Raw genomic sequence first — 144179 nt, 5'->3', positions numbered from 1 at the left:
TGACCCACAAGCTTGCCTACAGGCCAGTCTTGTAGAAGTAATTCCTCAGCTATTGTTCTGAATTCCTAGATATTTCTAGGTTTGTGTCAAGTGGGGAAAAAACTAGCCATAATAACATGTAGCATATCTCAGGCTGCGTCCCCAGCATAGAACACAAAGGAATAGAAAGATGACTTCTGCTCTCTCTCACTGATGTTTTACGGTTTTATGTATTTCTGATGGCTTGAGATATGGGACTTTACTCAGCACTGGGGCTGCTCTTCACCAGAAACAGGAAAGGTATGTTACCTTCAAGAGACCTTCTATCCAGAACAAACAGAAATCCTTATCTCTGAACACATAGAGAACAATCTGAATCAATGGGCCTTGCTGGTCCCCAGCTGATTAGCTGATTACACACACACACACACACATACACACACACACACACACACACACACACACACACACACAATGAGAGGTGGGTGGGGGGAGAGAGAGAGGGAGAGGGGGAGAGACAGACAGAGAGAGAGAGAGAGAGAGAGAGAGAGAGAGAGAGAGAGAGAGAGAGATTTTCACAAAATTGGGCCCATCAACACTCTCTTAAGGTTCCTGATCTGTAAAATGAGTCTGGAGGAATTGGTGATTAAAGCTCATTCTTTGATAGTTCCTGATCCCTTTACTTCAAAAGTACAAAAATGTGTGTGGTATATGCATCAAAATATGTTCCTTATCCCCAAAGTCATCTATTGAGAACCCAGTCCCCAATATCTGGGAATGGAAGAGCGCCTTTAAAGAGGTCACTAGGGGTAAATGATATCCTATGGATAGGCTCTTGTCCAATCTAACCTACAGCCTTTTAAGGAACGGACTGAGGGCCAGTAGCACACAACTTCAATCACACCACTCTCGGAAGTAGAGAGAGATGGATCTCTATGTGTTTGAGGCCAACCTAGTCTGTATAATAAGCTTTAGGAAAAGCCAAAGCTATATAGTTAAGAGTATCTCAAAAAAAAAAAAAGACAACATGGAAGGAAGGAAGGGAGGGAGGGAGGGAGGGAGGGAGGGAGGGAGAGAGAGAGAGAGAGAGAGAGAGAGAGAGAGAGAGAAAGAGGGAGGAAGGAAAGATAGAAAGACAAGAAAAGATTAAAGGCCATTTGAATAAAAAGAGAAATTTATGTGAGGAGGCCACACTCAAGGGAAGGGCACGTGAGGACAAGGAGACGTGCCATCTGCCAGCCAAGGTCAGGCCTGGGAGAAGGCAGTCCTGCCCACTCACTGATCTGGGCCTTCACCCTCCAGAGCTGAGACAGTAAGTCCTTGTTGTTGAGGCCATAGTCCGTGATACTTTCACCACAAATGCAGACGGTATCAGACCAACTGTTAAAACGTATGTTGTCCAGGAAGACTTCCTCAACAGGAAGATACCCCGTGATGTTTCTGAGGCTCAGCCAGTCTACCTGGGCTCTGTGCCATGATTAATCAGAAATAATTCTGTACAACAAACACTGACTGCATGCCAGTTACAGTGAGAGGCGTTGGCAAAACACTTCTAATCTCCAAGGTCAGAGGCACTGGAGGGTGTGCTCAAAGGACAGTCAATTAGAAGTCCAACTTGAGCCAAAATCCAAGATTTCCTTTATCACACATGTCGGTATCTCAAACAACTAGGAGTGTTGCCTTGACTAGGCTTGCTCCTGTCCAGGTGAGGGGCTAATAAGCCACCACTGGACATGAGAAGGAAGAAAGGTAAAAGGTAACCCCCAGAAATCCACATACTTGGATTAGCACCCTATGAAAGCTAAGGCTGCTCCCTGTGAAGAATCCCTAGCTTAAAGATAATGAAGGAAAGAGAAAATCAGTTCCAAGTCTGTCCCTTGAAGCAGCTTCCCTTATCGAGACCTTAATTAGCATTATGGGGAAAAGAACAACAACAAAACAAACAAAAAAACAAAAAAAACAAAAAACAAACAAACAAACAAACAAAAAAAAACCAAGCAGGTTTGGAAGCATTTCAATAATATTCTCAGGATGCCCCGAGAAATGTGGAGATGGGATAATTCACACATGTAAGTTCTGACTGCACATAAAAATACGCTAATGCAGGAGAGAAAGAAGACGGGAAGGTGGCAATAAGAAAAATCCAGGCTGCTGGACTTTTGTGGTTGAAAGCCCAGGCAAAGGCGGGAAGCTTGGGAAACTTGGGAGCCATTCATCATCACAAATCCTCACACCCACCGACCTCCAAGCCAAAAGGAAAAAAAAAAAAACATATTGCAGAATCTATACAGCACCCTTAAAATCAAAGACACACACACACACACACACACACACACACACACACACCCTTGGAAATCCAGCACTGCCAGGCAGTCCAGGGACAGAGCCCTTCCCTCAGAAGAGCTGAGCACTTAGTTCTCCAAGCCACAAAGCTCTAAGCTCAGTGCTGGCTGCCTGGCACCAGACGGAGAGCAGAGAAGAACAGTTCTCCCACTAATGTCCCTTTTGAAACACTCGCTTTGTCTGTGTCCTGCTCCTGCAGAGAAAGCCAGTGGTTTATCCTTCCAGAGTCCTTTATCCGGAAGAACTGCCAGTTGCTTCCAGGAGCTGAATCTGCAAGTCTGCAATTCACCTTTGCCCCATAACCACAGCCAGAACTACGTGTCAAGTCCTAAGAGCCACCTCAGGTTAAACACCCGCCTGCCAGTCACCAGCTGGCTGATGTCCATGGGGACAGCAAACAGTATTAGGTCCTCTAAGGACAATCCCCGTGGAGACTTAGAAACTAAACGTGAGATTTAAATAAAGGTGAGGCTGAAAGAAACAAGTTGTTAAAGGAATACGCAGCATAGCAGGTGCCCAGGTCCTGAGCAAGACTGAAGTGTGTGGTCCTATTCTATCTTTGCCATTGGCCTTAGATAATTACGTAGTATCTCTGGACCACTGTGTGTCTCCTGTAAGGAAGCAAATCTCTGTCACCCACTTCTGTTCCACCCATTGGTTCTTGTTAGTATTCTTTGGAAACAATCACAGTACAGGCAAGACTAAGACTTCTATCAATAATGAGCCATTACGGTACAACGTATTGGAAATGCTGTTTTTCAATGTATCGTGGCTATTTCTCACTATCTTCCAAGCATTTTGAGGAGTGTGACACCTTTGAGGTGTTGTTAGTTTGTTTCCACCTAAAGAATACAATTAAATTCTGATACCTCAGAACAATGGAAATACAGTCTTTACAGATACAATAGTTAATTCTGATCCCTAGTGCTGCTGAGAAGGCCTGGGTACAATGTGGCAGCACCCTCAACAAAGGAGAAGCGTGGGAACTGGCACCCACACACAAGGAGGCTAGCTTGACGTGCCTCGGGTCCAAAAACCTGTAGGAAAGTCCTCACTGCATCTCAAAGGGAGCAAGAGTGCCAACACCTTGATCTCAGACTTCACTCCAGAACTTCACGGAATTTAGTTTTGATGAAGTCACTGATTGTTGACACCCTGCTAGCTGTAGCAACTGAATGGTGTAGGTGATGCCCATTGTAAAGTCGCTGCCGGGTCAGGGGACTGGGCTCTGCCAATCAGGCACACCTGCCATAGTTCACAGCAGTAATGACTGGAGGCAGAAGCAGCCAGTAGAAGTCAGCATCTGCAGTGCCCACAGCAGGACCTGTGCTGGCAGCAAGGACAGCAAGCTACCCATGCATCTGGGTTCTGGGGTTCACTAGGGGCCCCCCAAGTTGCCCAGTAATACTTCATCTATTTCCTTCTTCCTTCAACGGAGGAAGCCTTTGCTTACTCTAGGTCTGGTGCACAGTAGGTCCTTGGCGTTCATCAGTGTTGACTAAACCTGAATTAAAGTTGAGGTGGGAAGCTGGCTCTGTATATAGAGAGCAAGCAAGAGCTGGAGTCCCAGAGCTGAGTATAGCAACTTGCACCTGTAACCTATAGCACTGAAAAGCAGACACAGGTAGACTCCAGCGGCCTGCTGGACAGCCAGGCTATCCGAAACAGCAAGCTTAAGGTTTTGTTTCAAAAAGGAAGGAAGAGAGCAGGAGAAGGAGCTATCTAAAATATACCTCTGACTCCATACCTGGACACACAAGCAAGAACATCCACACACACACACATACACACACACACACACACAACACACACCACATGCACACACCATACACACACATCACACTACACACACACACACATATAACATACACCACATACACACATCATACACGCACATCACACTACACACACACACACACACGCCACATCCCTCACACAGAAACATACCACTTTCACACATACACACATTTACACACACAAACCCCCTTACACATATTCAAAATAAACTGACAGATTTCTAAACTAATTTATACTTCATCCCACTGAATATCAAAATAACAATTAATCCCACTTAATAAGAAAGCATCGCCTGTTGTGGTGTGAGCCAGTAGGATATGCTAAGAGGTGGAAATAGGAGGATCTCGAGCTTGAAGTCACTTGGGTAACACACTTTGGTCAGGTGTGGCATCACACTCCATTAATCCCAGCACTTGGGAGGCAGAGGCAGGCAGATCTCTGTGAGTTCTAGACCAGCCTGGGCTACACAATAAGTTCCAGGACACCTGAGGTTATGTAGAAAGATTCTGTCTCAATAAAATGAGAAAGTCGGGGGGGGGGGACTTTTGTTGGGCTCATTTTCTCAACATGTGGCCCCAGGATAGGACTTTCTAGGACATGGACTGAAATTCACAGACGAGGAATCCATGTTTGAGATCAGGAACCAGCAGGAGTTGAATGCACAATTTAAACCCAGGTGTGCTGTCTACAACAGTGAATAGAGACCCTTGGAACCCAGGTGTACTGTCTACAACAGGGAATAGAGACCCTGGGAACCCAGGTGTGCTATCTACAACAGGGAATAGAGACCCTTGGAACCCAGGTGTGCTGTCTACAACAGTGAATAGAGACCCTTGGAACCCAGGTGTATGTCTACAACAGTGAATAGAGACCCTTGGAACCCAGGTGTATGTCTACAACAGGGAATAGAGACCCTTGGAACCCAGGTGTGCTGTCTACAACACTAAATAGAGACCCTTGGGACCCAGGTGTATGTCTACAACAGGGAATAGAGACCCTTGGGATCCAGGTGTGCTGTCTACAACAGGGAATAGAGACCCTTGAGACCCAGGTGTGCTGTCTACAACAGTGAATAGAGACCCTTGGAACCCAGGTGTATGTCTACAACAGTGAATAGAGACCCTTGGAACCCAGGTGTGCTGTCTACAACAGGGAATAGAGACCCTTGGAACCCAGGTGTGCTGTCTACAACAGGGAATAGAGACCCTTGGAACCCAGGTGTGCTGTCTACAACAGTGAATAGAGACCCTTGGAACCCAGGTGTATGTCTACAACAGTGAATAGAGACCTTTGGGACCCAGGTGTGCTGTCTACAACACTAAATAGAGACCCTTGGAACCCAGGTGTGCTGTCTACAACAGGGAATAGAGACCCTTGGAACCCAGGTGTGCTGTCTACAACAGGGAATAGAGACCCTTGGAACCCAGGTGTGCTGTCTACAACAGTGAATAGAGACCCTTGGAACCCAGGTGTGCTGTCTACAACAGTGAATAGAGACCCTTGGAACCCAGGTGTGCTGTCTACAACAGGGAATAGAGACCCTTGGAACCCAGGTGTGCTGTCTACAACAGGGAATAGAGACCCTTGGAACCCAGGTGTATGTCTACAACAGTGAATAGAGACCCTTGGGACCCAGGTGTGCTGTCTACAACAGGGAATAGAGACCCTTGGAACCCAGGTGTATGTCTACAACAGTGAATAGAGACCCTTGGAATGGTGTGGAAACAAATTTATTTACGATGACAAGTGGGGAAAAAATCCCAAAAACATAAAAGCCGCTGACGTTTTGGGGACCAGTCATAGACAAGCCTTTACATTCACTTTGATGGCCACTTTCATATGTTCTCCTCTGGAAGAAAAAAAAAAAGGCCAGAATCCTTTTTTTTCTGGCAACAGCCCGCAAGGAGGCTGATTGATGGGAGTAGCTAAATAATATAGGGTACAAATTACTCAGGCAACAGCAAAGCTGGTGACATAATTTATCCGAGAAATTGTGTTGTGTCAGCTTGTCTTATAAGACCACATTCATTTTTTTAAGCGTTAGCCATTACAATTCTGAGGCTCTTTGTAAAGCTTGTTTGGCAAATGAGAACATAATATATGCAATGGAAAGAACTGAAATATCCTTCTCAACTGAGATTATGGTTAACAATAAAATTTAGGTATTAAGAGCACATGTCCATCACTCAAGGTCAGTGACCTTCAGAATCAAAACATCATTTTTGGAAGTGTCGGAGTTAGCCCATGAGGTCCGGTAGCCAGTCCTCTGCTGGAGCCTCTGAAGTGAGGATGAACTGGGTCAATTGTAGCATGCCTCTCATTCTTAAGTGGAAATCCTCGCTTGTAGGGTTTACAGATGAGGCCAGGTACTGCCTTGAAGGCCTGTCTATTGGTTCGTCACTGCTCGAGTTTTCTTGGTCCACTGGATAAGACGCTTCACTCTCTGAGTCATGACTTACTTACAAAGTTCAAAGGCCACCTGGTGTGAGCACAGGCTTTACTCTTTACTGTTTGAAGTCCTGAATCTCAGTACCGTGGCTACTCCTGAAATCCCTGGAAATGCCCACTGACTTTCCAGCTGTCCCTTGGTTCTCAGTTTTCCCCTTTCCTCTCCCCATACCCTTCGGTCAGAATTATGAGAAAGCTGAGAGACCCAAGGCTAGCTGAAGCAAAGGGTTAGGATTCAAAATTGAAATGATAAACAAATGTCAGATAAATGTATCAACTCAGCTTAACGTACGTCTGTTCCATGACCCAGCAATTCACAATGTGACCACGAATATGAAAATCTCCTTCAAACGGTGAGTGTTCACTACACACCAAATCCCACAACTGGAATGTACATAAGCAATCCAAAAGTGATTCAGATTCATACATCAGAACACACACACACACACACACACACACACACACACACACACACACACAAAGAGTTCACGATTCCAATAAGCTCAAGAACAGGAAATACAGATCTGTGGGGAAAGGGATCAGAACAAGGCTTACCCATGGAAGAAAGGATAGATATTCACTGGAAGAAGACAGTAAAGGACCTACTAAGATGCTGGAAATGCCCCGGATATTTGACCTAATAAGAGCAATTACGTAAGTTTACACTCACATCACACAAGTCAAAAGATGCTTATTTTTTTGTATCTTGTTTTTGAGGTGTTTTTAAAGGTAGTAGATTTTGAGGCTCAGGACTTCAAACAGTAAAGATTATTCTGTTCAACAAGTTTAGGCCAAAACTACCAGGTCTCAGTCTTGTGTTCAGATTAGTAGAGAACACTAGGACATAAATAAAAATGCACTCAAGAGAACAGCAGCTATCACAACCATCCATTCAGTATTTTTAAGGGTCTTGTACTACCAAGCGTGTCCAATCTTTGGGCACTGTAACCTGACATTATCAACTACAGGGTTCATACTTGAGAACCAAACAGTCGAGTTCCCACAAGAAGAACAACAACCCAACCGTGTTTTAAATTAGTGTATAATTTTGAGTTGGGCCATATTCATAGCTACTCCCTTTAGCCACTATTCAAAGCCTATATGCAAAGACTATAGCCTATAGAGGTGTCACACATCTCTAAGGGTTTTGTAAGTTTGATCTCATTGAATATGGAAAATGTATTATAAACAAAATAACACTCATTCACCATCTTTAAAACAATGACAGGCCCTGCTCAAGAAAGCCTAGCTGTCAGAGAGAGGCAGTGTCGAATACAGAAGTCTATGTGACCAGAATGGCCAAGAGGGATGAGCTTCCCAGACACTTTCACTCTGGGTTTTCATCTCTTGGCAATCCATGAATCAAATTTTCAGATATGGGATTAAAGAGATAGCTCAGTCAGTAATGTGCTTGCAACACAAGCATGAGGACCTGAGCTCGGATCCCCAGCACATACATAAAGGCTGCCTGCAGTTGTGCCACTGCAGCTCTAACACTGGTGGTACAAAGATGGGCAGCCCTCTGAAGCCCACTGACCAGTCAGTAGAGCCAGTCATCAACTTCATTCAGTAAGAGACTCTCACGGGGGGACGGGGTGGAGGAGGGACAAGAGTGATTCAGAAGACACTCAACATCAATCTTTGGCCTCCAAACACACAAATAGTCACATATGCACATGCACACCTGCATGTGCACACAATTCACATATACACACATCATGCACATGCAATCACACTGACACATGCACAAACACTGACACAAAGAATTTCAAATATATACATGCCTTTCCTTCCTTAAACATGCAAGCAACTAATACAGTAAAACTGGGAATATTTTTATTTTAGGTAATGATTTTATTTATTTTTTTGAGAACTTCGTACAATATATTCAGATTGGATCCATACCTCCCAGCCCTTCTCAGATTCTCCCCACCTCCATGCCTCCCAAACTTCCTCTTCCAACCTCAAAAGAAAATCAATAGTAGTAATAATAATGAAACAAACCCATAGGTATGGAGCCTGTCCCGCAGTGTGGTCGATGCATCACCTAAAGTAAGAAGTATTTTTTTTAAACAGGAATTACATCTGGCCACACAGTGGCTTCTGCCTTAATCAGCAAATACCCTTTCTCCTTGTCTTCTGGAAAATATTCCACACAGTCCCAGCCAACAACTGAGATGGACAGTGGCCCAGTAGAATCTCATCCTAGAGGCCATGAAGGTCCAGTACTAAAGCGATGGAGGTCAGGAACAAGCCACTCTGAGGGCCAGGGCACCTGCTCCCACCTACCCCATGCTTACATCGCTTTTGCTTGCCTTTTGCGAATTTTTGCAATAGAGCCTGTGTTCATGACAAGGCTCTTGAAAAGAGTAGAAGACACTCAGTTTGAATCAGCTGAAGGGCAAAGAGAAATCCAGTCATGAGATACGCCACATCAAGGCTGGAGAGGTGGCTCAGCAGTGAAGAGCACTTGGCTGCTCTTCCAGAAGTCCCAGTATCCACAAAGCAGTTCACAACCATCTGTAGGCAGGTCCCAGAGGATCCAATGCCCTTTTCTGGCCTCCCTGAACACCAGGCATACGTATGTCACATAGGCATGCATGTAGGTAAAATATCCATACTCAAAAAATTAAACAAGAGGCGGAGACAGTGGAAGGCAGGGGGATCTGCTCATCCACAACTTCCTGTGAGATAGGAACTCAGCAGCCTTGGGAAAAACATTATGGCAGGAGGGAGTCCCACAAGAAACCTGGAGGCCAATCTGTACCACCCTGTTTCTCCCTAGACACCTGTTCTACTCTTCTCCTTTACTGCAAAGCAGCCTCCTTCAGAGAGACATGGCTACTGCTCTAAGCCAATGTTCCCACAAGAAACCTATCTCTGGTTCTTTTCCTCAAACCACAAACTGGGCTGTGGGGCGAGGGCAGTAGATTCCTTGAGTTCCAATCAAATGCTCTTGACTAAATAAATGCTGCAGAGGGGGCTCCTGGATAGAATTGTATAGAGAGATGATGACTCTGACCACAATTCTGTGGATGAACAGAGGAAGAAGCAGCCATTCACTGAAACAATGCATTTGACAAAAAGAACAAGTTTATTCAACAGTGAGGCCATGGAAGGCCCAGCCTTCAAATCTGCCTCCTTGAGAGCAGGGCTTGGGGACCTTTGGGGAAGGTGAGGTGGATATTGTGTCTATAGAGAACTTAGGGTGGAAGTGGGTTGAATCTATAGTGTCTATTTACATTTTCCTCCCGACATTGTTTTTATTAATCCCTCCTCCTTGAAACATTGGAGGTATATGATGGTTTGTACATGCTTGGCCCAGGGAGTGGCACTACTTAGAGGTGTGTCCTTGTTGGAGTAGGTGTGTCACTGTGAGATGGGTTTTGGTACCCTAGTCATAGATGCCTGGAAGTCAGTCTTCGACTAGCAGCCTTCAGATGAAGATGTAGAACTCTCAGCTCCTCCTGTACCATGCCTGCCTGGATGCTGCCACGCTCCTGCCTTGATGATAATGGACTGAACCTCTGAACCTGTTAACCAACCCATATTAAAAATTGTCCGTATAATGTTGCCTCGGTCATGGTGTCTGTTTACAGCAGTAATACCCTAAGATAAGCCATCTATCTGGCCTGCTGAAGCAGAGCACATATTGAGTTAGATTAAGAAAATGGTTTAGAGCTCACTAAGGAATATGTGCAGGTTTTCTGACCAGATGGTGAGAATGATCCTTGCTAAGCAAGTAATTCATTAAAATGGGGAAAATCAGGTCTTAAAGATTATGAGTATCACGTGTAATAAGGAGCCAGGTACCTACTATACCTTAGTATAAATTTAAGATAGTATGCAAAAGGAAACCTCTCCATGATTAATACATGGAATGTCTCATGGGCCTGCTTATGTACTGGGTGCTTGGTCCCCAGCCCCAAGCTGGGGAAGCATTACAGAGTGAAAGTGGGTCAGTCAGGAGAATTCGGACCCATCGGGCCCCTTCAAAGAGGTGTGGTCTTGTTGGAGGAAGTGTCACTGTGGTGGAGGGCTTCGAGGTCTCCTATGCTCAAGCCAGACCACACAGTGGTGTGTCTAGAGTAGCACACAGTCTCCTTCTGCTGCCTGATGATCAAGATATAGAATTTTCAGCTCCTTGCCTAGCACCACGTCTGCCTGCATGCAGCCATGCTTCCTGCTATGATAGTAATGGACTGAACCTCTGAACTGTAAGCCAGCCCCATTTAACTGTTGCCCTTTACTTTATAAGGGTTGCCATGGTTGTGGTTGCCCTTTACTTTATAAGGGTTGCCTTGGTCGTGGTTGCCCTTTACTTTATAAGGGTTGCCTTGGTCGTGGTTGCCCTTTACTTTATAAGGGTTGCCTTGGTCGTGGTTGCCCTTTACTTTATAAGGGTTGCCTTGGTCGTGGTTGCCCTTTACTTTATAAGGGTTGCCTTGGTCGTGGTTGCCCTTTACTTTATAAGGGTTGCCTTGGTCGTGGTTGCCCTTTACTTTATAAGGGTTGCCTTGGTCGTGGTTGCCCTTTACTTTATAAGGGTTGCCTTGGTCGTGGTTGCCCTTTACTTTATAAGGGTTGCCTTGGTCGTGGTTGCCCTTTACTTTATAAGGGTGGCCATGGTCGTGGTTGCCCTTTACTTTATAAGGGTGGCCTTGGTCGTGGTTGCCCTTTACTTTATAAGGGTGGCCATGGTCGTGGTTGCCCTTTACTTTATAAGGGTGGCCATGGTCGTGGTTGCCCTTTACTTTATAAGGGTGGCCATGGTCGTGGTTGCCCTTTACTTTATAAGGGTGGCCATGGTCGTGGTTGCCCTTTACTTTATAAGGGTGGCCATGGTCGTGGTTGCCCTTTACTTTATAAGGGTGGCCATGGTCGTGGTTGCCCTTTACTTTATAAGGGTGGCCATGGTCGTGGTTGCCCTTTACTTTATAAGGGTGGCCATGGTCGTGGTTGCCCTTTACTTTATAAGGGTGGCCATGGTCGTGGTTGCCCTTTACTTTATAAGGGTGGCCATGGTCGTGGTTGCCCTTTACTTTATAAGGGTGGCCATGGTCGTGGTTGCCCTTTACTTTATAAGGGTGGCCATGGTCGTGGTTGCCCTTTACTTTATAAGGGTGGCCATGGTCGTGGTTGCCCTTTACTTTATAAGGGTGGCCATGGTCGTGGTTGCCCTTTACTTTATAAGGGTGGCCATGGTCGTGGTTGCCCTTTACTTTATAAGGGTGGCCATGGTCGTGGTTGCCCTTTACTTTATAAGGGTGGCCATGGTCGTGGTTGCCCTTTACTTTATAAGGGTGGCCATGGTCGTGGTTGCCCTTTACTTTATAAGGGTGGCCATGGTCGTGGTTGCCCTTTACTTTATAAGGGTGGCCATGGTCGTGGTTGCCCTTTACTTTATAAGGGTGGCCATGGTCGTGGTTGCCCTTTACTTTATAAGGGTGGCCATGGTCGTGGTTGCCCTTTACTTTATAAGGGTGGCCATGGTCGTGGTTGCCCTTTACTTTATAAGGGTGGCCATGGTCGTGGTTGCCCTTTACTTTATAAGGGTGGCCATGGTCGTGGTTGCCCTTTACTTTATAAGGGTGGCCATGGTCGTGGTTGCCCTTTACTTTATAAGGGTGGCCATGGTCGTGGTTGCCCTTTACTTTATAAGGGTGGCCATGGTCGTGGTTGCCCTTTACTTTATAAGGGTGGCCATGGTCGTGGTTGCCCTTTACTTTATAAGGGTGGCCATGGTCGTGGTTGCCCTTTACTTTATAAGGGTGGCCATGGTCGTGGTTGCCCTTTACTTTATAAGGGTGGCCATGGTCGTGGTTGCCCTTTACTTTATAAGGGTGGCCATGGTCGTGGTTGCCCTTTACTTTATAAGGGTGGCCATGGTCGTGGTTGCCCTTTACTTTATAAGGGTGGCCATGGTCGTGGTTGCCCTTTACTTTATAAGGGTGGCCATGGTCGTGGTTGCCCTTTACTTTATAAGGGTGGCCATGGTCGTGGTTGCCCTTTACTTTATAAGGGTGGCCATGGTCGTGGTTGCCCTTTACTTTATAAGGGTGGCCATGGTCGTGGTTGCCCTTTACTTTATAAGGGTGGCCATGGTCGTGGTTGCCCTTTACTTTATAAGGGTGGCCATGGTCGTGGTTGCCCTTTACTTTATAAGGGTGGCCATGGTCGTGGTTGCCCTTTACTTTATAAGGGTGGCCATGGTCGTGGTTGCCCTTTACTTTATAAGGGTGGCCATGGTCGTGGTTGCCCTTTACTTTATAAGGGTGGCCATGGTCGTGGTTGCCCTTTACTTTATAAGGGTGGCCATGGTCGTGGTTGCCCTTTACTTTATAAGGGTGGCCATGGTCGTGGTTGCCCTTTACTTTATAAGGGTGGCCATGGTCGTGGTTGCCCTTTACTTTATAAGGGTGGCCATGGTCGTGGTTGCCCTTTACTTTATAAGGGTGGCCATGGTCGTGGTTGCCCTTTACTTTATAAGGGTGGCCATGGTCGTGGTTGCCCTTTACTTTATAAGGGTGGCCATGGTCGTGGTTGCCCTTTACTTTATAAGGGTGGCCATGGTCGTGGTTGCCCTTTACTTTATAAGGGTGGCCATGGTCGTGGTTGCCCTTTACTTTATAAGGGTGGCCATGGTCGTGGTTGCCCTTTACTTTATAAGGGTGGCCATGGTCGTGGTTGCCCTTTACTTTATAAGGGTGGCCATGGTCGTGGTTGCCCTTTACTTTATAAGGGTGGCCATGGTCGTGGTTGCCCTTTACTTTATAAGGGTGGCCATGGTCGTGGTTGCCCTTTACTTTATAAGGGTGGCCATGGTCGTGGTTGCCCTTTACTTTATAAGGGTGGCCATGGTCGTGGTTGCCCTTTACTTTATAAGGGTGGCCATGGTCGTGGTTGCCCTTTACTTTATAAGGGTGGCCATGGTCGTGGTTGCCCTTTACTTTATAAGGGTGGCCATGGTCGTGGTTGCCCTTTACTTTATAAGGGTGGCCATGGTCGTGGTTGCCCTTTACTTTATAAGGGTGGCCATGGTCGTGGTTGCCCTTTACTTTATAAGGGTGGCCATGGTCGTGGTTGCCCTTTACTTTATAAGGGTGGCCATGGTCGTGGTTGCCCTTTACTTTATAAGGGTGGCCATGGTCGTGGTTGCCCTTTACTTTATAAGGGTGGCCATGGTCGTGGTTGCCCTTTACTTTATAAGGGTGGCCATGGTCGTGGTTGCCCTTTACTTTATAAGGGTCGCCATGGTCGTGGTTGCCCTTTACTTTATAAGGGTCGCCTTGGTCGTGGTTGCCCTTTACTTTATAAGGGTCGCCATGGTCGTGGTTGCCCTTTACTTTATAAGGGTCGCCATGGTCGTGGTTGCCCTTTACTTTATAAGGGTCGCCATGGTCGTGGTTGCCCTTTACTTTATAAGGGTCGCCATGGTCGTGGTTGCCCTTTACTTTATAAGGGTCGCCATGGTCGTGGTTGCCCTTTACTTTATAAGGGTCGCCATGGTCGTGGTTGCCCTTTACTTTATAAGGGTCGCCATGGTCGTGGTTGCCCTTTACTTTATAAGGGTCGCCATGGTCGTGGTTGCCCTTTACTTTATAAGGGTCGCCATGGTCGTGGTTGCCCTTTACTTTATAAGGGTCGCCATGGTCGTGGTTGCCCTTTACTTTATAAGGGTCGCCTTGGTCGTGGTTGCCCTTTACTTTATAAGGGTGGCCATGGTCGTGGTTGCCCTTTACTTTATAAGGGTCGCCATGGTCGTGGTTGCCCTTTACTTTATAAGGGTCGCCATGGTCGTGGTTGCCCTTTACTTTATAAGGGTGGCCATGGTCGTGGTTGCCCTTTACTTTATAAGGGTGGCCATGGTCGTGGTTGCCCTTTACTTTATAAGGGTGGCCATGGTCGTGGTTGCCCTTTACTTTATAAGGGTTGCCATGGTCGTGGTTTCTCTTCAGACATTAAACCCTAAGACACAGGTACTTCCCTCAGGTGGAGCAAATGTGATTGAGAAAACACCAAACCAACCAACCAAATGGATCCTGTAGGGCTCCTCTCTCCAGTAGCCACACAGCTTTGGGGGAAATCTTGTCTGAGTTTCTACTTCTCCCGAAGTGCTCATTTGGTCAAGAGCAGCCTGATAGACAGGAACTTCACATGCAAAGGAAATGTTTTAAAGTCTATCGGACATAAGGACTTTCCCTCCACAGTCCTTTTGATTTGTTTACTCCTTTGCTTCTGATGTCACAAGCAACCTCATTTTGATTACATTTCTTTTCTAGTCGCTGCTTCTGATTCCCACTGATAGTCATTTTGTATGTCCCAAATGACCAGTATGGACCTGTGCCAGTTGTTGATCTGATCTGGTCCCAAGGTGACAGAAGATGGTTGATCATGGTTAGGCTGTGTCAGCCTCTTTTGGCTAATGTGTGGCTAACAGTAGAATGACAAAGAGGTCAGAAGAAATAGTCCTGGATAGCTGACGTGGAGTAATGCTACATGCAAACTTCTGTGCAGTGGGTGGGCCAGCATTAGACAATGCTCACAAAGAAAGTACTAAACAAACATAAATAAAACATACAAATTGTTGGGGGGCAATAGTAGTAGTAGTAGTAGTAGTAGTAGTAGTAGTAGTAGTAGTAGTAGTAGTAGTAGAAGTAGCTGCTGTTGTTGTATTTGTAGTTTGTTCTTTTAATATTTTTTTTTAGTTTGTTCTTTTAAGAAAGGTAAGTTAACACATATCTTTTGGACTTCAAAGCACTATCTGAAAACTCAAAGCTATTTCTAGATCAAATAAGCCAAAGTGACAAAGCAAAGCAAAACAGCATGATGAGGTGGTGCATGACATTGATCCCAGCACTTGGGAGGCAGAAGCAGGTAGATCTTTGAGTTCAAAGCCGGCCTGGTCTACAGAGTGAATTCCAGTACAGCCAGGGCTACACAGAGAAACAATGGCTCAAAAAGCACATATACTAAAATGGCTCAAAAAGATAGATCGATGATAGATAGATAGATAGATAGATAGATAGATAGATAGATAGATAGATAGATACATACATACATACATACATACATACATACATACATACATACATACATACATACATAGAGATAGGCAGGAAACAGGCAGGCAGATTTCCAAGTGTGGCTTAAACACAAGGATCAGCTCCAGTCTTGCACTCCTCTACCTTTGTTGTCAATGCTCAATGTTCAGCCTCTGGAAAAAAACCTATGAATCATTTTGTTCATTCATTCATGTTTCAAATCTTTCCCAAGACCTGAGCCTTTCCAATGCCTTTTCATAGCTTTCTCAAATTTGCTATGCTTATCCCAACACTTAGTTTTAGTTATCTTGCCCCCCAACCCTCCCTAGCACACCCTCACATTTCTCTTAACTTTCTCTTCAAAATATATTCCATTTTCCTCACAACAGAGGGAACTTTCCTACACTGAATAAAGCCAACTGATAATCACTCCCTTGTGCTGTTGGGCAGTCTTTACAATGAGCATTTTGTTGACCAGAAAGCACAGCTCTGTTGATCAAACTGACAGTATTAAGACAAGTCTTACTTAAAAGCATTTACAACTTCATTTATGAGTCTTCATTTATTTCTAAGTCAATTTGGTACCACAAAGATATAAAGCAATATTGACAGACAGACAAGCATATGTAAAAAATAGGCAAAACAGAAGTTACAGGGTTTTTAGATTCATTTACTGTGTTCCAGATAAGCTTTCTCTTCTATTCTGTCAATATTCCAATTACTTCCTCTATCACTCTAAGCAATCTTTAAACCATGTCCTACTTAGATCACATACTTAAGTCTAGCCTTCTTAGTTTGGGTCTTACTGCTGTGAAGAGACACCATGACCAAGGCAACTCATATAAAGGGCAGCATTTAACTGGGGCTAGCTTGCAGTTTCAGAGGTTCAGTTCATTATCATCATGGCAGGAAGCATGGCAGCATCCAAGCAGACAGGATGCTGGAGAAGGAGCTGAGACTTCTGCCTCTTGATCTGAAGGCAACCAGAAGGAAACTGGCTCTTCTGCAGGTCACCAAAAGGAGGGCCTCTTCCAAACTAGGCAGAACTTCAAAGCTCATCCCCACAGTGATGCACTTTCTCCAACAACGCTTCACATCCTAATAGTGCCACTTCCCATGGGACAAGCATATTCAAACCACCATACCTTCTAAAGGCATTCTCTACACTCACTTAACTGAAGCAGGAGTATGTGGGGAAAGTTCTGTCAGTTCCCCCAAACCTGTCTTAATATAGCACAGTCTTCAGTAATTTTAACGAGGAGGTCTGGTTGGAAAGGAAGTCTAGGGTCTATAGATCATATCTAACTCTGGTGTTTTGGTCTTAGATGCTGAGTACTCTGGATTTCAATACATCCCCCCTCAATTTCTAAGCAAGCTCTTCTCAGAAGATGAGATGGTATAGATGAAAGGTCAGAAAGGGATAAAGGTCCAGAAATCACCCTTGGAATGTTATGGGCTGGTGGAAGGGTGGTAAGAGAGCATCACTATGTAAAAGAGTTTGAAGAGTTTCAGACCTCCAAGGATAAGCTAATGTGGTAGCATTGAGAATGGAAAGGGTGGCTGTCCACCACATTCATTGCATTTCAGATCTTTCCACTAGTTAATGAAGAGGCAATGAAAGGCCTGTGTTTGCTCAAAGCACTCCATGGAGGCTTTGGAGGTTCTGATGAGGATACGGAGATTATGGGAGCACAGGGAGACAGCCATAACTCTCCATCTGGGTCACAAAATGTATCATTTCCTGACTGGCCATTGAAGCCAGGCCACAGCAGAGACACAGAAAGCCCTAAGCATTAGACCAGCTGGGGTTTGAGCTGTGCTAGCTGCCAAGGAAATGGGGGTGGATGCTGATGATTTTGAACAAGTCCTTATGTCTACTGACAGTTTTATAAGAACTAGTCATTTATAACACTGTGAAGACAGCAGACCATTGTTCCCAAGTCAAACAGGTCTCATGAATAACTTTTTTAAAATAAAAAACATCTTTTCTACATTTTTCTTTTCTTGGTTTTAAATGGATTTCAGAGTTAACAACTAGATGATTACATTTTAGATATGAATTGCTTACTTTAGCAATTTTTACTTTTTACTTTAAAAGTCTTCAAGTAAAAATCAACAGATTCTGTATGGGTGGAAAGCTAAAAGGTCTCCTCCTGCTAATCCTGTAGCTGCAGTTTAACAGTTTTCTGTACATGCTCACAAGAAACTTCTAAATCAAATATGTAAAGCAGCAATTTACATACTTAACCAACCAAAAGGAAATCTTGGAAAAAAAGAAATCCCTGACCACAAAGGCAGAGCAAATTGTGTAACACTCCCTAGGACTTCCAGGGTCAGTTACCTTGATCGGTTTGGATCAAATCCTATCCAATGCTATCTCCCGAATCCATTTCAGGATATTTCTTTCCTGATTCCCAAGAACAATGGGGCTAGGAAATAGCTGGAAGTCTGTTGGTATTTGACTCACCTTAACACGTGCTTCAGAAGGTAGACATTTTTGCCCAGAAGAATGCACGTTTGATACCTAGGCTACAGCTAAAACCAAATCTATATATCTCGGGCACTGAACAAACCAAGAGAACTGTGAGCTGAGACTCCTGGGTCCTGGGTTCAGCATGGCCCCAGAAGAGATGGTATGATATGGTTCCCATCCCTTGAGCAGAATCAGCAGGATGTGGGTCTCCTTGAATGCTGATGGGTATTGTAGATGTAAAGCTTATTTGCATAATAATGTACATATATTACTCATGTTCCTCCTTCCTGGAAATGTTCTCCCTGCCAAGGTCAACAACTCCATCATAATCAGAAACAGCACGATTCTAGGAAGCAATAATGTGTCTGGTGATCTACAGCAAAATGGTGATGCTATGACCTTCAGGGCAGCCCTTAAGGCTGTAGGAAAGAACTCCGAAAACATGAGTCCAACATAAGTTCAAGAATACATAAATCAGTTTAAGAACAGTTCTTTACAGGATTTCTCAACTATGCAAAATATAAGGATGCAATATGAATTGTATGAGGGACTTCATAGGCCTGAACAAACAGAGAGTTGCACTAATGAGTCAGCTTAGTCAGAAAGATATTAAGGAAGGAGACGAGATTTGATCAATAGAGAAGAAAACCTGGATCACAAAAGAGAAAGCAATTGTAAAAATCAAGGATCAGATAGATGGTTATATAACGTTAGTGGTAAAATCATAGTCTCTTTCATGGAAGCCATCACAACTAAATTTGATCCAGATATTCACTCGCTAAAGAAGAAAGTTACATATGCCATCCAAATATAGGTTGGGGATGGACAGTAAGTCTGGTATTTAAAAAAAGGGTTAATCATATTCCTACTTCCTGGAATTGCTTAATATTTTCCAATAATAAGCCTTAGAGTTGCTGAGATAAAAAAGAAAAATATCCAAAGATTAAAATATATTGGGATAGCTAAGAATGACAAAAATGAGCTTCAATGCTGCTTGTATCTGAAAAAACAAGAGCTCACTAAATTGCAAAAAATTATTAAAAGTATAACTAACTTTTTCCACATAAGTCTATGTGATGACTAGGCAACCACTAGCTTAAGACTTGCTAAGTTACAAAAAAATGTTGTCTGGTTCATTTGCCTTGAATGTGCTGTGTATTTCAGTTCCTATCTAAGAGTCAAGGGGCTAAAGTCAGAAGATGCTGATTTGTGGATGATCAACATGGAACCCTGACATAAATGATTAAATTGATGCACAATCTCTAGGGAAGTAGCTTATGTAAATAAAAAACTGGGCTTTGGTCTGCAAGGGAGAGCTATGAGCAGATTCCAGAGCTGTCAACTTGCATCTAACACTGACTCCAAGCCATTCTTCTACCTCTCCTGTTCACCCCTCCCTTGGGACCCTCTCTCAAGCTGAGGCTGGAAATCAGCACCCTAGACTTTCCTAATTTTGAGCATACCCAAATGAGAGGAGAGCCCTCAAAACAAAAGCCAAGCCAAGCTCTCCTCTACAAAGCCAAGTGCCAGTTGTTCCCAAACAAGACCCTCAGAATAAACCAGGGGGAGGAAAAGACTGCAAAGCAGTCACTTCTGCCCAGGACTCTACAAACAGGATGCCTTCCAGATGCAGAAACCAGTTCCCCACTCAAAAGTCAGCAGCATCTAGAGGTTCAAAGTCCTGGGGAAGGTCCCTTGGAGAGATGCTCAAGGCAGCTGCTTAACTTACCCACAGGTAAACTCTTTGTCTGGATTTGCCTATAACAGTGGTTCTCAACCTTCCCACTGTTTCCACCCTTTAATACAGTTCTTTCCCCTGTAGTGAGCCCCCAGTCATAAAATTGTTTTTGTTGCTACTTTATAACTGTAGTTTTGCTACTATTATGAATTGTCATGTAAGTATCTGACATGCAGGGTGGTCTTAGGCAACCTCTGTGACAGGGTTTATATACCACCAAAGGGGTCATGACCCACAGGTTGAGACTGGCTGGCCAGGTTGCTAGGTCAGCAAATCATCACTGAACCAAGACTGTTTTGTCCACTCTGCAGTGTTCCAAATGATAAAAATGAAGTGTCTTGCAATAGAAGGCAGAAAATCCAAGTCTCAAATCCACTTCCTTGAGAAGGCTGAGGGTGGGCTGTCAGGTACAGAGAGCAGGTGAGGTTTTTAGAGGGCTCATTACCTCCATTTCCATAGTGAGTATTTTGCTCAAGGGAGTCTGTGCTACATAGACTTGTCAAAATATAGCTTTGCACTAGGACACCTTGTGCTTTCAAATATTTGTTTTCAAAATAATACCCATAAGTTGTCTCATGCTGCAGCCAGAGACAGGGTGTGGCACACATTCCACAGCCTGTGCCCTGTGACACACTTGCAGGGTGTGGGACTTGAACTGAGGGATGGTAAGTGAACACTTGTCCGTGGTCAGCTGAAATTAAGAAAGGTGTGAAGGAAGCAAAAGACTTCTCACACCACAGAGGGTCTCCTAGTTAAAGAAAAGGCGAGAAGAAGTTTCTATTTTCTTTCTTTTCACAAAAGGAAAGAGGTTTTTTAAATCATTATTTCATGAAATCCTGAACAATATCAAACACACAACTTTAAAGGAATGATGTGTCACCCTGAGTGGGCTGCTCCATGGAACCCTTATTAAGATGGTCTTTCCAAAGGACAAGATGTTCTGGTTAAGCACAGTGGGTTGTGGAGTTTTAAAAGTATCTTAAGAGAAAGGGCCTGCCCCTTGCAGTCTACCCTTTGCTGTACATCTCGGCTTAGGATCCTGAGGGCTCCTCACCTGCATGAGGATCTGCTAGAACTCCCCCTCTCTGTGACTGCATGGAAGCCACTGCAACTGCTCTACCTACCTACCGTCCCTGATGGAAGACTCCATATGTGTTAATAAGCCTCAGATCTTTTGTATCACAGACTTGGTTTCTCTTTTTCCATAGAGTCTAACAGTGTTGCAATCCTCCTGCCTGAACCTCCCAAGCTTACAGCCCCACACTGGGCCAGAGCACTCAGATTGAGAGTAGCATCTTTCTGTGTTTGAACACTTATGTGCAACAATCTATGTACAGCCAACATTTGATATGGAAAAATTGCTCTTCTGGAAATGAGACTTATCTACAATCTAAAATTATTAGCCTACATTTTCCAGTGTTTTGAAAAGACTCGGGGCTTCTTTAAATTAAACCATTTTAGTTTCCATCATGAAAAGCAGTGTGCTCATCTACGAATCATAGAAACTATCGCTAGAGGGATTGGATAGCTCAGTGATTAAAAAACACGCCTGCCTTTCCAGAGGACCTGGGTTTAAATTCCAGCACTCACATGGTGGCTCACAGCAATCTATATACTCCCAGAGAATCCAACGCTCTTTCTGCCTTCTAAGAGCACCAGGCATGCATGTAGTACACAGATAAACACAGACAAAACAGCCATACACATAACAAGAATCATAGAGATCACACACACACACACACACACACACACACACACACACACACACACACACCCACACAGCCTTTTACATCAGTCCTGTGAATGACTTTCTTCAGGTGACAAGAAACAGCCCAGTAGTTCCTGAGTTCCTGGCCAGGATTAGCCTTATTGTCTACATCTATTGGTACATATTTGCTTATGAAGTAAATGAAACAAACCTGCCTGCCTTTTTAACAAAATGGCCTTTCACACAAGACCATGGCCCTTGTGCCTGCTGTGCCTTCATTAGCACAGGGTAACTGGCTGTATACCAAGAGGTATCTTTTCTGGCCCTCACAACACCTTTGCCTCTTCCTGCCACCTACAACCATTGCTCTTGTCACACCATGTTGGGAATGACCTGAATCCTGTGCAAACAATGGAACAGCTTCATCATTTAAGACCAAACCACACAGGCTGGGAAGGGTGGCTTGCATAGGTTTGGCCCCAGTAGATTCATGTGCTTGAATGCTTTGCCATAGCAGGCGGCATTATTAGAAGGTCTGGCCTTATTGGAAGAGGTGTGTCCTTGTTAGAGGAACTGTGTCACTGTGGAGGTGGGCTTTGAGATCTCCTATGCTCAGGCTCTGCTCGGTCTGTAAGAGACCCTCCTCCTGGCTGTCTGTGGATCAAGATGTAGAACTCTTGGCTCCTCCAGCACCATGTCTGCCTGCCCGCTGCCATGCTTCCCGCCATGATGATAATGGACTGAACCTCTGAAACTCTAAGCCAGCCCCAATGAAATGTTTTCCCTTATTAGAGCTGCCTTGGTCATTGTCTCTCACAGCACTGGAAACCCTAAGACACTGGGCATGGTGACAGACTAGTCATCTTGGCAGTTTAGGTAACAGGCAAGAGGAGCCAGGCTGAGCTACAGAAGATCGTGTCAAGGAAAGGAGAGGCGGGAGAAGGGAGAGAAACATATCTTTGGTTATTGCTTCAAAAACATCAGAAAATGGCTTTCTGTAACATAATATCTCACTCATGATAACACAATATTTCCATTTTTTTTCTTTAAAGTTAGATGCCTTTATGTTTTGGCCAACACCAACCTCAGAGGGAAGTGATTATAAAGAGTTGATTGCTTCTGGTGGTCAGGAAATGGTTTTTTTGTTGGCAACAGAGAGGTCACAAGAGAGCTTTTATGGGAGTAAACTAAAGAAAATGACTTTTAAATTGGACATTTTCTTTGAGAAAGAGAGAGACTAAGAAATGTCATTGTGGGTGGCAGCTTCCTACAGTGGAGGGAAAATAATTAGACAAGAAGGGGTAACATTACATAAAGTCACATTTGTGTTAATTAGCGACAGCGAGCAGAAGACCAAACAAGAAAAAATGGTGTTTTTCTTTTCTCTTTTAACTGACACACAATAATCCTACAAGCTTGTGGGGTATGGTGTGAGAATTTGGTACATATCTGGGGCCTATAATGATCAGAGAAACTAGTATTTCCACCTCCATCAACTAAAATAAATAAATCACGCCTGCTCTCATCTCCTGACTTAAGGGCCAGAGGAAACCAATGGAATCCTAGCCAGAGAATTGCTTCAAAGAAAGAGGCGACATGGATGGATGGTTCTCGGTTATCCTACACTTGAGTATATCGGGGGATGTGTGTGCACACTTGTATGCACATCTGTGTGCACGCTGATAGAGGTCTGAGATCAAGGTGAGCAGTGCTCTTCTGTTGCTCTCCAGCTTGTCTTTTGAGACAGGATGTCTTTCCTGACCCTGGGGCTCACCACTTAGGTAAGAGCTACTCAGAAAGCTCCTGCCTCTGCCTCTCAATGTCACAGACATGCACTGCCAGGCCCAGCTTTTTGTGGGTGCTGGGGATCCAAACTCAGGTCCTTGTGTTTGTATGGCAAGTGCTTTAACCACTGAGGTGTCTCCCAAGCCCAACTTGGAGTATCCTAACTGTACAAAATGAGGATTTTCTTTCCAACATTTTTATTCACTTATATAATATACTTCAATCATATCACACATACACTGCAAAAAATATTGACCGAAATGGTGAGAACATCTCTTCAATTTAAAAATAAGAACAGAAGTTTTCAAAGTATTTTCATTCCTTTCCTTCTCTTTCCCTTTAACTACCTCTCAGTTATAACTAAGGAAATTGTAGATAAAAGGATATGAACTACTACTCATCAAACAAGAACACAAAATGGCTCACATTCATTGGTCAGGCATGTGATGTTAGCCTACAGTGCTACAGAAAGTTTCAGAAGTGAACCCAGAGGCGTGAATTCTTACCACACTAACATTCCTCAGAATTCTTGTATCACGAAAGTAACTCATGGCTAGATTGTTATAATGCATAGTGAATCCTGTTCTCATTCGGAAAATAACTTGCTCTCTCCTAACACCCAAGCAAAAGCACATTAGCACAACGAATATTTGAAGTTCAAGAAAGTCCTGTGTGTGCTGACTGATTTCAAGAAGTGGAATGGAGCAAACATTAGTGTGAAGATGACGCCCTACATCCCTGCTGGGAATTCTTGGGCTACTTTGGAAGCCAGCAACACCTTGTGATAGAACAGACAGAGAAAACATGGGGCACAGGAAAGGGCAGCGAGCCCCACCTTGGCTGGCAAAGCACTGAGAGGAACTTACCAACAGATCCTGAACCATGTTAGAGTCAGAGCGCACACCTTCATTACCCCTTGGACCTGTGCCAAGGATGCCTTTCATTTTTTAATTTGTGTTTGAAATCTTATCAGCCTGTTCCTCTGCATGGTTCAGCCACACCATCTTACTTACATTTAAGAAGTTCCTTAAAACACAAAAACATTTTACTCTGAACAGTGTAACTTCCTAAGCCACCAAAATACTGTAAATATAGCTATTCTTAAGACCCGTAAATGTGACCCTCTTCCTGGTTTACCTGTGCCAACTCAAGGGCATATACTACACCCCTTTTTACCCTCTCTCCTCCCCTATTTTTTGGACTTTTTATTATTTGTTTTTAAGTTATTCACTTTACATTCTGCCCATGGCCCCCTTCCCCAGCACCACCTCTAACAATCACCCCCCAATCCCCTTCTCCTCTGAAGGGGTATCCCCTCACCCTGGTACATCAAGTCTCAGTGAGGCCAGACAAGGCAGCCCAGCTAGAAGATCATATCCCATGTACCAGCAAGAGCTTTTGGGATAGTTCACTAGCCTCCCTCTAGTTGTTCAAGACTCACGTGAAGACCGTAGATCTGCTACGTATGTGTGACCTCCTCCCGTCTTAATGCCTGTGATTCAATCTATACTAGACCTTTGCCTTAATGAGCTCCAACCTTGCTTCATACTGACTCATCCAGAATTTCTTCCCTAGGGCCCACGTCAAGAATCCACCGGAACTCAGCGCCTGAGTAGAGGTGGAAAAGGATTCCTTAGGCTTCTACAGGCAATGGCGTTCCGCGCTCACCCTCTCCTGCTGTGGCTGGCAGTTTCACTATCATGACTGCCCTCCCAGTCATCATCTCAGCACTTCTGATGGCCATGCATGCCACCTCCACTCTCCACAGCCGCCATGTGAAGTTCCTAGGACCTTTGCAGCTTTGTAAAGTGAAACAAAGATATTCCTGGTGGCAGATCTGGCACTAGGACTTCTCGGCTCCATGGTATAATCGCTCAGAGAGCCACTGGAAATGCAAATGCCTGGGGCCCATGAGCATCAAGAAAGAGTCGGTGGGAAGACTGTAGGAGCCAGAGTTGGGGCGGGGGTCCCTACCAGCAGAGAAAGGAACTGTGAAAAGCAAGTGAAACTCAGTCCACGTGACTTAGCCAGGCTGGTTCAAACTTCTGGAGTATGACACCTGCCAGTTTATTTTAGACATATTTAAGTACAGTACCATTTTAGAAAAAAAAAGTCTCCTAACAATTATCTCCATTTCATGTGCACAATAAAATGACTACATCAAAAATCTTTTGCAAGGCTCATGTGATCTCTACAGGAAGATGGGTTCTATGGCTTAAGGGCCTAGGGTCTGTGGGGTCTCTGACCAAGACAGCATAGGGGTAACAAGACTATAAAGTTCATGTGACATCTCCCCTAAGAATAGGTTCTATTGACTGAGAAACTAAGCTAAAGCTAAAACCTAGGGAGGGAGAAACAGTCGAGGATAAACATTCTGGGGATTTGGGTTTGGTCAGGCCCTACAGAAAGCAAGGGTCACCAGGTTAGTAACTGCACCCGGTCCCAGCCTTTTGAGTGGAAGACAGATAGACCAACCAGCAGAGGAGATGGCTTGGAGGGTAAGAGGATTTACTGCTCTTCCAAAGGACCTGTGTTTGATTACCAGCAACCACATGGTGGCTCACAAACATTGGTAACTCCAGTTCCAGGGCATCCAGCAACCTCTTGGGGCCTCTACAAGCATTGGGCATACACTAGGTATGCAGACATACATGCAGTTAAAATAATTGTAAAAAATAAAGTTTTTAAATAAGTGAAAAATACACAAAAAAAAGAAAACATCAAAAGAGAGCTCTGAGGAAAACCAGTCCAACCAAAGCACACTACAGAGTTGCTATAACACCTAGTAGACAACCAGATCACTACAGAAAAGGTAAAGTCCTAAAACAGAGCAATAGACACAGGGAGATGGAAATCCACGATGTCAACCCAATGAGGCAAAGCTAGCACTTGGAATAAACGGTGCTGGGACAGCTTGAAAGGGGAGGAGGGAAAATGAAATCCATTCTTCATATAATGAGGCTCCTTTGAGCCTTGAGCCTTCCTGGCTGCCAAGGAGCTTAGGAAAGGATGAAGGACCACAGTCCCTCCCCTTTCCCCACCCAAGCCCCTAGTTCAAGCCTCCTTCCTTCATTACTATGCCCTACTGGCTAACATCTCCTGCACTTGGTATCTACCCACATGCATCCAGGCCACTCCTGGCCAGGGACACCTTCTGGCTTAGCTACCCCTACATGCTCATCCTTCTCCTCTTTCCAGAGGAGGCTTTGAAAGCCTTCCCTTCATCTGGTATGGTACTCCACCCCTTGGTGCTTTTGTGGCTGTGAAAAGTATATTAAACGCAGATGACTTCCCTCCTGCTTTTGGTTCTAAGCCCTTAAAGGGCAGAACTGTTGTCTCTGCCATCCTTCTCTTCCCAGTGCCTTCTGGTATCGAAGTGCTTTGTTCAGCTAAAGTGATCAGCAAGTGTTTTCTTGCAGGCCATGAAAGGTCCTACTGTCAAAAGAAAAGCCTTGAAAAAAAACCCTGAAACATGCATTACAGTGGGTGGGAGGCAGTGGCTCTGTTCCTCAGAAAGGAAGACTCCTGCAAACACCCTCTCACAAGACCATAGTGGGTCACAGCAGAAAACCAGAAAGGGACCTTTCACTGATAATGAATACCACAGACTGATGTGAAGAAAATAAACCTCTGGTGCTGTCTTACAGGAGGCTGAGATTTTATGTGAAAAAGCAGCTAATTATTAGATGCTTAATTAGAACACTGTCTTGTCTAGAAGTGGGGAAATCGTATTGAGCATTGCTGACCCAATGCTCTAGCTCATAGTAGCTGTCACATTCTGAAAGAGATTCACTCCCCAGGCACATGCTCTTTACAGATAACAGTGGGGTGGATGGAGGTGAACTACTTGTCATCAGAGACAGGTTTATCTGATTTTGTCGCCTCAAGGAAGTTGGTCACATTCATTCCTCTCCCTGAAGTCTATGCCTATTCCTGTGCTGCCCCAACAGCCTTTCTGGAATGTAATTTCATTCATTCATTCATATATACATACATACATACATACATACATACATACATACACACACACACACACATACATTTTATTTTATTTTAAATTGTTGTCTGTGTCCTTAATGAAATCTCTCGCTTTGCTGCAATTTGCAAGGTGGTATATTTCTAGTGTGGGCTTCTGCATTGCCTCCCAACCTAGGATATCCAATCTCTGACTGGAGCAATCCATTTGGATGCTTACCAATCAGCATTTTTCTCCAAACTCTAACCATGCGGACTTTGAGGCACTTAAGAGTCTAGCCTCTACCCCTGACAAGGACAGATCGTGTGTCAGCACTGAGGTCACAGCATCATCTCATCCCTAATACTAAAGCCAGTGAACTAGAAGGAAAAAGACAAAACTTGAAAACAGGGAGGGAAGGCGGGTAAACAGAGGCGACAGGGGGAAGGACATAAAAGAATGAACCAGGGTATCATGGATGCTGCCTGGAGTAGCTCACTGCTCTCCTAACACTGGGGGAAAGAACCTTCTGGACTGAGTTCAGGATTCTTTCAGCAATGACTATAAACGATAGAAAAATTTTATAGCCTAACACCACTTCTCCATTAAAGCCAGCAAAGTGATGGAAGAGGTGTGTAATACTACAGTGAAGGCAGCCGGGCGGGCTCAGGTCACAGCACTGAAGCCTTGAGTGAGTCACTTAACCTTCCATGTCTCAGGGTCATCTGTCAAATCCTGCCCCAGAGAGCTGGCTGGTGTGACTGTGCACATGAAACTGTAGATTCATATTTCAACCGTGGGTCAAAGAGCACTTTGTTTCCATGTGGGTAGAGTATCCCATGCCTATATGAAAAGACATCCTGAGAAGTAACACTTGAACACACCCAACCAAAGCCAAGAGCCACTTCTTTACAAACACGCCTGTTCACATGTATTTCTACACGCAAAATGGTCAGGGTGGGGGGGATGGAAAAGAACAAAAAAAGTTTTTCTACTATATGAGACAATTCCCTATCTCCAGAGTGAACTGAAGACAGCAGGAGCCTCAGTCAGCCTTTTGGATTAACACTACAGCAGAGGTTTGGAAGCATCTAACAGGACTCTAGTTTCCGTCTCTAACACTCAGCACGACAGATGGTAGAAGCCAATACTCAGAATGATGTGCTGCCCCCAACGGTCATGGCCACTGCTCTCACACTGGCCACTCCTGCCCCTCAGCTCCCAAAAGATGAAAGGTGCAGTAGTGAACCCTGAGCAGATGGAGGAGGATGGCTGCCAGCTCAGTGCAACTGTAGAATGACTGGATCTGACTGGTGTTGCCACCAGAGTCGCTTTAGAGCTCTTCCTTTGTGGTTCACAAAAGGCAGATTTTTTTTCACCTCAGCATTGTGAACTGGGGCCACTTCATCTACAATCCTGGTTCTTCTTGTCTTTAGGACTAAAAGGTTGCAACAGAAGCAGTAACAGCAGCAGCAGATCGTCCGGAGCCTGACTCAGGATGGTTCAGGAAAGCCAGGCTCTGCCTTCTCTTCCGGCAAAGATCTGGATCGCTACTGTTAGCGCTGAGCTATCTCAGTAGAGCTTAGAAATTCAGGTGACGTTTGAGTGGCTGATTATCTGTATTTTTCCTCACTTTTAAAAATAATTGGTTCATTGGATCTTTAAACCGTTGGGGAGACCTCATCCCTCCTCTCAGACTCCCAGCTGGCAACTCTGCCAGCTACACCGTCCCCAATTCTCTGAGTGCATTCGAACCATGATCCCAGCTCTGCCTGTTTGAGTAAGTTGGTCCAAACTGGAAGTTCTCCTCTTCTCGCTGTGGGTAGAAATACTACCGCCAGTGGGAGGAAGCAAGTACAAATAACTATTAACCACTTTTTTTTTTTTAAAGAGAACATAAATGTCTGGAGGACGGACACGCCCAGCATATAAAACCGATGCAGTCCTAGAGCTGCAATGTAAAGACCAGGAGCTCTGGCTGTGCTTTAGATGAGGGAGCAGCTGAAGCCTCTGCTGTTAGACGGGAGCAAAGGGAAGCCATGCCTTTCTACTTTCGCCTACTGTGAGGGACAAAAGGTCAGTACTCATTGCGTCTAAAAACAAGCATTTTCTGGATTAGATTAGACAGAAATTCAGACCTCATGGTTATCAAAGCACTTGCCTTTCATGAGGGGTTCACAGCTCATGGTTATGCATTTGGCAAATGCCTTTCTGGATTTAGCTACTTAAATGACGGATCACGTGTCACTGATCTGGCGCTGTGTGGTGCTCGGATCCTCAATGTGCTGAATGAGTTGAATGAATACTGGGAGTTGGTTCTTGAAATAACTATATTCAAGAATCACTGGAATAACTGAATTCTAGAGTCACAGACTTTCATTAGAAGAGACCTCTGTAGTCCTCTTGCTATTATGATTGTCAAGTGTGAGCACTGGGGTGAACAGTTTAAGAACTGAGCATCTAATCTTGTGGGTAGGTGCACTAACAAGGATAGGATAGTTCTGAACTGCTGTCAAATGTGCAGGCCATTACCATGACCTACCACCCTTCCCTTAATCCAGAGGCCTCACATTGACAAGTTTAGCCTCTTCCTGAATACTCTAACTGCATTTTCTTTCCCTGGCATTTCTATAGTTGGACAGGCTAGATTAAAAATAAAGAAACCAAGTCAAGCTGTATGAATTCTAGTCGGTTATTATTAAGTTGAACCTGATAAACAGATCTGGTATGTGGTGCCTAGTGGTATCTCTTTTTTCTTTTCCTACTCAGGGTCATAGGGAAAGTTGCTCTCCACCCAAAACCGCTGTTTGCACCTCTATGGCTCAAATGTTAGTCAACTTGGTACCTGAATCTACTTGATGCCATTATGGGAATCTAGGAGATGGGGACTGGAGGAAGTAGGACAATGGCAAGGTACCTCTCATCCCAGCCTCTTCCTCTCTTCCCTTTCCAGCAAAGAGAACCGTCAGGTAAGCCACTTTCCTTCACAGTGGCCCATCCACCATGCTACATAGCCTCTCCATGCCAGGATCAAGATCCAGGAGCAAGAGGACAAAGTGACCATGAACTGAACCCCTGAAACTGAAACGGAACTTTCCTACTTTACTTCAGGTATTGATTCAAAGCTACAGAAGCGTGGCTGATACACTCCTAACATAATAGACAAGTGGATTATTATCTCAAATATACAAAAAATATAAAGTCACATACACAAACCAAAGCACACACCCAACTTCTATACATTCTCAGTAAACAGATGAAAGCCTTAAGGACGTGTGTGTGTGTGTGTGTGTGTGTGTGTGTGTGTGTGTGTGTGTGTGTTTTGTAGGTAGACACAGCACCACTCACAAAGACCATGGCTCTAAGGCCCCAAGGATAGTCCTGTTTAGCCCTGTGCTTCCACAAAAGACCAGGAAAGTGCTTGCTGTCAGCACCAGTCATTTTAATTTGTCTTTGTGCTTTTTTTTATAGCTTTCTAGTTTTGTTGTTGATCTTTGTTTTGCAGTGTTACTTTTACCAGAACAGCAATTTTTCTAAGATGATGCTTGCTTCATCCAGCACTATATAAAACCAATAAAAAGATGCTTGTCTGCTTTGGAAACTAATCACAAAAAGTCATGCTTGGCCTTTGGTCTCCTTTTCATATGCCCGTCCTGACACCCTGGAATCATCACCCTCAATTATCTGACTCAACTACTAGGTAATCAGTTCCTATCAGGTATTTGTGACTGACACCCCAGGAATGGGGGTAAAGCCATACTTGCACTAAAGATTCTAAAAGGTTGACTGACTGATAGAACCTCATGATTGGGGAGCTGAATGTTGCCAGATCCATAGTCAGATTGTCTTTATTTTAAACCCCTTAATAGGCTTTCACTGCTCACCTCTAAGTCTGACATAACATTCTTGGGACTAGCAGGTAAATTCTCTTTGGAAAGTGTATTAACACCTCCCCCTTCCACCAACTCAAAAGCTACAAATACCATCAGATAGTAACTAACATAGCAAGATTTCCTTATTTGCTGTAATCTGACCACTCCCACCAATGCATCTGAGAAGTGCCTCATGACTTTATCCTGTAACTATGATGAAATTGCATCTGCACTGGAACATGGAACAACGTCCATTTCTGGGCTATGGTTACTCATACTGGCTCAAAATTAAATCATCTCATTCCTGGCTGAGGCAATGAACACATGAATGTGTTCACTGACAACCGGAGCCACAAACACATCATCCATTTAAGCTTCCTGGCCTGTGCTACTGTACTGGGGTGACTAGACTCTATAGGGCTCAGAGACTGACAGCCCCACGTGTGCCGAGGTTGAGGCACGCGGCTCCCTGAGTGTTTACTTACAGCTGACTTGCACTTCCAGTGCTGACATGCTCACCACCTGTGATGGAGCTATTCTCGGCTCTGCTGAAAGCGTGATCAGTGGACTGATGATAGTCTGCGAATAGCTAAGCATTTGGAAACCTTTTTAACAATTTTATAAAACATTTTTATGGTGTTAGATCAAAATTAAGTTGGGACTGATTATGTCTAAAATTTTATTTTCTGGTAATGACTTTTATTACAGTCTATCAAAGAATCAGGTCAAGACAGATTAAAATTTTAAGTTCTAAAGTTTTTGAAAAGCTATCAAACTGGTTTACAAAATGTACACAGAGCACCACTGTGAATGATAGTATAATGTTTCATATAAAAATGCAAGAATGCTTTTCAGCTTGAAACAACATTAAAGTCTTCATGGATGTTGTGTGACACAAAATCTACTTAGTCACAAACTGCTGACCTACTAAAGTGAGGGTAACACCCAGATTCAACTTCATGAACCAATGGCTTTACTGTGGTCACTTACAGGAGCAGAACTGACACAAAAGCAGTTGCATCGCCTAAAGCCCACCGCAGCAGAGGTGGGCAGCAGAGGTGACGGCTTGCACCACGTGGAAACCGGGAGCACACACACACCCAAGGCAGCTCACAGCTGGGGTGCCCTGGCCAACAGCTCTGCTGCTCCGAGCCTCTTCTAGGCAACTAGGCTGATGGTCTGAGTCTGTCAACAGTCCTCACAGCTTACACAGGCTTGGGGAGGAGAGAGGCGCCCAGAGAATCTAGTCAGTCTCAGGAACTCCTGAAGCCCCTGAGTTCTTTACTTCCTGAGCTTAAGGAGCATCCATGAAAGATGGGCTGTTTGTCCTCACCTCAGAACACTGGTTCTCAACCTACCCAATGCTACGACCCTTTAATACAATTCTTCATACGTTACGGTGACCCCCAACTTTTGTTGCTTTCTAGACCTATGATTTTGCTACTGTAAATATCTGATATACAGGATATCCGATAAGCAATCCCTGGGAAAAGGTCATTCAGCCTCCAAGGGGGTTGCGACCCACAGGTTGAGAATCCCTGCTTAGCACACCCTGTGTCTTTGAAAGGTTTTTACCTCATAAGAAAACTGCTACACAAACTGGATAGGTTTAGCTTGCTTCTCTTCTTGTAGTCTCATCCACTAGCTACGCTTTCATCAGGACACTGACAATCCCAACAAAGAATAGAAATACTAAAACATAAGGAGAAATGCTGGGGGGGGGGGGGGATAATGTAAAAAAAGAAAAGAAAAGAAAAGGAAAGAAAAAACCCTAGGCAAAGTCTCAGCAATAGAATGAACCAAGAGAAACAGGTTACTTGAAGACAATGGAGAGGAATTGGTCTCACAAGGGCAGACAGTAATAAGGCACCAGTGGAAATTTCAAGATACAAGTGACTTTCTAAAAAGACTTAATTTATGGTTGGGGACAGAAAAGAACCATCCCAAATGCTACAGTCATTTTCAAAAGAATTCTAACCCAACATTTCCCAGTTAGGGAGGAGGTGGCAGTCCATGTCTAGGAGCCATTAGGACACCCATCAGACCAGGCCAGAGTGGAGCCTCCCTTTATCATATTATAGTCAAAACACATAACGCAGAGCAATGGAAGTATGCTGAGATCTGCAAGAGAGACCAAATCACAGATAAAGGCAGAGTCATCACAGAAACAGCACATTTCTTAACAGAAACTTTAAAAGCCAAAGGGCTTATGATGATGTATTTTACACTCTGAGGGTTGCTAACCCAGACTACTATACCCTGCAAAACCATCTGTCATAACTGAGGGAAAAATAAAAATTTTCATGATAAAAACAGACTAAACGAATTGTGACCACTAAGCCAGCTCTACAGAGGTGGTTGACAGAATGCTTGAGACAGGGATAATCCACTAGGCCACAAGAAATAATAAAGTACGCTAAAAGAATAGTTAAGGGAGAGGACATAAATAACTACAACATCGACAAATGATAGGAATCAAATGTACTTTTTAATAACAACTGAGTATTAATGATCTCAATCCCCCAATCGAAGGCATGAGTAGTATGTCACCTTGATGGTCAACTTGACTATGAAATAATCACAAGAGAACGTTACAGACCATCAGCACATTGAGCCAATTTGGAGTCTAAGAGTTCTTTGGTTTGGGGTGTGAACAAGTGCAAGACAGTGCCTGAACAACTCTCAGTGCCAAGGTCAAAGAGGCAGCATTTCTAAAGTCAAGACCAGTTTTGCGCAGTGGCAGTATCGTAGCCAATGAGGTTTATCCGAGGCGCGATTATTGCTAATCTAAAGTCAAGACCACACGGACCACGCAACACGAGCAGTGGATGAGGGGCAAAGGGTCTTTGCTATATTATTTTCAACAGAACACAGCAGTTACTCACACACGTGACAATTTTGATTTATATCTTTATCAGTCACTTCAGTTTATGATTAGTTTATACAATTATTATATTGGTCAATAGTTCAGGGCCTTGGTCAGGGTCATGGAAATCCTAAATATGTTGCCTCGGCTTTGGGTGAGAAATGGAATAAAAACCTTACTGACCATAGTCCCTTCAACTACACCTAGAATCAACTAAAACACAAGTAACTAGGAGTATCTGTTGAGCATTTTCTTGACTTGAGAAAACCCACCCTAAATTTTGGCCACACCTTCTATAAAAGGATATTTAAAAAGAAAAGATTTTGTGTTTTGCTTTCTGTCTGCTTGCCTTCATTCTTGCTGGCAAATTCGTCTATCCTGCTGCTGGACTTACTTTCACTGGTATGTAGAACCTAATTCTTCAGGACTCCAACACAGGCCAAAGATCAGCTGAGATATCCAGCCTCATGGACTAAACAGCTACCAGATTCTTGACATTTTTTGTTAGGATACAGCCATTGCTAGACTTGGTGAAACACAGCTCGTAAGCCACTCTAACAAATCCCATATATATTCATTCTATTAGTTCTGTTTCAATCTTCCTGATGCTATGACCCTTTAATACAGTTCATCATATTATAGTGACCTCAGCCATAAAATTATTTTCATTGCTACTTCATAACTGTAACTTTGCTACTGTTATGAATCATAAAATAAATATCTGTGTTTTTTCAAGGTCTTAGGCATCCCTGTGAAAGGGTCTTTCAATATCCATAGGGGTCACAAATCATAGGTTGAGAACCTCTGGAATAGAGGAAAACTCACGGCATTTTTACTAAAGTCAGGAACAAGACAAAGTGCCCTCTCTCTCCACTCTTAATTCAATACAGTACCGGGGTCCCAACTAGAGCAAAGGGAAAAACTTAAAATGAATACAACAAATAGAAAAGAAGAAACCAAAGTGTCCCTATTTATATACATGACTCTATATAACACTATAGAGTCTACCAGAAAACTGTTAGAGCTAATAAACATTTCCAGCAAGTCAGCAGGATACAAAAATCAACAGCCATCCTATACACCAAGGGCAAGCATACTGAGAAAAAAAATTAGGGAAACAATTTTATTCAAAATTACCCAAACAAAAACCAGTAAGCTTGGGAGGAAGATCTCTACAATGAACACTTTTAAACAGTGAAGAAACTGAGGAAGACATTAGAAGACGGAAAGACCTCTTATGCTCATGAGCTGATAGGATTAATAATGTGATAATGGTCATTCTACAAAACTTATCTACAGAGTCAATGCAACCCTAATAAAAATTCTAGAGACACTCTCTACAATCTTATAATTCATGTGGAAGCATAGAAGTCAAACAGCCATAAAATAATGCTAGATTACCTGATTTAAGATCTACTACAGAGCCATAGAAAACAAACAATCCTATTTTAAGGAGTTGGGGACACAGACCTGAACAGTCTCAGAAGTACAAACGGCTAATAGACTTTTAAAAGAATGTTCAGAAAGAATTTAAATATTCAGCCATCAGGGAAATGCCAATTAAAACTCACTTGAGACTCTAGCTCACTCCATTCAGAATGGCAATCATCAAGATAGCAAATGACAACAAAGACATGGAGAAAGAGGACACTTACTCTATGTCGATGTGAGTGTAAATTGGTACAGCCACGATGCAATCAGGGTGGAGTTCTTCAAAAAGGTAAAATACCAACTACCATGTGATCAAACCACACTATCCTTGAGCAGATACCCAAAGGACTGCATATCCTGTACATAGATACTTGCCAACGGTGTTCATTAATGTTGTGCTGACAAGCTAAGAAACAAAAGTGAATTGCCCAGATATTCATCAACTGAGGAGTAATGAAAGTGCGGTACATGTGCAGAGTAGAATTTTAATCAGCTGCAAGAAAAATGAAATTAGGAAATTTTCAGAAAAATGCAATGAACTAAAAATTATACTAAATGAGAGATAATCAAGTCCAGAATGACAAAGACTAAGTTCTCTCTTAGGACTTAGCTGAATTCTAGCTGTGAAGTTTTAGGCCTGTACATTTAACCTGGAGTCTTGTGGAAAGTCAGAAAAGCAGGTGAGGGGGAACCACCGTACTGGAGGAAACAGCCGAGCACAGGTTAGGAGACAGTCAGGGATTGGGCGGGTTCGGGGAAGGGCGTGGAGGGTATTTAACCAAGACTAAGGAGGTATTACAAACCTTTACAGAAACCCACTACTTTGTAAACTAATTTAAAAATTTTTTTCAAATGAAAAAGGATTTTTTTCCTTCAAATAGGGTCTCTCTATACAGTTCTGGTATTTACTAAGTAGACTAGGCTGGCTGCAACCGACAGAGATCCTCCTGTATGAGAATAAATGTTAGACCGTGAAACCATTACCTCGGCTCTTCTATGTCCCCGTGGACACTCGGAGTGGATCCAATCCTAGGACTCAGACACATGGCTTCGTTAGCCCAGCTCTCCAATGTTACTTCCCCTCCACAGGCTGTCACTTAGGCACCAACTTCTAAATCAAACACTACTGTCTTATTCTCTCAACTCTTTACAAGCAAAACTTAAATTTGGTATCACAAACTTATAAATCCTATTTTTTTAAAGACTACATACACATTACAGTTACCTGACAATTGATTACCACACACTTCTCTAACTCCTGTCCCCACAGGAAAGGGCACGGTTCTCACTGTAGTCCTTTACACTTGGCCCCCACTGTTGAACACTTATACTCTGTATCTAAATTTCTTTTAAATACAATTCTTTACCAGTTAAAAACGTCTCACCAAAAGAGGCATCAACAGCTTCAGGGTGGTGCTTAAGTGCTGCTTTTGTTTTGTTCTTCCTTCCCAACCACATGCGTCTGCTAAAAGTAATATAACCGGGAGATTTAGCATCTACCAAGGAGTAGTCAAGTGCTTGCCGGACACAGGAGGCCATAAATCCTATCTTCAAACACCCATGCAAACACACTTAAAATGTGTTCAATTCTCCATGGGAACTATGGTACTGTACAAGACTCTACCTTGACGATAATTTAGAGATTTCAGGTGTTAAAGGCGGCTGTTAGGTAACCAGTCCACAGAGCATCCCCACCACATACCCCCAAATACAAAGGTACAAATGTGCATGTGAAAGAAACAACAGTACGCGGCAGAGTAGCTCTGTGAAGAGCAGCCGTCTGAAGCTTTAGAATATGTGCTGCCATGTCTGTTGTATGATCTATAAATTGGCCCTTAGACCGACTGATAAAATGAATACCTCCAACTGTTACTTCAAAAAAAAAACATTACTCCAAATTACATTGGGAAACTTTTATTAACTTAAACTGGCATTCTTAATTTTGCCCAAGTTCTTAATAAGTGTCTTTTTTTAAATCAATCTGCAGGTGTTTTTACCACCACAGAATCATGACGACTTGCAGTTATCATTGTCCTGTAATGATTAAAACAATGGTCAAATAATCAGCAAGGTACTTCTCTAAAATACTTAAAAGATATTCTGAGGAGTGCTTCCAAGTTCTAAGAATAATGATTGATACATTTAAGAGCCATTTGATGCTGAAGATAAATATTTCTTATATAAAACATTGCTATAACACGCCATTATCCTAATGAGGCTGTTATTAGATATATTTTCATACTAAAGAATAAAGCTTTCTCTTTGTAGTAATTTTATTTATAGGACTCTTATCAATGAAGAACTTCGTATCCAACACCAGAAAACAGGCATACTCCAAGTGACATTCTGCAGAGGAAGCAAGAAAGATGGCTGCAAGAAACGAGACCACTGTAAGTTTACATCAGACATTCTTTATATAAACAGTCCAGTCTGAGCAGCAGAATCAAATGCAGAGCGAATGCTTTCAAAGGTATGTGTGCCTATGTGGTGATTACATTCTCCACACATTTAAAAGAAAGGGACACTAGGAGAGACCACAGTATAATAAAGAATTACAGCACATTAATACCCGAAGCCATTCACCAAGGTTTTGCTCATATTGGCAACTGAAACTTCACATCCACGTGGGCTTCTTTGGCTAAGGTCACGATTTCAGAGAGCTTTACAACCTGAAAGAGAAAGCAGGGCATATTCGTATGTCCATTAAAAGGTGAACCATTATAAACCAAGGCAAAAGAAGCAGAATCCTTTCCATTTAAAACACTGGGGCTATTCTGATTGCCACAAGTCACACTACAGTCTAGTAAGAACTGACACTTGCAAGACTGTAAAGTTTGACACTCTTCATAACCTATAGCTCAACTAAATATGTTCTGATAAAGATAAAGAACTAGGTATGTCTTACCTAAATTTTACCTTGAAGACACAATGAGTATCCTTGCAAGACACCCCACAATTCAAAGCATAACTAAATAAAACCTACCTTAAAAAGTTTACAAACTTAACATATTGGGGTAGGAGTTTAGATATAAGAAATGCTGGTGTATTTTTGTGAAGTAACAATAACCAACAAAAACTCCAATGCTCTGTATATGAAAATATGTTTCTATACAAAGTGCCATACAAACCAGACACTTCTAAAATGAAATTTCTGCTTCTCTCCAAGGAGAATAGTTACAAAGATTTAAAAAAAAAAAAAGTTTGAGGTTAGAGGTACAGGACTTTAAAGGAGTGAATTTAGAGTGTTGGGTTAGAGGTAGAGGACTTTAAAGGAGTGAAATTAGATAGCCTATTTCTTCATCTATACACATGGAAATTTTACCACCAGGAGAATCCTTAGTGGGTCTGGGGTGGGAGGAAGCATTGTCAAACAGTCAATACCACAGACTGAACTTCCAGTTTAGGAAAATAGAGGACAAAAGACCGTGCTGAACAGATGACACCCAGGATTGCAATCGTTAAACCCAGATTGGGACGCTACTGGACCATAACAGAGTATTTGTCAAACAAACTCCAGAGGGGGAGCATTTCAAAACAGGAGCACTCTAGATTAAAATGTACAGCTGCGTATTACAACTGCAATGCAAAAACAGTCTGACCCCAAGTCTAACAAAGAACCTAGATGGTACAAAATAATTGTTCAACTTTCACAATCAGAACACCAGTATTTCGCTTAAATAATAGTAATTCCTTTACATCATCATAGTAACTCACCCTCATATACATGGCTGAGAAGTATATGATGATGCATGAGGATTTACTTGCTAATAATAAGTGAGAGGAAAATATAGCTTAGAGCAGCCTGGGTGTAAATTGACCATTATTTAAGATGGATGTATAAGAGGTTCCGAAAAAGAATTTTTAAATTCTCACTGCCTCCAAACTCTTCTGCACTGCCGATTTGAATCTTCCTTCTGTTAGTTGTTTTCTTTTAATAATTTTCCATTTGCTGATTAGTCATCTGGATCCTTGAATAGAAATTCCTGTTTTTCCTTGTTGTATGAGGCTGAGTACAATTTTCACCCCCCACTGCAAACCCCATCACGACAGTATATATCTATTGCTGTCACTCCCCAGAATTAAGCCTGCTTTCCTGAAGCACTAATATCATTATACTTGGCTGGCTCATTTAGAGTCTAAAGGTTTACAGACCTCTGCACACTACAACCATGTCCACAGAGCATGAGCGCCCACTCACCATTTTAGCAGCTTCATCCAAATCATCGCAAGCAAGAATTTTAAGACCACTGTCTGCAATTAGTGCCTTAGCATCATCAACTCGTGTACCTAGAAATGATTGTGAAAATATAAGCAAACGACTTAAAAATAGATACAAAGCATTTAAAATCTTTTTCTCACTATAAGAATATCAGCACAAGAATTTCTACTTCTTAATACAAATACTTAATTTAAAACAATAGTCTAAGAAATTGGAATTACCTCCTGAATTTTTGTTTTTGCTCTACCATATCCATGGTAATAAAAGCAAAGTCAGAATCTCAAATAATCACAATAAAAATCACATCACATTACACAAAGCAGAACTTCAAGCATTTTGTCCAATGTAGTAAATTCTTAAAAAAAAACACTGTGAAGCCAATGGTGGTAACCCACACCTTTAATCCCAGGCAGGGACAAGAGGATGTCAGTGGGTTTGAGACTAGCCTGACATACAGTGAGTTCCAAGGCAGCCAGGGCTATTACACAGAGAAACCCTATCTTGAAAAACAAAACCAACAACAAAATCACATTGTGAGTAAGAAATGTCCCCACAGGCTCATGTATTTGAACATTTGGTCCCAGTTGCTGGCACTATCTGAGGAAGTTACAGAACTTTCAGGGATAGAGAGCCTTGCTGGGGGAATTACATACATCACTAGAGACAGGCTATGACTATTTATAGCCTCAGCTCCCTTTTTCTATGTGTGGCTGAGATGTGAGCACCAGCTCCCTGCTCCTCCCCAGTGCCTTTTCCACTGCTAAACAAACTACTCCTTCAGGGCCTTTCATCAGGGTATTTTATCACAGCAACAGGAAAATAACATTTTTTTAAAGTTTTGTGTTTAATACTTTCATTGAAATGTTTAAATTAACTTTGCACTTACGACTGCATCATTTAAACAATTAGAAAGAACTAGCATCATTGACACTCACCTTGTAACCGTACCACAACAGGTATTCTAATTTCTAGATCTTTTACTGCCATGACTATTCCTTGTGCAATAATATCACATCTCATGATTCCTCCAAAGATGTTGACCAGAATAGCCTGCACCTATCAATAAAGTATTAAAGAAATAAGAATTTATCCTCTTCTCCCAAAACAGTGGAATATAAAAATCAATTCCTTGTAAACAATTTCAGATAAAACCATTACTTCCTTTTCTACCTCCCAGTCCACTAGCATCAGGACTTACAACCACTAATTTCAATACCTGGCTTGCATTTGTTTTCTACTATATCCCACACAATAAAAACCATGTGAGTCAGTCTTCTTCCTACTGACCAACACAACCATCTCAGGCCAGGTACCATCCCAGCAGGTATCCCCATTAGCATTCACCCCCTACTATTCTCTTCACTCCACCCTATCAACACAACCAATTTGACCCAAACCCTGGTCAAACACCTCACAACTGTGTCTCCCCTGGCCACAGCCCCTTTAACTATCACAGCTCAATCCCTAACAAGATGGCCCTACCTATACTCCAATGGTCTTCCAGTAGCTCGTTCTTTCTCTTTAAACTGTCTGCACTGGACATCAACCCACTCCTGATATGATCTTACCTCTGCCAGTTTTCTCTCTCTCTTTCAGTGGCTTTTTTACGAAACTAAGGAAACAGGTTCTAGTTTCCTCATCTCCCCAGTTCCTATGCTGAGGACTTTCAAATATATCCCCAGTCTCTATAAGAAGTAAAACATCCTGGGGCTGGGCAGCAGTTGAGTGTCTGCCCCTCTTACAGAGAGCCAGAGTTCAGTTTCCAGCACCCCCATTCACTGGCTCACAAAGCATCAATAACTCCAGTTTCAGGAGATCCTCTTCTGGCTTCTATAGGCACCCATATGCACATGGACACACACACACACACACACACACACACACACACACACACACACACACACACACACACATGAATGAACAGAGAAGAATGCTTGTAAAGGGATGTTTACAGCCAACTGTTTATGAAGTAGTCAACACAGCTCAAGCTCAGCACATCAATTCCAAAACCCTTAACCACTGTCTCTACAACAGGAACCAACACCTACTGTGCTGCATTTGAGCTGAATTTGTAGTATTAAAAACATAATAATGCGTGTAGTAAATAACTCTAAAGGATTCCAAGGGAAAGACAGTACAAATCTTTTTAAATTCTAAACAGGAAGGAGTACTTTTCCATTTTTTAGTATCTTCTATCATTTCCTTTTTCTAAGGTCTAATGCCAAAATAACTAAATACTGCCACAACATCAGTAATATTTATTAATGAACTACATATTCTTGGGTATATATATTTTTACAATTCCAGGCTTTTGAAATCAAATGATATCACCAAGTCCATTTCTCCGGTGAATAACTCCCATGCAGGTTCACCATAGTCATTAATAGTATATCTAATTTAATCAAATTTCTTCAGTTTGCTAAACTTCAACACTAATTCTGTCAAAGATTCTCTAACTTGTTTTCACATAAGGTTTCAATTCTTCTTTTCAAACTACTGCAGCACTCTGAATTTTAATGTTGAACTAGCACAACGGCATCTATCAATTAATCAAGCTACTTCTCACAACTCAAATCGTACCACAGAAGCCCCAGCCTTACCCTTTTATCTGAAGTGATCAGTTTAAATGCTTCTGTTACTTGATGGACTGTGGCGCCTCCACCAACATCAAGGAAGTTGGCTGGAGTCCCTCCGTGTAGCTTTATTATATCCATTGTGGCCATAGCCAAGCCAGCACCATTTACTATCAAAAGGGAAAAGATGATTTGTGTAAGGAACAAAGAAAATATATTAAGTCGCACAAAGCCAATGTGACATGAAAATACACGGGGTACCTAGACATCCTATGTTCCCGTCGAGGCCAATATAGTTAATATCTGCATCAGCTGCGTCTTTGTCCCTCTCGTCCTCCTGGCTCCAGTCCTGAAGAGCAAAGATCTTCTTCTGGCGATAGGCTGAATTTGAATCAAAATTGATCTTTGCATCCATGCACAACACTTAGAGGGGAAAAGGAAGAAAATCATCTAAATTTTATGACAGGTACAATGAACTATCCAATAAAGCCATGGTTTCCTAAAGAGTAAAAAGCACGTTTTAATTTGTTATCTATTCAAAGTATTCAATTAATGTTTACAATGAATTCAAACTGTTAGGAATTTAAAATACCCTAAAGTTACTTTTTCTGTATCCATCCTGGCACGCACGCACGCACACACACACACACACACACACACACACACACACACACACACACACACACACAAAAGGAAGGAAGGAAGGAAGGAAGGAAGGAAGGAGGGAGGGAGGGAGGGAGGGAGGGAAGGATGGAAGGAAGGAAGGAAGGAAGGAAGGAAGGAAGGAAGGAAGGAAAAAAGAAAGAAAGAAAGAAAGAAAGAAAGAAAGAAGAAAGAAAGAAAGAAAGAAAGAAAGAAAGAAAGAAAGAAAGAGAAAGAGAGAGAGAGAGAGAAAAAAAGTTCCTCAAAGGCATTACACATTTTTTTAAGCGTTCCAAGAATGGACTGGCCATGTTCTTGGCTGAAGTCCTCTCTCGTGGGCCCCTAACACCACTCCTTACACTCAAGGAACTATCTTCTGGTAAATCTTAAACCCACTGGGTTGTTTGAGACAGAGTCTATTATGAATCTGACTCCTCTTTCTCATTCAGTCCAAGGAATTACATGCATGTGCCTGTAGTAGGAATGGTGGGGCCCTCACAGCTGCAAAAGCATCTCCTATAGGAAGGAGGACCTAATTAAGGACTGCCTGAGAGACCAAGGATTGCTGATGTAGACAATGCCAACCAATCAGGAACTGCTGTTTAGGAGAGATGCTTTCTTGGGGCGCAGATGGAGGGTATTAAAGGAGCTTGCAGCAGAGTTCAGATGAGTTTGCTGCTGCTCGCCTGCTCCTGGAGTCTCTGTCATCGACTCTGTGCCACCTCCCCTCTAATCTCCAAGGGCAGGTAGGGTCAGGCGGAGAGTAGTCCAGGGCACAGGCCGCTTGTGCCACCACAGCCAGCACAAAGCAGCTCGTATGGGTTGCTTCTCCCCTTCACTAATCTTCAGTTATCCCTTCTTCAGTACAGACTGTGAGCACGGAAGCACAAGTCTGGCCCAGGATTCAGAAGCTGAGATTCTCAACTTAGGAGAATTGTTGGGAAAGTTAAAACTCAAGATCATGGGAAGTGCAGGTCTGAACTTGGTTTGAGCTGAGTAATACCTTGACAGGCTCCAAAAGAGTAAACACAGGGTCTTCCCTACACATCCATACATAGCCTCTGTGGCAGAAAGCCCTGCACAGATTGATCTCCAAAGCACCAGAGATTAGGCTAGAATCTGCAGGTCTAAGATGTCAGATCAGAGTTCTGGAAGAAAGTGGACTTCAGTCATAGAGATCCTTGCTAGCTGTGAAGGACGACTGCCTTTCCTTGTTGGAACTACTGAGACTCTAGCCCTCACTCCCACCAGCGGAGACTGACGACAGAGATAATCCATAGAGGGCCTGCTGTGATGGGAGGCACACCTTTACTTTCCAAACTAGAATGTTGCAGTGTGGTGATTTAGACAGAAACGATCCCCGCAGGCCCACAGGGGCTGGCGTGGTGAGAAGGTGTGGCTGTGGTGGAGGAAGTGGGCCTCAGCTTCTTCCTGCAGCCTGCCCATCTGATACAGAGCTCTCTGCTCCTTCTGCAGCACCTGTCTGCCTGTGTGCCACCATGCCTCCTACCATTACAATAATGGACCAAACCTCTGAGCTATTGAACAAATAAAGTTTCATAGATATGAGAAAAAGTTGTAAAAACAAGGTTTTGAGAAATACATCTGGTGGTCGGGATGTCCAGTGATATGAAATAAGTTTTGGTAATCAAGATTCTGACTAAGCTAATTAAGACAAAACAATAACTGTTCTCAAAAAGACCCCCTAACCCCCTCCCTGTGGTAAATTCCGAGAACAATCACAAGATGTCATCCTGGCCCTGCCCAACTACCCAGTTCACCCCCACCCTCTAAGGGACGTGCCAACTTATCCTTTCCCAGTGATTCTCCAAGGCCAGGTGTAGGGCTGGATGAGGAAAGTGACCAACTAAGCCAAGAACAGCTCCTTGGGCAGGCCAGCCAATATCTGACCAGATTCTTTGTCCTGTGTACCGCCAATGAGAATGGGCCAGCTAACCCTGTTGCTGAAGTCACAAATAAAAGTTGTGTGCTTTTTGGGTTTGGGGTTGCCTCTCCCTGCATGGTGGATGAGCAACCCCATGTGCATGGAATAAAAACCTTACACCCTCACGCTATTGCAGCGGTCACTTTGTCAATCTGTGCTCTGTGGGTTGCGCTTCTGAGGTAAGGCCACTATGGGGTCTTACAACACAATAAGCCAGCCCTAATTAAATGTTTTCCTTTATAAAAGTTGCTGTGATCATGGTGTCTCTTTACAGCAATAGAAATAATACTCCGTGGTGTTTGAACTGTAACTCTGAAAAAGACTTTTGCTTTTGCTTTCTCTAAACCTAATACTCAGTATTTTCTCTACTGTTACTTTTCATAACCCAAGAAGCCTAGAACAAACACTTTCCTTACCATTTACTTTAACCCTTTTGTTTCTTGTGCCCATTTCTTGTTCAATTTGCTACTTGAGTGTTTCCTTAGCCCTGAAATAAGAAACTTAGGACTGGAGAGATGATTCAGCATTCCCAGCTCCCACATAGTAGCTGACAACTACAGTCTCGGGGAATCTGCCTCCCTCTGCTGGCAGCCCCAGGCACTGCATTCAAGCATGCATGTGCAGAGGCGGAGATTAACCCAGTAAATGATTGACAGATCCATCATGTTAAATTAATGATAATAAGGAAAAGTATGACAATTCTTACTTTTCATTTTCTATGTGAATTCCATACTGATTCACTTTTGCTGCATAATCCCTAGATATTTAAATTTACATCATTTATAAAAAGTGCTTATGACTTCTGATAACTCTTCCTCACTGTGAGCACTACATACTGGATGTGACTGCTGATAAAAACTAAACAGAAGGAGCTGAAAGGAAACCTAAGTACAAAGTACTGTGCCTACAGAAACTGGTGATTGACCACGTAGTGGTGAGTTTTGGCTACACTGCTCCGGGGGTCAGGTGGAGTGCTTCCGGCCATCCACCCAGGAGCTCCTTGGATGTGTGAATGAAAAGCACACACACATTAGCTTATTTTTGAACTGCCTTGGTTAACTCAAAGGCTAGGTACTCCTAAACCTTCCCCTGCTACCCCAGGCCCATCCTTACATGGTTTGTTGGCTCTCTCTCCTGGAGCTCTCTCCGAGTCCATCTCCCACCACATCCAGGCGATCCTCCCTCTGGCCCTTGCAACTCGAAGGGTCCTGCCCTGTTTCCCTTTGCCCATGCAATGAGCACTGGCATCTTTATCGGTAGATCAAAAACCAATTGGGGACAAGGACCTTTAACATTTGGACATGCAGATTCTCAAAGCATTAGAACCAATCTCCAACAGACCCTAGCTGGCTAGAGCTCTCCAAGCTTGAGTTCCCTGCTGCTGTAAACGTGCTGAGACACTTGGGTCTATAAATATCCTACTACTTTCAAAATAAGGCACAACAAAAGACTCGAAATCCATACGACATAATTTCTAAAGCTATGAAAAAACTGTCCATTCTGTGAGAAACAATACAAGTGGCACTGATTGAAACAATCCCAATTCCACCTCAAATTTGTGATGCAGCTCTCTATGTAATGACAGCTACAAAATTCCAGAGTCACAGACCTCCAGCTCCTAGGCTTCACTACATTTGGTTTTGGTGTTCCAGACGTATCCTTAGGCACTTTATTATTGACTAGAGTATTTAGAATATCTCAGTGTCATAGTTTAACTTCACTTCACTGCAGAAATTCCTGATTCTGAATTAGACAACATGACTAAGAATAATCTACTATGAGGGAAAAACACTTTTTGGGATTCATCTAACACTTTCTCCTAGCAATGAATATATTATTTACCAGAAACTTCTGGGAGCAAACATCTGAGCTTGTCACAGGTGTGCCTAGATGTCCAAGTGAGATGGCTATATCCTCTCCGATACACCAGAGTTGAGAGCTAAGGTCAAAACATCAAAGGTTCACTATTATCATGATCACTGGCCCATTTTCCTTTTCATACTCACTTCTCCCCAGAGGGTGAATAACAAATTATCTGCCTGACAACTGCAGGTATTATAAACACATCATCTCTCCAAGTGAGCTGCCCAAGGGAACAAGTTATCTGCTAATCCAAGGCAAATTCTGTCCTACTGACGTTTAGCATTTGAGTGGACACATTATCTAATCTGTAATTGAGTTGTCAGATCCAATTTGACTAAAACTCTGGCAGGGAAGGGAAGTAATCACTAAAGGGTCTTTAGGAGATCCTAATAACAATAATGATAAGCAATTTAAGCTAATCTGATCACTTCTTTTAAAGCAAGGGTCTTGCTATGGAGTCTTGCTTGACCTGGAACTCAGCATGTAAGCCAAACTCATCAAGTTCTGCCTGCCTATGACTTCAAAGTGCTAAGATTAAAGGAAGGGGCCACTATACCAGCACTATATATTTTTTGTTATTTTGTTTTTAGACATTTTTTTCCCATTACTAAAAAAATGTCTCTTAAGTCTCCATCTTTCAATTACTCAAACAACTACACAGTATACTTAAGAGACGTACTTCATAATACATGGTAGATATTTCCTACAAAACTACACAAAACAGTAGTTCTAGATTTAGTTACCAAAATTACTTTTAAAGAGTGCTATGGAAATGTCTCCAAATTTATACTATATGTTTTATGACAACAGTTTTCCAGTTTACAAAGAGATGAATACCTTTTAATGAATATGTGCCTCCTAAAAGAAATCTGTCAATCTGTAAAGTTAAAATATACCTTACATTGGTGCAATGTTACCAGTGGAAATAAGTAAATACATCACTGTAAAATAAAAAGAAATTAAAAATATCATCAGATCCTACTACAAAAGTCTATATTCAACAAAACTGGAAAATCTGGAGGAAATGGATAATTTTCTAGACAGATACCAGGTACCAAAGTTAAATCAGGAACAAATAAATCATCTAAACAACCCCATAACTCCTAAAGAAATAGAAGCAGTCATTAAAGGTCTCCCAATCAAAAGAGCCCAGGTCCAGATGGGTTCACTGCAGAATTCTATCAGACCTTCATAGAAGACCTCATACCAATACTATCCAAACTATTCCACAAAATTGAAACAGACGGAGCACTACCAAATTCCTTCTATGAAGCCACAATTACTCTTATACCAAAATCACACAAAGACCCAACAAAAAAAAAGAACTTCAGACCAATTTCCCTTATAAATATCGACACAAAAATACTCAATAAAATTCTTGTAAACTGAATCCAAGAACACATCAACACAATCATCCATCATGACCAAGAGGGCTTCATCCCAGAGATGTAGGGATGGTTTAATATACGAAAATCCATCAATGTAATCCACTATATAAACAAATTCAAAGATAAGAACCACGTGGTCATTTCATTAGATGCTAAGAAAGCATTTGAAAAAAATTCAATACCCCTTCATGATAAAAGTCCTGGAAAGATCAGGAATTCAAGGTCCATATCTATACACAGTAAAAGCCATATACAGCAAACCAGTAGCTAACATTAAACTAAATGGAGAGAAACTTGAAGCAATCCCACTAAAATCTAGACAAGGCTGCCCACTCTCTCCCTACTTATTCAATACAGTACTCGGAGTCCTAGCCAGAGCAATCAGACAGTGAAAGGAGGTCAAAGGGATACAAATTGGAAGGGAAGAAATCAAAATATAACTATTTGCAGATGATATGATAGTGTACTTAAGCAACCCCAAAAGTCCCATCAGAGAACTACTTAACCTGATAAAGAGCTTCAGCAAAGTATCGGGGTATAAAATTAACTCTAACAAATCAGTGGCCTTCCTCTACTCAAAGGATAAACAGGCTGAGAAAGAAATTAAGGAAATGACACCTTCACAATAGTCCCAAATAACATAAAATATCTTGGTGTGACTTTAACCAAGCAAGTGAAAGATCTTCAAATCTCTGAAGAAAGAAATTGAGGAAGATCTCAGAAGATGGAAAGATCTCCCATGCTCATGGATTGGCTGGATTAATATAGTAAAAATGGCCATTTTGCCAGAAGCAATCTACAGATTCAATGCAATCCCCATCAAAATTCCTACTCAATTCTTTATAGAGATAGAAAGAGGAATTTGCAAATTCATTTGGAATAACAAAAAACCCAGGATAGCTAAACTATACTCAACAATAAAAGAATGTGTGGGGGAAATCACCATCCCTGACTTCAAGCAGTATTACAGAGCAATAGTCATAAAAAACTGTATGGTATTGATACAGAGTCAGGCAGGTAGATAAGTGGAACAGAATTGAAGGCCCAGAAATGAACCCTCACACCTATAGCCACTTGATCTTTGACAAAGGAGCTAAAACCATCCAATGGAAAAAAGATAGCATTTTCAACAAATGGTGCTGGTTCAACTGGAGGTCAGCATGTAGAAGAATGCAAATTGATCCATTCTTATCACCCTGTACAAAGCTTAAGTCCAAGTGGATCAAGGACCTCCACATCAAACCAGAGACACTCAAACTAATAGAAGAAAGAGTGGGGAAGAGTCTCAAACATGTAGGCACTGGGGAAAATTTCCTGAACAAAACACCAATGGCTTATGCTCTAAGATCAAGAATCGACAAATGGAACCTCATAAAACTGCAAAGTTTCTGTAAGGCAAAGGACACTGTGGTTAGGACAAAACGGCAACCAACAGATTGGGAAAAGATCTTTACCAATCCTACAACTGATAGAGGGCTAATATCCAAAATATACAAAGAACTCAAGAAGTTAGACTCCAGAGAGCCAAATCACCCTATTAAAAAAATGGGGTACAGAGCTAAACAAAACATTCTCAGCTAAGGATTATCGAATGGCCAAAAAGCACCTAAAGAAATGCTCAACATTCTTAGTCATCAGGGAAATGCAAATCAAAACAACCCTGAGATTCCACCTCACCCCACTGAGAACGGCTAAAATCAAAAACTCAGGTGACAGCAGATGCTGGCGAGGATGTGGAGAAAGAGGAACACTCCTCTATTGTTAGTGGAATTGCAAACTGTTTCAAACACTCTGGAAATCAGTCTGGAGGTTCCTCAGAATATTGGACATTGCACTACCTGAGGACTCAGCTATACCGCTCTTGGGCATATACCCAAAAGATGCCCCAACATATAACAAACACACATGCTCCACTATGTTCATAGCAGCCTTATTTATAATAGCCAGAAGCTGGAAAGAACCCAGATGCCCTTCAACAGAGGAATGGATGCAGAAAATGTGGTACATCTACACAATGGAGTACTACTCAGCTATCAAAAACAATGACTTCATGAAATTCATAGGCAAATGGAATGAACTAGAAAATATCATCCTGAGTGAGGTTATTCAATCACAGAAAAAACATACTTGGTATGCACTCATTGATAAGTGGATATTAGCCAAAAAGCTCAAATTACCTAAGATGCAATCTACAGACCACAGGAAACTCCAGAAGAAGGATGACCAAACTGTAGATGCTCCCACTCCTTCTTAAAAAAGGGAAAAATATTCATAGGAGGGGATGTGGAAGCAAAGTTTAGAGCAGAGACTACAAAACAGCCATTCAGAGCCTACCCCTCATGTGGCCCATATATATACAGCCACCAAAACTAGATAAGATTGATGAAGCTAAAAAATGCATGCAGAAAGGGAGAGACACACCCAGAAGATGTCCAATACAGAGGTCAATGCTAGCAGCAAACCACCGAACTGAGAACAGGACTCCCTTGGGGGGAATTAGAGGAAGTATTGAAAGAGTTAAAGGAGCTTGTAACCCCATAAAAACAACAATGCCAACCAACCAGAGCTTCCAGGGACTAAACCACTACCGAAAGACTATACATGGACTGACCCAGGGCTCCAACTGCATATGTAGCAGAGAATAGCCTTGTTGGGGCACCAGTGGAAGGGAAAGCCCTTGGTCCTGCCAAGGTTGGACCCCCCAGTGCAGGGGAATATGTGGGGGGGGGGGGAGTAAGGGGGATGTATAGGGGGAATACCTGTATGGGGGAGGGGGAGGTGAGAGAATGGGGGCTTATGGACAGGAAACCAGGAAGGGGAATAACCTTTGAAATGTAAGTAAAGAAATATATAATAAATTTTTTTTTTTAAAAAATGTAGATCTGGTAACAAAGCCTAAATGTAAACTACTCTGTCAAACAAAGCCTTCCCTTTTCCATTTACACTACGCTTACAACCTTCTGCTCAGCAGACAACCACAGCTATCTAAGGTTTACCCCTACTTCTCTCTCCTGCTCCCAGCACAGCAATATCCATTCCCAAGCAGAAATGCACCTGCTATGCAACAGTGTTATAATTGAGAGCTCAAGCTATATGACGACTGCTTTGGGTGTGACAGCACATCTCTACAACTAGTCACACATCCTCAGGCAAACCTGATAGTGTGACACAGTTTCATAATCTATAAAACTCACAGAACTACTGTCTATATTAAAAGAATTATAGAGGTCCACATTTGTACTTACAACAGAACCAGGCATTGATATGTTCTTGTTAATGAAAACTACGTATTTTTTTTAAAAAAATTGTAACTATACAAATCTAAGTACACTTAGAATATATGTTAGTGAGGTCAAAACTCAAAACTGTTTAATAACAAAAAGAAATAAAACAAAAAAGGCAAACTGAAATGCACAAAAGGGGGCTGGGGATTTAGCTCAGTGGTAGAGCGCTTACCTAGGAAGCGCAAGGCCCTGGGTTCGGTCCCCAGCTCCGAAAAAAAGAACCAAAAAAAAAAAAAAAAAAGAAATGCACAAAAGGCTTTTTTAACTAAGAAAAACAAAAACAATAGATAGAATTAAAATCTACAGTAAACTCCTGAGTCTCGCTCGATCTAGTAGAAACGGCGGCAATGATCTCATGCAAAATAGCAACACTGGCTAGAGGGACAGCTCCATGACTAAGAGTGTTTGCTGCACAAGCATAAAGCCTGAGTCACAGTGTTTAAAGGTTTGGATATAGTTTGAAAGCATCCGCCTATCCTTTAGAGATTCACCCTGTACTTGGAAGTGGTAGGACTTTAATTTAACAGGAAAGACTACTGCAACCAACTCCTTAGAGAGTGCTGATCTCTGAACAGATCTACACAGTTCTTTTGGGTATGTTGGCTAGTTTATATGAGAGCAAGTTGTAACAAAAAGGACAAGCCTACACTCTGGATCTTCTTGGTTTCCTGTCCTCATGGTATAACTTGTCAATGTGTTCCCATCACTGTAAAACCATCACCAAGAGAAGCTTTTCATCAGGGCCAAACAGCTGGCCCTCACCCAAACTGTGAACCACATGATCTTCTTCATTTCAATTACCTACAGCGGATTAGATTGCAGAGGTCCTCATCATTGACTTCATATTCTGACCAATGCACATTCCTATTCCTCACACCTCAAGCCCTTCTAACTCTTGAGTTAAACATTTTGAATTCCTTACCTAAGTGAAATCACAGCTTTCTCTTTCTATGTGTGACTTTTTCACATACTATAGTGTACTCTGCACAAAAAAAAAAAAAAATTTGATGGGTCAGTGTACTAAAGATCAACAGAAAAGCAACATTACATTTAACAATATTACAAAAAGTGAATACTTTTAAAAGGAGGCAATAAATCATTGTTAACTCTAAAAACTTAAAACTCTTTAAATGAAATTTAAAAAAAAAAGGCTTACACATTCATAGTAACTGATCCTGAGGTAGGGGAAAATAATCTCATCATGAAAATAAAAGAAGTAAAAACAAGGTCTGAAAGAAGTAAAAACGAGGTCTAACTGAAAACTAAAAGCTTTAATTTGTTCAAGACAAGCAAAATTAAACTAATAATTTAATTAAGAAAATAGTAACCTCGAATGCCAGAAAAGAAGTTAGCATCCTTAATAAACAAAGAGCCTATATACCTGAGACATCACCAGGAAAGGTTATTAAGTGAACAAAGAAAAACGCAAAATGCATGTAGTTTGCAATCTTCAATTAAGTAATTAATTAAGAACATGTTTTCTGGCCCTCTCGAACAGCTCATAAGCAACACCCCACGAGCAAACCTGAGCCTCAGGACCACAGGTAAGACCACCTTTTCTACTCCAAGCAACCTGACTGCTGGCCTCCAGAAACACAGAGGCAAAATTCCTCTAGGACCGGACACTTCCGGTTTTTAGCTGGATTCCCAACCTCTGTGATCCCGCCCGCAGCTCACTGCTCCCAAACCCCATGGGAGAGAGAGCTTACCACCGGACAGGTCGGCACTCCTGAGACTGCAGAGCGGAAGAGACCACCAACACTGCCCACCCCTGCCCACATCCCTGGCCAAAGAGGAAACTGTATACAGCCTCTGGGATCCGGTAGATAAGGGCACTGGAGCAGCATGTCCCTGCCGCCCAAGACACCTCCGGAACCTGAAGGGACTGACCAGATAAACAGTTCTCTGCACCCAAATCCCATGGGAGGGAGAGCTAAACCTTCAGAGAGGCAGACACTCCTGGGAAGTCAGAAGAGACTACACTCTGCCCACATTTCTGACTCCAGAGGAAAACACCAAACGCCATCTGGGACCCTGGTGCACGGGAGCTCCCGGAAAGGGCAGCGCAGGTCCTCCTGGTTGCTTCCATCAAGCAGAGCTCATAAGCAACACCCCACGAGCAAACTTGAGCCTCAGGACCATAGGTAAGACCAACTTTTCTGCTGCAAGTGACCTGCCTGGTGAACTCAAGACACAGGCCCACAGGAACAGCTGAAGGCCTGTAGATAGGAAAAACTACACGCCCGAAAGCAGAACACTCTGTTCCCATAACTGGCTGAAAGAAAACAGGAAAACAGGTCTACAGCACTCCTGACACACAGGCTTATAGGACAGTCTAGCCACTGTCAGAAATAGCAGAACAAAGTAACACTAGAGATAATCTGATGGTGAGAGGCAAGCGCAGGAACTCAAGCAACAGAAACCAAGACTACATGGCATCATCGGAGCCAAATTCTACCACGAAAGCAAACACTGAATATCCAAACACACCAGAAAAGCAAGATCTAGATTCAAAATCATATTTGATCATGATCCTGGAGGACTTCAAGAAAGACATGAAGAACTCCCTAAGAGAAATGCAGGAAAACATAAATAAACAAGTAGACGCCTATAGAGAGGAATCACAAAAATCCCTGAAAGAATTCCAGGAAAACACAATCAAACAGTTGAAGGAAATAAAAATGGAAATAGAAGCAATCAAGAAAGAACACAAGGAAACAACCCTGGATACAGAAAACCAAAGGAAGAAACAAGGAGCCGTAGATACAAGCATCACCAACAGAATACAAGACACAGAAGAGAGAATATCAGGAGCAGAAGATTCCATAGAAATCATCCACACAACTGTCAAAGATAATCTAAAGCAGAAAAAGCTACTGGTCCAAAACATACACAAAATCCAGGACTCAATGAGAAGATCAAACCTAAGCATAATAGGTATAGAAGAGAGTGAAGACTCCCAGCTCAAAGGACCAGGAAATATCTTCAACAAAATCATAGAAGAAAACTTCCCTAACCTAAAGAAAGAGATGCCCATAAGCATACAAGAAGCCTACAGAACTCCAAATAGATTGGACCAGAAAGGAAACTCCTCCCGTCACATAATAGTCAAAACACCAAATGCACAAAATAAAGAAAGAATATTAAAAGCAGTAAGGGAAAAAGGTCAAGTAACATATAAAGGCAGACCTATCAGAATCACACCAGACTTCTCGCCAAAGACTATGAAAGCCAGAAGATCTTGGACAGATGTCATACAGACGCTAAGAGAACACAAATGCCAGCCCAGGGCACTGTATCCTGCAAACCTCTCAATTAACATAGATGGAGAAACCAAGATATTCCATGACAAAACCAAATTTATACAATATCTTTCTACAAATCCAGTGCTACAAAGGATAATATATGGTAAAGCCCAACTTAAGGAGGCAAGCTAAACCCAAGAAAAAGCAACAAACTAATCGTCTTGGCAACAAAACAAAGAGAAGAAAAGCACACAAACATAACCTCACATCCAAATATGAATATAACAGGAAGCAATAATCACTATTCCTTAATATCTCTCAACATCAATGGTCTCAACTCCCCAATAAAAAGACACAGATTAAGAAACTAGATATGCAATGAGGACCCTCCATTCTGCTGCCTACAGGAAACACACCTCAGAGACAAAGACAGACACTACCTCAGAGTGAAAGGCTGGAAAACAACTTTCCAAGCAAATGGTCAGAAGAAGCAAGCTGGAGTAGCCATTCTAATATCGAATAAAATCAATTTTCAACTAAAAGTTATCAAAAAAGATAAGGACACTTCATATACATCAAAGGAAAAATCCACCAAGATGAACTCTCAATCCTAAATATCTATGCTCCAAATACAAGGGCACCTACATACATAAAAGAAACCTTACTAAAGCTCAAAACACACATTGCACCTCACACAATAATAGTAGGAGATTTCAACACCTCACTCTCATCAATGGACAGGTCATGGAAAAAGAAATTAAACAGAGACGTAGACAGACTAAGAGAAGTCCTGAACCAAATGGACTTAACAGATATTTATAGAACATTCTATTCTAAAGCAAAAGGATATACATTCTTCTCAGCTCCTCATGGTACTTTCTCCAAAACTGACCATATACTTGATCAAAAAACAGGCCTCAGGGGGTTGGGGATTTAGCTCAGTGGTAGAGCGCTTGCCTAGGAAGCGCAAGGCCCTTGGTTCGGTTCCCAGCTCCGAAAAAAAAAAAAAGAACAACAACAAAAAAAAAAAAAAAAAAAAAAAAAAAAAAACAGGCCTCAGCAGGTACAGAAAGATAGAAATAATCCCATGCGTCCTATCAGACCACCACGGCCTGAAGCTGGTCTTCAATAACAATAAGGGAAGAAAGCCCACATATACGTGGAAGTTGAACAATGCTCTACTCAACGATAACTTGGTCAAGGAAGAAATAAAGAAAGAAATTAAAGACTTCTTAGAATTTAATGAAAATGAAGGTACAACATACCCAAACTTATGGGACACAATGAAAGCTGTGCTAAGAGGAAAACTCATAGCTCTGAGTGCCTGCAGAAAGAAACAGGAAAGAGCATATGTCACCAGCTTGATAGCACACCTAAAAGCTCTAGAACAAAAGGAAGCAAATACACCCAGGAAGAGTAGAAGGCAGGAAATAATCAAACTCAGAGCTGAAATCAACCAAGTAGAAACAAAAAGGACCACAGAAAGAATCAACAGAACCAAAAGTTGGTTCTTTGAGAAAATCAACAAGATATTCAAACCCTTAGCCAGACTAACAAGAGGACACAGAGAGTGTTTCCAAATTAACAAAATCAGAAATGAAAAGGGAGACATAACTACAGAATCAGAGGAAATTCAAAAAATCATCAGATCTTACTACAAAAGCCTATATTCAACAAACTTGAAAATCTGCAGGAAATGGACAATTTCCTAGACAGATACCAGGTACTGAAGTTAAATCAGGAACAGATAAACCAGTTAAACAACCCCATCACTCCTAAAAAAATAGAAGCAGTCATCAAAGGTCTCCCAACCAAAAAGAGCCCAGGTCCAGATGGGTTCAGTGCAGAATTCTATCAGACCTTCATAGAAGACCTCATACCAATACTATCCAAACTATTCCACAAAACTGAAACAGATGAAACACTACCGAATTCCTTCTATGAGGCCCCAATTTCTCTTATACCTAAACCACACAAAGACCCAACAAAGAAAGAGAACTTCAGACCAATTTCCCTTATGAATATCGACGCAAAAATACTCAATAAAATTCTGGCAAAATGAATCCAAGAGCACGTCAAAACAATCATCCACTGTGATCAAGTAGGCTTCATCCCAGGCATGCAGGGATGGTTTAATATACGGAAAACCATCAACGTGATCCATTATATAAACAAACTGAAAGAACAAAACCACATGATCATTTCATTAGATGCTGAGAAGGCATTTGACAAAATTCAACAACCCTTCATGATAAAAGTCCTGGAAAGAATAGGTATTCAAGGCCCATACCTGAACATAGTAAAAGCCATATACAGCAAACCAGTTGCTAACATTAAACTAAATGGAGAGAAACTTGAAGCAATCCCACTAAAATCAGGGACTAGAAAAGGATGCCCACTCTCTCCTACTTATTCAATATAATTCTTAAAGTTCTAGCCAGAGCAATCAAACAACAAAAGGAGATCAAGGTGATACCGATTGGAAAAGAAGTCAAAATATCACTATTTGCAGATGGTATGATAGTATATTTAAGTGATCCCAAACGTTCCACCAGAGAACTACTAAATCTGGTAAACAACTTCAGCAAAGTGGCTGGGTATAAAATTAACTCAAATAAATCAGTAGCCTTCCTCTACACAAAAGAGAAACAAGCCGAGAAAGAAATTAGGGAAACGACACCCTTCATAATAGTCCCAAATAATATAAAGTACCTCAGTGTGACTTTAACCAAGCAAGTAAAAGAACTGTATGATAAGAACTTCAAGACACTGAAGAAAGAAATTGAAGAAGACCTCAGAAGATGGAAAGATCTTCCAGGCTCATGGATTGGCAGGATTAATATAGTAAAAATGGCCATTTTACCAAAAGCGATCTACAGATTCAATGCAATCCCCATCAAAATACCAATCTAATTCTTCAAAGAGTTAGACAGAACAATTTGCAAATTCATCTGGAATAACAAAAAACCCAGGATAGCTAAAGCTATCCTCAACAATAAAAGGACTTCAGGGGGAATCACTATCCCTGAACTCAAGCAGTATTACAGAACAATAGTGATAAAAACTGCATGGTACTGGTACAGAGACAGACAGATAGACCAATGGAATAGAATTGAAGACCCAGAAATGAACCCACACACCTATGGTCACTTGATTTTTGACAAAGGAGCCAAAAGCATTCAATGGAAAAAAGATAACATTTTCAGCAAATGGTGCTGGTTCAATTGGAGGTCAACATGTAGAAGAATGCAGGTCGATCCATGCTTATCACCCTGTATAAAGCTTAAGTCCAAGTGGATCAAGGACCTCCACATCAAACCAGATACACTCAAACTAATAGAAGAAAAACTGGGGAAGCATCTCGAACACATGTGCACTGGAGAAAATTTCCTGAACAAAACACCAATGGCTTATGCTCTAAGATCAAGAATCAACAAATGGGATCTCATAAAACTGCAAAGCTTCTGTAAGGCAAAGGACACTGTGGTTAGGACAAAACGGCAACCAACAGATTGGGAAAAGATCTTTACCAATCCTACAACAGATAGAGGGCTTATATCCAAAATATTCAAAGAACTCAAGAAGTTAGACCACAGGGAGACAAGTAACCCTATTAAAAAATGGGGTTCAGAGCTAAACAAAGAATTCACAGCTGAGGAATGCCGAATGGCTGAGAAACACCTAAAGAAATGTTCAACATCTTAGTCATAAGGGAAATGCAAATACAGCAGCAAACCACTGAACTGAGAATTGGACCCCCGTTGAAGGAATCAGAGAAAGAACTGGAAGAGCTTGAAGGGGCTCGAGACCCCATATGTACAACAATGCCAAGCAACTAAGCCACTACCTAAAGACTATACATGGACTGACCCTGACCCTGACCTCATAGGTAGCAATGAATATCCTAGTAAGAGCACCAGTGGAAGGGGAAGCCCTGGGTCCTGCTAAGACTGAACCCCCAGTGAACTAGATTGTTGGGGGAAGGGCGGCAATGGGGGGAGGATCCGGAGGGGAACACCCATAAAGAAGGGGGAGGGGGAGGGATTAGGGAGATGTTTGCAGGGAAATAGGGAAAGGGAATAACACTCGAAATGTAAATAAGAAATACTCAATGTAATAAAAAAAAAAAAAAGAAAGAAAATACAAGAAAGCATTATACCAAAAAAAAAAAAAAAAATGGGGTTCAGAGCTAAACAAAGAATTCACAGCTGAGGAATGCCGAATGGCTGAGAAACACCTAAAAAAATGTTCAACATCTTTAGTCATAAGGGAAATGCAAATCAAAACAACCCTGAGATTTCACCTCACACCAGTGAGAATGGCTAAGATCAAAAACTCAGGTGACAGCAAATGCTGGTGAGGATGTGGAGAAAGAGGAACACTCCTCCATTGTTGGTGGGACTGCAGACTGGTACAACCATTCTGGAAATCAGTATGGAGGTTCCTCAGAAAATTGGACATTGAACTACCTGAGGATCCAGCTATACCTCTCTTGGGCATATACCCAAAAGATGCCCCAACATATAAAAAAGACATGTGCTCCACTATGTTCATAGCAGCCTTATTTATAATAGCCAGAAGCTGTAAAGAACCCAGATGCCCTTCAACAGAGGAATGGATACAGAAAATGTGTTACATCTACACAATGGAATAGTACTCAGCTATCAAAAACAAGGACTTTATGAAATTCATAGGCAAATGGTTGGAACTGGAAAATATCATCCTGAGTGAGCTAACCCAATCACAGAAAAACACACATGGTATGCACTCATTGATAAGTGGCTATTAGCCCAAATGCTTGAATTACCCTAGTTGCACAGAACACATGAAACTCAAGACGGATGATCAAAATGTGAATGCATCACTCCTTCTTTAAAAGGGGAACAAGAATACCCTTGGCAGGAAATAGAGAGGCAAAGATTAAAACAGACACAGAAGGAACACCCATTCAGAGCCTGCCCCACATGTGGCCCATACATATACAGCCACCCAATTAGACAAGATGGATGAAGCAAAGAAGTGCAGGCCGACAGGAACCGGATGTAGATCTCTCCTGAGAGACACAGCCAGAATACAGCAAATACATAGGTGAATGCCAGCAGCAAACCACTGAACTGAGAACGGGACCCCCGTTGAAGGAATCAGAGAAAAGACTGGAAGAGCTTGAAGGGGCTCGAGACCCCATATGAACAACAATGCCAAGCAACCAGAGCTTCCAGGGACTAAGCCACTACCCAAAGACTATACATGGACCGACCCTGGACTCTGACCTCATAGGTAGCAATGAACATCCTAGTAAGAGCACCAGTGGAAGGGGAAGCCCTTGGTCCTGCTAAGACTGAACCCCCAGTGAACTAGATTGTTGGCGGGATGTCGGCAATGGGGGGAGGATGGGGAGGGGAACACCCATAAGGAAGGGGAGGGGGAGGAGTTAAGGTGATATTGGCCCGGAAACCGGGAAAGGGAATAACATTCGAAATGTAAATAAGAAATACTCAAGTTAATAAAAAAAAGAAAGAAAGAAAAATTCTGATTGGCATGCAAAAGACACAAAATGGCCTAAGTCAAAAAAAAAAAAGAAAAAAAAAAAAGAACATGTTTTCTAACATTTTCCTTAAAATTGAATAGTTTTTTAAAAAGACAAACAAAAATGCAGTCAGAATCAGACTAGATGAGGGCAGAGAGGAAGACTTTTAAGGAAGAGTAAATACTTCATATTACATTGTTTGAATTTTTGAGTGATATTAAAAATTGCTATGAAAACATCCAGAAGTCACCAAAGTAGTACGAAAACTAATCCCTCTTGGGTACTACAGCAAGGAAATTATAAATTCATAGAAACTATTTATTCCTTGGCATGGTAGTTACTACAGATGTGATAAAGATGCTGACATCGGGTATTATCCTAGATTACAGGTACCATAAGCATCCTTACAAGAGGAAGGCAGAAGACTAGAGCTATACACAGAAGAGAAAGGAGGGGAGAAAAAGCACAGATTCTTCATTGTAGCCTCTGAAAGCACACAGCCCTGCTCACACCTGGAATTACTGGATAATGATTTTGAACTTGTAGTGTACAACTATAAAAGGGGAAAGTCACTTAGAGTTATGGTAATTTTTATCAGCCAGAGAAAGTTAATAGTTGTAACAACGAACATCAACAGAAAACTCCAAAACAGAAAACATGTTCAACAAACATGAAAAACACACATTAGTAGGAATTAAAGAACTGAACAAATTAGGCAAAACACCATTTCTTCATCATCAGCTTGAAGATAAAACCCACTGCTAACTGATGGCAAAATACATAACAAGACTGCTCCCTGCAGACCAACATCTAGGACTCCCAGCTCCTGTCTAGCACTATGTCTGTCGGCATGCCTCCATGAGAATGGGCTGAACCCTGAACCTGTAAGCTCGGCTCAATGGAATGGTTTCCTTTATAAGAGTAGCCATGGGATTCCACCTCACACCAGTCGGAATGGCTAAGATCAAAACTCAGGTGACAGAAGATGCTGGCGAGGATGTGGAGAAAGAGGAACACTCCTCAATTGTTGGGGGGATTTCAAGCTGGTACAACCATTCTGGAAATCAGTCTGGAGGATCCTCAGAAAATTGGACATTGAACTACCTGAGGACCCAGCTATACCTCTCTTGGGCATATACCCAAAAGATGCCCCAACATATAAAAAAGACATGTGCTCCACTATGTTCATAGCAGCCTTATTTATAATAGCCAGAAGCTAGAAAGAACCCAGATGTCCCAGAACAGAGGAATGGATACAGAAAATGTGGTACATTTATTCAATGGAATACTACTCAGCTATTAAAAACAATGACTTCATGAAATTCTCAGGCAAATGGATGGAACTTGAAAATATTATCCTCAGTGAGTTAACCCAATCACAAAAGAACACACATGGGATGTACTCACTGATTAAGTGGATATTAGCCCAAAAGCTCAGAATACCCAAGATACAACTCTCAGACCATATGAAGCTTAAGAAGAAGGAAGACCAAAGTATGGATCCTTGAGTCCTTCTTAGAAGGGAGTACAAAATACTCACAGGAGATAGACGGTTGAAGGAACTTGGAAGGAAAAGAGGAAGGGGAGGAGAAAAGAGGGGGCAGGGTCAGGTGTGGGAGGAGACTGGATGATATACAGAGGTATGTAGCAATGGGGGATGGGGAGCAGGGGATAGCCACCAAAAAGTCCCAGATGCCAGGAAAGCAAGAGGCTCCCAGGACCCAATGGGGATGACATTAGCTAAAATGCCCAACAAAGGGGAGGGAGAACCTGTCAAGACCAATTCCAGAGGTTAGACATGGGCCCCCAGTTGAGGGATGGGGCCACTCACCCATCTCCAAATTTTCACCCAGAATTGCTCCTGTCTAAAGGAAATACAGGGACAAAGAGTGGAGCAGAGACTGAAAGAAAGGCCATCCAGAGCCTGCCCCACCTAGGGATCCATCCCACATGCAGACACCAAGCCCAGACACTCTTGCTGATGCCAAGTGCTGGTTCACAGGAGCCTGATACAGCTGTCTCCTAGGAGGCTCTGCCAGAGCCTGACCAATACAGATGCAGATGCTTGAAGCCAACCATTGGACTGATCACAGGAACCCCTGTGGAGGAGTTAGGGGAAGGACTGAAGGAGCTGGAGGGGCCTTATCTGGCATCAATGGATGGGGAGGCCCTTGGTCCTGTAAAGGCTTGATGTCCCAGTGTAGAGGAATGCTGGGGCAGTGAGGCAGGAGTGGGTGGGTGGGTGGGTGGGTGGGTGGTGGAGCACCCTCATAGAAGCAGGGTAAGAGGGGGATGGGATAGGGGGTTTGCAGAGGGGAAACCAGGAAAGGAGATAACATTTGAAATGTAAAGTAAAATATCCAATTTTAAAAAAGAATCAGAAGAAGAAAAAAAGAGTTGCCATGGCCACAGTGTCTCTTCACAGCAATAAAACCATAACTACAACAGAACTTACAGAACTTAGGACCAGGAGTTGGGTATTGCTTGGGACAGACCTGATCATGCTTTTGTTGGAGAATTGTGAATTTTGGGACTTTGAATTAGAAAAGCAATTGAATACTTTAAGTGGGTCTTAATAGGCCATACTATTAGAAGCATAGAAGAACATAGTGCTGAGGGGGATTTGAACTATGGGAGCCTGGCTAAAGAGGTTTTAGAGAAGAATTTTAGTATGTGGCTTAGAGACTGTTCTGTGAGGTTTTGGTGAAGAATGTTTCTGCTTTTTGCTCTTGTCCAAAAAGTCTGCCTGAAACTAAAGGGAAAAGTTTTACATTAATTACATTGGCAGAAGAAATCTCAAACCAGTATTATTGACTTAGTTGTGTTATTATTAGTGGTCGCTCTTACACAGATCTGTAAGAAAAAGGAGCAAGCTGACCAAGGAAAAACACAAAATGAACTATTTGAGTGGAAAAGGGGCACTAGGAAGTGGAATGGGGCTAAACCCTGTGTTACAGGAAATAACCAGATTAAAGAAAAGCCTGATGTTAAATAAAGGAATAAAGGGAAAATATACCACCCAGCTAAGAATCTAACAAGTCTAACTTGTGACATTTCTTAAAAAGCTCAGGGCCAGGTGTGGTGGCGCATGCCTTTAGTCCCAGGACTCAGGAGGCAGAGGCAGGCTGACCTTGAGTTTGAAGCCAGTCTGATACAGAGTAAGATTCAGGACAGCCAACCTGAGGCAGTGAAGGAAACCACAGAAAACAGAAAGTTGAAGATGAAAGTGAACAAGAGGGCCATGTTCCAACCCTAGCAAGCAGCAGGACTTGTCAGCTTTAGCACATGGTGCTGGCTTTAGAGTCAAGAACAGAAGAAAGGGGTTATGGAATCTCCCGCTAAGGAAAGGCCCTGAGCCAGGCATGTGTCAGGGGTGTCCCTGCATGGAGGCCTAAGCTGTTGCCGTGGTTACGGTATTCCTTCACAGCAATAAAGAAACAAGCAAGCTGCCCTTCTTCTCTAGTGGCTCCAAATTCTGAGATGATTCATGTCTGAGAATATCTTTTCACAGAAAGGGCCCAAGCATGAGGCTTGGATGGCTAATTTTCCCCAATCATGGCTAACTCTTGCCATAGCCCTGATTTCTCCAACCAACTGCTATCCCACAAGACCTTCTGCCTGGGTCAAAATGCTCCATTTCTGTTCAATCCACTATGGTGACTACTGAACCCCTGGGATGTGACTGAGTGACTGCCCCCTCGGATTTCTAAGTTGCATCATTTTTATTAATTCAACCAGACAACTGTGACTGAATGGTGGTCACTATACAAAACAGCACAACTCTTGTGTTTTAATGGTTTCTTTCACATCTGCTCCCAGTCAATTCATCAGAAGATGAATTGCTACACAAGAACAACAGGTGACACAAGCATTCATCATGTGACAGAAGAGGTAGCTTACCCTTTCCATCAGCATCTTCTACCATTGGGTTTATTTCTACCATAGTTGCGTCATACTTCAGAAAAAGGTTATAAAGCTTGATCATGTTTTCTGCTGCAGAGTCCACAATGTTAGAAGGAAATCCCATCTTCTTTGCAAGCTGAAAGTAATTTGTCTTTTTCAGTAGTAACTTGTATATGTTTAATCAGCATTAAAATATTACAAATAAAACTATCATTTAAAAAGATAAGTGAGAACTGTAGTTAAACCACTGAAAGAGCAGCTACTAAAGGTTTAAACAACAAAAACCTTGCTGCCTCAAAATCTTACAGGGTACGCTTCATGTCTACATATCGGAAAATGATTCTGAGGTCAAGTGCTAGCCATTAGCCTAGACCACAGCCCTGGCGCTCACTTCATAGCTGCCTCACTGCTTCTCTCCACGCCTACAGTCAACCGAAACTGACAAGCAGATGCATGTGCTTCGGCAGCACACATACTAAAAGCTGGAACAGTACGTATAACAAAAAGACATATTTTATTAGAACTACATATGGAAGGTTGATAATCTCAATAGTCTAACACTAATCAAAGTTAGCAAAGCACCCTACTCTGCCTTTAAGGAAAAGCAAAGCGTGTCTACTGGGCTAATAGGAAAGGCAGTCAAGGACAGTCTCATCCATTCAAAACTCAACTCTGACAGGCCCCAAGGACATAGGAGCCTCTTCTCTAGAAGAGTTACAGAGGTGATCAGAAATCTGAATCAGAAACATCTATGGAACACTTTAAACACTAATGTCTAGGTCACAAGCCAGGAGTTCTAGGTCACAATTTCCATGATCAAGCAAGTGGACAGCCCTCTTGCAGTGTTGCTGGCACTACACCCAGGACCTCCAACACGTGTGTCAGTGTCTACCCCAGCTACCTTCCCAGCTGGAACAAGTATCAATTTAAATTATCAGTTCCTTGAGAAACTACGAAACAATGACACACAGGACGGGAGTCCGCTCAGAAACACTACAAAGGATTCTCTCCTCTATTTCAAATATCAAAGGCTGTATGTAATATACTCCTGATTTTCAGAAACAGAAAAAACTTAAATCTTTTGAGGGTGAATATGATTCATATAAAGAGCCAAATAGCAAAAAATAAGTCACTGACCAAAAAATAGAATGTTGTTTGGGTGAAAAGCTTTTATAAGTTAAACAAAATATTACAATAATAAGTACCATTTCACCATAAAGATTTCCATTAATTTCATTAGTTTCATAGTAAATATTTGATGATTGCAAAATGATTTTCACCAATCCACTATGCCATTGCCAAGTCAAGCCCTGAGATGCATCCTTCCTGCTGTATCTTTGCTCTTACAAATCAAATATTTGCTTCCTCATCTGAAATTCTCTGTAGTCATCACTCTCATATAATTTGTAATAGATCAGATGTGCTTTTTGCGTGTTTATTCCACTCATCCATTTAAGCCACGGGTCTCACTGGAGAAAGCCCTCTGCCCTGTGATTCCTATGCCAGTCACCGGCCACTGCTGTACTTCAATAGCTGAGCTTATGTTAGCGATGCTCTCTCAGCAACTGATGAGCCCTGTTTAAAGCTACAGCAAATAATTCAGCTTGCTTTTGTCCATAAACCAAATAATTTAACTCAACAGCATCATTAAAAATAATATCAAGCAATACTCAAAGACACAGTATTAAATCCTACAGTTTTGTTTGGAAGGAGCAGAAGCTAGGCAGAAGGGGAGGGAAGGACAGTGCAGAAAGCCAGACACCATAAACAAATGTTACGGAGTGTACATTGTTAAGACAGCCTCTCTACCACTAGATATAATTTACAGGGGGGCTGGGGAAGATTTAAAATGACTTAATGAGGATTCAAAACTCAGACTATGAAAAGCAATGATAATCACCCCTGAGTCTTTGACAAATAAACAAATTAAAAAGTGAGAAAGGGGAACCTATACATTAGAAAAAATGGTGTGGCACATATATATTAATTAGTCACAGTGAAAGACTTCCTACAGACCGTGACTCAGACAACTTCTACAATAATGAGACATTTCGGGTACTATTAAGAACAACTGGACATATGCTGACTTTAAGGATTCACTGTTAATGGTTCTAGATCCAGCAATGACACAAGGACCTACTTAAAAGCATCCTGTCTTTTAAAGAAATACAGAAATCTTCAAGAAAACTATTGTAAACACTTTCAAAATCTTAAAAATACAGTAAATACCTTCAAAAATAAGAAATTATCTTAAATTGTTTAGTGTTTTACAAAGTTAACTATCTTAAGTATTATAATTATCTAACTAAACACAAAAGACCTTTCGGAACGTAACATACTGTCACAGCTTGTTCCTTTTTGACGCCTTCAATTATATCAACAGGCTCCTTTACAATGGCTTCAGGATTCTCAGCAGCAACATCTTCAATGTTAACCCCACCTTGTGAACTTCCTATCAGTACAGGGCCCTACAAGGGAAGGAGGAGACAAAGCATCAAATTTTATTTTAGACTCAATAGGATTTTAAACTAATCCCTGCACCGTCAGATTTGGGCATCTACAGCTCCCACATCATATTTTCAATTTTCTTCAACAATGTAACATATCTCCAGTAAGTAACCATTATAAATGCTTAACTGAAAAATGGAAAAGAAGCAGAAACAGGAAATAAAAATGACATCTTGCCTGCAAAGGAAAAAGATAAAAAAAATACACATATCTATACCAAATAAATAAATATAATCAAATATATAAAATATAATCTATGCATTTTATACATAAAACTAAAGAGGCATTAAGGTATTGCTTAAAATGAAAACAAGAAACCATCTAAGGAAAAATTTGCAGGTTTTCTGAGCTACTAGACTTTCTGTAAACAAAACAAACCACCTTGCAAAAACAGCCCTGACTACTGCCACACACACTGTAAGAAAATAAGGCATATGTACAAATAGTTAAATTATGAACTTTTAGGTCCTCCAAAAATCAGTAAAATTATAAAACAAACCTAGTACCTTTGCTAGTCTGGTATGACTAGAACTAATCTAGTAGCGAGTAAAAGTAGTAAAACCATATCACAGATAATTTAATGTGTTGTGTTTATAAAACCCCGGTGTAAAGTAGCAGGAAGGAGGAGCTCAGCGGCAGGCCAAGGTGTCCCCCTGAACAATCAAGCCACACCACAGAACTAATGTAAAGAAGGTTTATTGGCAGGAAGGGAAGAAGACCAGGAGAAGGGGTAGAAGCAAAGAAAGGCAGACAGAGAAGGACAGAAAGAGAAAGAAGAGAATAAGGAAGAAGAGGCCAGCCAGGGACATTTGGAGCGTGGAGGGCTGGGAGGGGGGGGGGGGGCTGTTTTCTTACATGCCTAATTCCTGGCTTTTACCTAATGGGTGGAGATGCTAGCAGTTGCTAGGTAACTGTTGGGCAGAGCCTAGAGGAAATGCTAATAAAATGAATAAGAAAATACAGATCAGAGTTAGAGAGCTGACTCAGTGATTAAAATGGCTACTCTTCTGAAGGGGCTTGAGACTCCATATGAACAACCAACCAACCAACCAACCAGAGCTTCCAGGGACTAAGCCACTACCCAAAGACTATACATGGACTGACCCTGGGCTCCAACTGCATAGGTAGCAATGAATAGCCTAGTAAGGGCACCAGTGGAAGGGGAAGCCCTGGGTCCTGCTAAGACTGAACCCCCAATGAACAGGATTCCTGGGGTAATGGGGGGAGGGCGGTAATGGGGGGAGGATGGGGAGGGGAACACTTATATAGAAGGGGAGGGAGAGGGGTTAGGGGGATGTTGGCCTGGAAACCAGGAAAGGGAATAACATTTGATATGTAAATAAGAAAAACCCAATTTAATAAAGATGAAAAAAAAAATGGCTGCTCTTCCAGAGGATCTGGGTTTCACTCCCAACCACCAACAATCCTCTGTCACTCCAGTTTCAGTGACATTTAAAAAAAAAAAAAAAAAAAAAAAGTCGGGGTTGGGGATTTAGCTCAGTGGTAGAGCGCTTGCCTAGCAACCGCAAGGCCCTGGGTTCGGTCCCTAGCTCTGAAAAAAAAGAAAAGAAAAAAAAAATTAAAAAAAAAAAAAAAGTCACTGGAATATATATGTCATTATAGTATTTCAGTAACAAACATAAAATGTGATTTCAAATAATGGTTTAGTCTCCCTCACTGGAAAATACAATTCTTAAAATACTTAAAGCAATAACTAAAGGAAATCTTGTTTTTAAGAGTTAATTCCTATATACATAAAAAATTATTTTCTATCATGTGGTTAGATTTTAATAGATGTGGTAATAAATTATCTAGCTGGACTTTGCTCCAGTGTGATAAGTAACTTAAGTTTTCAGCCATCTTTAGGGACAAGGAAGGACTCAGAGGTCCTGGACACCACTTTATGCTGAGTATGGTAGTTTGAACAGGAATGGCCCCCACAGACTCAGGTTTGAATGCCTGACCCACAGGGAGTGGCACTATCAGGAGTAGGCACGGCCTTGTTGGAGGGAGTGTGTTACTGTGAGGGTGGACTTTGAGGTCTCCTATATTCAAGTTACACCCAGTGTGGCTGATGGCTCATAGTCTCTCCTATGTTGCTTGCAGATCAAGATGTAGAATTTCCTGCTCCTTCTCCAGCACCATGTCTACCTGCATGCTGAGAATGGACTAAACCTCTGAAACTGCAAGTCAGTCCCAATTAAACATTTTCTTTTATAGGAGCTGCTGTGGTCTAATGGAGTACTACTCAGCTATCAAAACAATGAATTCATGAAATTCTTAGGCAAATGGATGGAACTAGAAAATATCATACTAAGTGAGGTAACCCAATCACAAAAAAATACACATGGTATGTGCTCACTGATAAGTGGATATTAGCCCAAAAGCTCCGATTACCCAAGGTACAATTGACAGACCACAAGAAGCTCAAGAAGAAAGACGACCGAAGTGTGGATGCTTCAGACCTTCTAAGAAGGGGGAACAAAAATACTCACTGGAGGAAATATGGAGACAACATGTGGAGCAAAGACTGAAGGAAAGGCCATTCAGAGGTTGCCCCACCTGGGGATCCAGCCCATATACAGACACCAAACCCAGACTACTGCTGATGCCAAGAAGTGCATGCCGACAGGAGTCTGATATAACTGTCTCCTGAGAGGCTACATCAGAGCATGACAAAAAAACAGAGGCGAATGCTCACAGCCAACCACTGAACTGAGAATGGGGTCCCCATTGGAGGAGTTAGAGAAAGCATTAAAGGAGCTGAAGGGGTTTGCAACCCCATAAGAACAACAATACCAACCAACCAGAGCGCCCAGGGTCTAAACCGCTACCCAAAGACTACACATGGACAGACCCATGGCTCCCGCTGCATATGTAGCAGAGGATGGCCTTGTTGGGCATCAATGGGAAGAGAAGCCCTTGGTCCTGCCAAGGCTGGACCCCTAATGTAGGAGAATGTCAAGGTGGGGAGGCAGGAAGGGGTAGGTAGATGGGCGGGGGGGCACCCTCATAGAAGGGGAGGTGAAATGGAATAGGGGAGTTATGGATAAGAAACCAAGAAAGGGGATAACATTTGAAATGTAAATAAATAAAAAATATCCAACAGTCTAAAGCATAAGATGGCCATTTAGTGACAGTGTGACGCTGATTTTAGAACAATGGAGAAAATTAACAAAACTAAGAATTGGACAGTTAAAAACATGAGCATTAACAAACTCTCAAGTATATTAAATGGGAGGGAAGAACAATTCAAATAACGACAACAAAATCAGCAGAAACAGAAAACCTAGCAAGTGATGGCACAAACGACAAAACCCAGGAAAGGTGAAGAAACCAGCGAGCCAATGGTAAAGAAGGATGGGAGAGACGGGGACTGTGGCCCAGTCACCAGCGCAGTCCCAGGAAGCTGCTCGGCTGCCAGGGTTAAGAACAATGGCACACTAAATCCAAGAAGTGTAACACTAGCAACTGAAGAAAAAGATGGTCACCAAGCGGCCCTGTCAGGAGCTGTAACACCAGTAGGTACGCCTGCTGGGCCATTCGTGCCACTTACTGCAGCTGGGAGCCAAGGACCACACACAGTAGGCGCCAGGGCTGAGGCCACTGGTCGGTAAAGCCCAAAGCAATAAGCACCCAACCTAAACAGAGCCCTAATTTTCTGGTTTGTAAAACCTTATGCAATAGACCCAAGTGCTCAGGGCTTGGAGATATAGCCCTCTAGGTTGTAAAACACAGCTCTAGGGCCTTGAACACTCAAGGACTAGGACCACCAACTCAAAAAGCTCCTCCAAGCCTACTCAAAATTTCTATCCAGGTGCAGAGAAAGGACGCCTCTAATCAAACCACTGGTAACCGTTTGACCAAGTGTTTGAGTCAGCAATAAAGCATAAGTCGGGGTTGGGGATTTAGCTCAGTGGTAGAGCGCTTACCTAGGAAGCGCAAGGCCCTGGGTTCGGTCCCCAGCTCCGAAAAAAAAAAAAAATAAAGCATAAGTCTGGGACAAGAGAAACATCAATGGACAACAAAACAACAATTTTTTAAATGATCATGCCTTCATAAAGATCTTCTTAAGAGACAAGTGAGATGACTCAGTTGGTAAAAGTGCTTGCTGCCAAGCCTGTTAACAAGACTTCAGTTCCCAGAACTCCTATGATTTAAGGAAAGAAATAACTCCCTAGAAGTTGCCCTCTGACCTCTGTATGTATGGCCTGGCCTGGAGTACACTAGCACATGCACAGATGCATCCGCACACAGGCACCCAAGCACGTACCACCCAGATACATATGAATGCTGTGGTGGTTTGATTATGTATGGCCCCCAAAACTCAAGTACGTGAATACTTGGCCCATAGAAAATGGCACTATTAGGAGGTGTGGTCTTGTTGGAGGAAGTGTGTCACTGTGGGCAGGCTTTGAGGTCTCCTATGCTCAAGCTACACCCAGTGTAATACAGTCTCCTGCTGGATGAACACAGCGCCAGCGTCATGTCCGCCTGCACGCTGCCATGTTTCTTGCCATTATCAGCTCGTGGAAGCTGATCCCAGACTGCTCATCTGTGTGGCCTCCAGATCTTGTGACTTTCAGTACAAGTAAATGCTTTTCTTTCTTCTAACTTCTTTGGCAGCTGAGGCAATACTACAGGTTACGGAAGGCTGGTTGTTTTTTTAAGAAAAATTTTTTTTTGTTAACAACTCACTCTTTTTTCCATTTTTTTAAAAAGATTACACTTTGGCTGTCCTCAGACACGCCAGAAGAGGGCATCAGACCCCATTACAGATGGTTGTGAGCCACCATGTAGTTGCTGGGAACTGAACTCAGGACCTCTGGAAGAGCAGTCTGTGCTCTGAACCGCTGAGCCATCTCTCCAGCCCCCTTATCATTCTTGAACCTCATTAGTTTTTATCTTAGAGTGGTCAGAAGGAGCTCCCAGCTGGTACACATGTCTGCCTTTGAATTAGTCTGGCACTTTTTGAAAAGCTGTTGAAGACATGTTTTCACTGGGTAATACTTTAAGGAGTATCTGCCTATAGTCCTTACCTGTCTTACAACCAGGTAAAAGAGAAGGAGGAAAGAGCACCCAAAGATGACCTTATACACAGAAAACCTAAAAACTACACACATACAAAATTAGAATAATTTTAGCAAAATTCCATAAGCAGGCAAAAATAAATGTTTTGTTTCAAGACAATAAATAAACAACCTAAAAAGGCGACAAGTCCATTTGTAATAGCACCAAACTGAACAACACACAGAATACTAAACCAAACTAAGGAGTTTGATGCATTAAAAGCCATAAAACATTGCTGGAAGAAATTGAAGACACACAAAACATGGAAAGACACTGGCCCAAGAGGTGTAATGAAGTCTAAATAGTCCGATGTTCCTACTAACCCCAGCAACCTACAGGCTCAATGAAATTCTAGGGTCTTCTTTTCCCTCCCCTTCTTCCTCGTCTTGCTTCCTCTTTTTTCTCCTCCATCTTTAAAGTCATTTGCAATCTTGATCGCAATCGGCAAAACAGTCTTGAGAAATAAAAGGCTAAGGACCTCATCTATCCTGATTTCAAAATACTATCGCAAAACTCTAATGATCAAAACAGTATGAAGTCAAGTATGGAATCACACGCCTGAAATCATAGCATTTGGGAGCCTGAGGCAGGAGGAGAGAGACTGAGTCCAGACTAAGCTAGATAAATAGACCCTGTCTCAAGAAAGATAGTGTACACTGCCATAAAGACCAACGAAATAGCATAGCAGGCCCAGAGATCCAAACATCTCTCCTAAAACTATAAAAAAAAAAGATTTGAAGACCCAAACATATGCCCTGGAGCAATGTGTAGGAGAGTTTTATGATATGAATGTGGTGACGATTTCTTACAAATCATACCATACCAAAAACATAAGAAACAGAGGCTGTAAAAAATGGGACTGTATTAAACTTGAAAACTTCTGCACAACAAAGAAAACAGCCAGACAAAATGAAAACCAGCCAACAGAATGCAAGATACTTGGAAATTATAATGTGGGCAAAGTACTGAATATTTCTCTAAAAAGATATACATACGGACAAGTATATAAGACTTAGTGACATTAATTTATGGAAGCATAAATCAGAACCACCACAAGAGGCCTGCAAGATGCTCACACTAGGTAAAGGCAGGCACAACCAAGCCTGACAACCTGAATTCGAATTCTAATATTCACAAGGTGGAAGGAAGGAGGCATGCACATGTACACACACACACACACACACACACACAGAGAGAGAGAGAGAGAGAGAGAGAGAGAGAGAGAGAGAGAGAGAGAAAGAGAGAGAGAGAGAGATGACAGTAAATGTAATTTTAAAAATTCTATAACTCAGTCTCACAGTAAGGTTTCATTTTACATCCTTTAGAAAAGTCACTATCAAAAAAATTAGAAAATAAGTATTGGCAAGAAAATGAAAGAATAGGAATCCCGTAGCAGTTGATGAAAGACAGAGAAAACATTCAAACAGGTTTCTGGCATATGATCCAGTCATCTTGTTTGTACATATTCAAAAGAACTGAAAAGGAGAGAAGGAGGGAGGGAGGGAAGAAGGGAGTGAGGGAAAGAGGAGGGGAGGGAAGGAGGAGGGGAGGGAAGGAGGAGGGGAGGGAAGGAGGAAGGAAAGAGGAAAGAAATTTTAAAAAGAAGGAAGGGAAGGGAAGAGGAGGGAGAGAGGGAGGGAAAAGGAAAGAAATTTTAAAAAGTATTGTCATATATTACCCATCAAAGATGAATTTTGAAGACATTTGAAAAATGAAATAAGTCGTCACAAAAATGCAAATGCTACATTTACACAGGCATCTAAATAGCCAAACTCTGAGAAAGAATGCTAGCTATCACCTAGTTAAGAGAAAAGGAAGTATTCAATAAATATAGTTTCAATTTTGCAAAATAAAAAGTTCTACAATCAAGCTGGGTGAGTTGGCACATCCTTATAATACCAGAACTCCCTAAATTCTAAGAAACCCACTTTACATAGCAAGTTCAAGGCTAGTCTAGATCTTGACTCAAAAAGGGAAGTGCCAGAAACCAGTGTCCAAAAAAATTATAAACATATATATATGTACATGTGTGTACATACATATATGTATATGTGTGTATATACATATATATGTGTAATATGCATCCATAGATGGCAAACTTTGAGTCATTTGATTTGACCATGATTTTAAATATTGACAAGTAAGAAGCCCTCTAGATTCCAGAAACCTGGAGAGACCCCTTCTGGTTGTCAGTGTTCTGCATATTGTCATTGGATGGGAGCAGAGACAGGAAGACAGTGAAGACCGCAACACAGAAAGATCAAAAATGGGGCATTGCTGGAAACAGTCAAAGCTTCATGTTTATGCAGCTCGCAGCCTTGCCCTGTGTCTCTTCATCTGACTGCTTATTGCTTTTGCCCTACGGCTATAATACGTGTAATCATTAAGTACAGCATTCAGTATAGTTCTCTAAATTGTTCAAACTAGAGAGGATCAAGTGTGGCACACGCCTTTGTCCCAGCAGTCAGGAGGCAGAGGCTGGTGAACTGAGTTCAAGGCCAGCCTGTTGTACAGAGTGAATTCCAGGAGAGGCTGTACAGAGAAACCATCTTGAAAAAATGAATGAATGAATGAATGAGTATTTACACTAACAATGTTATTTTCAGTTTCATAAACCTAAGATTTTGTCCCTCAAGAATTCTTGCCTTAAAATAAGTTGGATTAAATTCTAAGATAAAGATGTACTTAAGAAAACTTAAGGAAGGGCTGGAGAGATGGCTCAGAGGTTAAGAGCACCGGCTGCTCTTCCAGAGGTCCTGAGTTCAGTTCCCAGCAACCACATGGTGGCTCACAACCATCTGTAATGGGATCTGATGCCCTCTTCTGGTGTCTAAAAACAGCTACAGTATACTCATATAAATAAAAAATAAAAAAAAATAAAAATAAAAATAAAAAAAAAAACTTAAGGAAAACTTTTGGAATTGCTTTAGTATCTTTCACACATCTACTTCAGGCAAAGCCAAAACTTGACAGCCAGGTGAACCACTTGCTCAGCAGATTATCGAGTTTTACAAAGAAGTAAAATAGCAAAGGTCATCTGATGAGCTCGATTTCTCAGGACGAAGGGAATACCAAAAGGCAGTCGGCAAAGGCAACATCTTACAAAGTGCTACAGAGGGTAAGACAGTGTCTGTCCCCCTGGCACAGCAGCTCCCAGACACGTCTGCCCAAGGATTCTCGTGTGTTGCTACCAAAGCCCAGTGCAACCCCAACTAAAGTGTAATCGTGACAAAAGGAGCCCTGGAAGCCCGGTACCCAGCCCAAGTAACCGCAAACTCGAGTCTCCTGTCTTCCTGCCTGCTTCCTCAGGACTGAGATTATCAGCATGCACAACCACACCCAGCCATGTATACTACTTCAGTTCAATCAAAAATTACTTTGCTCTCCAGCTTTGGCTGCTGAGCGACTTTTTGTGTGGTTGGATTTCAAACCTACACCATATCCATGCTGTGAGCACGGAGCTGTATCCTCAGTTGCTGACTGATTTGCTTGTTCAACAGAGACCTATCCATGGGATCTCCCCAGAAAGTCGGTCATACTCCAGAAAGCACAACCAATTCTATTTCAATCTAAGGAGATAACACCAAAGACCTTTAATTTGCCAGCCTGGAGTGCAGAGGGAAGCTCTGCCTCAAACAAACGAGCAAACGATTTCACTATTAGTAGTATTTTCAATCTGAATCACTACAAATGCATTACTTTTATAACTGAAATAAAAGCATGTTTCCATTAGTAAGAAAGACCCATATGCTTAACTGAATATTCAAATTCTTAAAATGAACTCAAATTTGATCTTTCTCCCAAACGCTGTGCCATATCTTAAGTAACATATATTCAGTTTGCTACATGCACTACAATCAAGATGAGCTCTTCTGGGCAGAAGCTGCAGTCCTAGAACCTAGCAGCTGAGGCAAAAGGACCCTGCAAGTCTGAGGCCAGTATGGACTACAGAGTGAGAATGTTGCAAAACACCTTTTTAAAAAAGAAAGAATAGGCATAACAAGGAGCTCCGTAACCCAGTGCAGGGGGAGCCAGGAAGGTCCTGAGAGCTTGCTGATCTCCAGATTGCCCGGTGGGCACATGTCCCATGTATGCCTGTGCATGCGTGCACACACCCACAGGTGAACACACACACTCACCAACTAATGAATTAAAAGTAACAAAAAAAACACTAAAGTCTCTCTTGGTTTGTCCAGACATTTAATAACTAACAAGAGGACAGGTACTGACTGATGTATGCCAAGTGAAGAAAGAATGTGTAAAAGAATCAAGCAAATGCATGAAACACAACCTCTGCAAACCTTCGCAGTTAGACTACTGTGGTATAATTTCTGAAATAATATACAAAGCTACACTATACCATACAGGAAAAAAAAATACGTTTAAAAATCATACTGGGTGGAGCTTTGCTACCACCTAGTGTCATACCTCAAGAAACACTTCTTTATAAAAATTAAAAATTGTAAGGTACTTTTATTAACCAAATATTATTGAAAATTTTAACTGTAGGAGGAAAAGTATCATGATATAGAAAAATATTGCTTTTTAAAGGCTGTTGTATAGAAAACTACTTTATGATCCTTAAATTTTGTTACTCTAAAGCACAGAATAATAATTTTCTATAGCAGTCTTTGCCAGGACTTCCAAACATGCAGAGCACGCTTCAAACAAAAGCTACTTCACACCCACAGCAGCCCTACGCACTGTATCTTCAGTCCATCAGCTTTGTACTAAAGCGGATGCCTATGTTCAAGGCTACAATTTTGGTTCCACAAAGAGAGGAAAGAAAGCAGGACTAAAGCTCCTTGAAATTCCTTGTTCCTTTACAACTACTTCATTTATACTTAACATCACCTTCCGCTCATACCAATAACCTAGTAAAACATAAAAACATAAACAAAACAAACATAAAATAAAATATACCCATAAGTAAAAAAAAGAACAAAATGCCATTTTTAGTTTATTCTTTCTTCTTTGGTAAGACTACTTTGCAATATGAGAAACTAATTTTCTCCGTCCATTAACCCAAATGTAATCTCCAGAGATTTCAGGTATGTCTAAAGAATTAATCACTTGAAAATTCCATGAAACATAATTACAGTGGAATTCCCCTAGAGCTTTTTAAAAATTATATTACATGTCAAATTTTACCACATTATTTTTCAAAACTGACAAATTCTCTGTGTGAGTAATGGATAATACTTCTTTGTCTTCAAGTACATAATGTTCAGTCTCTGAAATTGAAAGTCATATGTAAATCTTGGTGTGTCCTGTCTACAAGTACTCACTTGAAATGACCTCTCCATTGTTATTGCAAAGTAGTATTCTCTCCTGGGATATTTTCGCTCACAGACCAAAACTTGATTGCATATTCTGCCCTTTGCTCCAGTTTGCTTGGTAATCAATTTTTGCCCAATCATCTGTGAGGAAACAGCTTTTGCTTCTTCTGGACTACAATAAGAAAAAGAATTCAAATTCTTCTGTTCTCCAATTGAGAAAAATCTACAGCACAGCTAAAGCTGAGTTTTCAACAATCTGACAATTTAAGTAATGGTTCTTCTTTAAGAAACTATGACTTACGAGAAAACAATCTTCACTCCTCCTTTGAGGCCACTTGTAAACGTTCCTTTTCCTCTGCCGCCAGCTAAAACCTGTGCCTTTATCACAACATCCTTTGACCCTAGAAGGAAAGTATGTCTGTTACACAGAAAGCAAGGAGTCAGATGCAAGACAGTATCTTATTTAACATGCATACTAATAAGTGTTATTAAATAAAGTCCCATTACCACGATGTCTAAGACTGTGGCTTTCCATATACATAGGTTTTCTAGATTTGAAAAGCAAAACATTCACCATATAAAAGGTCTATCCTTTTAAAAGATTAAGCACTTATTATAAATCACTTTTGAAATAGTATACTGAAAATATTTTAGCAATTCCCAGACTAGCACTTTGGAAGATATTAAAAGCACAATATTAAGACTACAATGTTTTCTTAAAACTTCCCAGGGCTGGAGAGATGGCGCAATGGTTAAGATTTCTTATTGTTCTTCCAGTGGAGCCAGGCTCAGTCCCCAGGACCCACATGGTGACTCAGACCATCTGTAATTCCAATTCCAGTGGTTCAATGCCTTCTGCTGTCCTACACAGGCACATATGGAGACAAAAACACCCATACACATACCACACACACACACACACACACACACACACACACACGTGTGGTATATATGGGAAGAAACCCAGTCTCTCTATCCAAATGTAAATTTGTGTCATGTGACTGTTGAATCACAAATACTCCTTCAAACAGGACTTGAGACTTGGGATAAGGGTATGACTTGAAATCATTCCAGACTGGACTGATAGGGCTGATAACGCCTTATTCCCACCAATAACAACAAATGCTGTTACTGCACACTGTTGAGCAGTACTTAATAAGAGTCAGAAAGGCATATAAAAGAATCCCCAAATGCTATGTTTAAGTCACTCATATAGTTTATAAATCATCATATTATATATCTTTCTAATTTACTGTACAAAACTAACAAACTTGGGGCAGGGAAGATAGATCAAAGGGTAAAGTGCTTAATTTGTAAGCATGAAAACCTGAGTTCAGAGCCCCAGCACCCACATTAAAAAATCAGGCACAGGTGCACAACTATATACACAGGTAAAACCCTGGAACTTGCTAACCAGCCAACCTTGCTGTGTTCAGTAGGTGACCCTGTCTCAAAAGCAATGTGGAGGATTGACAAGATGCTCAGTAGGCAACATTTGTCACACAAACCTAGGGACCTAAGTAAATTCCTGGAACCCACAGGAGAAAACTAAAAGGTTGTCCCCTGGTTTACACTTACACACACACACACACACACACACACACACACACACACACTGCACCCAGCGTGGCACAATCATACCCATACCTCACATACATTATACAACACACACGGGGGAGGGGAGAGAGAGAAAGAGAGAGGGAGGGAGGGAGTGAGAGAGATGCACTCACACAAAAAAACAATAACCTTTTTAAGTGGAGAGCAATAAAGGAAGACACCCAATACTGACCTTTGACCTCACATGCGTCCACACAGGAGCATTTCTGCCCAGACCTAGCAAACTGGATAGTTAGTCTAGATTTCACTCACTATCCGTAATGAAGAGTAACACCTCTTCAAAAAGCATTCTCTTGTCACAAAGACATGCATAACTTCTGATCCCTCTCATTCTGCCTTGCCATCCTGGCAGTGTGTAGTGTCATTTACCATATTATGGCAAAAGCATACAGGGCCTCATGCTAGTTGCTATACCTCGAGCACAAAGTCGTCTCTGGAATATGGCCACTTCCATATAAATACATATTCGAACAGACTGAAGATGGACACTGTAGTATGGGAAAAGTCATTTCCATTACAGAATAAGTAATCAATGACTGAAATAATCAATGGGTAATCAAATAAAAAGTGAACTAAGCTGGGTGTTGTGGGACTTTAATCCCAGCACTTAAGACTGCAGAGGCAGGTGGATCTCTGGTCTGAGGCCAGCCTGGTCTACAGAGTGAGTTCCAGGGCAGCCAGGGATACACGGAGAAACGTAGTCTCAAAAAAACAAACAAAAACAAAGCAAACAAATGAGCAGAGAACTATAGCATAAAGGATTACTACAAAAGAATACTTAGAAAATGCTGTAAATTAGCCGCCATTGAAAATGCTTACTACCTATGTCAGACTTGATCCTAAAGTTAGTCACGGTAGTATTTAAGAACAAAGAGAACAAACACTCCCACAACTAGAGAGTTGGTCACTCCTTCTTGGCTCCAGCTGGGCACCTGCCCTGGCCATCATTCTTCTCACCTGGACAATGGAATATTTAAAGGAGTAGTCAATGAAATGATACTCTACTCAAAACTACTTCAAACACCCATTTCAGAGTAAAAGCCACAGCATTTATAATGGCCTACAAAGCCATAGGGCCTAGTCTGTGTCCTTTAGCTCCTGCTCTTCAGCTACAAGCCTCTCATCTGGCCCTCCAGGCACACCCTAATCTACCTGCTGTCCACTCATGTTTCTAGGACTCACATGGCCCCAGGCTTACTTATGCTGACTGGCCTAGCTAAGAATGCAATCTTCGCACCTCTGACCATTTCCCTTCTCTGACCTACTTTTCTACCAGACTCATCAACTTCTAACATAATACATTCTTCTCTTCTGCATATCACTTGTGGCTTGGCTTCCCCACTAGAATGAACCTCCAGGCAGCCGAACCTTAACTATATTCATGGCTATTCATAAGCTACTTCAGAGTTCCCAAGACACATCTTGATGAATTTTGAAAAAGGAACATGTTAAAAAATCTTGAATTCTCATAAAAATCAGAATTCTCATAAATCTAGACTATTTTCCATTGTTCTTGAAAGACTCATAACTGAATATACTAGAAGCTCAGAAGTGCCTTATTTGGAAAAGACCATTCCCACAATAAGTCAGACTCTGCCATTCATTAGTGTTATGAAACTAGTAATAAGGTTATTAAAGGTAATTTAAATGTTAACTTAAAAACCAACAATTTCCTTAATCAACAAGTAGCCTCTGGGACCAGAAGACAGGCAGTGTCCAAATTAAAACAAAACTCTTATTCATTCTAGTTCTCCTGGTTATCTAGTATTTTAGAAATACTCATTTACAAACAAAGATGTAGTAAGGGGAGAAGAATTAGAAAATTAAGTATGAGGACAAATGATTGACATAGTTGAATTAACTCCATTAAGTCATGCAACAAATCCCTTACATGGCAGACAGCACACAGGTCAGTTACAACATCGAGAAGAAAGCCTGAGCCTTTCCCCTCAGGGCTCACAGTGCCGTCCTCTGTTCGTGCCTTCATCTTTCAGTATTTCCTAACAAGAACAAACGCTCTCTAAGCATAAGACCTTTGAGTCCATAGGCTCAAAGTCAGGGCTCCCAAGGCTGGAGAGATGACCTGGTGGTTAAGAGCAGTCAGCGCTCTTGCAGAGGACCCACAACAGGGAGCAGTTCATGACCCCCTAACTCCAGTCCCAGTGGGTCCCCGGCCTCTTCTGGGCTCTGCGGGCACCTGCACACATGCGGTGCACATGGACTCACACAGGCCAATACACTTTTTTAAAAGGAACATTTCTTTTGAAAAGTCAGAGTCCCAGCTGCCCTTTACAGATCTATAAGTCCTAATCCACAGACATTTTCAGAATACAAAATAATTATCTCATTTTTTAAAAAAGTTTTTCAATTATTTTTTCAAGAAAAAAAACTAAACAGAAAAACTAACAATTTGGAAACGGTTTTCTGATTTCATTAATAAACAAGTTAGGACTTGCTGCCATGGGCCATATACAAACTCAAATCCCATTCATTCAACTAACAGGCATTTCACTGAAATTAGTGAAAACTTTTGTTGAATAATCTGAAAATGTTTTTTGATTACAATAACAATAAAAACTGTAAATAAAGTCAAGTCAAGCAAACAATGGCCATCTCATTCAAATTAATTTACCTAGGAATATTCTCATTTTTAAGGAAAACTCATATTTATAGCTAAGATAAATGAGATTTTAAACACTTCTTAAACTTTGTGTGAAATATTAATAAACACAAAGTTCACCAAAGCATATTTAAAGTCAATCAAAACTGCATCCAAGATGACCGCCTACTTACCTACACCAAACAGGCAGGACTTAAATAGTACTACACAGGAAACAGTGGACAGCCACTACCGTACTTCATTGTTTTCATACTAAATTGTTTAAAATGTAAACTTAAGTGTATTTCCTAGAATCAAAAACTGCTTAAGATACTCCTACAAACTCAAATTAATGAAAGTTATTAAGGATTGTTTCAAAAATAAAAGTACTGGTGGAGCTGGAAGGTGGCTCAGCAGTTAGCAGCACTGGCTGATCTTCCAAGGGCCTGGGTTTAACTCCTAGCACCATGGCAGCTCACAACTGTCTGACTCCTGTTCCAGGGCTTCTGACACCCTCAGACATGCAGTCAAAACACCAATGAACATAACATTTTTTTTTTAAATTTTAAATTAAAAAACTAGATAATATTGCAGCAAATGTTTGCAACTCCTGAACTCATTTAACAAACACTAATATGCATTGATTACTTGGTTGCCAGGCATCTTTCTAACCTTTGGGATGTATCAGTGAACAAATAAAGATACAACAGGGAACTTAGTCTAGAGTTCACCTTCTTCATTCTCTTGCATCCACTGGGAGCAAGGAAGTAAGTCCCACCCCTTTCCATACCACATAGAAACAGCTAAGATTTCCCTTCAAATTTTTCCTAAAACAAAAAATAAACAAACAAAACAAATTCATCGCAGTCACCATCCTTTAAGCTACAAAGTAAAGAGAATAACTTTCCCTTAAGTCTGTTCTAGCTAAAAGGAGGGCTTCAGCATCCTACCACAAAGATAAATGATTCCTAAGTCACTAACAGTACAGCTCAATATCATCTTATAATAACTGTAAAGTCTCAACAATTATAAAAGTCTACCTTCTCAGAAACAAGCCACATCAAATGTGGTGGCCCAAGCCTAATCTAAGCATTCTAGGAGGTAAAGACAGGAAAGTCTGAGTTCAAAGTCATCCTTGGCAATGTGAGAACCTTCCTCCCAAAATATATAAATATCAAATGTCATCGAACCAAAGGTAAAGTTCACATCTCACAGAAGTGTCTGTGTCAAGGTGACTAAGGTGTGTCTAAAGTACCTAGCTTTTTGGCGATTGCATAAGCTTCATCTGATGACTTTGCAACGAAGCCTTTGGGGACAGAGACGCCCGCTTCTTGCAGTAATTCCATACTCAAGTATTCATGCAGTGAGAGACTCCTCTGCTGCTGCTGCTGCTGCTGCATTTGGAATCCATGCTTGTTAAACAATCCAGAACTTCCCAGAGCCTAAAAAAGAATTGGAGACACATTTAAGTATGACAGTGGCAGGTTTTTATCTTTTTGTTGTTGAGAGAGAGAGAGAGAGAGAGAGAGAGAGAGAGAGAGAGAGAGAGAGAGTGTGCAGACCTATTCATATCTGGTTATAGAGTGCTCAGGTCTCCATAACTACAACAAAAGTGCTACATTAAATCAAGTAAACACAACAGAGTAGCTTGCTCAATTATACTAAAGCTTAAGGGTGGTCTACAGTTAAACATCAAATGTTACCCTTGTAGCTTCTGCTTCCTCCTCATCCATCCCTAGTCCTATCTTACACCTGGGCTTTATTATCATATCTCCATCAGCCTACAGGAAATACCTACCTAAATGATAACTGCAGAGGCTCTAAGGCCAACCTCCTTCACCAAACTGATTCCCAATTGTTTTCTCTATCCTCCTCTGAGATCTGTCTGGCATTGGATATGTGATAGCTGAATATTTGGTACCCGTCCACACTTCTTCCAAGAGAACATGGCAACCACAAACTCCTGCCCTTTTCACCCTGTGTTGAATATTCCTTCATTCTATTAAACATTTAAAAAGCACATAGGAACTAGACACAGAATGATGAAATTATCCTCTACTGATGAATTTTTTGTATATTTGCACACAAGGACACTCAGTACACAAACATCCAGATGGCAATAAGAACGAGAAAGAGTGCTCATACAGAGAGAAAACTGAAACATCAGAATTATGACCAAAAAGCCAAAAGGGCAGTTCCAAGAGTAAGTGTTTACAGTCCAAGTGTGGGGACCTAAGAGTAATCCTCAGAACCCCTGCAAAAGTCAAAGTTGCCCTCTGGCCTCCCACACATGCACAGTGGGTAATTCTCACATACATCCCAACACATGGACATTTTAAACACACACAGACACACATTCTTTTCCTTATTCAACAAAATGTCAAGGAGAAATGTCTACTATACCTTCCAGCTAACTTTCAGCATTCTGCACCAAGGCCACATCTCAGGAAGCACTCACATCAGTTACATCTCGAGCATCTGTCAGAGTCTAAGCTGAACCTAAAAAATGTTGAAATACCTGCCTTCCTTTTTAAAGACTCTCAAGGCTTTCAACCTCAAGGCAATACACAGAACAAATAAGCCACAAAGACCTCCCAAGGCCACACTGACATCTGACTCTTGAGCTTTATTTAGCTGTCACTTCCATTACTTCCGAAATCCAACACACCAAACATAATTCCCATCAAAAAGTAGAGTATCAGAAGAGTTCAATTTGAAGAGCAACATACAGGAAACAGATATGGGTGTCTCTGCCAGAGCACTACTGATACAGATGAAGATGCTTGCAGCTAACAGTCGGACTGAACCAAGGGACCCCAATGGAGGAGTTAGAGAAAAGACTGAAGGAGCTGAAGGGCTTTGCAACCCCATAGGAAGAACAGCAATAGCAAACAACCAGAGCTCCCAAGAGCTCCCAGGAACTAAATCACCAACCAAAGAGTACACATGGAGGGACCCATGGCTCCAGCCACATATGTAGCAGAGGATGGCATTGTCTGGCACCAATAGGAGGAGAAGCCCTTGGTCCTGTGAAGGTTTGTTTCCCCAGTGTAGGGCAATGCCAGGGTGTTGACGTTGGAGTGGGTGGGTGAGAGTGAGAGCATCCTCATAAAAGCAGGGGGAGGGGTATGGGACAGGGGGGGAAAGGGGATAACATTTGAAATGTAAGTACATAAAATAAGAAAAATAAAATTGAAAATAATGGGGGTTGGGGATTTAGCTCAGTGGTAGAGCGCTTGCCTAGCAAGCGCAAGGCCCTGGGTTCGGTCCCCAGCTCCGAAAAAAAAAAAAAAAAAAAGAAAATAAAGAGCAATATAGAAAGTCTGTTCCTTGAAATGAGTTCTTAATCCATAGCATCAAAATGAAAACTGTTTCTTAATGTGCAAATTCATGAACTCCATTGTCTACAAAACCAGAATCTCTGAAGCGAACACAAAGAAATCTAAACTAGTAACAAACCACTTAGCTGAATCTTAAGGATGCTAGTTTAAGAACCTCTAGCCTAACAAGCCAATCACTTTAACAGTAACTTGTTGCTAATTCATCTAGTTAAACGCTGGCTAGGGTTGACAACATGGTTCAGTGGGTAAAAGTGCTTGCCATGAAAGTCTAGCAACAGGGGTTGGGGATTTAGCTCAGTGGTAGAGCGCTTGCCTAGGAAGCGCAAGGCCCTGGGTTCAGTCCCCAGCTCCGAAAAAAAAAAAGAAAAAAAAAAAAAAAGAAAATCTAGCAACTAGAGTTCAAAACCTCAAAACCACAAAAGGTGAAAGGAGAAAACTCCACAAACTCCACAAAGTTGTCCTGTGAACCCCATGAACACAGAGTTTACACACACACACACACACACACACACACACACACACACACACACACACACATCCTGTGGAGAGTGGGATAGGAGAGGAGAAGGGAGAGGAGGAGGGGAGGAACAAGAAGAACATGAACAAGAACATGGAAAAATAACAAAAGCCTGGCTGCCATCTCATTAACTAGCTCAATACCGTGATTCAGAGTCACCCCAATGTTAAGTCAGCAACTTCCCACTGCTCTGACGTCTCTCTGCTGACCTATCCCTAGATAATAGCAACCGAAAATAAGTCTAATACCTACCTAAAGGCAAATATAATAACATTCACAGCAGGCTTACTCATTAAGACAGAAAGGTAAATGCCCCAATTGTTTACCAACGGGTTAAACTATAAGTATTTATATAATTCATGGGGGGAGGGAGGGGATTGGTCACACATCAGTGAATTAAAGTCACAAGTGTAATTCTGAAGCAAAGATGCCAAAGAAAAAGACTGACTTGTGTGATATTTTCTAGTTTCTATTACATCCATGTATGTGTATGTGCACGTGTCATGGCACATATGAAGAGGTCAAAGTCAACTTGCATGAGTCAGTTCTCTCCATGATGTGAGTCCCAGGTTCCAACTCAAGTTCAAACTTGGGGCCACATATCTTCACCCACTGAGCCACCCTGCCGGCCCCTGTGTTCTCTTTTTACACACTTCACACTGGTAAAACTCAGCCTGTGGTGGCAGAAGTCAGAATTAGTGGTTACTTTTCAAGGGGGTATTGATAAAGAGAGGGACAGGGCTCTCTGTGAGCTGACAACTCTACCAGCCTCATCTGAGTGGTGTCTTAAAAGTCGTACAAACATAAAAATCAATCTAGCCATTAAATTAAATCATGTATTTTATTGCACATAAACTATACCTCAAAATAAAAACACAGGTAAAGAAAGTACCTAGAAAAGACTGTCACACTAATTTTTAATGTTTCTATAAGAAGACAGTGTGCCACTAATGTTACAAATGTGAATGCTGGGGCTGAGCTGCCTCAGCACATACTGTCTGTTGTTCTTCCAGAAGACCCAGGTTCTGTCACCAGCACCCACACTGAGAAGCTCACAACTGCATGTAACTCCAGCCTTGGGGAATCTGATATTCTCTTCCCCATTCTACGGGTATCCACACACATGTGCACATACCCATGCATAGTCACATGTATATACACAATCAAAAAGAAAATAATCTTTAAAAATATGTCAGTCAGTAGTCTACGCCAGTCGATGGTACCTCCGGAGCTGCATGTATCAGGAGGAATTAACCACAGAAACAGAGCCCCACTCCTAAAACAAAATCTGAAGATACTGTAGGGACATCAGAACCTACACATTAGATGTTCACACATTAGATATTCAGTTTCAATCAACAATAAAGTTCCTCCATATGACTATAACTTGGGTTATTTGGGGAAAGATCCTATTCCTTGACAACTGGGGGGGTGAGGGGGTTGTCTTGGTTTGGTTTGAGATGGTCTAGGCTGGTCTGCAACTCTAGGAATCAAGTGATCCTGCTATCTCAAATCCCAAACTGCTGGTACTACACATACTATAAGTTCCAAAATTTTTATTCTTAAAGATACATGTATAAGTACACAAGGTGAAGTGCCGTGATATCTTCACAGAGTATCATGTGCTTCTTCTGAACTACTTCTCATGTAGTTCAGCAAAAAGAATGGTATGATTTCAGAGATAAATATATTCATATAATTTTAAGATTATAAATTTAATTACAATATTTATCCCTTGCCTTGCCTTCCTCCCCACAATCTCTCCCATATACCTCTTTTCATTCTCCTTCAAATTCATAGTCTCTTTTTTCACTACTGATTGCATTTATAGATATACATATAATACAGATGTATTCCTAAAAGGAGCTGTTCAGTTCAGCTAACCCTCCCTGTACATATGTTCTCAGGGACAATCATTGAGCACTGAGCAACTAAGTGATGTGCTCCTCCCTGCAGAGGGACACCTTTTCCATTTCCAGTTTTCTTAGCTGCCTAGAGTTCTCGGAGTAGGGCTGAAGCCCTGCGGACTTTTTCATTCCCTTTGGCATGCACAGTGCTGTCGCCCTTGGTCAGCCCACATTGGGCGGCCATGTTGGTGAGACTTTATGGGCACAGCTTCTGACATTACTAAAAGACACACTCTCACAGCAAACTCCCTCGTCCTGACCCTCTGGCTCTTACAATCTTTCATCCCCCTCTTCACCAATGTTCCCTGAGCCCAAGGTATGGGTATGTTCTGTAGGTGTATCCACTGGGACTAATCTTCACAACTCTGCATTTTGATTGGCTGTGGTTTTCTGTAGTAGTCTCCATCGTTCCAAAGTGAGGTTTCCATAATGAGGGCTGAGGACTATACTTACCTGCAGGTATAATATGAAATGTTAGGGATTATGGCAGTTTAATAAATTAGTAGTTATAGATTCTCTTCCAATAATCAGACTCCACTAGCACTAAGTGGGTAGCTAGGTTTCCAGTATCAGGCATGGTCTCCCTCTTACTGAACAGGTCTGAAATCTAACTGGGGTTGATTACTATCATGGTATGTGTGCACTGACTACACCTCAGGGTTAGCATGCCATGGTGGTCATGTTAAATATAGTATATAGTTAGTTCAACAGGACTGCTGTTGGCCTCCCTCCTTTAGGAAAAATTATATGGAGCCTTCTAGTACCAAGAAAACTTGTCTCCAGGGAAAGAGCATTTGGATCAGCCTCAGCTCAGAGGTCTCCTGGCCCTTCTCTGAAGTACACGGTGCCTTCAGGAACAGACTTACTTATCTTCCACCTCTTGGGGGTAATTAGAGACAAGAGCAATAGGTTGTATGTTTTGGGAATTTCTTGGCCAACAACTCCAAAGAGGGCTTCTTGTGCCTGTTATTGGGAGTTTTGTTCAGGTGGTCTCAGGCTGTTAGATACACGTGTATGTTTTACAGATAAAACATATGGAGCCAGGTGATGATGCACACCCTTTAGCCCCAGCACTCAGGAGTAGAGGCAGACCAATCTCTTTTTAATAAAAGCATATATTGCAAAATGTTAAATACTACTGTTGGAACATTTTCATTAGTTTGAGTTTGGGCTTTTGTTTATTTGATTTGTTGTTGTGGTTAAGACAGGGTAGGGTTTCTCTGCGCAGCCCTAGCTATCCTGGAACTCATTCTATAGATCAGGCTGGTCTTAAACTCAGAGATCCACGTCCAACTCTTTAAAGAATTTTACTGTCTGAAGTATTTAACAGCACTAGCTGTTGTCACTTCAAATTTCATTGGTTTTAAAGTTCTGTTGGTAATTCAAATTCCTGCATAATCCCAAGGACTGGACAGCATCAGAAGTTGCAATCAGACAGGAGCAGGGAGTTTTAGTGTTCTATTGCAGTGGCTGTGAGTAACAACAATGTGTTGTCTGTTTTAAAGCAAGTGGAAACTACGGTTATACACGCTGTCATCATAAAGAAATGACAAATGCAGCTGGGCATGGTGATGAACACCTTTGGTCCCAGCACTTGGGAGGCAAAGGCAGGTGGCTAAGTTCAAGGCCAACCTGGTCTACAAAATTACAGGATAGCCAAGGCTACACAGTGATACCCTGTCTCAAAACAGGAGGAAGGAGGGGTACTTAATGAAAAAGAACATTTCTTACTCAAAAAAATGACCAGTTCCTGGACAAACCCATGAATACCTGTCATAACCTGGGTTATTCTCCACACAAATACAAAAAAATGGAGGAATGACCAGAGGAATGACTGTTTTTTTTCTTTCCAATACAGGGTTTCTCTGTACATCCTGGATGTCCTGGAACCTACTCTGTAGACCAGGTTAACTTTGAACACAGAGATTCAAGTGCTACGATTAAAGGCCTGAGACACCACCACCCTGACCAGAGCAATAATTTAAGTGAGCTGAATTACTAAATTTAATGTGTGACCTTGAACAAGTTTCCTCCTAAGATACTGTGTCCTCATCTATAAGAGCAAGATTTCAGACTACTAGCAAACTCCAAAGACACACTCTTCTTTTTTTTTTTTCTTTTTTTTTTTTTTTTTTTTTGGTTCTTTTTTCCGGAGCTGGGGACCGAACCCAGGGCCTTGTGCTTCCTAGGCAAGCGCTCTACCACTGAGCTAAATCCCCAGCCCCCCAAAGACACACTCTTAATGCTGGGGTAAAAGGAAAAGAGTTGAAATAAAGACAATGTATTAAACATCCCATAGGGAGATGCAAAGGCCCTTTTAAAGGAATTCCCAAATAGATTAAAAACTATTGGAGTAAAAACCTATTAGTTCACTAAATCCTTATCCTCTAAAAACTTGACAGCATTATTTAAAGAAGGGGAGGGGCTAAATCTATCCCCTTCAAAACATAGCCAAAACTCTGTAACTATCTTAGAAAGCTGTAACTATCTTCTGTAACCTTTAAGTTTTAAGGTGCTAACACTGGGGGCCAATTTTTATGGGGCTTGTTGTTGTTTAATTGATTTTTGTTCTTTTGTGACAGGGTCACCTGTAGCCTTGACTGGCTTTGAACTCTCAATGTAAAAGATGACCTTGAATGTCTGACCCTCTTGCCTCCACTATGCGAGCTAGGATTACAAGGATGCTGGGGATGGAACCCAGAACTTCCTACATGCTAGGCAGGCGCTCCACTAAATAAACTGCAACCCCAGTTTTCATGTTCTCAATGCTGTAGAATAGACACGAGCACACAGCTTCAGAAATGGACAGTTATGGAATTAAACCTTCGCCTTGTCTCGTCTGCTATGTCTCTTAGCCCAAAGTACTTCTACAAGCCACCAGAACGTCATCAATGGTACCTGGCCTTAATGACAACCCCAGCGCTGTTGACAAGCCTAATGACCTCAGGACAAAATCTGATACGGTCTAAATATCGAGAAACAAAGCAACAAAAAGTAGGTACCTACGGTCTGTCCAGAAGTGAAGTCCTCTAAAAGACTCCTCCCTTACTCTCCCATCTAGCCAGCTGGGAAACTTAAAACTCGATACCAGCACTCACTACCAGGACTGACCGATCAAAACACAACTAATTGGGGAAGGCAGGTAGGCCGACTCTGCTGGTGTTCCGAAGTCCTTCCCACCCACGACAGTTCGCGGGACCTGAAAGTACACTTGAAGGACATCCCCCTCACCCAAAAGGAGCCCAGAAGCGTTGGCCCTGCCCCCAGTCTCCTCAAGGAGCGTTCCGGCGGACTCCGGCAAGCGAGGCCGACAGCCAAGACGCCCTGCCGGGGCCTCCTGAGGACAGGGGCTAGAGCGGAGCCGAGATGCCTGAGCGCCAGCTCGCAGCCCTGGCCATTGCCTCTGAGCATCGCAAGGAACCCCGGCCGGGCCAGGGCCACGGAGAACCCCGCAGCCGGGTCGCGTCCCCACGCCTTACCCGCCGACCCCCGAACCTAAAGCGAACAGGGCTGACTTACCTGGGCCGTGGCTCGCACTGTAGTCTGCGACCGGTGGCTCCTCAGGGCGGCCGCGGCCAACTGCCGGCCGAAGAACATGGACGCCGCCATTTCTGAGTCCGACCCGTCCCCTCGGCACCGCGCAGGCGCAGAGCCAGCTGCTCCAGAGGTTCACCCGGGCCGTGACAAGGACAATCCTCGGGGCGGGGCCTCGGGTTAACCCTGTCGCTGCCGGACTGGCCTGCTTTGGCTGGCACAGAGCAAACTTTGGTCCTCAGAACTTTCACCTCAGTGACTTGGGGCCACAAGGCCATCAGAACACTTCCTAGAGAACTGTGACGTCGCTACTTCTGTCTTCTTACCTTCTCTGAGTCCTATTAGTCTCACCTGTGAAATGGGGTTAATTAGTGAGAGCGAATGTATGCGTTGAGCCTTTAGGATACATTAGATACCAAAATAAAACATAATAAAATAATAAAGACAGTGCCAATGATACTCGAAAGACTATTACTCACTAGTTACTGAAGCCGACCGCACTCTGAAAACACTAACAAAGTATCTTTGAGAGAGCTAGGGAGATGACTGGTACTGCTGTTGCATCCAGCTGAATTCCCAGCACCCATGTCAGACAGCTCACCAGGGCCTATGGGGTCTGAAACCCTCTTCTGGCCTCCCTGGGCACCTACGCACACGTGCACATACATACAATAACACATACATAAAATTAAAATAAAACACTATCATATTTGAACTGAAAAGGATATTAAGTGGGGTAAACCAGGACCCAGAAAGAGTTATTACATGTTCTCTCTCATTTAAATATGCTATCTTAGAAGCTCCCATATGGTCTAGCGGTTAGGATTCCTGGTTTTCACCCAGGCGGCCCGGGTTCGACTCCCGGTGTGGGAATTCTTTGGGGTTGGGGATTTAGCTCAGTGGTAGAGCGCTTGCCTAGCAAGCTCAAGGCCCTGGGTTCGGTCCTCAGCTCCAAAAATAAATAAATAAATATGCTATCTTTAAGTGTGTGTGTGTGTGTGTGTGTGTGTGTAAGGGTTAGAGGCCAGAAAACTCCGGAGGACCCCATGAGAGGACAAAATAATATGCTTGTGGTGAAGGCACAGTAACTAATAGGATACATGTGAGAAGGGGCAGGGAGGTAAGGGAAAGGAGGAGGAGACTCAACCAAAACTACATATAAAAATGTTGTAAGAAAACCTATTCGGTGTATGCTAATTTTTTATCAACACCACAGTTTATTTGTAAAAATGTTATTTGGGTCAATAATCAAATTGACAACACTTTATACGATTTCCTTGTATAATATTAACATCATAACAGAAAACAATCCACTATACTGAGTTACAGTTTTGGTACTTTCAAATCCTTTTAATACAAAGTGTCCTTGAAGCATTGTGAACATAAAAAGTAAATGAGAGTGGCAAAGGAAAACGAAGGACCCAATAAGGGAAATCATTTCCCCCAAACGAATACAAAGCCATCTGGTTACGTGTTAAACAAGAAAGGCTCTAAGGCAGTGGTTCTCAACCTTCCTAACGCTGTGACCCTTTAACACAGTTCCTCATGCTGTAGTGACCCCAACCAGAACATTATTTTTTACTACTTCGTAACTTGTTTTGCTGTTATGAATCATAACAAATAACTGATATGCAGGATATCTGATATATGACCCCTGTGAAAGGATAATTTGAGCCCCCAAAGGGGTCAAGAACCCCCACAGGTTGACCTGTTGTAAGGAATCAGATGACCCTAACTTCTTAAGTGATATAAAGTTGCATTTCTTTAGATACATTTGTGAGGCGAAACTAGACCTTTACTAAACTCTGTATGCTAATTTTTAAAATTAGCTTGCCTGGTAGTATATGCCTCCAATCCCATCGTAATGGAAGCTATGGTGGGGAGGTCAAGAACTCCAAACTATCCTAGTAAGACACTGTCATAGAAAGGGATGGGAAGAAATACCCCACTATCAGGGGACCCATCGGCATCCTGTCAGGGACAGGGTAAGGGTCTCATGAGGCCTCACCCCTCCTTGAAGACTGAAAGTTAATGGTTGGCACCGGAGGGCCAGTTTATTCTGTGGAGTAGCCAACATTCCTGTAAGCAAGCCTAGTGAAACTTGTTCAGTCATCAAAGAAAAAACATGAAAGTGAAGCCTGCAGAATTGGGAGAGAAAGAAAAGACGAAAATGGGTGAATATGACTGAAATGAATTATATACGGGGGCTAAAGAGATGGTTCCACAGTTAAGAGCAGTTGCTGCTCTTCCAGAACATTCCAGTGTGATTCCCAGCACCCACATGGCAGTTCACATCATCTGTAACTCCAGTTCCAGAGGATCTGATGCCCTCGTCTGGCCTTCCAGGGCACCAGGCCTAAGACTGATACACAGACATGCATACAGGCAAAACACTTGTACACGTAAAGTGAAATTTTAAAATGTATTAGATACATGCGTGAAATGCTATAATGAAACACATTGTGGGTAGATAAGATATGCTAATAGAAATATTTTTAAATAAAAAAAACAAAGCAAGAAAACCACCTCAGGCCCCATCCAGAGGAAATTAGGGATTTTTTATTCTAGTCTCTAGGTGGAGCAGACACATATATCATCTTAATTCCATTTCCTGGCACTGTAAGAAAACACCCTGACAAAGGCAACTTAAGATAGGAAAGGGTTATCTGGCTCACGGATCCAGGTTACAGTGCATCCTTGTGGGAGATCAGGATGACAGGAACTTGAAACGGCTAGACCATCCCACACACAGTGAGCAGCAGTGGGTTATCGCCTGCACATGTGCTCAGCTGTTCACGTTTACTCCCATATAAACCAGATCCCTTACCCAGGGGACACTGGATCTTCCCACTAGTCGGGAGTCCCCCAGAGAGATGCTCACAGGCTTGCCTAATCCCTTGTTTTTAAATATGTGGAAGAAATACTGGGGGTGTGGCTCGTTGGCAGAGTGTTTAACTAGCGTACATGAAGTCATGGCGTCATTCCCCAGCACCACAGAAATTGGACACAGGGTCACATATTTGTAATGTCAGCATTTCAAGTGTTGGAGGCAGGAGGATCAGAAGTCCAAAGGTAACTTTTGACCACATGCTAAGTGCCAGGCTGTGGTAGTAACATTTCCTGGGGGGGGGGGGGAAGTTGGGGGGGGGGAGCCTGCAAACAGACTGAACTGTTTTTAGACTTAGAAGCCAAGTTAATGATATTCCTTGAGAGCATTTAAGACTGCATACTCAACCTGGTATCCTACTTTGTATTCTGCCTGTTTGAGTTTAACCTTCCTTAAGAGTAGGATATACCAACTTTACTGTCTTGGATGTCTAGCAGCATATGTTTTTACAACCTGAGTCAAATCTTAGCTTTACTCGTAAGTTATATACTCTTCTGTGCTCTGAGCTGGATTAGTGTGTGCGTGTGCGTGTGTGTGTGTGTGTGTGTGTGTGTGTGTGTGTGTGTGTGTGTGTGTGTGTTGTGATTATCATGTGCTGAGAGTAGCCAAAAGACTGAAAGCTACCTTAAGACAAATACCTTGTAAAGGTTGGAAGCAACGTGGATCTAAATTGCAGGGTTGGGTTGGTTGGTTGGTTTTGTGAGAAAGAGTTCCTCTGTGTAGCTCTGGCTGTCTTGGAACTAGCTCTGTACACCAGGCTGGCCCGGAACTAAGAGATCCACCTTCCTTAAAGGATGAAAGGCATGTGCTTCCATGCCCTGCTTCCCAATAGCCATTTTTAACCCCCTACTTCTAATTTCATTTAATTATCAGCAGTTGACTTTATTAATCTCTAAAGTGCACCTGTTGGCAAAGGACTGGTTTTAAGCTACAAATAAATGCATAGGGTTTGAACTGAAAGAAGCTAAACTTTTGGCTTTCAAAAACCAAAGCTCAGAAAAACTTAGGAAAATGTCACACACCAGGAAAATAACTGCAAGTCCTATAGAGACAAAAAGGCCAAAAGTAGAAAAACAGAATTTCCCACTGAGTTTCAATCAGACCTTGACTTCTTGGAGTCCTACCCAGTGACCTGTGGTGCCTTATGGCACCAAGTTACAGCCTTACCCCACATGGCCAAACTCAGGAAAAGCAAAAGACATTATGAAATTTATAAGAACTGGGCATTGTGGTGCACACCTTTAATCTCAACACTCCTAAAACAGGGACAGGAGGATGTCTGTGAGTTCCAGGACAGTCAAGGTTACATAGAGAAACCTTGAGTCAAAATAAAATAAAATAAAATGTATAAGATGGTGAACTACCCACGTAAAACCATGTCACTTCACTCTTAAGGACACACCACAGCCCTAGAGAGGGGTTGATTTTCTGAGAATTCTCTCATTACCCTTCTATCCAAAGTACCCTTCCTCCTCTCCCCACTTCCTCCTCCCTACCTCCCCTTTCTCCCCGCCCCACCCCCGTGCATTTGTGTGTGTGTGTGTGTGTGTGTGTGTGTGTGTGTGTGTGTGTGTGGTTGTTTTTAGACAGAGTCTCTCACTGAACAGATTTGGCTGGGCTGGAGAACCAACAAACCCCAGCGATTCTGTCTCAGCACTGGGATTATAGGTGTGCAAGACTGTACCTGGCTTTTTACATAGGCGCTGGGGATCTGACTTCAGTCTTATGCTTGTACAGTAAGCATTTTAACAACTGGGCTATTTGTCCCAGCCCCCACTGCATATACTCTTTTCATTTTTTAAAAAAATTATTTTATTTTATGCATACAAATATTTTGTCTTCATGTATGTCTGTGTACCACACACATGCCTGATGCTCCCAGTGGGCAGAAGAAGACATCAGATCCTCTGGAACTGGAGTTATGAGGATGGTTGTGAGCCACCACGTGGGTGCTGAGAATCGAACACAAGTCCTCTGTAAGAGCACCAAGTGCTCCTAACTGCTGAGCCATCTCTTGAACAGGTATATTCATTTAAAACTCTTTATATCATTTCTGAACTGGTAAATACTTTTATCCCCATACTTGGAGCTTCTTATTCCTGGCCTGACATTTTGGTGGCCTGCCAGGGAAGTCTCCTTATAGCTCTTGGCTTCTCCATTCTGGTGCTATATGGGCGGCCAACTGGCTCAAATGCAACTAAAGATCTCTGGCTGGGACTGTTCTCCAGTAAGATCTGAAGGCCTCTGAGCTGGAATTCCAGACTAGTTTGTCCATCAGGTTAAAGCCAAGAAATGCCTTTCAGTAAACTGCCAAGCGCTTTACTTCTGCTTTGCGTCTGAAGGACCCTGGCCAAGGCTGAACACTTCAGTGGTACCTGAAGACAAGAGAAAAATGGAGTTAGTCTACGAAGATAAAGAGCCGCTTTCTTCCTTCTGGGAGCCTCCTCGCTCTCAACATGTGGGAGTGTTGACAAGAGCAGCTTGTACAGGGCAGGTACACACAGTCCGTGAGGACTCCCTCATTCCTGCCTCCCGTCTCTGCTTTTCCCTTCTGTGGTTTCCTGAGGGAGAAAACAGGACACGTGGCTACTGCGTCCATGTGTGGCTTTGATGTTCACATCTGCCATTTTCTTTCCCCACCAGATTCCCTGATCCAAGATGTCCACAATTTTTACTTTCTCCAGAACGGGAGAGTCTCCGGTTTCTCACAGCTGATCTGTGGCCAGTTTCAGTTTGTGAGGCTCGTCTGGCCTGGCCAGTTGGACCAGTTTAGCTCCAGAGTGAAACCAAGTTTTACCATCACAGGCTGGGAAGTGGCTGCTTCTCTTGGCTATGTCCCTAAAGAGAACACAGCTCTGGAGTCAGTTCAAGGAGATCAGGCCTCACTCTCACACTCAGAGAGGTCCGATACTCTCTGGGATCTGTCCAGGCTACACACTGCACCTCTGATAGGACCCACAATAGGCGTCCCAGCTTCTATTTCCTGACTCACCCTGATGATGGGCCCTCAAGAAACCTGTACAAATCTGAGCCTCTGGTTCTTAAAAAGGGAACTTCTTTCCCTTCTAACAAAATTTTCTCCTCATACTCTGCCTGGACCACGAACACTGGCTGCCTAATGGCATAGTGGGCACCAATCCCACCAATCCCGTCAGGTCTCTTGGTGTTGTAATTTACGAAATGGCTTTGTCATCCCTCTGCCCAAGCTTTCGGGGCCTTGTCAGAGATTCCTTATCTATGAGAGGGACGCCATATGTGCCTCATCAGATTCTCTTTCTCTGGTCCCTCTCCACCACACTCCGCCACAGAGGGCATCCACGTGTTCACTCAGCCCCTGCTCAACATCGGACTCCTCTACCAACAGCCACCTCTTTGCTTATCCTCGCCCTGCCCCCCCCTTCGCTCTGCACCCAAAGCTCTTTCTAACTGCCCCCCATCCCCACCCAGGTGAATTCTCTCAGTCAGCCGCCCACTGGGAAATTCATACAGGAAATGCAGGAAATGAATCTTTCTGCTTTACAAGGTGGCTAACCTTGTCATACTCAGAGTATCCCCTTCCCTGTGGATGACCTGACTCAAGGACAATCCTGACCAGGGTCATTAAACCAGGATATGCCACCTTCATTAGAGAGTTCCAAAAGGCTACCGTGGCCTGTATAACCTTACGAGATGCCTACATCATCTGACTGCTTGCTGCACACGAAAGAAGAAGAGTACCAAATCTGTTCTTTCAGGCACACCAGGAAAATAAGGCTCACACTCTTCACCCAGATACGGTCTGCTCAGGTTTCATTGCCAGGCTTGACACAAAGCCCTGCCAATCCTATCAAATCACCAGTGTGAAGAATGAGTGGGGAAGGTTTGCTGAAGCCTTGTCACTCTATTCTCTTAAGGGGCTGAAAGGGCCTTTACTTAGCCTGTAAACTACCAAGTGATGGGATACCATGCATGATCTTCTGAAAACCCTGCATTGTTTCAGTCTAGAGCAGATGAGAGTGCACAGTACACTCACCAGATGTCAGGGGCTCTAGCTGACCTGGCTGTGCATTTCATAAGCTAAGTGTCTTCCGATGTTAGACAAAGGCTTCAAAAACCAGGTTAGAGACTCCAGATTCCTTTCCCTACCTTATTAAACACCGCTTCTAAGATCTTTAATTGTCTTTAACAATGAGGGAGGGATTGAGGGACAGGAGACTCAACGCTGTGGAAGAAAGGGAGAAAGGGACAGGTGAAATGAACCGCAGAAGCAACTGCTTCCACCTTGGGCATCTCTCCAGTCACCATCCAGTTCAGCCTAAGGAAACCAATCCACCCCCACCTCCCCCACACACCCCAAGTAAAAGAGACTCTTTTCTGCTCTCATAGGAATCAACTAGGACAGTTGTCCTGGCCAATTTTAAGTTAACTTGACCACAAGCTAGAGTTATTTGAAAAGAGGGAACCTCAATTGAAAAGAGGCCTCCATAAGATCTGGCTGTAAGGTATTTCTTAATTAGTGGTTAATGGGGGAGGGCCCAGCCCATTGTGGTGGTGTCATCCCTGGGTTGGTGGTCCTGGGTTCTGTAAGGAAGCAAGCTGATAGTCTTATTGTAATTTGTTGGCCTTGTTTAGTTGATATCCCTGGGAGGCCTGCTCTTTTCTGAAGGAATATGGAGAAGGAGTTGATGCCGTGTTTTATAAAAAGATAAGAAAGACCAGAGATATGTTTGATGAGGTAGGTATGGTGTAGGGGAAGGGGGTGTCTCTGTGGGGCCCAGGATGAGGCGTCCCTTCCCCCTCTGAGGTACCAGCCACATGATGGTATAGAATAGTTTATTCAGGGCACGGGGAGGGGAGTTGAGAGAAAGGCAGAGAGAAAGGTGGGGCTATGGGGAAAGGAGTAGAGGCTAGCCATGAGCACTTAGAGAAGGGGAAGGGAATGGGGAGAGAAGAGGAACAAAAACAAGAGGAGAGAGCAAGAGCAAGAAGGCAAGAGAGAGAGAGGAAGGTCAAGCAGACCCTTTTATACTAAGTCAGGCGGGCTGGAGAGATGGCTCAGCCGTTAAAGGCTAGGCTCACAACCAAAAATATACTGAGTCAGGCATACCTGGCTATTACCAGGTAACTGTGGGACCAGAAATGCCAACAGTAGATCTGAGAGAGAAGGGAGAGAGAGGGAGGGGGACTGAGAGGACACAGGGGGAAATAGCAATTGGGATGTAATATATGAGAGAATAATAAATACACAAACAAAGAAACAAACAAATAAAAAAGCAGGCTGAGCAAGCCATGATAAGCAAACCAGTAAGCAGCACTCCTCCAAGGCCTCTGTGTCGGCTCCTGCCTCCAGGTTCCTGCCCTCCTTGACTTCCTGCCCTCACTGCTTCTGATGATAAACTGTTATAGTCCGGTGTGAATGAAATAAACCCTTCCCTCCCTCCCCATGTTGCTTTTGGTCATGGTGTTTTATCACGGAAATAGAAACCCTAACAGATAACAGTTCATCTGGGAGTGCCCAAGGCCACAGAGCTTTTCCAAGGGCCAGCCATGCTCCGTCTGCAAAGCGGAGGGTGACTTGAAGTGATAATGTGCTTCTCTCCCTTAGTGAGGTTCCATCTAAGAAGCTCAGATCAAACCAGAAGGCCTTTGTTTTCACTTTTTCCTCTGACTTTGTTCTTGGACTTTAAGGGGCCCAGCAAAGAGGGAGCTCACATTTGAAATCTAACTGGGGTTCAAAGGCCCCACAAACTAGATCTAGCAATCCTAGATGTGGTAGGGAACAGAATGGCTTCGCTCTTAGACACTGGGCTAATTTTTCAGCCCTCACTGCCTTCTCAAGGAAAATCATCTGGGCTCAACACACCCCACCGATATTAATGGCAAGCTCCCCTCCCTTTTTTAACCTATATGATAAATAAATATTTTTAAACTCGGTCCTTTCTGGTACTACCTAGTTGTCTTATTCCTCCCTTTAGGTAAGGACACCATGTCTAAACTTTAGGGTCATTTGAATATCGTTGAGACTGCAGAAGCACCCATGGCATTCCTGACACCAGCCACGATGGCACAGAGCTGTCTGGAATCCCAAAGGCCTTCCCTACAGTCTATACTGTAGACCCCACATAAATCATCAAGTTCCCTTCAGTCTATACTGTAGACCCCACATCAAGTTCTCCCTGAAGCATGAGATGGTCCCATTGCTGGGTGCTCACTGACAGCTACTCCTTTCACGGTTCCTCTTGAGAACCGAACCATAACAGTTTCCCCCAAGGCCCCAATATCCTTCAGAGTCAGAGGCGTGAAAAGCCCTGTCTTGAAAGTAGTTAAATGAACCCTAAGGAATGCTCAAGGATCTCAGGCTATAAATGAGGTTGTGGTCCCAAACCCCCGTATAACTTCTTGGGTAATATATCCTCTGATACATCTTCATTTGTATGTTGTATCATAGGACATTTTCTTTTGTACTCCAGTCTACTCAGACTGGATTTCTTCAACACCCTTACTAAATAGCTAACCTGAACTATCTCCCTTCTGGCTTTCAAGAATGTCTCTATCTCTTTGGACAGACTCTAGCCAAAAAATCTGTCCTTCCTTAATTTCCCCCTGGGAACAAACTCTTTCAGTATGTTAGAGAAGTTCTTAGTCAGCAGTCCGAACAAACCCACTGTAGATCAAAACGCAGTTCTCACCTTTCAAAACCTAGGCTTCTGTACATATAAGGTTTCTCCGTCAAAAGTCCCAACTTTGTATCAAAAGATCCAGTTAACAGGGTTTACCACTCCAGTCATAAGGAGCCTTTCCGGTCACAAGAACTTCGCTTTGACCACAAAGACTCCAGTTAGAAAACAGGACAATGGATTTTCTTGTCATAACAGGATTTTTCAGAAATTAGATTACACGGTCTGGTCTTACAGCTAAATCTTTTTAGAGGTCTTAAGGAGAGCAGAGGAGAGTGAATAGGGTAAGCCCCTAAAATGACACAGTCCCTAGACTTCCTCGAATAGCAGAGAAATCTAAATTAGCCCTAGTGCTAAGTACGATGGCCTACATGCCCCATTCACTCTCTGAAACTCTTAATTCCAGAGCCTTCCACCAAGTCACAGGTTGTATAGAGCAAGTGCCAGGGTCTGCCCTTGCAAACCCCAGAGCATATGGTAAGACCTGCCAGAGGCTAAGTCACCTGACCTTATTGCCAGACCCTGACTCTGAGACCTCTACAACAATCCTGTCAAATAGGTGACAGGACCTGGAGCACTAGACTAGACTACAAGATTCTCCACTTGCCCACTGCAAGGTCACCTGGTTCTCAGGTTTATGTGGCAGAACACAGGTGTTAGTGACCCTCACAGAGGTCATCGGACAGGACTGAGACTTATAACTGATACAGACTTCATCTGCGCTTTCCATGGGAAGCCATCTGTGGAGAAAGGAGCGTCACCACCCTACTAAGCATGCCCTCTGAGATACTTGCAGCCTCCTGGCTTCCAGATCAAGTGGTCATCATTCATAGAAAGACCTACCCAAAGCTCTCTGAGGCTCCTCCAGATAAAAACCATGCCATGGATCGTCTTCCACGGCAAGATGCCTTAGCTCCCAACCGTGATCTCCCCTCACCTGTGATACATCCCTCAAGACATGCAGTGGGTTTAAAATCAGGGATTCACAGCAAGCCCTATGAGATCAATCATGTCTTTTTATGGAGCCCTCAAACAAGCTGTTGCTTCCTGGATCGTCCTAATGGAAAACCCTGAACAGTTTTTACCAGGCCACATTTTGGGGACCAAAGACCTCTTAGATTTCTCTTGCTGTGATACAACACTGACTAAGCACAAACTTAGAGGAGGAAAGCGTTTATTGGTTTACAGGTTACAGCCCACTCTCAAGGAAAGGCAGGGCAGGCACATGAGTCAGGAGCTGAAGAGAGACCATGAAGGAGTGGTGATCACAAGTTTGCCTGGCTATCTTCTCATCTAGCCCAGGACCAGCTGCCCAGAGCTGGTTCTGCCAACATTGGGCTTGGTTCTCCCATATCAACTAGCAATTAAGAAAATACTCCACAGGCAATGCTCACAGGACAGTCTGATGGAGGCACTTCCTCAATTGAGATTCCCTCTTCCCAAGTTTGGCTAATTTGTGTCAAGTTGGCAGTAGCCATGACACTGTTCAAATTCTAACTGAGCCTCTCTCAGAGGCATGGGAATTCTTTAGACCCCGGCTCCATTTCCAAAGCTTTATCCACCAGTTGTCAGGCCAATCCTGAAGGATTCTCAGACCTCCCCCCCCTTTACAGCCAGTCCAGCATAGGAGAACTGTGTCAGGGAAGACTGACGACCACAGCCATACAAGGGACTCAAATAACCACCAGTTGCAGTGGATGCAGAAACTCACTGGGGAAAGAAAAGTAAGGCAGAAACAGCCCCCAAGGTAACCACTGTCCTCACGGAATGTATTATTCCATATCTCAGGCTCCTCTGGGATCCTTCAGGGACTGTGGTCATGCTTTCATTTTTAATACCATTCAGGGAGTAAGGCTTTCAAAATTAACATGGTCTGACCCCCAATGTACTGGCTAGTTTTGTGTGTCAACTTGATACAAGCTGGAGTTATCACAGAAAAAGGACACTCAATTGAAGATAGGCCTCCATGAGATCCAGCTGTAAGGCATTTTCTCAATTAGTGATCAAGGGGGGAGGACCCAACCCATTATGGGTGGTGCCGTACCTGGGCTGGTGGTCCTGGGTTCCATAAGAAAGCAGGCTGAGCAAGTCAGGGGAAGCAAGCCAGTAAGTAACATCCCTCCATGGCCTCTGCATCAGCTCCTGCTTCCTGACCTGCTTAAGTTCCAGTCCTGACTTCCTTTGGTGATGAACAAAAATGTGGAAGTGTAAGCTGAATAAACCCTTTCCTCCCCAACTTGTGTCCTAGTCATGATGTTTGTGCAGGAATAGGAACCCTGACTAAGACACCCAACATCCTTAATCTTCCTGGAAGGTCAAAAAGACTAGCCTAATCCTTTAAGAAATCTCTCAGTAAGCTCACACTTGAAACTTCCTGGTCTTCTTGGACCACTTTTGTGATTCTGTATTTTTCCTACGTCTATAACCTCAGCCCCTTCAAAGTCCTTTATGGCAGGCCCTTCCTCTAAAGAGACCTCTTATTATATCCAGAGAATAATTATCTGACTGTCACCAGGACAAATAAGACTACCACTGAGTATAGCCCAGTACAGCTCTAAGCCTGAATCCACCATTTCAAAATTAATCCTCACGTTATTCAGGAGACTAGGTCTATCTTAAAACCATCCAACATGGGGTTGGGAGACATGAGGTGGGTGAAGTGCAAGCCTGGGGACATGGATTCAGATTTCCCCACATCCACATAAAGACCTGGGCGTCGCGGTACACATCTGTAATCCCAGCACTGAGAAGCAGAGGCAGGAGGATTCTCAGCACTCAGTGAGTTCAACTAAAATGTAAACGCTTAATTCAGTGAGAGATCTCATCTCAAAAGAAAAAAAAAAAAGAGTTGAGGAGAAAAAGCAATTGATGTCAATATCCTGACAGCAAACTCTGGCCTCCACATGCTTCAGCATAAACATGTACATCTACACATATATGCATATAACACACACACACACACACACACACACACACACACACACACACACACACACCCTTCCACAGGAGGAGAAACACCAGAAAAACTCTCTTGGCACTGCCAATCAGAGCAGCAGTGAGATTCCGTTTTAGTGAGACCCATTGAATCAGCAGTCTGGCCATCCCAGAACTTCAGGGAACCCAGCTTTTGGGATTAGGTGATGACACTTGACCAGCAGAAAACCTTTAGACTTACGGAAAGGAATTTTAGTCGCTGTATTTGACAAGTTAGAAATCTGGCTGGAGACTGTCTGTAGGAAAACAGACTCAGTTTCTAGGCAGCATGCCCAACACTAGAAAGGACCACTCAGCAGTGGGTCCAGCATCTACAGTCAGAGTCCTGAGATATAACCCACTTCTGTGACTCAATCCATGAATGGCCACTCACGGAGAGAAGCAGCATCACACTCCGCCTATCTTAGCAGAAGTTAGAATGCGCTTACAACCTAAGCCTGAGGAAGGTTCACCAATCTCTATGGCTTGACCCAGGAAGGACTACCCACTACAAAGGCCAGCATCTGTGACTTACACTCAGAACAGAACAGCCATGTGGGTCCCCAGGAAGAAAATCTCAGAAAGCTGAAACTGAACCGGAAAGCCGGCAGACTGCGCTCAGACTGCACAGCTCTGCCCAGCTCGCGTCTTCAGTTTAGCTGGCTGTTTCATCCTGCTCTGTCTTCCCCCCCCTGCCCCCCTTCATTCCCACTCCACACACACTTTCTCCTCTTTCTTTTCTTTCCATTCTCCTTTTCCTTTTGAGGAACTTTGGCCTGCCGTGCTGGCATTCGTCTGAGTGTCTCAGCCTGAGGCTAGGCTTATTTTGCCTTATCAGATTATATTACCAGAACTACATAGTCTCGCTGTCCCTGTCCTGCCTCCTCACTTTCTATTTGCTTGTCTCCCTTCTGCTTCTCCTCTGTAACTCATTACTAGTGGACGCTCTGGCCCTGCTTTATTTCCTTCCCTTTACACCACGGCGACTGACATATTAGTTCACACATACAGTGTTCCTAGCCTTCCTGGCATTCTGAAATATTTTTTATTTGACTATACCCATTTTCTCATAGTGGGCCTACCCATTGATCAAGATTGGCTTTGCACACGGTACTCAACTGTCAGGGGAGTACTAGGAATTGAGCCTGGTGCTAGATCTAAGTCTAGCAGAGGAAGATGACGCCTTCACTCTAACATAACCTAATTACTCACATTTCCACAGACAGAGTAAGGGCGGTGGCTTCACTTCAGATGTACGAGAAACGTGGAAAGCTAAGGCAATACAACTCTCCAAAAAATGACTATTCTATTAGCAATATTTTGATATTCCTGTGCCAGTAAATTATATGAAATCCCAGACAAACAATTCAAATGACTGTGAGGATGCTCAAAGAACTCAGAAAAAAAAGACAGCAAACTCCAGAATTAATGCCAGAACATAAACAAACAGATTAAAGAAGCAAGTTGATAAAGGAAAGAAAATTGGAATTTAATGAATAGAAATATGGGAAGGGAGAGCCAAACTACAGCACTGGACATGGTTTCAATAAATCAAGTTAAAACTTCAATGGAAAGCCTCACCAATAGAAGAGGGAATATTAAGCCTTGAAGACAAGGCAGAGGGACTGGAGCATTATCACAGTGACAACAGGAAGTTAATAAGGAAGTTGGAGGGCAGGATGGTGGGAGTGGGGGTCGGTCAATAGCAGTGGCTGTTCAGAGAATCCAGGTTCAATTCCCAGCACCCACATAGCAGCTCATAACTGTCTGTAACTCCAGTTCCAAGGGAGCTGATACCCATTCTGGTCTCTTTGGGTGCCAAGCATAGACACGGGCACTGACATACCTGCAGGTAAAACACTCATACATTAAATAAAATAAAAACTTTTATTTTTTTTTGAGGCAAGATCTCTCTATGTAGTTCTAGCTAAATTGGAACTTGCTATGTAGACCAGGGTGGCTTCAAATTCACAAGAGATTCACCTGCCTCTGTCTTCTAAGTGCTGAGAAGAAAGTCATGTACCACCATGACAGCTGAAATAATATTTTTTAAAAGAAAGGTTTATTTTTTTAAATTATAAAGAAAACATATAGGATCTATAAAAATATCAATGCTACCAATCATGAACATAGAAGAATTCAATGTTAATTACATTTTTAAGATCAAAACAAATTTAGGAACTGGAGAAATAGCTCAATGGTTAAGAGCACTAGCCACTCTTTCAGAAGACCTGGATTTAATTCCCAGTACATGGCTGCTTACAAACTCTGTTAACTTTCAGTTCCTGTGAATCTAGTGTCCTCTAGTGACTCTGCAGGAACCAGGTACACACGTGGTACATATGACCAAGTAAAACACCCATACACATAAAATAAAATAACTTGTTCTGCTTTGTTTTCTTTGGCTTTTCAAGATAGGGTTTCTCTGTGTGGCCTTGGCTGTACTGGGACTCACTCTGTAGACCAGGCTGGCCTAAACTTGGAGATCCACCTACCTCTGTCTTTAGAGTGCTGGATTAAAAGCATGTGCTACCACCATGCAACAAACATTTTTTCAAAGAAAAAAAGGTATAACTAAAATAATCACAGACAAATTCTCACATTTAGGCAAAAAGATGTTGAATTAGGTGCAAGATACATTTAGAACATCAAGGCCAGAGAAGAACATACCAAGATAAAATTATATTCAAAACGTCAAATACACATAGTAAAGAGATAGAGAAGAGAAAATAGATAAAAATGAGAAAGGAAGATGCTAGAATGTTTTAAGATTTGATTCTGTACATGAGACAGAATAAAACCTTCACCAGAGTACTAGATAATTTTATTAATTTTATGTCAATTTGACATAGGCTAGAGTTATCTGAGAGGAGGGGACCTCAATTGAGAAAGTCTTCATAAGACTGGGCTATGAGCAAGCCTGAAGGGCATTTTCTAAATTAGTGACTGATGTGGGGAGGCCCCAGCCCACTGTGGGTGGTGCCATCCTGGAGCTGGTGGTTCTGCGTTCTATAAGAAAGCAGTCTGAACAAGCTGTGGGGAGCAAGCCAGTAAGCAGCACCCCTCCATGGCCTCTGCATCAGCTCCTGCCTTTAGGATCCTGCCCTGTTTGAGTTCCTGTCCTGACTTCCTTCGATGATGAACAATGATATGGAAATATAACCCTAATAAACCCTTTCCTCCCCAAGTTGCTTTTGGTCATGGTGCTTTATCCCAGCAATAGAAACCCTGAAGAGGAAAACCAGAAAAATACTTAGATCTGATAAACACTTCAGCAAAATGACAAGAGAGAAAGTCAAAGTATAAAAAGGAGTAGTTTTCTAACAAATCAGTAAGTACCAAGTGTGCTGAGATGGAGATCAAGGAGACAATCACACTCACATTGCCAAACGCACACAAAGATGAAATACCTTACAATAAACCTAGTTAAAGAATGGAAATGCCTCTGAATCAGTAGAAACTTACAAACACCAAAGACATGGAAACACACACTAGAAGATGGAAAGACCCACCCCCAACCCCATGTTCAGGGATTGCAATTATTAAAATGGCTACGCTACTAAACCTGGGATTTTTAGTATCTTGAATATCCGATGAAATCTCCACCAAAAGTCTAGTGCCATTCTTCATCAAAACAGGAAAACACGCTTAGGATTCATGTAGATGTATCAGAGTGCACTGGAGACTGCATCTCTTAGCAGCAGACGCTTCACCGGTACAGTCTCCCCAACACTTCTGCCAAAATGTGAGTCGAACAAAGACAACGTGAGCGGACATGCCAAACTGGATGAGGGAAAGCCCACATGGCATCAACCCTACACAAAGAGCTCCAGGCAACTGAGGAAAGTTGGGAGCAGGAGAGAAGGCCTTCTCTAGGGAAGAGCACATCGGTTCATTGTCCAGTGCCAAATGGCCATCCCAACACAACACAGGTAGCATTGTACAGACTGAACAGATGGCTATAGTTAGCAACATTTATGCATAGATGAAAACATATATGTGTGTGATTAAAAATTAGTGAAAAAGTCATGAATTTGAAGGAGAGCAGGGAGGAACATATGGGAGGATTTGGAAAACAGGAAAGGAAGAGAACTGTTGTAATTAAATATAGTTTCAATTTTTTTTAAAAACTTCATATGGAACCAAAAAAGGACCTTAGATAGCCACAGTAACCCAGAACAAAAAGGAGAACACTAGAAGGATCACCATGTCTGATTTCCACATAGACTACAAAGCCATGATAGCAAGGCCAGAATTGTATTAGCATAAAAACAGATATGTAGATCAATGGAAAACAATAAGAAATATAAACCCACACAACTACGGCCACCTGATTGTGTCCAGATTCCAAAAGTAATTGCTGGAGGGAATAAAAGCCCCTTCCACAAATACTGATGGCAAAAATGGGTGCTGCATAGAAAAGAATGAGACTAGGTCCTCATCTTTCACCACGTACAAGGACCAACTCCAGATGGAGCAAAGTCCCATAAGGCCTGAAATCCTGAGGCTATTTATGTCTTAGTTAGGCTTTCTAACTGGGAAGAAGCACTGTGATCAGAATGCAAGATGGGAAGGAAAATATACTTCCATATCACTGTTTGAAGTGGAAACTTAAGGGCTCTTTGGGAAGTCAGTTGAATTTGATGGTGTTTTTCTGGGGTAAACACATGAAGGAACGTTTTGTTAAAGTGGACACAGGTGAAAGGCTAAGGCAGACTCATGAAGGAACATTTCACTGAAGTAGACACAGGACAAAGGATGTTCTGCTAAGACAAGCATGTGAAGGACGCGTGATGAAGGATCCTCACTAACAGCACACGTGTATTGGTCCACCTTACATTGCATAGTGAGCTCCATTTGTCAGGACGCCAAAGAGAAAAACTGCACCAAAAAAAGTCTGGTGGCGTGCTGTAGTTTTCTTGCCGCTTCAGCTGAGACACTCACGTGCTGAGGCAAGACCTGTGGAGGACACGTGACGTTTGGAGGAAGTATAAATAGGACTGATGGACAGTGAAGGAGGCTGAGCTAGGCTTGCTTATAGAGCTAGATGTGCAACGCTTGTGGGTCTGTGTTGATCTTCACTTCACTGAGAGAGGCACAGCTGAGAACTTGCCCCTGGAGTCCCTCATGCTGATTTGTGTCAAGGCTGTCTCTGCTAGGCAGCGCCACCACTGCTGGTTCTTGCTTGCTATCCTGACTACCAAACTGGACTGCTGGTGTATCCATGAAGTGTTCGCAAGTGGATCAAGCTGGGCTGCTGACCTGTGACCTGAAATGCTGATTTCCAGACAACACAGATGGGAGCTGCTAGAAAGAACCATTTCTAAACAGGTCCACTTCCCCATATTCTTTCTTTTCCACTACCTCTAGTAGGGAGGTTAAAATGTTTGAAGAACCATCATTAAAAACAAAGTTTGAAAAAAATTAAAGTTCAACTGTTCATCATCAAAGGAAGTCAGGAAAGGAACTCAAACAGAGCAGGAACCTGGAGGCAGAGCTGATGCAGGGCCATGGACGGTGCTGCTTACTGGCTTGCTCCCGTGGCTTGCTCGTTCTGCTTTCTTATAGAAACAGGACCAACAGCCCAGAGATGGCTCCACCCACAATAGCTGTGCTCTCCCATCAATCACTAATTAAGAAAATGCCCTACAGGCTTGCCTACAGCCTGATCTTATGCAGACATTTTCTCAAATGAGGTTTCCTCCTTTCCGTTGATTTTAGCTGTGTCAAGTTGACATAAAACTATCCAGTACACTGTCCCCTTGTCAACTTGACCCACAAACACTTCACTGTTAAACCACAACCTCTCCTTTCTCATTCACCCCCAAGATCTCACATTAAAAATATAAATAACTCTAAAAGTCCCATAGTCTTCACAAATTCAAACACACTAAAATTTTACTACTTATAAATTCAAATTCTCTCTATGGTGAACTTTTGTAAAAATCAAAATTAAGTTAAATACTTTCTTACTTCAAAAGGAAATAGCTGGGGTACAGTTACAATCAGATTAAAGCTAAAACAAATTCCCAACAGTGTGAATAACTCAATATCCAATGTCTGGGATCCATTCACAATTTTCTGGGCTCCTCAAAGGGGCTTGGGTCATTTCTCCAGCTCTACCCTCTTCAGCTGGGACACTTGATGTTGGTCACCTAGAACTGAGAAATGAGCAAGAAGAGAGCAGCATTATTGAGGTTAAATCTGTGAATGTTTCCTCAGAGTCAGCAAACAGAAGCTATGTGCCAGAGGAGGCCAAGGTTGTACCCCATGCTGATATCTGGGCTTGGTAGTGTAAGAGTCATGCAGGTGGTGCTAGTTTTGAAGGTGTAAGGGGGATCATGGACTGAGGCTGGTCCTTGGAACTCTGAAGAGCTAGGAGAGGCCATTGGTAAAGACGCAGCCTTGGTGACAGTTGAAGTCTGAGGACTAAAGGGGTCATGCAGAGGAGTTGAGGTTTGGCACCATGAAGAGAGCCTAGAAGAGTATATTGGTGAGAGTTCAGACCAGTTGCAGCAGAAGACCCTAGCATTTTGAAGATGTCAGTACCATGGGATGGTTGCTATGGTGGAGTGGAGCCTGCCCGAACTTAGAAGACAAACTGCTAAAGATCTTATGAAGGCACTTCCCTAATTGAAGGTGCTTCCTCTCAGATGACTTCAGCCTGTGTCAAGTTAACATAAAACTATCATAGACAAGGGCTTTAAAAATAAGAACTGCTCATGAAATAAATCCAACAATTGATAAATGGTATGTCATGGAATTAAAAGCTTCAGTACATCAAAGGAAATGGTTAAGCAAGTAAATAGTCTAAAGAATGGGAGAAAATCTTTATTAGCTATACATCTGACAGATGATTGGTATCTAGACTAAAAGAATTAAAAAACTGAACAATAAGAAGTCAAGCAATTCAATTAGTAGGTAATAAAATAAGACTGTTCTCAAAAGATGAAACACAAGCATTCGAGAAAGATATTTTAAAATACTTAGGGGTTGGGGATTTAGCTCAGTGGTAGAGCGCTTGCCTAGCAAGCACAAGGCCCTGGGTTCGGTCCTCAGCTCCGAAAAAAAAGAAAAAAAATATATTTAGTTTCACAAACTGTCAGATATCAAAAAAAGTACATTGAGATTCAGATTCTGTTTCATCAGCTTATGAAACAAATCAAACTAATGTTGTTGGGTATGTGTATGAAAAGGAACCCATTTATGCTGCTGGTAGAAACGCAAATTAGCCTAGCACTATGGACATCAGTGTACAGTCTCATAAAAACTAAAGCTCTTCCACGTGACTCATCTATACCAGTCCTGGATATTTAATTATCCCAGTTCACCATATCGCAGAGATCGGTGCACACCAATGTTTCCTGCAGCGCTATTCACAATATCTAAGTTATGGAGCCAGCCTAAGTGTGCAACAACAGGGCAATTGGCAAAGGAAGATTATATCCAGATCTGTACAATGGCATTTTTCAACTTTTAAGAACAAAGTTAGGTTGTTTCTAAGAAAATGGATACAGCTGGAGATAATCATATTAAGCAAATTAAGCCAGACTCAGAAAAACAAATACTGTGTTTTCTCTCATATATTGTTGGGAGTGATACCCTTGAAGCCCTCCATTGTTGATGTTAGAATTAAGTATGACTAGGTTCATGGAAAATCCCCAGCCAGCTGCAGAAGACTAATACAAATCTGGTGGTCAAGAAAAATAATAATATGATAAAATTCATCCTGCTGACCAATAGATATGACAAACCTGTGACTTTTCTGACAATCTGTCAACATCAGCCTACTCCCAGACCACACGAATATTGTGTCCTTGGCCTGCATACATGTTTCTTACTTCCCCCCTCCCTCTGATATCCATGTTATGGTATAAATTCAGCCTTGGGGAAAAATAAAATTGTCGCCTTGATCAGACTCTTGTCTTGGTGTCCTTCTTTGCACCTCTTGTCCCTCATTCTCTTCCAGGTACCCTCAGACACCTTCGCTTACAAATGGCACCCAACATGGGGCTGTTTGGAGGTCTCCTGGAGGAGAACGTCGTCTCCCGTGACTAGGCAGCCCTGTCTTTCTTGTTTGTCTAAGCTTTTGCTCCCCCCCCAGAGCTTTTGCTCCCCCCCCCTCTCGGAGCCTTTGCTCCCCCGCTTCTGGCCACCATGGACTGCCCGACCTTGGTTCAGAGGCTTGGTGTGTGTTTCTCCCCAGATGACGCAGATCTCAGTGGCAAGTGATGGGACAAGCATTCTACAGTTACCTTTTGTGACAGGACTCAGGGAGTTATTCAAGACGCGAAGAATAGGGTTAAAAAAAAGAAAAAAGAAAAAAAAATTTTTAAATTCTTAGATTTTGTAGGAAATACTTGTCCATAGTTCCCCCAGGAGGGAACAATTGATACAAAAGATAGTGCAGAGTTAGTGATTGCTTAATGGATTGGCTAACCTTGCTGCTGAAGTCTGTCCTCTATAATGAATAAAAATTGTGTGCTTTTTGGGTTCAAGCTTGCCTTTCCCTGCATGGATGGGCAACCCCACGTATGTGGATTAAAAACCTTATACCCTCATGCTATTGCAATGATCACTTTGTCAATCTGTGCTCTGTGGGTGGCGCTCCTGAGGTAAGGCCACTATGGGGTCTTACAACATTTTGGTGCACCTGCCAGGAACTGCGCTCCCCCCAGACCACAATTGGCGAGGAGATCGGAGGTAAGCTCAAGCAAGTCTGTGTTTTGTGTTCTGTGTTACTTTCTGTTTTGTCTTTGTGTCATGTCTTGTCTTTGTTTCATGTTGTCTTGTGTTGTCTGTGTCTGCTGTCTGAAGGGTTCGAGTCCCTTCAGAGGGGGGTTTGAGTCCCCCCCTGTAGAGGGGTTAGAGTCCCCTCAGTGCTCGCTATATGTCCAGTGAGGGACTTACGGCTGTGACAGGCAGACGTGCTAGTTGTCACAGGCCACAGGCCCTAAAGGATGCTCTAGTAGGAGAAAGGAATCTAGAGGACACTCTAAATCCCGTTGGGAGGTGGGGTCAGATAGTCCTCCTCATCCCAGAAGCAGCTTAGGTTAAGCTGCAGTTTGGACCAGGTATTGAAGGTATCAAGCATCTGTGGAAGTTGGTTATAGGATGCCTTGTCTTGGTCTTGTTTGTCCTGTTTGTTTTCTGTGGTGTTGTTGTGTCTTTTTGGCTTTTGTTTCGTTTTTGGACTTGGACTGATGACTGTGTTTGAAATCATGGAACTGTTTGTTTTGTTTGACAAGGAATTTTATTTGGTCCTCTTGGTGCTTAACTTGGAAATAATTTGCTTGAGAAATTGTTTTCTGCCTGGGAGCTTTGTCTTTCTCTCTTGAGCCTCCTCCCCAAGGAGAGATGCCCCTCTTTTTGATCCCCTTGCCCTGAAAAAAAAAATTCCAGTCGCTGCCTTCAGTGGCCAGACCTTCAACACTTGCTCACAGAAGGAGAGCGTTCATTAAGAAAAGTTCTTTGAGGGAGCCTGCCTTATCTACTGGCCCTATTCCAAGAGAGGAGTCGGTCTCCAGCATTAAGTCGCCTTCCCCGTTAGTCATCATTGACATATAGAGTGCCTCTGATCCTATCCCTGCAGCAGTCAGCTCCTGCCCCTATGGTCAAAATGCCCCAGGTTGGGGGGCAGTAGTTTCAGAAAGAGTCTGCAGCAGACTGCAAGGAACTTTGTTTTGCTAGACAGAACAGGCTTTACTCTAGGATGATAAGAGGAGAAAGTCTGGGCACGGGCTCTTTAGCTTACTCCAACTGGAAGCTGTGGCCAAGGTCAGAATCAATGTTTTCTTTTCCATGGCCCTCTAACCCAGTGAGACGATTGGTGAAGGACTGCTACTGCAGTCCTGGGAGGGCTATACTATTAAAGATCAGTACTCCAGTGTTAGTCTCTTTATTGGTTGTAAGAGGCAGGAAGCCCAATTGTGACTCCTGCCTCAGGAATGGCAGGGGAAAGAATCCTTATAGCGAGTTATCTCTGACTATAGCTTACTCTCTGATACCAGAGGCTTCAGTCGGATCACACACCCCTGGGCGAGCCTCCTTCAATACTCAGATGCTATTTTCTCCTGGTCTCTTGACTCAAGGTTGCCAGGCATGTCTGACAGCCTGGAAGAAACTCCCCCCCTAAAGTGAATGAACCATACAATTCTTTTATCAGCTGCTTGGCATCTAGCACCCAGATCCTAACCATCTCTCCATCCTTTTGTTATTAGTTCTTACTGGAAGTCTAGTGACGTTTGGAGTCTGGGTCTCTTGAGAGGCAGAGCCACCGAGCAGACACTGAAGAGAGTGACTCCTTAAGGGAGAATCTAAGTCCAGAGAGACAGCCGGTAACAGACTCCTGCTGCCCCTCTGCTCACCTTTCTGTTTCACAGACACAAAGCTTGCGCTCATTTTTGCACTGGTCTTTTTTTTTCCCAAGAAAGCTTCCTCGTTTAGCTGTGTGACTGAATGCTACTTGTCACCTGAGCTGGTTGTTCCACCAGCTCTCAACGGGCCACCCCCTAGCTTTCCTGCCTGGCCTGTTACCCCTGTTCTTAAGAATTTTATCACCTAATACACTGTGTTGTTTGACTTATAACATCTCCCATCCTGCTAATATACATGTCCCAGAGTCCCGTTGTGAAGGTTCTAATTCTAAAATAAGGGGATGGTGCATTCCCCTAAATATTAAATTTACCTCCGTGGTTTGAAACCTGGATTGGACACGTGGATATACTTGGGGTCTTAGAATGTTTCAATCAGGTGCTGATACAGGGATTATATTTACCATAAAATTGCTAAAAGAGCCTGTACGTTCCTACTCCCCAGCTTCTGGGCACTGATCCAAAGAAGGAGCCCAGGGAGGCACTGAACTTGGTGCAGGGCACACATGCAACTTCATCTACAGCCTGCACTCCACCGAGAGGAGCTGCTTGCTCAAAGAGCTGCACCGCATTGAGTCCATTGCCATTGCACAAGAAGAACTGGAAGCTCTGCCACCCACTCCAGGACACTGAGATATGTGTTCTTCTACAATGTGATGCCTTTTGTAGGGTTTGGATTTTTGGATAATGCAATTATGATTGTTGCAGGAACCAAAATTGAATTGTCTATTTGATTTATTTTGAGAATTTCAACAATGTCAATCAACATGTTATCTTTTCCTTCTATGTATCAACATATTTAACTTTCAGTTATTGATACTGTACTGTACTGAGTTGGGGTTTGCTTATTTCTGACATGACATGCATGGGATACCTATGTATGTCTTTATCTTTTGCTTATATCTTTTGGTATTTGGACATTTAATCATTTAACCAGCTTTGTTAAACAACAGATAGATAATATAGCAGCAAAACCTATTCAGGTATATTATCATAGGCTAGCAATGGAGGATACTTTGATGATGGCCAAGCTCACTTACACATCTCCTCACAGCCCAGGCAAGGACATTTTTGTCCTTAAGCCAAATGAGGACAACATTCTTTTCTGCCTACTGTCCTGATGCCTTTGCTAAAATATCAACGAATTGTCACCCCTGCATGCTGAGCTGGACAGTCAATGACGGGTAAGAGAGTGATTTATTCACGAATAAAGGGCCGAAGATAGGAGGGCCGCCATTAGCTGCTGCCTTATCCCATGACGGACCCTGGCCACAATATTCTCTTGGCCATGTGACAAATATCGCTCCAACCTAAGACAGACGCAGTTCCCGAGGGGCTCATTCCAGGACAGCATGGCCATTTGGCCACCTTTTCATTTGACTATAAGGAAGGGGGAGATGTTGGGAGTGATGCCCTTGAAGCCCTCCATTGTTGATGTAAGAATTAAGTATGACTAGGTTCATGGAAAATCCCCAGCCAGCTGCAGAAGACTAATACAAATCTGGTGGTCAAGAAAAATAATAATATGATAAAATTCATCCTGCTGACCAATAGATATGACAAACCTGTGACTTTTCTGACAATCTGTCAACATCAGCCTACTCCCTGACCACACGAATATTGTGTCCTTGGCCTGCGTACATGTTTCTTACTTCCCCCCTCCCTCTGATATCCATGTTATGGTATAAATTCAGCCTTGGGGAAAAATAAAATTGTCGCCTTGATCAGACTCTTGTCTTGGCGTCCTTCTTCACGTCTCTTGTCCCCCATTCTCTTCCAGGTACCCTCAGACACCTTCGCTTACAATATATGGTTTTTAAATATCATATAGATACATAACATTAGATAGTCACATATGGTATAAAAATAGAAGTGAAACTGTCTAAGGAACAAAAGTGACTAATAGGGGTCATAAGGAAAAGGGTAGTGGTAGATTATAGAGGGAACATTCACAATATACAATATACACGTGTATGAGAATGCCTTTATGTAATACAGAACCACATACAAGGAACATACACCATGAAACCCACCCTTAACCATCTCCAGGCCCCTAGTCAAGATTCTCTCTTCTCTGAGTTCTGTGACATAATTTTACAAGCTCTATTCCCTTGTTTTCTCAATGCCAAGCAGGAACAAACTCTTAGACTATTCCTGGACTGAGATCACCATCAAATTCAGGGTATGACCCCTATTGCTAATTCTATATAAAAAGACAGAGATTGTGATGGCACTATATTGGGAACCTCTCATTGTTCTTTTGCTTATTAAATCCTTAAGCAACTGACTTCTCCCCCGCCACACAGGCACTCCCTTTGCCCTTGCTGGGTTTACAGCACAATCCCAAGCTGAACCCCCTTACCAACAGCTATACCTCCTGTTGTGCTACATCCAGATGGTCACCCTTGTGCTTTAAGCATTTCTCACCCCCTCGCTCAAGTCATAAACAGAAACTTGGTCTAAGCTGTCTAATTGTTGGATATGTACCTGAAGAAACTCCATGCTGATACAAGTGGTGGTTCTCCAAACCTATTTATGCCCATGTAAAAAAAAAAACCTGGTTAATACCTCTCTACAACACTGAGATTCTCCTGTGTCGGCTATTCCACAGTTAGACACGATGGGAAGGAGAAGGTCCTGGGTACATAAGACCCCAATAGCAACAACTCATCCCAACAAAAAGTAGAAGCCAAGCCCAGTCCTCGGGCTGGCCTTCCTGTTTCCAGTCTATGGAAGACAACAGGACATTTCCTGGTGCCTAAACACCATCCTGTGTTCCTAAGTGCTCTCCTTATGCATCCACAATTCTGATATTCTGGGGTGAGAATCATATGATAAATATACTATTTCTGTCAACCTATGTTGGGTATCTTAGTCACTGTTTACTGCTGTGAAGAGACACCATGACCAAGGCAACCCTTATAAAGTCCTAGTCCATTATCATCATGGCAGGGAGCATGATGGTATGCATGGTGCTAGAGCAGTAGCTGAAAGCCACATTCTAATCCTTCACAAGCAGAGAGAGTTGGGGGAGGGAGACAGAGACAGAGAAGGAGAGAAGGGGAGAGGGAAAGATGAGAGAGGGAGGGAGAGATCAGGGAAGGAAAGGAGATATATATTTAAAAAAAAGACAAGATGAGTCTTGTGACCTCAATTTCTTCAAAAACTGGAATTCATCTTGAATGTGTATTCATGCTCCTTCCAGGTGTAGCGCATAGGAGTGAGTGTCCTCCAGATTACTCACCATTGCTTGCTTTTGTTTTTCAGTTAAATGTTCATATTCCTCTCCTCTATGGAAAAACATGTGTTGGTCATTGTGGCTTGTCAGCCATGTGCAGCTTGTCCTTGTGATCGTACACTTCACTCATATCGACTCTTCTTAATCCTCAGAGTGTAAACTGTCTGATGCTCTAAATAAAATTGGCCTGGGCATAAGACTTTAGTTCACCCCATTTACTGGCTCTATCCCCCAGGGTCCCACTGCCCCAGGCTACTGACAGTAGAGTAACAATGTTAACATTTGCAAAGCAAATTTTCTTTCCAACTGAGTATCTCAGTCCTCCTTTTTGCTTCCAAAGAAGGAGAGGGAGAGAGAAGAGAGGGAGAAGAGAGAGGGAGAGAGGGAGAAGAGAGAGGGAGAGAGAGAGAGAGAGAGAGAGAGAGAGAGAGGAGGCACTAACATAACCACTTATTAGGTGCAACCACTGGCAGTCTGGTAAATAAAACTCTTGAGTTCTGCCTGGAACTAAGTGGGACCTGACTTTTCCCTTTTATCTCTGGTCTTTCAAAAACATGGCTGCCAAATCCCTCAAAATCATCCCACTTTTGGGCAACCTCTGTGTATAGCTGAATACTTTTCTGGTATGAGGTCAAATGTATTCAATCCCTGCGGCCCCTCAGACCCTTCTATTACAGCCAACTTCAGCAATCTATTGACAGGCCCTTGATATGACTGGATTTAGGCACAAGCTACAATTTCCTATGATGTCCAGACTTCTTGTCTTCTAGTGTTTTCACAATCTAGGCTCCTTTCTAAGGAAGGCACTCTTACCTCCAAGCCCTCACATCATAAAAACAAAACTCCAGAATTGTCTGAAATTCTTCCTCTTAGAGCGCTAGCCACAAACAACCTGTTGCTGGAACAGGCAGCACTAGGCCAGTCTATTCTCAGAGGGCTCATTTGGCCCATGGGAATCTCAGAAATAAATATCAGATCCCCCCACCCCCATCTGTGCGTGTGTGACAGGTTTTCTCCATGTAGCTGTTGGCTATCCTGGAACTCACTTCATGTACTAGACTGGTCTCAAACTCAGAGATCCATCTCCCTTTGCCTCCTGAGTGCTGGAATTAAAGGTGCACACCAGTGCCCCAGCCTATCAGAAATACCTCTTTCATTCAATATCTGGAAGGCCACAGTGGCATCTGTAGAGGAACAACAGCATAGTCCTAGCTCTTTAGCAAGAGTAGCCTTCCAAAGCTCAGGTTCCCAGAAAACCTTAATGTAGGAGCGGAAGGCACATGAGTTCCCTTTAATAAAATCTGTGCTTCTGGGTCAATGCCTATGGAAATCATCTCTCAAAATAAATCAAAACACCCAAGAGCCTAAAACAAAGTTTAGTGCAGAGCTCCGAGTAGGGCAGCTTCTAGACAGTTGTCAAGATGGGTCTAGACCAACTTAACACTCTCTCTCTCTCTCTCTCTCTCTCTCTCTCTCTCTCTCTCTCTTTCTCTTTCTCTTTCTCTCTCTCCTTTAAGTGTATTCTGTATCTCTGGCTCCTATTTTCTAAGTCCTCTGTTACAATTGTTATCTTATGGGTTGTGATTACAAGGCATTAAACTCCTCAGGGACTTCAGTCATCAGCACCACTGTCTCAGGGACTTCAGTCATCAGCACCACTGTCTCAGGGATGTCAGTCATCAGCACCATCACCTGTTTTTCCCACCACTGAGGACCTCTCAGCCCCCAAGAGTGTCACGCAGTCCTGCCTTCAACCTCCTACAATGACTATTATCTTCCCACTCTCCAAAATATGACTTGATCCTTTTGTCTGATGGTACTATGACCCCATAACAGACCATTAATGCCAACCATCACCCCTAGCACCCTTTTTAAACTCTGAAGAAATTCCAGAATTGAGATAAACAGAGGCTAATTCCTGATGAACCCATGACATCTTACCTTAAGAGACCAGTCTCAGAATGGACAAAGGTATATAATTTACTATCTAACAGTGTACACAGTTAGGCATCTCTTTTCTGTCCCCACACAAATGGCCCACTAATATAAGACAAGGTAAATTTGCTATTCTAATAGGATCCTTTGTCCCTTGGGGAAGCAATTCATTCTCCCTCTCCCTCTCCCTCTCTCTCTCCCTCTCCCTTCTCTCCCTCCATTTCCTCTCCCCTCAACTTTCTGTGTTTCTGTCCACAGCATGTGGAGATATATATCAGTCTGATAATTCATCTTGGGCTCACTGTTCCCAGCACACTTCTTGCCTCTAAAGAGAAGAGTACAAGGAGAATGATGAAGGAAATGGGAAATTTGTTCTGTATTCCCAAGGGCTGTTGTATCCAGGGCAAAGGGTGAGCAACTAGAGGAGGGTTGGGAATCTAGAGCAAGGAGCATTGGATGGACATCCAAGGTTAAAAAATCCCTTGAGTATAGGAAAGAACTAGAACCAAGTAACAGGCAAGAGCAGAGAGAAAACAGGAACAAAGTGGTCTGGGGACATCCCTACCAAGGGTATCTTGAGAGTCCAGACATGGGGCTTAGGCTTAAATAGAGGGCAAAGGAATGTACAATAGAAGCTCTGCTTGTGGTCCCTCTCCATTGTTGGGGCTCCAGTCTCCCGTGTAGGATGGTCTGAATGGTTGTCAGAGTTGTGTGACCTCTTCCCAGGAGACAAGTTCCTGCTCTGGTTGGCTCTAGGCTACTTCTGTTCCTTCTTCTGGCACGAGATTTCAGGGTAAGTTCCAATTTCTTTGGTGTTCATTATTTAAATAGTTTGAAAGCCAAAGGAAAGGGCATAAATGTCTCTTTAGAATAGCTTCATTCTTTCCAGGGGTGAAGACCCAGTCAGTAAAGTCAATGGCTGCACAAAGCCCGGTGGCCCAGAGTCTATCTCTGGCACCCATGTGAAAGATGTAGCAATACAAGTTTGTGACCTCAGACATCCTACAGCAAGATGGGGGACAGAGACAGAAGAACTGCCAGAGGTCACAGAGAAATTAGCCTGGAGCACATGTTTCAGAAGCACAAACAACAGAGACCTGACCTTAGCAAGATGAAAGACAGAAGTCCTTGGACCTACACACATACACACACACACACACACACACACACACACACACACACACACACACACATGCATGCACATGCACACACACATACACACACAGACATACACACAGAGACACACACGCATGCACACACAGACACACACACATGCACAGGCACACACACACATACACACACACATGCACATACACCTTGAGCCGTCTTCATTCCTTCCAGTATAGTTATAGAGGGCTTCATCTTCTTGCCGGAAGTAAATTTTATTCCCACTGTTCATACCTACTTTAGAAGGGCTGAGGAAGTCTGGAAACACTTACGGTGTCCATAGAACTAGGCAGACAAGCACAGGGGCCAGCAGGTAGAGACAATGTATAAGCCCACAGGAAGCAATGGTTCTGAACAGATGGGAAGGGCTGTGAGTCAGGTACTACCTTACTTAATTAGACAACGACAAGGACATTTCCCCTTTGCTCCATCACTCCAGGGAGATCGCATAGACCTAGAATTGGCAGAGGTTGTTTCTGGTACTTGTTATGGGTTAATGTCAGAATCCATGGATAGTTCTAATGACCAGAATAGTTCTCTTAAAGAATAAATGTGAATGGCCAATAAATACTTGAAAAGGTGCTCCAACACTATTAGCCATCCGGAAAACGCAAGTTAAAATTGCTTTGAGATTATGTTTCACCCTGGTAGACATATCTTTGAGAAACCAAGTTGACAGGATTCTAGCAAGGATGTGGGAAAATAGAATGCATTACCAGTGAGAATGGAAATTGGTGCAGTGTCTTTGTAAATCAGCGTGATTTACAAATTGCAAGATAGAATGACCATGTGACCTTATCCTTATTTGTTGTCATAGCAACAGTGACTGCATAGATTAGATGTAGTGTTGAGACCTGCTCCTTTTAACATAACTGTAGCTATTTTGTATCTATCCTAAGGTGAAATTAAGTTCAGGTTCTCAGACTTCACTTCCCAAATATAATTATCCATCGCTGACACGGAAGAATGGTACTAATAAGCCAAAAAGTTATGGTTGGATTACTTATGCTGATAGCTCAGTGTTCTGAAATTCCCTACTCCCTACCCTCCACCACCCCCCTCTTACCTCACCCAGGACTAATCAGCTCAAAGGTTATATACTGTCTAGTCAGCCAAAATGCTGGATTGCTCCTCTCCTGTCTTGTAAACTTTTGAACCTGGCTTTTCCTATTAAAAAGTCTGCTTTCAGGACAGACAAGTACCACATTTAGGCTCTGGAGTCCTTTCTGGGGTCCTGGACATTCAGTCTTGGGGTGTGCATTCAATAAAGTATTCTTGCTTAACTGAGATGGGTTTGTGTGGCGATTCCTGAACCCCATCATGTAGTATTATTCTTTCCTTTCTACCATGTGGAGCACGCTGGGGGCATTAGTGTTAGCGATTCCTTAGAGATTTGGTAGAATTCAGCATCGAGTCTGTCCAATCCTAGGAGATTTCCATGTGGAGACACCTTGTGACGGCACCAGTCTCACTGCCGGTGAGAACTGTTTCCCCGATCCAAAACCAAACCGTACTGTTTGGGTTTGGTTTTTATGGTTTGTTTCCTTTTCATTAATTTTTGTCCCTGTTTATATCCTTTCCTCTTTTAGTTATTTATTTTTCTTGCTGTGTTTTGTTTTGTTTTGTTTGCGGGGGGGGGGGGGGGGAGTGGGTGAGGGTTTCTCTGTGTAACCCTGGCTGTCCTGGAACTCAGAGATCCGCCTTCCTCTGTCAGAGTGCTGGGATTGAAAGTGCCTGAGCCACCCTTGCCCAGCGGTTTATATTTTTTCTTTATCTGTTTCTTTGGAGTTTGCTTTTTTTTCTAAAACCTTGGGTTGCATAATTAGAATTTTTTAAAGCCTCCTTGATTTCATAATGATCCCATGGGTCATTTAGGAGTTACTGTGTAGGACTGGAGAGACGGCTCAGCAGGTAAGAACTTGGGCAGCTCTTCCAGACGACCGACCGACGTTCAGTACCTTTATAGTGGTTCACGACTGCTGAAAACTCCAGTTCCACGGGATCTGATGCCCTCTTCTGGCTTCTATGATCACCAGGGACACATGCAATACACACACATCCATGCAGGCAAAACATTCACACACACAGAAAATAAAAACAAAAATAAATAAACTTTATATTTTAAAAAGAGTGTATTGCTCAATCCCCCAGTGTTTTCAAACTTTCCGAGGTGTTGTTGGTGGTGGTGGTGGTGTTGCCGTTGTGACCAGCAACAAGAAACTGTTTCAAGGGCCTTTTCTGCATTAGCTAGCACTGGCTGCATGGGGTCTAAGTTGTGCTGTGTTTTAGAGAAAGCTCTATGGACTGACAGAAAGTTCCGGTTGTTAGATGGACTGTTCTGTAGATGTGTTAAGTTCATCTCATCTACGGTGCAGATTAACTCTGAAGTTTCCTTATTTGTTTTCAGTCTGAATGACCTGTCTGTCGACAAGGGTAGGACGCTGATGCTCTATTTTGTATTGGACCTCTCCTTTTTTGTCATTAGTGTTGCTGTTTTTGTTTTTTTCAATGAAATCAAGTGCCCTACCATTTACTGCACAAAAATTTACAATTGTGTATTCTTGATGAATAAAAAAGGGCCTTCCTTATCTTAGTAATTTCAATTTCAAAGCCACTTTATTATCAGAATTGCTAAGTCATCTTCTTTTCAGTGTCCGCCTGCTTTCTGAACTGACAGTGAGTATTTCCATCGGTGAAGAATGTTTCTCAAAAATAATAGAGTTGTCCTTTTAAAAAAAATCTAATATGCTAATCGGTATCTTTATTTGGAAGATAACAAGTTATATTTAGGGATTTTATTGAGAAAATTTTTTATTTTGTGTTTGTTGTTTTCCATGCTGGTTCCGTTCATTATTTTTGCCTCCATTACAGGTGATGGCGTTACACCAGATCTTTTTTTTGTTTTTTTTTGGTTTTTTTTTGTTTTTTTTTTTTTATTAACTTGAGTATTTCTTACATACATTTCGAGTGTTATTCCCTTTCCCGGTTTCTGGGCAAACATCCCCTCCCCCCTCCCCTTCCTTATGGGTGTTCCCCTCCCCATCCTCCCCCCATTGCCGCCCTCCCCCCATAGTCTAGTTCACTGGGGGTTCAGTCTTGGCAGGACCCAGGGCTTCCCCTTCCACTGGTGCTCTTACTAGGATATTCATTGCTACCTATGAGGTCAGAGTCCAGGGTCAGTCCATGTATAGTCTTTAGGTAGTGGCTTAGTCCCTGGAAGCTCTGGTTGCTTAGCATTGTTGTACATATGGGGTCTCGAGCCCCTTCAAGCTCTTCCAGTTCTTTCTCTGATTCCTTCAACGGGGGTCCTATTCTCAGTTCAGTGGTTTGCTGCTGGCATTCGCCTCTGTGTTTGCTGTATTCTGGCTGTTTGTCTCTCAGGAGAGATCTACATCCGGCTCCTGTCAGCCTGCACTTCTTTGCTTCATCCATCTTGTCTAATTGGGTGGCTGTATATGTATGGGCCACATGTGGGGCAGGCTCTGAATGGGTGTTCCTTCTGTCTCTGTTTTAATCTTTGCCTCTCTATTCCCTGCCAAGGGTATTCTTGTTCCCCTTTTAAAGAAGGAGTGAAGCATTCACATTTTGATCATCCGTCTTGCGTTTCATTTGTTCTAGGCATCTAGTGTCCCCTGAGTTTTTGATCTTAGCCATTCTCGCTGGGTTACACCAGATCTTATGGAGGCATTTTTGAGGTGTTGGGGTTTGGGAATCACCACACAAACCACACAGATGCTGATCTCACTCATACAGGGCTGGTTTATTGAATGCACACTCCAAGACACAGGACACAGTCCAGACTCAGGAGCTAAACTTCGATCCCCAGCTAGAATCCTGTAGAGCTTTTAAGCCTGACATCCACAAACATCTGTGCCAAGTTATTTCACCAATGAGGATTTAGGGATGGGGATTTCCTTAGGAACATGTCTTTGTCATACATGTACCCTGTTCAACCACAGTGGGGGGCATTTGCATTGCCTAACATTCATGTCTTAACTGCCAACCAGAATGTCAGTTACTCACGTACATGGCTCTTTCTGCCAAGTAGGATGTTGATTCCCAGGGAGGTCTTGGGAAATTAAAACTTTACTTGACTCCTACTCAAAATGGAAGTCTTATTCCAAATGGCTTTTTATATTGGTACAGGTTTTTCTCTTATATTGGGGTCCATCCCAGGGTCAGCTTATAAGTGCAAAAACCACTAAAGCTCATACATAGGTGCAGAAAGTGATGCTGTGAAGTTGGTTTGGGTCCAAGCTTATTGTAGTTAACTATACAAAGCAGTCTAACCAACTTCTATTGTAACTGGTTTCCAAGAGCTTCAAAGCACAGAGCATATGCGATCAACTCGGGCACGAAAAGTTTCCTAGTAATAGTAGTTAGAGCACATGAGAAACTTTCCTTATAACATTAGCACAGTGCAAAATGGATGGCTACACAGGAAATAGCTACCCAGGCCTTAACATAGGTCCCCTCCCTTTAGATAACTCTACCTTGTGTCAAGTTAACATAAAACTATCCAGTACAGGAGAAAATAGGGAAGTTTGTGCAGAATGCCATAGTCCTCCAGAATGAGAATATAATAATTCTATGTGAATGAGAGAGGGATAGTCTCTGGAAAAAGCTCTGAGAGTGGACCTCTATGCCTATGGCCACTTCCTTTCCACTGGGAATGTAGATAAGCCACAAAGGAGAACGATTCTCTCTACCAGGTTCCAAAGCATTGATAATGGCTGGTGCCCCTTGTTCAATTAGTTGTAACTATGCAGAAGGGCTTATGTGTTGTTGTAAAAATATAATAAATAAAAGGGTATCTTTTACCCCCACTAGGTCTACACTGCAGTACCCCAAGATATCTGCTAGATATCTGGTCTGAATCAGCAAAGCGTCTCACCCCCTCTGCTCCACCCCATATCGATGTTGAAGGCCTCTCTCTGAGCCGTCAGCAATCTCTCTACCTATCTAGTTCCCAAGGCAGGTTTCCATGCCAGCAACACACATCCCAACTCTGCGGCAGCCCAGCGTCTCCAGCCGCCGCACACGTTCTTACACTTAAATCGCTACATGAAAGAACACACAACACAATGACCTCTGATCCAATTGAGAAGATATAATTGCCCACCTAAACATACAAAGCCCAGTACACATCCATCCCTTAAGAACATTCATAACAACCTGTAAGGTGCAGCGTGGAGTCTTAACGTCAGCCTCCATGTTGTCCCGTTGCAGCTTCTCTCTTTCTCCTCCCCTCTTCCGTTCCTGTCTCCTCCTCTTCCTTCAAATCTTTTCTCTGGCCCATCCTTCCTTCTCATCCAATCACAGGCCTCATTCTATCTTGTACCTGCTTCACCTGTGACATCATCCCACACTTACGGGGTGTGGATTCTTATAGACTGAGCAACATTTAAATAGGAGAGTTTCCACTTCTCTTACCTTTAAAAAACTTTTTGTTGTGTTCACTTAGTTTATGGGGGTGGAGCACGGAGAGGTCAGAGGCTTAACTTGTAGGAGTTGGTTCTCTTCGTCCACCTCTGGGTTCTGGGGATCAAAGTAGGGCCACCAGGACTGGTGGCAGGTGCTTTTATCTACTACACCAGCTGCCCAGCCTCTCTTACCTTTTTTCAAACATCACTTTATCTTTCTCATCGACAGCCAGTTGTACTTCATGTGACTCCCACCATCTTTTACATATAGCATACAATTTGAGGAAAATCACTTGTTTGAGCAAATGCAATGAAACTACACACAAACTACACTACACTATGGAAACTACACTAGGGTAAAGGAGGGTGGTTTTATTCAGGGGGTCTTAATGGTGTACACACATGTGGGACACTTTTCTGGGAGCTAGGGATACTGAGGTAAGAATCTTTACCTTGACCCTCACACTTCTCTGGGAAGATGCTCCTCTTCAGTCATTCTTTCATGCGGAAGTAGACCCAACTTCCCAAAGCTCAGTTAAAACAAGACTGTAACAGATAATCAAATTTTACTGGAGACTTTGGAATGTAAAACAGAATTACAGTACAATATAGGAAAACCTGATACTAACAACTAAATGTGAATTAATCTAAATGTTACAGTCTGTTCTCCTCACCAGGTCACCTCCTCTTATCCCCCAACATCTTACTCTGTTTTAAGAGCAACCTACCATTTTCAACAGGAATCCTATTGCTGTGGACATTGTCAGCCCCCAATTCCAAATTCTCTAGTGCCCAGAGACAGTCCAAGGTTACTTTCCTCAGAAATACAATCTTCACAGACACAATCCTACCCCCAGGGTCACTTTTTGACATTTTTAGACATTTCACTTTACACTGCCTTGCCCCTCCTCTCTGGCAGAGCAATTTATGACTTTTTCTTTCTGCAGGTTAAATTTTGGCTTTTAAAAATGCTAGCTATTGGGCTGGAGAGATGGCTCAGTGGTTAAGAGCACCGACTGCTCTTCCTGAGGTCCTGAGTTCAAATCCCAGCAACCACATGGTGGCTTACAACCATCTGTAATGAGATCTGATGCCCTCTTCTGGTGCATCTGAAGGCAGTTACAGTGTACTCATATACAATAAAATAAAATCTTAAAAAATAAATTAAAAAAAAATGCTAGCTATACTGAGGTTTAATACAAATGCAGCAAATTCCCCCTTAATATAACAAAGTCCTTTGAGTTAAAACACACAGTCATGTTACTAACATCATAGTTTGTACATAGACACTTCAATCCCAGAAAAATCTCTCCTGCTCTTTTGCAGTTACCTCTCAGGCAAACACTGATCTATTGGTTGTGGCTATTAGCTGTTTGGTCTAGTTCACATTACCCTCTAATTGGAATTATCCAACTTCTGTATCTAATTTTTTTCACATAGCATAATGCAACTGAGATTTCCCTACACAGTTGTTGGTATCCACATGGTGTTCCTTGTTTCTCAGTAATTTTCCATCTATGAATATACCATAGCTAATTTATTTATTCACCACTAGGGTAACACCTTATTAATTGTAAATAAAGTCACTGTAATATTTCCACATATATCTTTGTATTAACATAAACTTTCATTTGTCACAGTCAGTTATCCAGCAATGGAATCATCCAATTGACACACGAATATAATGGCTTTTCATGCAACACAGTATGTTTTCCAAATTGGTTGTTCCATTTTGCACTTCCACCAAAACTGACCAGACCCAGAGTACATATAGCTCAGTGAATTCCTATACTGCCAGAGTAGCAGCTCAGTGAGCCCCTGTACTGTCGGAGCCACAATTCTGAAGGCATGGGTTTCGCACCATCAGATGTACTTACCCACCACCAAAACCCTGGGAAACTGCAGCAGGATAGAACTGGAAAAGCAACTCGCCTTATTTTCTCTCTTATACCTTCCGGGTCCTTTACCTCCACTCAGTCCTTCCTCATCACCCCTCCATGCCTTTTACTGTCCTTCCATGTCATTTGTTTACAGATATATAGACAGACATGGGCTACAGTCCACACATTAGAAAGAAAATGCAGTGTTTTCTCTTTCTGAGATTGTGTGACCTTGCTTAACTTTATAGATTCCAAGTCCTTCCATTTTTTCTGCAAAAATTTAAATTTCATTTTTCTTTAGAGCTGAACAGAATCCATGTTATTTATTGTCTCAGTTACTGCTTCCATTGCTGTGAACAGACACCATGGTCAAGGCAACTCTTATAAAGGAATAATTGGGGCTGGCTTGCAGGTTCAGAGGTTCAGGCCATTAACATCATGGCAGGAAAAATGGCAGTGTCCAGGCAGGCATGATACTGGAGAAGGAGCTGAGAGTTCTGCATCTTTTTTTTTTTTTTTTTCCGGAGCTGGGAACCGAACCCAGGGCCTTGCGCTTCCAAGCGCTCTACCACTGAGCTAAATCCCCAGCCCCTCGAGAGTTCTGCATCTTGATCCAATTGCAGCAAGGAGAGATTATCTTCCAGTAAGCCAGGAGGGTCTCAAAGCCCACCCCCACCGTGACATACTTCCTCCAATAAGGCCACACCTACTCTAACAAGGCCATGCTTCCTAATAGAGCTACTCCCTGGGCCAAGCATATTAAAACACATGAGTCTATGGTGGTCAAACCTATTCAAATCACTACATATATGTACCAAGTTTTGCTTATAGATTCACTCATTGATGGAAAACTAGGGTGGTCCATACCCTTGTTATAGAACATATAGAACATAAACGGCAAGGATGCAAAGAACCCCAAGAGAGAGTATGAAATTCTCTGGATGTATGTCCAGGTGTGAAACGCTGGGTTGTATAGTAGTTTTGTGTTTAAGTTTTTTAGAAACCGCCGAACTTATTTCCGTAGTGTCTATATTAGTTTGCACCCCACTAACACTGAATAGGGGTTCTTCTCTCTCCACAACCTGTCAAGCATTTGTTGTCAAATCTCTTGACAATAGCCATTCTGACTGGGGTAAGATGGCATCTCAAAGGAGTTCTAGTGTGCAATTTCCCAATGGAGATAGTCAACACTTTCAAAAATAATTATTTGCGTCTTTTATTTCAAAGAGTCTATTCACTTGCATATTTGTTGATCGATAAAACTTAGGATTTTGCTAAGCATACTTAATGGATATTGCAACTTTCTAATGGATTACTATGGTGGTTTGAATATACTTGGCCAGGAAGTGACACTATTAGGAGGTGTGGCCTTGTGGGAGGAAGTGTGTCACTGTGGGGGTGGACTTTGAGACCCTTCTAGCTGCCTAGAAGCCAGTCTTTTCCTGTTTGACTTTGGAACAAAATGTAGGACTCTCAGCTCCTCCAGTACTCAGATGCTGCCAGGCTTCCTGCCTTGATGATAATGACCTGAACCTCTGAACCTGCAAGTCAGCCCCAAATAAATGCTAGTTATAAGAGCTGCCTTGTTCATGGTGTCTCTTCACAGTAATGGAAACCCTCACTAAGACAATTACTTAGTATATAAAATTAGTATCACTTAGAAATATATGTGGAAATATAAAAACTAACATTTCAAAGAGTTAAAGCTGTCTCTGAAAGCAGGACTAAGGGGGACAGTGTTCTTGGAGAGGGTTTTGTACTACTGGATTTCTAAAATTATGCACACATTAGTAGCATAAATACTTATAAAATAAACCCACCCATCCAAAGATTTAGGGGGTCAAACTTGTTACAGCTGGTTTCCCCAAGTTTTTCTTTACATATTTCAGTTTTAAGTGGTGTATATTTTTTATCTAGTAAAATTTGTTTTTCTCTAAAATATGAATTTATCCTAGCGGAACTTATTAACTAGTCTTATTTACTTCTCCAAATCAGCTTTAAGTACTCTTAAATCAGTTATTTGTATGGGTTGTTCCTACACGATCTATCCACCAGGCAACAGCTGATTTCTGAGACTTCTGAGACAAAACAACCAAGAATAAGCGGGGCTCCAGGCAGTTCCCGTAAACTTGAAGGCTCATGCGGAGATTAACGTCACTTCCCGGGTCAGTCAAACGCTATGGCCACTAACGCGGAGCAGAGGCGGCGGCCGGGAGTTGGGGTCGGCGTGGTGGTGTTGAGCTGCGAGCATCCTCGTTGCGTCCTTCTGGGGAAAAGGAAAGGGTCGTTTGGAGCCGGCAGTTTCCAGCTTCCTGGGGGCCACTTGGAATTTGGGTGAGCAGGACGACCTCGGGGAAGCGGAAGTCTCGGGAATGTCACTAGACCGCACTACATAATCGGTCCGTGTGAAGCGCGTCAGTGCGCAATTGAGTTCCGTGTGTTCTCTGTGGCCCCGGTGTCCTCTGGGATCCCGCCAGGAGGGGCCGCTGTTCCAGGACCGGGCCCCATACGTCCTCGCTCTGCCCTCTCCTGGCTGCAGGTGGAAGTCGTTTGTATTTCTTGTTTTTTGTTTTTTTGTTTTTTTGTTTTTTTTTTTTTCCGGAGCTGGGGACCAAACCCAAGGCCTTGCGCTTCCTAGGTAAGCGCTCTACCACTGAGCTAAATCCCCAGCCCCCAATCGTTTGTATTTCTTAGTGCTTACTGAGAAAGTGGATGTTTATGAAAAACTGGGACTCTTCCCTTTGTCTCATGAGATTAAAATATATCAGTTTTGTGAGACTGGTCCCGCCGCTTCTGAGAGGTGGATGTGTCAATCCCACGAGGCGGAAGAGTAGTGAAGTCAGTTTCTATGCAATCGTGAAGAAACCCTGGCTGTGCTCAAAAAAAACAAAAAAAAAAAACAAAAAAAAAACAACCTAATCCGAGTGTGTAGCTTAAAAATAAAAGTATCTTAATCACCCAGATCCAGTGTGGTTTCCTATAGTAATGTATAGTAATATAAAACACTTGGAAGGTAAAGCTTCAAGACTTCCTATGCCTTATCAAGTACCATACTTGATTTTATAGACTATTTAAAAGGAAATCCTAGACCTCGTATTTTCCGTGATTATCTTGGGTCACTATTATCTAATAGATTTATTTATTTATAAGAGACAGAGATCTGCTTGCCTCAGCTTCCTGAGTGCTGGGATTGTGTCATGGCTGATTGACTGGAGGTGCCCCTCACTGGCTGTCCATCATAGGGAAGGGAAACATTACCAGGCTGACAACTTCCTTCCTCGTGAAGGTAATCTGTACTTCCTGTGTGGCCTGGAAGCACAAGCTTCACAAGCCCCTTAACAAGAATCACATCCTTCTCTGTTGCCTAATGGCTCAATTTTGAAACATGAGGAAGGCATTGAATGTACTTTCAAAACACAACAACCCCTTAAGAAAGTTAATGTTTCCATTTTCCCTGAGTACAGTTGACTCAATAGCCTGGGTCTTGTTGGTGGTGATAATGGATTGTTTTTTTGTTGTTTTTGTTTTGGGTTTTTTTGGGGGGAGGGAACATTGAGACAGGGTTTCTCTGTACAGTCTTAGATATCCTGGAATTTCCTCTGTAGACTAATCTGGCCTCAAACTCACAGAGAACCACCAACCTCTGCCTCCAAAGTACTGGGATTAAACGCCTGTACCACCACCCCGCAGAGAAAACCTGGGTTCTTACCTGACACACTAAACTGCACCCTTACTGCCTAAGTCTATCTCCAGGCCTGGGAATTAATGCTGGTGGTTAAATGTTAAGTTTTGTCTAACATAAAGCCGTTTGGGTCTTCACTAAATATAGAATATGCATAATGTTTAGATGGAAGAGTTTTTTATCATCTTAAAGCATAAACTAATTACTGTTGATTTTACTTTATACCACAACTTTCCAACCAGGAATCTCACCTCATGCAAACACTGAGCAGGCTGTGTTTCTTTTTCCAGTGAGACCTGGGAAGAATGCGCTCAGAGGGAAACCTGGGAAGAGGCTGGGCTTCGCCTGAAAAATGTGCGCTTTGCTTCGGTGGTAAATACTTTTGTTGAGAAGGAGAATTACCATTATGTCACCATATTAATGAAAGGAGAGGTGGACGTGACTCACGAGTCAGAACCAAGGAATATGGAACCAGAAAAGAATGAAAGTAAGAGAATGGGATAAAACAAGGTGTTATTCCTCAGAGCATCATTGCCATGTGAAGAGAATTGGATTCTCTTTGTGTCTGTGCCCTCAAAAATTCATGTGTTGGAGCTAAGAATGGGGACTGTAATCCCAGCACTTAGGGGATAGGGAGGAGAGACAGAAAGATCTCTGGGAGTTTGAGGCCACCCTGGTTTACATAGAAAGTTCCAGGCTATCTGGGCTACATACAGAGATAACATCTCAAAAAGAGAGAAAAAACAAAAACAAAAATCCATGTTGAAATTCTGATCTCGGGTGATAGTGACAGGAGGGGAGAACTTTGGGACTTGGAGGACAAAGTTTAGAATGTACTGCTGTGACAAAATGTCCAGAATTAGCAGCACAAGGGGAAGAAGATCCTTTAGCTCTGAATTGTTAAGTTCTAGCCCATGGGCCTGGGCTTTGTTGATTCTGGGCCTTTGGTGAGATGAAATGTCCTGGTGGAGCTATAGTAGAGGTTCCTCACCTCCTTGCCTCACAGCAGGACTGAGGCAGAGTGAGAAGAACAGGGCGAAGTCTTCAGAGGCACATCTCCATGGTGTTGTACACGGTCCACACGCTCTAAAGTTCCCATCACCTCTCAAAATAGCAGCAGCCACAGCTCGGCTCCACTGTTCACCACAAGACTGCATTGAGCACTGCATACTCAAGCACGACAGCCCACACATGGAATTGTGCTCACATGATAGAGACCCAGAGAGATCCTCACCACTTCCTCCATATAAGGATACAGAGGGAGTGTGGCTGTCCCATGAGCTGGGAAATAGGCCATTACCAGACATCAAGTCTTGCCAGCATCTTGATCTTAGACTTCCATCCTGCAGAACTATGTGGAATGAATGTCTGCAAGCTGTCCTGTGACAGCAGCACAGAGACAGTGTAGAGATGGGGAATTACGTAGATCCCAAGGGATGTAAGATACAGGCAACCTGTATTCCTGCAATGGTCCCTGCATTGTCCTTATGACTGAGGGCCCAGCGAGACCACCAAACTGGACCACTCCATGGTTAGGGAGAAAGACTTATTTGGAGAAATTGAAAGATGCTATGGCCAAGTGGGTTGCATGGGGGGAGGCACAAACTCAAAACACACAACACAGGCTAAGTGAAAGGTGGGGAAAGCCTTGACGGTTTTCAAGAAGTAGTCTGTGATGGGAGGGAGCCTGTTAGCTAGCACCTCCTGGAAGTGTAGAGTGGGGTGGGTTATAGGGAAGTGGATCCTCGCTAGCCTCGGACCAAGATGCGTCAATAGGCAGCTAGTGCTGCACTAGCTGAGCTGTAGAGGCATAAAGCCAGTGGAGGCTCCTCCTGGCAGAACCCAATTCACAAGTTCTGGAGGAACGATGATTTTAGGCTTGTGTTTACCTACCAGCAGTCCTTCTGTATACCTGATGGGAATCCGGACTGTAATGCAATTTAGACATAGTCAGTGACCCCATCTGGGGGGTCCAGTTTTGATCTTACAGTTCCCTGTGACCTTGGCCAAGTTACCTGATGGTGGGCTGTTTCCCCTCATCTATAAACACTGGACACCTCAGATGAGTCCAGGTAAGGACTGAAGGCTTCGATGCATGCGACCCGGTCTCAAGCAAGGAAACAAGAAACAGTCCACGGTTTCTCCATCACTGTTCTCTCCCCTTCTCAGGGTCCTCATTCTAAATGTGGGTTTTATTTGCCCAGCCACGCTAGCCCAGACATTGCTGTAGGTTTGAATGGTGAGCAGTCGCTTGTAAATTCAGCTGTGTTCTGAATATGTGATAGGTTAGTTCACCAAGTGCAAACCCCTCGCTTTCTGCCATCTGTGTGGACTGATCGTCTCTTTCTCTTCTAGGTTGGGAGTGGGTTCCCTGGGAAGAGTTTCCTCCCTTGGACCAGCTTTTCTGGGCTCTCCGTTGTCTAAAAGAGCAAGGCTATGATCCATTTAAAGAGGACCTGAATCACCTGGAAGGGTACAGAGGAAAGCACCTTGAAAAGACACCAAAGATTCCTTGATTTAAAAAAAAAAAAAACTTCAGTAAATGAAAAATTCTGTGTTTCAGGACAACTCAATTTTATCCAGAGCTGTGTGGTCACTGGTCTATTTGCAGTCTCAGGAGAACTTGTAATTCAAAAACCTTAAGAACCTCTTCCCTGGGAGTCACTGGGTTGTCTTGAGACATAAAATAAGATGTGTAGGGAGCTTGTGGTTCATTTTCCGCATTACTGTGTAGTTACCATTGTCAGCTGCATGGAGGTGAACACAACAGATTGCCTTGCTCTAGTGCAAATAGAGGTCGGAACTCAAATATGGCCATTCAAGTTCAAAAGCATTGTGCCAGCAGCAAAATTCATCATGCTTGACGGTTTTCCTTTTCACTTCTAGTCACTTGAATAGAATTTTTAAATGACAATTCATGTAGCTAGAGAGCTTAAGAAAAGCAGTAGGCTGTAACCCTCTGCTATCTGAGAGAATCCATGGTAAATGTGAGACTAAGCTGTGGATCCCACTAACGGCCAGGTCCTCTGCGTCTCCCTTTCTGAGCCTAAGATTGGGGTCTTTGCCTGTTGGGATTATACAGGGTAGTGCTGTGGAGGATTTCTTAGAGGTCAAGAGCTTTCCAGAGCATCACAGCCAAAGGCTGGTTGGCTGCTCTCCATCCCCCACCCCCACCCCCAGCCAATTGTAAGTTTACTGTAAGAGATTGAGCAGTGAAATGTCTCACAGAACAGCATGCGGAACTACATGTTGTCTGCTGTGAAAGCTGACACATCAGGCTTAGCTAACGCTAAAGCTTCTAACCAGCCCATTCATCCTGATGTGTCCAGGCTTGGATTGCGTGTGCCCTCCTCTCTCTGGTCAGGCATAGCATAGTTTTCTGGCTGATGTAGTTTCTGTTACTGGGCAGTCGCTGGCCCTTCTGCTGCACAGGCCCCCACTGTGCTCTTATGTGAGGCGGTTTTTCACCTCTGCCATCTCTCTGTCCTGTACAGGTGCCACGTGAACCCTTTCCCCTTTACTTGTGGATCTTGTTCTTTACCCAGTATTCGTTTCACATGGGCTAACTTTTGATCGGGGCAATGGAGATGGTTGGGGAGTACTGGCCACACCTCCTGTGCACAGCCCTAACATGGTTGAAGAGGTCTGTGCCTGCACAGCCCAGTTATTTTTATAATGGTCAGATATTAACTTCTTCACTTATTCAGTCTCCTGTATCTCAGGCTGGCTTCCAGCTCTCTTTGTAACCGAGGATAACCTTGAACTCCCAATCCTGACTTGACTGCCCTGACGCTGATTCAATCTACATCCCCCTCTCTCTAAGTGGCTGGTGCATCATTAGTTTTCTGGTTGCTTTGTTCTGATACTGGGGGTTAAACTTAGGGCTTTACACATAATGGGCAAGTGCAAAGGCAGTAAGGGAAGCCAGCTTCCTTCTGTCGGGTCAGACATTGAAGAGATTTGCCAAAATCTAAAATGACTTTCTCGCTGAGTACTTTATAAAAACTATGTTAACATGCATTTGATTTTTATTATATGGTCAATAAACTTTCCTGATCTTAATTTTCTAGTGTTAAATATTATTTCATAGGCGCTTAAAAAATAAAATCTGATTTTTAAGGTTTTATAAAGGCATCCAAACCTAAGAGGGAGCTGGACGTTTAGCTCAGTGGTAGATCATCTGCGAGGTTCAGTTCAGTCCTCATCTCCAAGTTAAAAACATTATGAAGACTATAGGAAAAAAATGGCACCCAAAGGGGTCCCGCATGAGTGCACCAGCCCACAGCTCATCTTTCTTTATAAGCTCACTCCTGTGAACTGACATCTCTAACATTTGTAGTTTGCTCTTTTAAAATACTGAATTGTGATGTTTGCTAAATTTTCAACTTTTTTTCAAAGTTATAATGTGCTACAATAAATCTCATCTTCTCTTACTTATACCTACGTACTTGTCAAAATGTTTGCGTTCAGGTATGATAAATGTATGGTCCTTAGGCTTCTGGGTCTAGGGAGGTGGTTCATTGGTTAAGAGTGCTTGTTGCTTGTCCTAGAACCCAGCATCAATGTCAGCTGGCCTGGTACCCTTGGGACATATGCCTGCCTCTGCCACACAGGTACTGGGACATGTGCCACCATGCCTGGAACATGTGGGTTTTTAGTAAGAATCTATTTCAAATGTTAACTGGTACTCAATAGAGGGCCAAGTTCACTTTTATGTTACACTGTTTCTTAAATGTTGTAATAATTACTATGTTTGCAGTAATATTTATCTAAAACTGATAATTATATGAACATCTTAGGCACAGATGTTAACTACTTGGTAGCTAAAAAGTTAAAAGTAACTGTTTTAAGAAACTACAGTAAGAGGTAAAGGCGGGTGACTGCAAGTCCCAGACTAGCCTAGGCACCTTATATAAACAAGGAGACACAGTCCCGTAAAAAGAAAAAAGTCACAAGGAGACAAGGTGATGGCATGAGATGGTGGCCTTCTAAAGCCTTCCATAAAATTTACCTGATGTTCATGTGTGTCTGTGTGGTATGGGAATATAATAAATGTTTTCAATTATTAATGATCTCAGAAACTTAATTGTGAATACCAGTTAAGATAGTCATTTTATGGTATATGTTCTCATATATACCAGAATCTTATTTGAACATTATAAAATAATCTGGATTTTTTTTTCTAGACAGGGTTTCTCTGTACTCCTGAAACTCTTCTCACTCTGTAGACAAAGTTGGCCCCAAACTCAGATCTGCCTGCCTCTGTCTCCTGAGTGCTGGATTAAAGACATGTGCCACCACTGCCCAGCTTAAATTCAACTGGATTTAAATGTTTCATTCCTACCCTGAAGGTGTACCTAAATTTAAAATATCTATTTTTTAAAAATTGAAATAATTAAATACAAACAAAACCAAGTTTATTTACACAAATTACAGTATTTACCACATATAAATATTGACAGTTGTCACTGTAACAGCAGACAACTTCACTTTCAAGTGAGCACTTTTTGAAATATCACAGAGCTCCATGCCTCTGTTCTTGTTCTGCTACCCTGATGGCTCAGTTTATTACATAGCTCAAGGCGGCCCGACACTCCCAGCAATCCTTCAGCCTCCCAGGCGCTGGGACTAAGGCAGGAGCCTGGCTCAGTGCCCTTGGTAAGTACTCTCCATGAGTTGTGCAGTTCTCCTTCAGTCTCATCCCATAGCTGCTATGTACAAACCAAGCACAACAGTAATTGTGACAAACCCTCAAACACGTGTGTAACAGATGAGAACCAGCAGTTCTGGCTACAGGAAGAAAGACCACTGACTTTCCTGGGCTCCTTAGAGGTCTGTGCTTTCCATTTCCCACTTGACAGAACTCTGTGGCAGTGGAGTCTGCATGCCACCCCTTTCTCAGTCAGAGTCACTGCTGCTGCTTGAGGAATCTGTTGACATAACCTCAACGTCATCTTCATTTTCTTTGTTGTGCCCGGGAGGCTCCAACAGAAAGTCAGTGCTATGATTTGGCGGCAGCATGTTCACAGACATGTCATTTGACTGCCATGGGTACTGTGGAGCAAGGACATCTGAGGAGAAGAAGCATAAGGGATTGGTTCTACTTGTGATCCATCTACTCGATCCCCGCCCTCTATGCAAGAATCTTAATCTTATCTACCTACCCACTTACCTTACAGTACCAAGATCTAACAAGAAGGATTCGCAATACTAAACACAAATGAGCAGATTCCCAAACCCACATGTTAACACAGAAGTGATAGCTTCAGAAAGCACAGTCCCCCACTTATGTCCTCTCCTTAGAAAGATTCTCTCACATTAAACATGGCACCTACAAAATGAGCTTATTCTATTTGTGAGCATGCCTCAGAACTGCAAAAATGCTCTTCAGAGTGGTCACGATAAGGGAAGGCCAGGCCTGGGGAGGGTGATAGGAGATAGATGCACGTGAGGGACAGAGTGGCTTAGGTCAGTGACCTATGCACCACTGCTGGGTCTTTGGATGAAGCACAGAACAATAAACTGGTAGGGAATCTATGTAACAATATTGGTGCCCAATGCTAGACACTGCCTCACGGCCACCTCTGAATAACCCTGTCGCTTGAAAACGCCTATCCAGTTAGCATTACCTGGCAGTCTACCTGCTGCAAGGGCATCTCCCGGGAGGTGACCATTCACACCACTGGTAGAAGGATTGTTCATCTGACCCAGCAATCCACTTCTCATCTCTAAATCAGTTGGGTATGGCCGTCGAGGGTCTCCTAAAACAATAAAGACAGCTTTTAACTCAGGTTTAAAATCATGTATATATTCTTGAAGAATTAGCTGTCCTTGTTCACACTAAAGGACCGGAGCGCTTGTAAGACAGGTCTCAGCAGGTAGTCATGCTAGCCTCAAGGCTGCAGGCCTGCCCCGGCCTCTTCACAGCTGCCTACGCTATGTGCTACCACACCTTGCCTGAGGTTACCATTACTATTCTCAAGCTGGGTACGGCGGCACACAACTTTAGTCCCAGGTCTCAGGAGGCAGAGCGAGGCAGGACTCTGACTTGACCTGGTCTACAAAGTGAGTTCCAGGACGGGGAGGGCTACACAGAGAAACTGTCTCTCAATGAATAAAAGAAAGGGGGCTGGAGGAGAAAGAGACTATATTATATTAATTTTTTAAAATCATTTATTTTTCTTTTATGTGCATTGGTGTTTTGCCTCATGCATGTCTGTGTGAGGGTGTCAGAAGTCCGGGGGAACTGGAGTTACAGACAAGTGAACTGCCATGTGTGAACTTGGGATTGAACCAGGTTCTCTGCAAGAGCAGCTAGTGCTCTTTATGACTGAGCCATCTCTCTAGCTCCCAATATTAATTTTCAAAATGCACACATTTTTGTTTCTTCTCTGAATCCTCCCAGGAATATACATTCTATGTTTTGTAAAAAACATGGGGGTGGTAAAAAAAGTAGGGGTGGTGGGCACATCGCCTATAATCACACCCGTAGCCCAGCATTTGGAAGTAGAAATAGGACTGCACAGAGGCAACTCAAGGTGGAGGTGGGACAGCTCAAGGTCACCTTCAAATACATAAGATAGAACCAGACTAGGAGACATAAACCTGTCACAAAGAAACATACACAGACTAGTTTCTACACCTCTCCAGTTTTATCACAAGAACCTACTGTCATTCCCATCAAAGAGGGACACTGAATAGCAGTTTGGGATGGCACCCACACCCAAATTTGGTAATATTTCTCACCAGGAATTACCCATCCTCAGACTGCAGCCACCGTCATTGTGTTCAGCAACAACAAACACCGGTCAGGAGTGAGCAGAGCCCAGTTGGCTCTCTCCATCCTCCACGGAGGCCGCTGCTCCAGCTCTGGTTTCCCATCTCCTACTTGATCTGCAGTGCTGGGACTGCACTGTATTATCTTTGCTGTCCCTAATGCTCCCGCTCTTCCCGGCTGGTGAACTGCGCTGGGTGTTTGTTCTGTGACTGCCTCTCAGGCTGAGGCTTTGCAGGAATATAATGGCACTGAAGGACTGGCTCTGGCCAGCCTGGGTGTTACAAGTATATGAACCTATTGCTTTGAAAGTGTCCCAGATTGACCTATTAGCACTAAAAGTAAAATGGAAAAAACACTTCCCATCACTGCTTGGTAAAAACAATGTAACAGGAATTAGTTACAGTATCCTTCTGTGTTCTACACAGGCACTTAGAATGCTACAGATGCACCTCAGGACGCTTAACCTGCATTCATCTGAAAAGAAGCACTGTTACCTGGAACCCAAGTCAGTGGAGCACATACAGCATTGCTGGCACTGATCCTGTGTGCGTACTTAATGATTTCTTCAGAGGAGATAGCGCCTGAGTTGAGAAAACAGAACAGGACAGACCATTAAACACAAGCTTAGAAGAGCACACGTCACAGTCACACACCACACTTAACTATCAGGCTCATCTCAGCCATCTATCCTCCCAAACACCTTCATGTACACCAAAACTGTTACACATATATGTCTAACTAAAGAACCAAGGCACCCACTCGGCGAGGTCAGCTACCATAAATCTAAGGCCAGCATGATAATGCTCAGTAATCTCCATTACTGGCCGACGGCAAATGCAGAGCTCTTCTGAATGTCACAGTGAGGAACAGTAAACCAAGGGGAGAGCTTTTCGTTCCAGCAACATCCAAGCGGCTAACCAAACAGTCCACATCCTCTGTGACCACAAAGGAAGAGGCTCTACATGGACTGTGCACCAAACAGAAACAGCAGTTACCTCTGAGGAATGGGAAGATTTGTACTCTATGAACTCTAGACCTGTTTCAAAAAGCACTATGGATTCCTACCCAGTCCTGATTGATGGACTCAGCCACCTCTCCTACAGGCTTGCCTCTGCTACAGAAGCCCACCCGTCTCTCTGAGAATATTAGCCGTTTTCTTGGGTATAACAATGAGAAACAGATTCCATACCGGCAAGCAGAACAAGTCAGATAGAGAAATGGTTAACTGTAACCCAAATCCACAGAGCATTAAAGCGACAGCAGAGACTTCACTCTCGGTCTCCTGACTAGAAAGTGTAAGGCCTAAAGGCCGAGCGGCAGGCACGTGTACAGCTGATGCTGACTCCAGTGTTCCCTTCTCAGGTAGTTGTGTGGATTCCGTCATTATCTCTGCCTACAAGATCCAAGCTCACTCCTGCTCCTCTGTCTTTCCAGTCTGTAAACCACTGTCGTCACTACACATGTGAATGAAAAGCACGAATCCCTTCTATTATTCTATACTGAACTACAGGAGGGCTGCGAGGTACGGCTACCCTCTTCAGGATGCCAACTACACAAACACAGTACACGCTACAGTGGATAACTCCTGGGCACCCTTTCAACAGCCTGACCGTAGTAGTTTTATCAACTCATGTTTTATTTTCATGTGCATGCAGGTGAGAATGTGTGCATGTGTATGTGAAAGCATGTGAGGGTAGGCACATACACAGCTCTATGTGGGTTCTAGAGATCACATGAACAAGCTTTTTAGCCACTGCACATCTCCCCAGTCCTCATCAGCATCCTAAGACACAGGCTTGTATCTCAGTCAGGCAGCCTTCCCATGGTACCAACCTTTTCTTGCTTTCTCTATTGACTTGAGTTTCTCCTTTGCCTGGTAAACAGCTGTTGCCTAATTTGAACAAATTGAAAATACAAATTATTCTTAACTATATCAAGCATAGTGTTTAGATACACAAAGTTACCTACAGAAACATTATACAAGAATTGGAAATCCCTGAAATTTATCGGTCACCTGAAGCCCCACTTAATATCATTTATATCAGACTAATTATCAATTATACTTAATGAAAGAGATGTATTCACAACTCAGTCTCCGGTTAATAATTACAAATACATGAGGAGGGAACCCTGGGGATGGAAGGTTTCCGTGGGAATAGGGTAGGAGGAAAGATGAGGGACAGCAAGTAGAAAGTGTCCTTGGAATGAAAACACACCATTCCTGCCTAGACAGGCAACAACAACAAGACCAAATGTGAATTGGGCCACTGTTCCAGCCATGAGACAAAGGCAAATTTTCCTTTTTCTACTTTTCTATATTTTCTGGTAAGTAAATATTACTTTCACTAGGAAAAAAATAATGTTTAAAAGCATTTACCTAAAAATCAGAACAAAATCCCCAAAGCATTCACCTGTGACAGTTCCTTCTTATAGGCAAAACACATGCGCGTAAAACATTTTATAAATGGGAAACTTTTAAATCGTAGAGAACAAAGAAACACCTAATATAGAGCCTTGATTGACAACTCCCCAACTTAAGATGGAAAAGCAAACATATCAATGAAATTTTAAAGACTTTGTGAAACGAGTACATGTTTACTGACCAAAAATACTTCATAGACATTTTGATTACTTATATCAAATCTTAATTAGGCCAAAATACAACTCCCTATTTTTATAATTTAAAACATTTAAATAAAATATATAGCTCAAAAGTAATACAGGCTATCTGAAAATAAAGAGGGGGTGGTGGAGGGAGGAGGTCACTGAACCATGGCTAGGATGTCTCTTTGAAACTTGTCTGCAATCCCAGCACTAAGGAAGCTGAGGCAGGAGGATAGCCACCAAGTTTGAGGTCACAGTTGGCTATACAGTAAAGCCCTATCAGGCCATCTAAAAGGGGTAGGGGGCTAGAAAGGTAGTTCAGTGGTTAAGAGCTTTGTCTGTTTTTCCAGATTTGATTCCCAGCAATCACATGGTGGTTCGCAAATACATCTGTAACTCCAGTTCCAGGGGATCTGATGCCCTCTTCTGGCCTCGACAGGCAGCAGGCATACATGTTATATACATGAGTACATTCAGGCAAAACACTGATACACACTACCCCCCTTCAACCTATGACAACAGCCCTTTTCTCAGAAGAGAATGAAGTGGCCTCCCTCTCTCAGGACCAGCCTCAACTCACCAGGATTTGCTCTGCCTCCTTCAGCTGTTTCTGCAGCTGCTGAATATCACTGTCTCTCTTCTCTACTTCTTTCTCTAAAGCTTGCATTTCATGGTGGACTTTTCCCTGATTAAGTGCTAATTTCATTAGTTCTTGAAAGTCCCCATCTCGGTGAATTAGCAACTCCAAGACCTGTGGAGCAACAGTTATTCCATCAGACGGCAGGATCATCACGGTTAGCACCGCAACACAAAGAATCTATACTTGAATCGGCTAAGTTTGTACATTTTAACACCTTGAAATAATCTTAATCAGCATTCCACTTATAATTATGGGAAACAGTCTTACTATCAAGAATGGCCACTCCTGCTCCTCTTCCACGAAGAACACATCTTTCAGCAGTAGTGCCATGCCAAATTCGAGGTTTATTCATCTTCCAAGGATAAAATTTTTAAATTTATCCATAAACATACAATGGAATAAAGGAAAAAAAAACTCCTGCAAAATCTACTGCTTTGAGGCAACTTTGAAATGCAAGTGCACTAATACACTAGAAGCTGTATCACACCCAGGATTACTTAGAAGGCAGAGAGCCTAAAAAGAGGAGGCTAAAACCCAGTAAAGCGAAGAGATGGTATGCAGATGTGGCAAAAGGCCACAAGGGTTAATGTGCAACAGAAGCCTGGTGTTCACGTTGTAGCCCTTCATTTGCTAGCAGAACAAGCACAGGAAAATCACTACCTCATGAGCCCATCCTCGTCTAGAAAGAAAGATTCACTAACAACATTTATTATGTGGTGTTGTTATATGCCATCCTGCTCTGAAGACTCTTGACATAATGCATGTTATAACACAAAAGAGCTCATCAGGCCAGGCGTGGTGACCACTTCTGTGACCCCAGCACTGAGGCAAAGGCAGGAGAATCAGTAAGTTCAAGGCAAACCTGGGCTACATAAAAACCCATCTTAAAAAAAAGAAAAGAAAAGAAAAAGAGCCAGGCGGTGATGGTGTACCCCTCCCTCCCTTAATTTAAACCCACTTTTTATTTTTCACAGGTTTTAATAATCACACATTACTGTGAACATAAAGACAGTGAAATTTTAAGGAGAGGAGGCAATTTATATGGACTCTTTCTATTCATCCTTCAGAATGGAGGTTTCCAAAGGGTGCAGGAGTGAGATATAACACTGGAAGAATACACGTGAAGCTTGTGTCACTGAACTTAGGACCAGGCACAGCACAATAGAGAACTGTAGAGGCTTTCAAAGAGACTGCTGTATTTTAACACATCCTTACTAAACAAAACATCCTCGGTGAACAATCGGAAACTCCACAGTGTGGGCAAAGGGAGTTACCATGAGAATCTCAGCACCATTTCTCCAGCCTCTTCACACTTGCACATCAATATTTGTTTAAAAAAAAAAAAACAACTTTTTATTGATCCTCTGTGAATTTCACATCATTCACCCCAGTCCTGCTCATCTCCCTGTCCCCTCAATAACTGCCCTTTGCCCTTGCAATCTCCAACTAAAAAAAATTTTTTTTTTCGGAGCTGGGGACCGAACCCAGGGCCTTGCGCTTCCTAGGCAAGCGCTCTACCACTGAGCTAAATCTGCAACCCCCTAAAAACTTTAAAGCACAACAAACAACAAAAGCAAAGCATAGAAAACAACTCATCGTGGAAGCTGCCGTGTCACAGCGCGTCACACAGTGTGTCCCTCTGTCCATCTTCACTTGCAAATGCTCACTGCAATGGGTCACTGGTCTGGTTTGAGACCTCTGGCTTCCGGGACACCATCAATATTGGATCCTCCCTGGGACTCCTCCCCGTTATCCTGCTGTTGCCCTGTGTCATGGATCCTGCAGCTTTGGATCAGCAGGCCTGGCCCTTTCACATGTCCCAACTCTTGCAGATGATATAGATTTGGGGAGGAACGACTCAGAGCGCTGGGTGTGGGCCTGGGTGGCAGCTGTCAGCCTGCAGCTCTGCTGCGTCTGCACCATCGGGGAGCTCTCCAGCACGCTCCAGCTAGGCCACCCAGTGCCACCAGAGGCAGGAGCCAGGCCAGCTCTCCTGCTCTCACAGCCTCAGGGCTGGCTTACTCATACCTTCCACCAGCCCCGGTGGTGCAGGCCCACTCTCCCGAGTCTACAGCTAGTGAGTGGGCAAGGCTAGGTCTCCTGTATTCATGCCCTTGGGGCCGACTCTGGACTACCACAGATGGTGGTGCAGAGGTGGGGGGGCAGGATATAAAGAGGGGATCACCCCTGCACCCACACCATCTCAGAACAAACAAGTGGCAGGGCCCACTCTCCCAAGTGCTCCAGCCAGCAAGGGGCAGGCCTGCTCTCTCAATTACTGTAGGTGATAAGTGGGGGGGGGGGGGGGGGCCGCGGGGTGATGACGACGACACCCCACACCCAGAACACGTGGCAGGGCCAGCTCAGGGCTGGCTCACCCATGTCCCCTCGACCCGGTACAGCACTACTGTGTACAGGGCCCACTCTCCCAAGTGCTGCAGCCACCAAGGGGCAGGGCCAGCTCACACACTCTTATGACCCTGTGGTGACCAAAGTAAGTTTCAGGATAGCTAAGGCTACATACACAGAGAAGCCTTGTCTTGA

The 144179-nt window shown here is 42.8% G+C and overlaps 3 protein-coding genes, 1 non-coding gene and 1 pseudogene across 5 annotated transcripts in view; 3 read left to right on the top strand and 2 right to left on the bottom strand.

Annotated features, from left to right (window-relative positions):
* Positions 1 to 33867: 33867 nt before the first annotated feature.
* On the top strand, positions 33868 to 33947 carry LOC120097289 (U4 spliceosomal RNA; annotated as a pseudogene).
* A 3390-nt stretch (positions 33948 to 37337) lies between these two features.
* Positions 37338 to 90475, bottom strand: Sucla2 (succinate-CoA ligase ADP-forming subunit beta). Its single transcript, NM_001108387.2, has 11 exons — positions 90386 to 90475; positions 82357 to 82543; positions 77187 to 77286; positions 76895 to 77057; positions 66368 to 66496; positions 64026 to 64164; positions 42493 to 42654; positions 42259 to 42401; positions 40594 to 40714; positions 39638 to 39726; positions 37338 to 38108 (listed from the first exon to the last, which is right to left on the bottom strand). Exons 1-11 carry the CDS (start codon positions 90473 to 90475, stop codon positions 38034 to 38036), a joined length of 1398 nt encoding a protein of 465 aa, NP_001101857.2. The 3' UTR covers positions 37338 to 38033.
* A 726-nt stretch (positions 90476 to 91201) lies between these two features.
* Trnae-uuc6 (transfer RNA glutamic acid (anticodon UUC) 6) lies at positions 91202 to 91273 on the top strand. Its single transcript has one exon. It is a non-coding gene; the product is annotated as a tRNA-Glu (tRNA).
* A 37112-nt stretch (positions 91274 to 128385) lies between these two features.
* Positions 128386 to 135057, top strand: Nudt15 (nudix hydrolase 15). Of its 2 annotated transcripts, none has more exons than XM_063274151.1 (3): positions 128386 to 129266; positions 130905 to 130968; positions 132970 to 135057. In XM_063274151.1, exons 1-3 carry the CDS (start codon positions 129112 to 129114, stop codon positions 133036 to 133038), a joined length of 288 nt encoding a protein of 95 aa, XP_063130221.1. In that variant the 5' UTR covers positions 128386 to 129111; the 3' UTR covers positions 133039 to 135057. The 2 variants fall into 2 exon arrangements, with proteins under 2 accessions (XP_063130221.1, NP_001099519.1); NM_001106049.2 differs by having other exon boundaries at positions 128986 to 129266; positions 130905 to 131101.
* A 957-nt stretch (positions 135058 to 136014) lies between these two features.
* Positions 136015 to 144179, bottom strand: part of Med4 (mediator complex subunit 4) — a 10276-nt gene continuing 2111 nt past the window's right edge. The window contains exons 3-7 of the mRNA NM_001024256.1: positions 141576 to 141746; positions 140225 to 140282; positions 138886 to 138972; positions 137244 to 137375; positions 136015 to 136685 (exon numbers count right to left, since the gene is read on the bottom strand). Of these exons, the coding sequence (NP_001019427.1) occupies positions 136513 to 136685; positions 137244 to 137375; positions 138886 to 138972; positions 140225 to 140282; positions 141576 to 141746 (621 nt within the window). The 3' untranslated portion in view covers positions 136015 to 136512. The remainder of the gene's footprint in view (positions 136686 to 137243; positions 137376 to 138885; positions 138973 to 140224; positions 140283 to 141575; positions 141747 to 144179) is intronic.

This window comes from Rattus norvegicus, chromosome 15 (assembly GCF_036323735.1).
Source record: "Rattus norvegicus strain BN/NHsdMcwi chromosome 15, GRCr8, whole genome shotgun sequence".
Lineage (NCBI taxonomy): Eukaryota > Metazoa > Chordata > Mammalia > Rodentia > Muridae > Rattus > Rattus norvegicus.
This window is presented reverse-complemented; position numbering and strand designations above follow the sequence as displayed.

What these genes read in the sequence shown, in the direction of transcription:
- Sucla2 (NM_001108387.2), bottom strand. Translation starts at nt 90,475, where the DNA reads ATGGCGGCGTCCATGTTCTTCGGCCGGCAGTTGGCCGCGGCCGCCCTG. An exon ending in CAATGGAGAGGTCATTTCAA is followed by an intron (nt 66,497 to 76,894) that starts GTGAGTACTTGT and finishes CTTCCCTTGTAG; the next exon opens with GGCCCTGTACTGATAGGAAG. An exon ending in CGGGAACATAGGATGTCTAG is followed by an intron (nt 42,402 to 42,492) that starts GTACCCCGTGTA and finishes CCCTTTTGATAG; the next exon opens with TAAATGGTGCTGGCTTGGCT.
- Nudt15 (NM_001106049.2), top strand. Translation starts at nt 129,112, where the DNA reads ATGGCCACTAACGCGGAGCAGAGGCGGCGGCCGGGAGTTGGGGTCGGC. An exon ending in GGGGGCCACTTGGAATTTGG is followed by an intron (nt 129,267 to 130,904) that starts GTGAGCAGGACG and finishes TTCTTTTTCCAG; the next exon opens with TGAGACCTGGGAAGAATGCG. An exon ending in GGAACCAGAAAAGAATGAAA is followed by an intron (nt 131,102 to 132,969) that starts GTAAGAGAATGG and finishes TTTCTCTTCTAG; the next exon opens with GTTGGGAGTGGGTTCCCTGG.